The sequence below is a fragment of the Prinia subflava genome, chromosome 1, assembly GCF_021018805.1.
Source record: "Prinia subflava isolate CZ2003 ecotype Zambia chromosome 1, Cam_Psub_1.2, whole genome shotgun sequence".
Taxonomy (NCBI): Eukaryota; Metazoa; Chordata; class Aves; order Passeriformes; family Cisticolidae; genus Prinia; species Prinia subflava.
Window position 1 is genome coordinate 82121900 of NC_086247.1, and position 144179 is coordinate 82266078.

Genomic DNA, 144179 nt, shown 5'->3' on the forward strand with positions numbered 1-144179 from the left:
CACTGGTAACCAGTGGGAGAAAATGCCAACAGACACAGTAGATTTTCCATTTCTGGTGCTGTTCAAAGCTTTCATAGAAGAAACATCTGTCTGTCTAATACAAGCCAGAGACACCAAAAAAATCAAGGAAACTGGGTGACTTAAAACTGCACACCACCTTTGAACTACACTTTGGGACTGTTTTCAATGAACCTCTCTGGAACAGCACCGATATAAAGTTTCTAATACACCATTTCACAGTAATGGTCACACTGATACCTTCTTGTCAAAGAAATCCATTAAAGCAGGCACCAGCCTGACAGAACAAGAAGCTGAGAAAGAAACTAAACTTGTTAATGTAAACAATGTGTACATTCTCTATAAAAACTGCCATTCTCTTGCTTCATTATTATCTTCTCCTTCAAGTCTTATAACAGTGATTTGAAAAAAAAACCCTCAATCTTCCCCGCACTTGTGTGTCACATTTGAGATGTGTCATCCACCGTTCAAAGCAAAACAGAGAATCTCCGTTTAATTACTGTACCATTCTCTGTGAAAAGGGCCTGAACGTTAAAGCTCTGGTTTAGCAGACTCGAGAAGTAAATTAAGCTGCAAAACTTAAGTTAGGTACATGCTTAAGTGCTCAGCTGAATCAGTTTCTCATAATACTTTCCTCTGCCACAGCAGAGTTCATGCAATAACTTTGCTAGTCACTGACAACATAGCACATAGCACTTAGACATAGGAGACAATTGTTAAACAGCTTTCCCTCCTATTAGCTTTTGAAATTAATACTTTATTACTCCATACAAGACAGTAAAAATAATAAAAAATAATCAACATCTTTTCATAAAAATTAAAAGGGCTTAAACCCTTATTAAACTTATTAAAAAGCCAAACTTAAAACCAAACTAAAGAAATACTATATTTGGACACACTTCTAAAGGAAGAGATTACAATTTTCTTTTTGATATCAACAGGCACTCTTCATTCATCATCTGCAAGAAACTAGGTTAGGTCTCCATAGGCCACAGTCAGAGTTATTAAGTAAGTAAATATGCCACTGATTCTGTGCCCTCCTCTTATTTCCTTGCTTCTTCAGTCTCCTCTGACTCTCTCTCTTGATGCTCTCTTTCCCACCTCAGTTCTTTCAACTCTTGTCTGTACTTCCGTTCAATGAACCGTTTCTGATGGGCCATCTGGGGAAAGTTATCTGACACAAGAAGAAATATTTTACATTAATAAACAAACTGGTAACAGAGAAAGCCTCAGCTCATTTTGTTTTAAACTTTGATGTCGTTAAAGGGAGGGGGAACAACGTTGTTCCCATTTTTACTCATTTGTTTCTTATAACACATAGTAAACCAGGACTGTATCATAAGACTTTGGTTTCTTTATGATTTCTTTACATTTGTTTCTCCTGCTACAAAGCACTGCCAAATCTAATACACTCACAAAAAAAATCTGGTATAGCAACATGGCCAGGTATTACCTGGATTTTACATTCTGTTCCCTTAGCAACAGGTGGTAGATACTGAAAAATGAATGTGAAACTACTGTCAGTGCTGTTAGGGATTTTTGTCTTGTTCTCACTCCAAAAAGCATGAGCCACTGGTTTCAAGCATTGTACAGATGTTTCCATTACTTTTGTGATTGTTTAGACCATGCAGAATCAACTGTACGCCCCACACTATGGCAGGGATCCTAATGGGAGAGTAATAGTGTAGCAAGATGGAATGCAGTTCAGTCTGTTCCTGAAAAAGTTAATGCTTGGCTGCATACCAGAAGACAGCCTCAGCGTAGTCTAAGAGCATGGATGAGTGAAGACTGCCTAAAACAGACTGGACAAGGCTGAGGTGATGGAGAAATAGCTGGGGAGATGGATGCTTCTGCTTTCAGGCATTTGTCCACTGGCTGATGTGTAGGTACACATTAGAACCGAGACTGTAAAAACAGCTTATAGAATTGAACAGAATTGCTCTCACTTTAGTGCACTGCTCACAGAATGTGATGTTTTCTGCATGACCAAGGTGCTGACATTCACATGTGTCTGTGCTGTGTAGACCTGCACCCTCCAGCCAGCCAGAAAGTAAAGGGGTGGTAGAGTATGTGACAGGCTGCAGTTGGTGGTAAATCCTGCTGGGATCACACAGAGCTCTGGGATCAGCACTGGCTACCTAACCAGTCTGAGATGAATGCAAAAGGTTACTACACTGACCTTTAAAGCCATAAACAGATTTGGTAGATGTCTCAGCAAAGGACTGCTCTCTCTCTCGCTGTCTACTGAGAGAGAATTCAGCTGAGGCTTCTCAGGGAGGAGTACCTTGGCACCAATCTTTTTTCTCCTTGGCACCAAGCCTTTTCCTCCTCTTTATGGGTTCCAGGCAGCACAGATTCTCAGCTAGAGAATATGGTGCAGAAGCCACATAAACTGCAGGAGTTTGTGGTAGAGCCAAATAACTTTCTACTGCTTTGTTTTATTGGACAGTGAAATTTGTGCCCTTTATTATATATCTGCTACAGGAATAAAAGGTTTATTCATCAGTTATTTACAACTTGGGCATAGGAGAGTATATTTATTTAAACCAGAGAGCAATCTAAACAAAATTGGTTTTAAAAACACTAGTGCTTTGTTTAATGGAGTTCTGGGATATTTTGTTGCTCCTGTGCCCCATAAAATGAAAATCAGATTTTCAGTACTGTGCCTATAACATGATTCTTTAAGAACTCAGCTTGGTAGCAAATTGTTCTAATATGTTTAGAATGGTAAGAAGGAAAATCAGGTAATAAATTCATCATGGCTATCATATAAATAGGTATATGAAAACTACTTTAACCTGAAGTTAACTACTTAGGCATTAAAAACAAAACCAAACCACTGCACAACCATATGCCTAACAAAACAGGGGCCCTTAAGGATTGTGTAACCTCTGTCCCAAAAGAAAATTAAAACTTGACTGGCAAGGCACAGAGAAACAAATTTGAAAGTTGGCTCTGTTTTGAATTGAAGGGCAGCAAGAGCACAGACCTCTAGAGTTCTGTGGTATTTAAACAAATATATATGTCAGAAGAGAGCTGTGAAGTCCTTGGATTGATAGGCCACGAAACCCACAGCTCTCTTGAGTGGTGATACTGTCACAAGAAAATTCACTCAAAGAAAACTTCAGTAACATCTTGCAGATACTCAGCAGAGAAGGGAAGTTACATTTTTCTACTTGTCAAATTTACTGGTGGTGAGAAGTATATGCTTAGCAGATGGATATAAAAACATATCTGAACTACACAGATTTATTGCCTTCTGAATTTTTCAAGCTCTTGAATTTCCACAAGCAGAGAAAACAGATTAAAAACCTTTGACATCTGAGGAACTGCATGTGTTTATTTTGAATGAAATGCAAAAAATGGACTACCCATGTTCTTCTCAATAGAGAATTTCTGCTGCACAAAATGCTTATAATCTATTTGGTCACACACACCTGGCACTTGAACCCAACTGACCAAAGTTATTTCATATAAGAAGCTTGCCCACATTCATTCACATCTGAGACTACATTTCACTGAAGGACTGCTCCCATGCTGGCTATGCAGCAGGTAATTTAGAGAGATGTATACACAGATCCCCAGATCTGCAGCTGGTATTAGCCCTTCTTCACAGACAAAGATTGATTTAAATTGTTGGGGATCTGCCTCTTAGCTTTTAACCTAGTCCACTGATAATCTGAGATCAATTTTATTTTCTAAGGTCGCACTTTCCTCCTCCACTAAATAAAAGGGTGAGACAAGCATCAGAGACTATGCAGTCTTATCCCACTGCATGCATAAGCATGGAAAACCTCAGTGACACTTTACTGCACAGGGTTCCCTTGAAGTTGCACCCTCTGTAGCTGATCAGCTCTCGTTAAATACCTGTTGGGATCATATTAACTTCGCCTGCTACAAAACTGTCTTGAAAGTACCAGGAGGAAAACCTGCTGCTTAGAAGCTGACAGTACTTAGCATGTGTCTTGTTCAAAACTTAGCCCCCACAAACTCTGCACCTTGCCTCACTAAAGAGCAAAAAAATAAACCTTAGATTCTCTGTTGCCCAAATATCTTACATTTTTCAAGTGCGTCCATTGCAGCTCCCATTTCTGCTTGCTGAATGCTGTGAAAACCAAACAAAAACATGTTACATGAGATCTAAGCTGTACAGAATAAACTAAAGTTTCTGACAAAGTGAAGCACTAGTTATTCTTTCGTAATGAAACTTTTTGGATAACCAGCAGCTAGTAATTCCCAGAGTGTATGATATATCAGCCTTTCCACAAATATGTGAGCAATAGTACTACAGCTCCAGTAGAATATTTCTTAACTTAGATCAATAACAATAACAAAATATTCCAGTCCATTCTTCTCTAAAGCATATGATTTTACTTGAGAGAAAAAAAGGAACAAAATTGCAGATGCATGGATATTAAAAAAAGCAATGATGTTTTTATAACTACCACCAGATTCGGTAGCATAAAATGAGGTTTTTGGGGTTCACGGTCAAGTCTTTGAACCCTTAAAACCATACAAAATGCCTAGAAGTAGTAACCTCAGGAAAAGTTTAATAGTGTGGCACTCTTAACTTGCCAGTGTAACTTGCATAGTAATCCAGTAGCAAATATCAAGATTAAGACATTATTTCCTGGAAGCTGTTCTGCAGTTTCTAGTATGAGAGCCACAAATAGTTAGCACTGCCAGCCACCTTGAAGGCAAGTTCACCAAAAAAAGCTCAAGATCCAAAATTATACCAACACAGAACCCTTCAGGAACTCCTGAAGCAGAGAAGTTTGAAGAAAGCTCTACAGCTTTCCTTTTCTAAGGCAGACCATACAATGGTCTATCTCCACGGCTAATCATTTTGGACACCACCACACCCTAACACCACGTAATTAAATTTTTACTATACCTTGGACCTTTACCACATCCTATTCTTTCCCCTTTGAAGTAAACAGCTACTGTGTATGTCCTGGCATGAGAAGGTCCCACTGTCTGCAAGGTCCTGAAAGAAGAAATATTTTATTCAAGCAGGGATTATTAAAACACAGAACCTGTTTGTGGCACATAGCTCACCAAGCTTTCAGTCTGGTCAATACATGAAGTGCAATCAATGCAAAATGTAGAGCAAGGGTTGAAGGATGTGTGTATAGATCACATTAACCCAGAGATTACTGGAACAGTATTTACATTGATCATGTTTATTATTCCAGGCTCACTCAGGAGCACCACATGAAAATTAAAACCTTATTTAATCTATAAGCAAAAATGCAAACTGTAACATTAAAGTGTTCAAACACTGTGAAAACACTTGCAATAAATTATGCATAGCTGTGCAATTGCAAATAAACACACCCATACACTATGTGTGCAACAAGAAGTTTAGCCCCTGAGAGTTCTGCATGCAGCAAGATTTTATAAGGACTTTATTAGACATGGTAGCTCTCTTCACTGAATTACCACAGTACAAAGAAATTTCCCATCAGCTTTGAAAAGTTAGTCTGTCACAAAACAAACTTTCCATTTGACCTAAAGTCTAGGACATACATCAACAACCATCTAAAAGGGAAACAGTAATTCCCTAGATATGCAATGAATTGCTTCTTTTGCAGTTTCTTACTGCTGTCCCAAATCTCTCCCCACTTTCAGATCAAGTTCTGTCCGCTACCTTGTTTCTTTTTAGAAGGAGGAGGAATTTCACATCAATTTTTAAAGTATCTAACTAAGTACTCTATCTCTCCGTGCACTGTGACAAGAGCAAATAAAACCTACCCTAAATTTAAAAGCAATAGTACTGACTGCAGTGAAACAGATAACCCCAAGAAAAGGAATTTAACAAGATAATAGGAAGATAACAGCATATTACTAGATCTGAGCTGTACTATAAAAATCAATTTATCATCACAGCAAAACAAAACAAACATTTGGTACTTGATACTACGTGGATTTTATAAAAACAGGAAATTGTTTTTTACTGAATTCATCCCCCTCACTCAAGACAAAGCCCTGAACCCTCACACAGAGACAGGGAGGAGTCAGACCCGCAGAGCACTGGCTGCAGTGTTCAGGGGATGGTACTTCTGAAGTGCAGTGTCTGTTACTGTCACTGAATTGCATTGGGAACCTTACTTCAGTACCTGTGACAAATGCACTTACACTTTCATTCTTCATATCTTTGTGACATAATAATCCCAACAACACAAGCCTTGAATTTTCATAGCCTTTATCTCTTTTTTTGGGGCTAGCATTGCACCCTTTTCTGCATTAACTGAATGAATATGGATGCAATATACAGACTAAGGTTTATTATTTATTATCTTTTTGAAGCAGTTTGTTATTTATTATCTTTTTATTACACTATTTAGCAATTGGAAGTGAAAAAGGAGATCTATCCCATCCAGCCCCAGGTATCTACCCGAGGCATACAAGTTAAAAGGTTCACTGCCCTGAGCTCTTTGTCATTGAACACAGGAACATTTGTGTGCTGAACTGCATAGCAAGAATGTCCAAAAACTTGCGTTGCCCTTCAGTGCCTGCCTGTGGATGAGAAACAGTGCCTATAACCAGGAGGCGTAACATAAGGCATTATTATGTTTGCATAATAATATCAAGAAACTTCATCTGTCACTGAGAACAGAATGGAGGTATCCTGACCTCATAACAAAACAGCCATTTGTTTAACTCTTTTAATAGTGCCATTCCTTACATTAAAAGTAAACCAAATATAGAAATATGCCAATTAAATACTCCACTCTAAAATAAAAGCTATATTTTCCCTTACAACTGTAAAGGTAAAATGCTTAGTAGCTGTTCCTTGTAATGGCTTCAAACACCTTAACCTTAGGAAACAGTATTTTCCATCTTCAGACAAAGAGAGACTAGAGGGCTTGGATAAACTATGGGAAAAATAGAGGGTGACTGATCACATCTTGCTCCATATACTATACAAAGAAGAGTTATAATTAGCTGGTAACCATAAGATGCCTGTTCTTACTTGTAAAGAGGAATGTCCGGCTCTTTTCCCTCTGTCCTGAGAGTCAAGCAGCACTGCTGAAGCTGAGATTTAGGATCATTCCAATCTTGATTTAAAATAAACTCCTGTAGGAAGTCCACAAAGACGCTTTTATGATTGAGAGATTGTAGTAAGAGCTTCAAATGCCACAAGGTATTAAAACATAGCGTCAGGAAAGTAGAAAACTGACTGATCTTACCTTTAGCCGTGGAAAAAAGCAAACATTCATGAAAGTGTGAACATATTCCAAATCTTTGTCAATGTACAGGGCAGCAATAAAGGCTGGGGGGCAAAAAAGGTATGTCACTCATCCAAGGACAGCATTACTGGCTTGTACTTTTAGAAACAAGTATCTCTGAGTACTTTAAAGCCACATTCAATTATATTTCAGAGCAGTGATCTGATGAGAGTATTATCCTGCATACTCGGGAAAAAGAAAATCAAGTTGACCAAGAGATTAAGTGATTTACCCAAATCCACCCAGTCATTTAAAGTGCTAGAAACAACACTCTGCTCCTAATCTGACATTTTAACCAGGAGACCATGAATACATACAAATAAATCCCTACTGGGTACCATAAAATAATTCGGATACAAATCACTCCTGTTTGTGTGCTATTTCCATTTGTTTACAGGATTTTGCAAAAGCCAAATGGTCTGAATGGCTTGCAAAATACATCAAAATATACAAGATAGGGATTAACTTTCTGTGCAGAATATTTATCACTCTTTCCATTTCATGGGAAAGAAGGTAGCAAAATTTCCAAAAATTAACTAAAATATTATTTCATTGCCATGTAGCCTTCCCTCTTCTGGAGTGACCATTTTAAACCTCCTCAAATGCAGACAAATGAACCACAGAAATATTCACCTGCTGAAGGAACTATTTCGTCTTAAAACAGTGTCAAGAACATACTAATTAAACACTGAAAGTGCTGTTAAATAGCTCAACTCAGAGTATAAACTTTAACTTTGAAGACATGCTTTTGACCTGGGCATCTTGACGACTCAATTTCTAAGCCTTCAGCTTTCTCTCTGCAATTATGCCTCCTTCATGCTTTTATACAGACCTCAAAAATGTAGGCTAGTCTTCAAAAACCTGGCTTTCAGAGGTATAGGGATAACTCATTTGGAAACCTGACCATACATTTTTAATCACGATTTAGGGGATTCCTAATGGTTTTCTTAAGCAAGCCCCAAGGAAAAGGAAGTCATTAAATACCAAGTTATTATAACCAAATTAACTCACATTCCAAGAGATCAGCCAAAGTCTTAGTTCGGAGAGTTACAGGCCTTTTTGTCTTGTCATTAGTGATGGCAAACTCTTGCATGCCCAGCTCTTCTGCCACCTTGGCCTGTGTTCTGTTGTTCACCAAAGAACTTCTCAACAGCTGCAAAGGAAAGAAGTTCCATTCCATAGTAACTCCTACCAATAACAAACTACAAAACTGAGGAGAGCTGGGGAGAAAAAGTTACTTTTGTCCTTGAGGTTTCTCACTTCTCTCAGTTTACTGACATTTTGATTCAGGACATCTCAAGTGATTTATACAGAGACACACTGTCACTCTTCTGGTGATTTTTCTTTCTGTTTCAATTCTCACCAATCTTTCCTTATTCTATAGACACATCACTTCCGTATATATATCATGCATATAAAACACTTGTTTGTGAGCTTCTTTGCAATTATTCTTATTGCAAAGAAAAATTACCCTTTCTTCATGAGTCCTGTACTTCCTCAGCTAACCTGTAGTTTCCTAGTTTAAGTAATACACAGTTGTATAAATTTTTCCCACATAAAGTGTAAGTAAACAATATTCTGGAGTCCATGGAACAGTCCCCAGTTTCCACCAAATAATATATAATGTGGTGACTGAAACAAATACACATTAAAGCAAGATAGTTTAGCGTTTCAGAATGAGCAGAAGAGGAAGCTGCTACATTCCTTTGGCCAGAGGAAAAAAAAAAACACAGATGGACAGCCTGTATGTACTATTGTCTCTGCTAGAAGGCAGCACACTTGAGCCAATGCATCCTGGACACAGATCTGCCCTAACATCTTCCACATATGACAATACCAAGGATATGTCATGAAAATACTTAACCTTGGCTCCAGACAGATTACTTAAATAGAGCTCTAACAAAGACATAGAGCTCCCACACAGCTTAAAGGAGTGTTTTGGAATTTCAGGGAGAATTTCTGAACCTTTGGCAAGGTCACATTTTTTCCCACTTGTTTGCTTTTTTGCTTTAAATGGAACAGCATTAAAGAAGTTAGAGCTAGTGTAGGAGGTAGGGGTGAGAACTAAAGAATGTCTCTCTTTTCCACAGTTTATGTGCAATAGAGTTGAGATGCTGCACGCACATTTTTTCTTCTCTTTGTCTTCCATATCACATTTGCTCAGCTTATTAGATACAAGTTATATGCTACCTGGCTCCAGCACGTCAACTGAGCTTATGAAAAATCAAGATTTATTTGCTGCACTTGATACTTCATCTCTCAGAACAGATAAATAAAGAACAGTATCTCCATAATTTGTTTGCCAATGATGTATGAAGCAGATACTCACAACCTGATCTTCGTAAACTAGCTAAACTGCAGATAGCATTACCTGCCTCCCTAACCTTTGTTTAAACTCATTTACTACTTGTTCCTTTTCAAAATTCTTTCCTTTTACGTCCATAAGATAAATAAAATATACTTTCCTCAACAATATCCTAAGTACCCTAAGTACAATATCCTAATATGTAACCTAAGAAACAGAAGTGCAGTGTCCCATGGCCAAAAATCTGTTTCTTATAATGGGAGAAGAAGGATTTATTTTGTTGTGTTTGCAGACTATTTATTTTGATGGAATCCATAATAATGATTAGTAGTATCATAAAACAAAGAGTAGCACATATAAACTACCCAGTGAATTAGATAGAAAAAACCCCAGTTATCCTCATACCACTGTGATTATCAACTTGGTCTGTATCAGAATTCACCTCCTCTACAAGAGTGATTGGGCAAGAAACTAAATTCCTCTTAATGATACAGAGAAGAGAAAGTCCCTGTGTCTTTCCAGCAGCTTTTTTAGAGTTAGTCTCTACACTGGTAACACACAGCCTGCATCACTGCAGACACTGTGACACATGAGATGCTCAGCTGGAGCTTGACTCTAATTACAAAGCAGTTTTTTTCCTAAATCTTCCATCTTTACCCAAAACAATACCACCCATGACTGTACCAGAAGAACCTATCCATAATCCAGTACTGGAGAAGCTGTATCTTCCAACATCCAACAAAATGTCAATGTCTTTTCTGGTACATTATTTGGCTATCTCCAAGTACATAGATGAGACTATGTTGTCCTTCCTTTTTCTGAAATATAGTTAATTTACAGACATTTCTCCACAAGCAATCACTCCACTGGGAAGCCACTGCATTGTCAGTAAAGTGGAATCCTTGACCAAAACTTCCCTTAACATACCAAACATCGTTTAGCTGATGTTCTAGTATTATTTCAAATTTAAGTATGTTCCCAGATGACAGCTTAATGTTCGCCATTTCTCTTCAGATTCCACTTTATCTCCTTTCTCATGTCTAATTTCATTTGTCATCAAATTTAAAAACATTTTAGGATCTTTTTCTCTACATGCACATCTCCAGAGTTCAAATTTTCTTTTAGGCCATTGCCTGCTGCTTCATATCTTTATGAGTTTTCAGCACCCACTCCACTCCAACTTTGCAGTTTTGTCTAAAACCTGAAGTGTGCAGCTTGTGCTTTCCAACTCACTAATCATTACATTAAGTAACAGAAAGACATTGTCCTGAGCATTTACACCCACTAACAGCAACACTTGACATCCTCCTGACCAAATAGTTCTTGCAAGAGTTATAAAACTACAGATGCCTACATTCTTAAAAGTCATGTAGAGAGCAAAAAAACCCCACCAGGCTTTATATCCTGTCTCCTGAATGGTGCAGAAGAATCCATACAAATGTAACAGAAACTTAAGAAATGGTGAAGAAAAATTCGTTACTTTCAGTTACAGCATGTAATGTTTTTTTCTCTTGTAAACAGCTTTAGCTCAAAAGATTCAAGAATCATATTATTGATAAGACATTGCCTGCTAGAGATTTAGCATTGTCATCCCTTTATTGATCTGAGGAAACCACTCTAAAATTAGGCTACTTCCAAACTTTAACTAGAAAACTTGACTCACATTCCTGACACACATATTGCTTTGCTGTTCAAGTAGACTGAAAAAAATTTAGGAAGCCCAAGAAAATTTGTTATTTGCAGACAAAGCCACAACTCTCCAGCTGCAGGGCTAAATGAATCAATCAGGAAAAAACTACTCATACTATCACGCTATGTTTAAACTTAGTTGTTCAAAGCCCAGATAAGAGAGGCTAAAAGGCTATAGCAATCAACAGATAACTATATAACAATAGTAAAATTAAATTCAAAAGCTACTCCAGGAACTCCAGATTGAAGAAAAGAGGAAAACCAGACCAAAATAAATTGTAAAAACTTTTTATCAGGTTGTATAACCCTGCCTGTATGCATGTTCAACAGACTAGAAATCAGGAGTAAATAAAAGTCACATCTATTTAAATAATTGGTTAAGACACCCATCTTTAAACAAAAACTAGTCTTAGCCCTCTATTTCATCGCTGACATTTTTAAAATTTTTGATCCATTTCACAGACTGAACAGAAATTATTGCAGTGGGTTCATAAATCACCATTTTCTATTCATTGCAGTGCTCATGACTTAAAATTAACAAAGCCTTATTAAGACCAGTGGTTCCTGAGGCTTCTTTTATTAATCAAACTCAGAACAATTCACTAGCTGTTCCGATAACTTCAGTCTCCATCCCACTCTTGTGCTTATGGAGAATATGATTGATGGCAGTCTCACCGTTAAGTGCCCTTCATGATGATCAGGGAAATGTATGAATAAATACTCTGTGGCTACCAACTGCATTATGGAGTCACCCAGGAATTCCATCCTCTGGTTGTGGCCTCTGAAAAATGAGACATCAATGCAGCAAAATCAATAAGCACTCAGTGAGGAATAAACCAAAACCAGCATGCACACACAAATTAAAATGAAGAGTGATATGAAAGTGAGAGCTGCTCATTTCCAAAGACATTTAAGACAATTTTTCAGTGTTAATCAGGTGAGATGAAAACATAGCTCATTACTGTAGTAACACCAACTTACAGGCAAAAAGTAAATCGGGATAGCTACAAGTAAATGCAATCATTAGATAACAGATCACAGACTAAATGAAGGAGAAGAGCAGTTGACATCAAATCTGTAGTGGGATAAGATCTCTACCTCAAACTTGTTTTAAGGAAATGAACTAATGAATGCAGTGACTTAAACAGAGAAAAATGTCTGTCCATTCACAAAAAGGAAGAGGATCAAGGTTTTAACTCACACAAGATCCTGGAGAGGATAACCACTGATATGAACTTTAACAAGGACAAGTGCCAAATTCTGTCTGGGACAACCCCAGTTGTGTGTGTAGGGTGGGGAATGAGAGGCTGGAGAGCAGCACTGTGGAAAAGGACCTGGGGGTCCTTCAACCTGGCAAGTTGAACATGAGCCAGCAGTGCCCTGGCAGCCAGGAGGGCCAACCCTGTCCTGGGGGCATCAGGCACAGCATGGCCAACAGGGCAAGGGAGGGGATTGTCCTGCTCTGCTCTGAGCTGGGGCGGCCTCACCTCCAGTGCTGGGGGCAGGTTTGGGTGCCACAACATAAAGACAACATTAAGCCATTAGAGAGTGTCCAACAGCAAGTGTGATGGTGAAAGGTCTTGAGGGGAAGCCATATGAGGAGCAGCTGAGGTCACTTTGTTCAGCCCAGAGGGGACTGAGGGGAGACCTCATTGCAGAGGGGAATGGAGGAAGAGGTACTGATCTCTTCACTTTCATGACCAGAGACAGGGCTCAAGGAAACAGCATGAAGCTGAGTCAAAATGTTTAGGCTGGCTTTCAGGAAGAGGTTTTTCACCCAGAGGGTGGTTTAACACTGGACAGGCTCCCCAGGGAAATGGTCCCAGCAGCAAGCCGGTCTGAGTTCAGGAAGTGTGTGGACAACACTCTCAGGCACATGGTGTGATTCCTGTCCTATGTAGGGCCAGGAGTTAGACTTGATGATCCTGATGAGTCCCTTCCAACTCATCATCATATTCTACAATACTGTTTTGCTTGAAAACAGGGTCTGGCAGCTTTGCAAGCAATAGAACACAACGGCCGTGCTTGGACCAAAGAGCATAATGTTACTTCTTTTCTCTGCCCAAATGTACCTCCAGGTATGTTTTGCTACAGTCTCAGGAGTGATGTACAAATATCAGTCATGCAGAAAGCTCAAAATAAACACCAGGATACATCTCCAACACCTTCTACAGTCTTTCCCAAGGTATTTGCTACTGACTACTGCTGTCAGAGGTGACATACTGAGCCAGGCGGGCTTGTGAACATAGCTGCCCTGTTCCAGGAAATCAATGTGACATAGTTTGTTTACAAACTAGGCAACCTGGAATACTCTAACAGAAGGGCCAACAGAGCTACATGAGGACTCTTGCTATGTACTCACAGAGTCAGATGGTTAAAGCCTACTGTCCTCAGAGTGAATGCACGTGCTAGAAGCCGAACATGAGTAAAGATGACTCCAATTGCCTCCTCGAACTCGGTAAGCTTTTGAAGAACTGGAGAGGTCTCGATGAGTTGCCTGTCAGTATTGGACTCCTGCAGCTGCAAGAAAAATGAAGTGTAATTAATGACCAACTCAGACTGCTGCAGAGATTTTCAGAGAAAAGCAAGCCTTCTCTAAATTAAGGGCAAAGAATACAATGAACAAGTTCCATGGACAGCTGAACTGAGAAAATCAAGTTTCCTCTGCCTTTTTGTCCTGGATAATGACCACTCAAAGGAGAGATGAGCTCCTATGCATGCTTTTGTAGCAGCTGAGGCATTTAAACACATCACTTGCATGTCTCTACATGCTGATGCATTGTAGCGTAATACAAACTTCCACAAAATGTACAATTGCACACTTTGCGTTTTCCAACATTATCACACTGTTTGCAACTGAGCAAAAATTATTAGAATTGGGCTGGCAGACTGACAGCATGTCAAGACAAGACAAAACTCAAATCAATTTCTCCCACTTTCCTAAGTATCAAAAATCAAGAATAAATACTTTGAATATGAAATTGAAGATGGCACACTAGCACAAGAAAATTAAAATGATTGCTTTGGATCAGTATCTTTTCTTATCAGTTTTTTGTCTGATGTCCTTGATGTTATGACTGTTAAATGTCTTTGCAGAGCTGAGAAATGGCTTAAGTATTTCCTCCACCCATTCTGAGCATTTCTGTGGTACAGTAATGCCTTAAGAGGAGGAATTGTCCAGAAGAGGATGCCTAAAAGAAAAGTAAGAATAACCACAGCTTTTTAAACTGGGATTGAGATAATTTTTCGTTTGTTCTGTCCCACTTCTATTAATTGATTACATTCGATTTGTCTTTTTTTCAGTACTGAGCATTCAGTTCACACTTTCATACAGCTAATACTCTTGCACCAAAATCCCACACTTGGGTGATAATTGTTATTTTGGAGTTCAGCTGCATGTGGAGCTGAGACTGCTTTTTGCTTCCTCATGCACAGCCCTTTCTATTAACCTACACAGAATTTTTTCTGCTTTTTTAAACTCCACAGTGAGTCACCCTTGCATTCTCACAACCAGAGTGCAATTCTTCGGTTTGCTGTTGTCCCTGCTACCTGAAATAATTTGGTACTGTCAACAAACTGCCACTTCACTGCTCATCCTCTTCCCTAGGCTGTCAATGAGAACAGCCTGTACTTTAGCAAAGATCCCGAGGGAAATCTGCCAGTGATCACCATTCCTTGCAAGATGTGGTCATTTCCCTCCTGTTCTCCATTTCTTATGTTTCATCCATTCCTTTAAATCTGCTAGGGACTGACATTTTTCACTGGAGTTGCTTTTTTTTATTGCTTCCTAAAAAAAAGATAAAAATTTTAAAAGCCTCTCCTGACTGTCTTTCCAATAGCCTCTCAGGAAACCCAGCAGACAGTAACCCAGTGTCATCTGCATTCTCACATGCTGTTTTGTCTCCTGAAACTTCCCATACATCTGTGAGGCAGGACTTGTCTACATGTTGACTCTTTCTAAAGAGTTCATGTGTATCCAGATAAACACCACTTATTTTCAGAGCCATTTCTACAGATTTGGCTACTGCCAAATACACAGAACTGAAGACCTGTAACTCTGTTGTCTTACCCTGAGCATTTTTTTAATTGATTGTGAACTTATTTGGCATATTGTTACAGTGATTTTTAGTAATTTTTAAAAATGTCTTTTTTGAAGTTAGCTGTGCCCAAAGACCAGCCTGAGCAGCCTGTGTTTCACCTACTGGCAAAACCCCACCTAGGATGATTTTGGGATGTGGAAGAAAACAATTTTCATCACACAAGTCAAGGTAGTAGTAAGAAATTACAAGCTTCCTACACTGACTGTTGCAAATTTCTAAGCAGATTGCAAGTCTTCTTTGTAAAAGCAGGGATGAAAAGATTAAAATAAAGTAAGAGAAAAGAAAGAAATTCTGGGTAAGAATAATCTTCTTTGGAGCTGTATGTGCCACCAAGCAGGACAGCCAGGGCTGAATCTCAAAATGTTACCTTCCTATTAAGAGTATTTTGTATTTACTCAGAGGGATGTGGTTGTAAAAATTCTTCTCATGCACTGATTTGTGGCTGAAGATTTTGGCTGAGCACTCACTGCTGTTCTTGCAGCACCCTCGCACACTCCTGCCTTCACTGAAGACAAGGAGCTACAGTGCAGAGAGGCTCTGAGCCTTGCTCTACGTCTGCCCAAGAATTCAGTAATGGAGAATGGGCTGGGACATCAATCTCCCAACTTCCGGCCTCATAAACTGACAGCTTGTGAACTTGTATCCTTCGATACATGGAGGACAAGTTAGCCTTCAGACACCTTTGTAATTTAGTGTTTACGTGGTATTAAAGTGACCGGATTCAATGAAACAGCCACACTATCACTGAATGGGCCCACACACACAAAATCAAAACAGAATCAAATCAAAACTTTTGTGGCACTCAATTAATGTGCCTTCCTACTATTAAGGTTTCAGTCCTAATTTCAGGTAAAGAAAATGTGTTAATAGATTGCTTTTGCATCCTTTTCCTCCAACTTAGAGAAGACAAACAAGATGCTATCAAAATGTTACCTCTCAGTGGATTTATTGTATAGGCACAGTTATATAACAAACATGAGCCAAGGACAGGTGAATGATTAATTCTCAGAGAGGCAGAAACTCACTACTTATTTAAAAAACCTACCAAACAAATCATAAACCAAACACAAAGGAAAGCATATATATATTCCTTTGGTTACTCTTTATCCCAATTTCTGAGATGTCATCACAATGGAAACCTATGGAAAAGCATCCCTCAAAATAAAATGGAATTGTGAAATTTATTACAGAAAGGGATACACTTACTTGGAGTGGGTGTAGTGGATAATTAAGCCATACATCCCGCAGGTCCTGCAAACATTGAGAGATGCCTTTAATGCTCAAGGGAGTCATTTAACAAATTCCACAGTACTAAATAAAATGTCATTACTTGAAATACTGAACTATTTCAGATGCTGACTCTGCTTATTGCAAATTCAATAGTGCTGGCAAACTAATTTTTAAAATCGTGTATTTGCTGTTCAAACTGCCTGTAGTTCTCCCAATTAGCTTGTGTCAAAGAGGTGGAAAAATCCTTGAACCACATAAAAAGTGGTTAAAGGAAGAAAAAGATTTGTTTAAGCCTCAGGACTAACTTTATTTGCAAGTATTCCTCAGTAGCAAGTTTGACTTCTCCAAAGGCAAGGACTGAAAAAGAAAAAAAAAAACCCACTTATTTTCTTCTATTTCATTAAGGCTTCCTTCACTACAATCACCGAGCAACAAACAAACACTGAGTTACAATAGGCTTCCAAATACTTTTGTTTCTAATAATAGAAATAAAAATCTTTGTCATTTTACAGACTTAGAGGAAGGAAAATAATATACAATTCATTTCACCATTGCCACATGTGCTGTTCCAGCAATGGGTACTTTCCTTCACCTTTATACAGCACATGTTCTAGCCAACATCCATCTAAGATACATTCTGATCTAGTCTTGCACACTGTAATTGTGCAATTGGGTAAATGCTGAATGAAACATCCTCCTTTTTTTTTTTCTTTTCTAAATATATATGTATTTAAAGCTTTTAGGGCAGGATGACTTAATTGATGAAACAGAATAGTTGCTTGACATGTGCACCATTCCGAGAGCCTGACACCTGGATCCCCAGCACCCATTTCTGTTTTCAGAGCAGCACTTTGAATGGAAGCTGCCAGGTTTCCCACACCACCCACCCTTCCCTACCTGGGCCCTTGCTGTCCTGATTCAATTTCCAGGAACTACAGAAAACAGTATTTCTGTTCATTTGTGATCCTTAAGTAAAACAATGGACAGGAAAGCATACCAAGCTATTTTTGAACTGGAAATCAAACCACGTAAGTACACAAATACCTTTTCATTGAAAAGCAAACGTCCAAATAATTGTTTTGCTTCTTCCAGGCTTCCCTCTAGATAAACAGCTCCTACATGAGGGGACCAATATGTCAAAGGTCAATAATGCAATTAGTACTTAGAAAATTACTAAGCACGAGAAAGTCAAAGATCTTGGACTTCTTCATCTCCAGCACATTCATTTTTATAAGCATGTTTTTTGTAGGAACACCTATTTTTTGGAGAAGTTTAAAGCACGTTAAATACCAGGATAAATCAACAGTCATAAAATGCAAAGAAAAACCTGAAATAATTATATCAGTGATAGGAAATGATACATCAAAAGAGCAAAGTTTAACCTAGATGCAATATATTTCCAAAAGTACTTTCCAGGAAACAGCTAACTACACAATTGTGCTGGTTTCAGCAGGAATAGAGTTAATTTTCTTCACAGTGACTAGTACAGGGATATGTTTTCCATTTTTGCTGAACACAGGGTTGATAACACAAGAGATGTTTTTCTCATTGCTGAGCAGGGCTCTCACAGAGCCAAGGCCATTCCTGCTTCTGGTACTGCCACACTGGAGAGGAGACTAAGGAGTGCTTGGGAGGTTGGGAGGACAGGTGACCCAAACTGACCAAAGGGATATTTCAGACTGTACGACATCATGCTCAATATATAAAGTGCAGAGAAGAAGGAGGAAAGGAGCATGCTTGGAGCGATGGTGTTTGTCTTCCCAAGGTACTGCTATGTGTGACAGCACCCTGCTCTCCTGGAGATGGCTGAACAGTTGCCTGCCCATGGGAAGCAGTGACGTGATTTCTTGTTTGGTTTTGCTTGTGTGCACAGCTTTTGCTTTCCCTAAGAAACTGTCTTTATCTCAACTCATGACTTTTCCAGCTTTTACCCTTCTGATTCTCTCCTCAATCCCACTGGTGGAGGAGTGAGCAAGCGGCTCTGTGGGACTTGGCTGCTGGCGGGGGATAAAGCACAACAACAACATTTGCAGATAGGAAAACGCATGAAATACATTTTGATAACTAGCAAATAATTGCCATTTATTCTATACTTCCAGCAAGATTACACTCTGCATATTATTGATGTATCAGGACTATTGCAAAGCTCAAGGTCTTCCTGAGCTTCCTTCTTATTGGTATCACAATAATTTATTGTTTGAACTGGAAACGGCATCTCTACATGTCTTGGTTTCTGAAGATTACGTTTGTTTTCTTTCTTAAACTTCACACACAGCCCTCACTAGCCCTCTCCACATGTCCATCAGTAACAAGCTCTGCAAAACTTGTGTTAACATATTATATTTTTGGGTGTACCCTATATAGTGTGTATTTGCACAGGCCCTTCTTAATTTAGTATCAACATTTTTTCCTTTGATATGCTCTGCAGGAGAGCTTCTGAAGATCTCAAGTTTGTTATTGTAAGCATAAAAGCAAATGGAATACACAGCTACATCAAGAACACAGAGAAAGGGAGTGCACGTCCCCACACATGGGAAGAAAATTATTTGCCTTGCCTTTCCCTTTCCCTTTCCCCTTTGATTCCTCACTAGGTCCACTGCCTTCTCTGGACTCCTCAAAGAACAGTTTGGGGGTTTATAGGACTAATTTTGCAGAAGAATATTACAAGAGCACAAAATTTTAAACATTCCCAGGCAGCCTGCTCATACTTCAGTTTTCCATTTTCGTCACAGGGACTTTGTGATGAAGCACCAAACTTTGTAAAAGAGCCTCAAGTAGGAGTTCTAGACCCTACATATATTTTGTAGTCCCTTAACAAGCTCCCAGATTTTAGCTACAGCAGAGACAAAATCTTATTGCTCAACTAACTTTCTGAACAGCTTTGTATTGGAGGTTAAAACAGCCAGCCTGCTCTCTCAGCAAGTCCCAATGCTTGCCAAATAGTTCTCATCACTGCATCCTAGACAAGCTGAAGCCTATGAACAAAGACACAGATACATATCTAGTGTTCCTCTTCTGTTTGCTTTTTATTTTTAAATTAAAGATCAAAGCGTTTATGGAAAGCAAAACAGAGTTAAAAAGAAAACTCTTATTTCTTGATAAGAGGAAATGCAATCTGGCCCAAGGCAGAATGCACAGAACTGTTGACATCTAAGCCAACTATGATCTATTTTTCAAAGCAGGACAAAATGCTTTAGGAGCTCATGTAGTATATAAAGACCTGCATCAGGGCTAAACCATTCCCATAGCTAGTAACTTGCACAGTACACCTTGATGAATATGAAGTCAAACCAGTGAGATTAACTTCCTTTGTGTACTCAAACAAGTAAAGATTCATAAAAATATGCTATTTAAAATAGAGCTTGTGCAAATGTAACCAATGAGATTTCCATCCTCCTTCTTGTTAACTGTGGTCAGGCCCTGACTTCATCTGCAATATAAACCTACAGACCAGCGCAGCCAGTCACCAATCAGCATCTTAGCACCCAAGAGCAAATTTGACACAACTCTCCTTCACCCTCAGCTCGAGGGTAGCTTTATTACACCAGCCATGGCATATTGCCATGCTTTTTACCTGTAAGAAAAATGCAAAGACTAAAAGGTATTTACTCAAATTCACAGGTTAGCAGGACACAGAGGAAGTAGTCTGGTGACTCAGTTGGGAGTGCGTGATGCATTCAGAAAGCAAGCTGCAGTTTAAAATTCAGGGCTGAGGTTGTATGTCTGTTCAAGCACTACCGGAAGCAATGAACTTGCTCATCTTCTGCCAGGCCATGGTGACTGAACTGCTCCCATCAGACAGGGAGCAGGTGTCAGGCCATGCTGGCACAGGAGAGGTGGAGTTCTGCAGTGACAGGAAACAGCTTCACCTCCAGTGTGTGGGAGCCAGGATATGGAAGATGAGACTTTCATGGCTATACTACACACTCATTGTGTTTATACACGTGGCATATGTGCAGGAGAGGGGAAGGGACAAAGATGATGTAAGAAGCTTTACTATTGCCTGCTCCTGCTAGCACTACTCAACAGGCACATCTCCTCCACCCCAGTCAACACGGCACACAGACAGTACAAAACAGGACTGTGTGCACACACAAATGCAGACACATTACCTATCAGGGCTTCAAAGCAGTTGGCCATGGCATGGCGGAGATCTGACTCCCTGCAAAGGTCTGGCCCATGAGCATAGAGCATGAATCGTTCTAGTTCCAGCTTCTGCAAAATATGGAGAAAGAGTTAAAGCCATGGCTTTAGAAGTACAAGAGTACCAGTTTAGTCACTAAAGTTCAATTACACTGCAATCATGCACACACTAGGTTTGAAGGAACTATGACGCTTTTCTCCATGGATTCCATTTAGACACAGGCTAAAATTAAAAAATTTCCCTTGTTTATCAGAGGTAAACAACTGGAGTGTGATACCATGGAACAACTAGAATTATCAAACCAAAAGAAGCTAAAGCAGAACAGTGAGGAATAACAACTCAGGTAGACACAATCCACTGAACATCTGGCTTTTTCCTCTAAGATCATCAACAGGTGGTAGCCTCTGGGCACTGCAAGAGAAGGTTCATATTTTAATCTGCAGTGCCACCTAGCTTCCTTCTTCCTTTCAGAAGTGCATCATTAACACTCATCTGTTCTCTGAATTATAGTTGTGCTTGCCACTCAAAATCACAGGTAGTAAACCACATGTTTTCTATAACATATGATAATTCTGCTATAGAAATGCAGACAAGAGCTCCTAGATTCTCTTTACATATTTGTCTTTTTGACATAAAGCCATCACTAGGATTTTTAAAGAAGAGATTCGTGCAACTCACAAAGTTTGTATGAGAATAGGCTCTTCCCAGCTGGGTAGAAGTTTCTACTGAATAATTTCTTATTAACTTTCAACTTGATCCTCGCAGAGTATATTTAAGAGGAAAAGTTGGAGACTAAGTTGTTTGAGATGCATGGTTTAGACATGCTTCAATTGCCAAAAAGTTTTCCATTTTCAATGAATGGCAGCCTGTTCACTGTTCCAGTGCACTGTGAATTATACTTACAGTGTTCCATCACACTTTATAATGCACAGTGACCACTTACTAGAGTCAACATAAGAGTAGAATATTAATTGTTTTATATGAAATTTAAACTTCTTATACACATCATTTGATCCTTAATTATGAACAGCATCCTACAAGTTCAAGAGACACTGAGAGCTGAGAATTATATTAAGTGAACTGAATGCAACATGACACTGCAGGGGATGAAACCAGGAACATCATATAAGACATGTGAGAGGAACAAAGGGAAAGGTGGAAAACTGGGAATATACAGATATCTAATATTTACAGCTGTACCTACAGTTTTTAAAATATTGCAATAAAATTTTTCAAAAATTGTCCTTGTTCAATGATAAAGGCTGTGAACAGACTTGAAGTATATATGAGTTTCCTGATGCAGGTTTAAAAATAGTACCATGAATTCAAATGTCACGCAACACCATATTTGTAAACAATGGCATGATATGAAATGTATTAATAAATTCATGCTTAGCTAAATTAATAAAGAAAGACATGAAAGAAAATTACTGTGTTCACTGCCTACACTATGCTTCTCCTGAGAGCTGAGCAAAAAGACAATTAGAAATCCTGCAGTTTTTGCCAAAATCTCAAGATTGGATATACTTGTTTAGGACATTGTGTGATTACAGAGAGGAAAGATTAAAAGAGCTACTTGAAAACTATCAGCAGTACAGTGGACAGTGCGTGCAGATGTGTAGCATAACCAACTACATCAGTAAGTGTCAGACTGTTTCTTAAAAAAAAAAACACTAACAAAATCAAGAATGAATAAGGGAATACCTATCTATTTATGAAGAGATTGAATCAACTTTCTGTATCATAGCACCATGCACCAGTATCATACAGAGAAATATAAAAAAGCTTTGTTGTTCACAGAACTAAACTAAACAAAATTCTAAGGCATCTTAATTTTTTCTAGGAGATAACACAACTCTTCTCCAAAACCCTGTTTAAGATACTTCTGACTCCTCTGACAGTCTACAGTGGGCCTTAAAATGACTGCATAGGTTATGGAGCAGATTAAAATTTTTCCCCCATTTTTTCTACCTCCTGTTGCCACATTCTCCCTACATATTCTATCAGGAAGTTCTCTTATAAACAACATATTTATAAGTTTGATTTTTTTTTTCCACTGAAGTTCTACTGGTCAGCTTCATTACTTGTGCAAATTAAAGGCAAGTATAGGCACACCTTCAACAATGGCCAAAAACTTACCTTTATGCCTGCAAAAATCACTTTTCCCAAAAGCATGTTTCGGAGAAAACACAAAGTTCTCCTTTATCTTTAATATCCACTCTCAAACTGAAAAGGCCTCCTGCATCCCAAATCTTGTGCACAAAACACAGCAAAGAAAGTGATGTTCAAAGCAGGCAGCTCCCTCAGGAAGCAGTCCAGACACTCACAGTATTCTACCCACGGGTGTGAAACACAGAGACACAGAGAGCTGTACCTTAGCCAGCATGGCCAGGTGTTGGTTCTGCACAATGGCAGTGCGGTACGTAGCTAATCCTCCCTCCTCCAGAGTGGGAAACAAGTAGTATAAGTGGACACTGGCAAAACAAAAAGCAAACCAGATGCTGTCAGCATTTGATTAAAGAAGCACCACATACACCTGTAGAAAACTGTGCCCTTCTCTCAGACCCTAGTGAGTAATGCAGGTCCCCTCCCAAAGCGGAACTCAGCCTGAAGTGAGGTAAAGACACAAACATTCAAACAATGCCCAATCCTATCCAACAGGACAGCACCGGCAGCACAGGAGGAAGAGTGCTGTTTCTCTGCTGGGCAGCACACAATGTCAAAATCCCTGCCCCAGCCTGCAGTTCCCTCATCACAGGTTTCTATCAGCAGCAGCAGCAGAGGGTTCAGCACAGCTGACACCTAGAGGATGCTGAGGAACAAAGCACAAGGGGAGCCTCAGCCTTCAGAAAACGCCGTGCTGTGAGTACACAGTGCTCTCAGGTGATGCTGCTGCCAACAGGGAATCTATCTGTTTATACGTGTCTCTAAAGTACTTTAACAGATGCTAATGAAAACAAAGAACAGAACTCAACAGTCTGAGTCTGGATTTATCAAATGTGTGAAGTCATTATACCACAAACACACAAAAAAAGAGGTAAAAACCACAGGCTTTTAACAACCTTTAATGGTATTTCTCATCATGCTAGCAAGGTGCTTCATAAAACAGAAACAAACAAGTAATTCACTGACCCCATCAAGATCTGAGTAATGAATAAATGATTTTGGATACTTTCATCTATGACTATCTATCATCTATCTATCTAACCCACGTCGAAAAACAGTTAATACATAGAGGGTTTTCAACATTCCACAATTAAGGCACTGTATGGCACTAATTATTGAAATGATTTATTAAGACTATACACAGGGAGAAAAATACAGATGGATGCAAGATTATTTAAGCACAAAAACTGCTATAAAACGTAGAGGCAATCTCATCAAGCATCATAATTCACAACAGCAGACACCTGAATTTAAGAGAGGTAGAAAAAACCCTGAGACTTAAATAGGTGCTTACATACTCTACTGAACAGAAAAGGAGCTCATTTTTTTTCTGCATCGAGACAAAAGTTAGGTCAGAAAGTGAACGGATGGTTGATGAACAATGACAATGAAAAATGCAAGACATTTTAATCAGCAAGTCTTCCATCTTATCAGCCTGTACTGTTGTATGAGAGAAAAGGCCATGAGATTTAAGGGCAGTGGAGACCTTTTATAGGCTAATCGTTTTTAATATCATATAGCTAATGGCTAGTAGAGAACAGAGATATAAAGGCAGTTTCGCTGTTCATGTGGCAAAGTGGTTTAAAGATAATTAGCAGTAAACAAGACCACATCTCTATTAAAAACAGTAGAACAAAGCAGGTGAAAATAGATGATAATCCTTCTATTATTGTACAACCTGTTCGCCTCTACTCAGGTAAGGTAGAACAATTGAGATAACTAATAATATGCCTGTATTGTTCACTGATTTCAGAATACTCAGTCCAGAACTGGAGCAATTTTTGATGAACCATGGGGCTTTTTCATTACTTTTGAATAAATTGCTTTTGTGCTTAACTATTTAAGTTGTTATGGAAGCTACAGCCCTAATTACTGGAAATACAAGAACTGCAACACATTCAGCATTACCCATAAATGCTTCTCCCTTGCAACTAGACAAAAAAGAACCCATGGAAACAAAGATATTTTGTAGCATGCTAGGAAAAATATCTTTCCCTTAAAAAGGTTACAAAGTTCAACTCGTCTGTAGCTGAATAATCTCTAACCCAAATCAATTTAAAACTGCACTCCATGAAACACAAACTCTAGCTTTTTATTTTGTAATCTTTCTTGTTTTATCATGAACACTGAAAGAATTATCAAGGGAGTTGTCTGCAGGTATGCAGGTCTAAATATCAGGCAGGACTGCAAACATACACAGTGAAAGTAGACACTGAAAAGTTCAATAAACACAATGCTATAATAATAACAACATACAAAGGTGAGAACTGCTGAAGAATTCCCCATTTACCTTGTTAAGAACTCCACCACAGCATCTCCCAGAAATTCTAAACGTTCATTGTGGTTAATCCTGAAAAAGGCATTTTAAAGTTCACCATAACCTAAGTAACACATGCTGGTTATTTACACAACACAATTAAAACAGAAAAAAATCAGAGTTGATTGCTAATCAGTCATGATAATCATTTCTGTAGCCTCCCCCACCCTCTCTGGATTACAATCCATTCCAAACAGAGTAACAACTATGTAAATCGTGAAACTCAGGACTGACACCACCACCTTTGAAATTTTGGTATGTTCTGTTCTGAGCTATTGCCAGAGCTTCACAAAATGGGGAAAGGAAACAGGACTGCTACATGGCACTGAAGCCAGGTTTCTCCATCCATCAGAGAGCACCAGGTGACTGAAACAGCCTGTTCTGAGCCTTGTGCATGATACTAGGGAGCTCTGCCTAATTAACATCAACACCAGCAGGGCAGGATGACCCTGCAGCAGATTGTTGGTACGGCAGAGGGAGTAAGAACTTGGATTTTTCACAGCACCTTTAAATGCCTTGTTCTCTGAAACTTCCTCTGAGCTCAAAAGAAAAAATAGTTGTACCGGGAGATGAATCCAAAGATACCATCGAGTTATTAGAATATTTTATTTCCTCTGTTTTCTTTCATCACTGCTCCTGATTTACCTTTGTTTTGCAAAAAGTTTCATTTCCTTCAAGCTGTCTGCCTTCTTATATACAAAATGACTAAAAGGGCAAGCAGCTGGAAAAGAATGTGACCATGTCTTTGAAAACGTACAAATTTCTGCTGTAGTCATCAAAGCAAGTAAGCAGCACCATTTCTGATTTCACACATGATTATAGCAGAATCAAGGCTATTGTCACAGGATTTTTTTTTTTTTGATCCAGAAGATCCTTGTCAAGTGTTTGACAGCTTTTATTGTAATTTTCACTCCTTCAACCATTATATAATTAGTGTAGTTTCAGAAATAGCAGGCCTTTGTTATGGGCTGAAAGAATTCAAGTACCTCTGCCATATAAAACAATAAAGTGAGCAAATCTACAGCAACTCTGTCTAGCATCAGAACTGAGCACACCTCTCTCAGAAATGGGACTTTAAATTTTTGTCTTATTTCACAAGAACTAATGCAATTTAGCCTTATGTTATCTTTAGAGGACTCAAACAACCTTGAAGAGAAAAGGGTATGGTCTAGCTGAATCAGCATTTAGGGAGCAGTGCAACAATAATTTAAGCAGAATTAAATTTCTACTATTCCCAAGCTTCTTCTGAAATGATGGCTCTTGAAAGGTCCAGCTACAGCACTGAAATACACACTGACTAAATACACACTGACTTTACAGCTGAATAACACACACACTGCCATCTAGTTCACGCAGTTAAAAGATTTCACATGCAACTGTTTCATGCATTAGCCTTGTGACCTTTGTTTATTGAACTTCAGCTAAATATGGTGCCTGTGGCTGTAAACCATATCTTAAACTCTATTTATATGCAGAATTCTTAGTGGTCATTTACAGATTATCACATTGCAACATTAATGGGTTTTGCATCTGTCTTTAAATTGGAACAGTAAATCAGCAAAGCCCATGGTCAGCACCACACTCCTGTTAACAAGGTGCCATGCCAGGAAGGCACTACTGTGAGAAAACGTGATGAAGAATCCAATTTATAGCACTGATAACAACAACAAGAAGTCTATTTTTTTAATTCTGCAGAAAGCAAAAAGGTAGTCTTTTAGTCCTCCTCATTACAGGGATCACCAAAAATTATAGAATTATCTGTTAACACATTCTTCAGACATTTTCTGCAGGCTTAACCAAACATTTACTATGTCACTGCTAATGGAGGTTTCCAGCACACCTTCATAATATAAAAGTCAATTCAAAATGACTTTTTGCTTCAACTATTTGCCAAAGCTGTTGGTGACAGTAAGTTGGTTATTTCTATTAAATATCTCCCTCTGCAGCAGCTTCCCTACTTGCAAACAACGATTTTCATTACCTGGAAGGAGCTGGATCATCCTGTCCCAAACGGGACATAATATTTATCAGGGTGTTTATCCCTAGAAACATAAACAATGCACTATTAAGTAAACAGCCACTAATTCACTTCGAATAAATGTAGAAAACAATTACTCAAAATGTTACTTTGTAATTGCTGTACACAAGATTATCCTGTTATTTACAGGGTTTATTACATCAAGTATAATCCTTACCAATGCTCTCTGCCTAACTGACCGCAGTCCCATTACAACAGTATTGAATTTTTGCATTCAGGGAGCCAGATAAATACCACATTTGCATGAAAAGGACATTCTAAACATTACATAAGCAACAAACAATTTCCTTCATTATCACTGAATATACTTTAAAGGGGTGAGGAATCTTTGCAGCAGACAGACCACACGTTCACATTAGCAAGACACATTTACAAAATAAATTCCAGTTTGTTCACCACGTTGAGCAGCAAATTAAGAAAACAGTACTTGCCAAAAATCTAAGCAAATACATACTTCCATTTATTACTCTTGCTTGTTCTCAGCTCTTTACTTACTGACTAATTTGCAAAATCCAGTCTTTTAGAAAGACCTCACCAGGTCAGTGTATAACCATTGAAATCCTCTACTGAAGGCATCTCTCAAAAGAACAATGGCCAAGGAAATGATAATGGAACAAAGGGTGTTCTTACTGTTTAAGTGTGAGGTAAGAAAAAAACATTAGTGGTGTAAGTAGCATACCTTTTTTTCTCATGTGTATATGGTGAACTTTTCTATCTCCATACTTGGGCTGTCGAATCCCACAGTTGGATAAGGAGTTTCTGGCATGATCCGGATTCATCCCAAAATTTAAATGATGGCTGGGGTGAGTCATGGCAAGCTATAGTGTAACATATATAGGAAAAAAAAAAGAGTTAAATGTATTTTTGCAAATGAAAGAAAAACACTATCTTAGACTGGTAGCTAGTAATAGTTATTTTTCAGTTTGAAGAAAGGTTACAAAGTGATGTAGTCAATCAGAAACTTGGTTCCAGCAATTTAAAAGTAGAGTGAACTATTTCAGATGTCAGAAAGAAGCAACATTTATGCTCAGTCATCAATTTAACTAATTAACTTTCATCCTTTTCTTCTTTAAAGAAAAATTAGTTTAGAAGAGAAAATTCATGAACTGTCAATTTGCCTTAAGACTTTTGCTTACCAGCTTTGCTGACCTGATTTCAATATATTTGCTTATTTAAAAATATCTTCAGTTTAACATTGAACTATAAATATTCATATTAAAAATATAAGCAATTAAAAGAGCTCCTCAACCATACATATTTGCATTACTTAAAAATCTATAAAGCTCTCCTAGCTCAAAAAATTAAACAACAACAAGTACATTATTCCTGGCAGAGTTAATCACAGAAGAACGCTTTCCCTCATGACTATAGAGGATTAACTCTTCAAATGGAAGAGGAATGACAGGATTGGTCCTCTGTTTTACCTTTGTACCACCAAGGATTACCAAGAGCTTATTCTGCCACTGACACCACCACTGCAGAAATGGCAGCAGCAAATAGGACTACAGCTTGTTTTTCAGAACTCCATCCTGCAAACTCACACATTTTCTCATTTTTTACACAGATCAAAATATTCTGCTTGTATAAAAGTATGTGCACACAAAACCTGTGTATAAAAAAGAGGAAACACTGGAATATGCAAGCTGCAGAAAGTTACTTCTGACACACATGCAGGACTGGTGCTGCAGACTGTTAGCAAAGACATTCGGTAATTCATTCAAACATTATCCATTGCTTTCTAAGCATAAAATTTAAAGAGTAAAATTATATTTAATCAACAGTAAGAACATTCTCCAAGTCCCTTCTAATTCCTTGATAGTATTACTAAGTTTGTTGTAATTGCACATTCTCAAATTCTGCTCCATCTGGACTACATGACACATTACAGCTTTTCTGAACAGATAATTTAGTGTAATCTTTTTTTAACCTGCTTGTACTTTAAAAAGAATACACCATGATAAAATAGGTAAAAATCAATTCAGAATTATACATCTAACATTGCCTGTGCTGAAGCAGATGACTGATACTATATACAATTTAAAAAGCTCTTCCTCTCATGGAAAATGTTTGTAGGTTTTAAATAAATGAGTGTAAGGACAAAGCATTAAAAAGCACGTTTGTTATAACCAAATACAATGCTATAACCAAAATGCTTACACACTTGATTTTTATGCTTTTATTTCTTTTTGATTAGAATTTACTTGTTGGTTTGTGTGTTGGCCTCAACGTTTTGAAAGTTTCCATCACTGCATTTTTATCTTTGACATTAAAACAAAGACAGCCTGCCAACAACCAAATCCTAAAAGATGCTCAATGTTTAATATAACTTGCAGTAGGAAAAGGCCTGGAAAACAAATTCTAGAAACCAGAAAAACTGTGAGAAGAAATATTTCCTTAAAATAATTTGGGAGTAAAATCTCTAAAGAAATAAAAAACCTGCCATGTTTTGAACTTCGTACAGTCATTGGAGAGAGATGATGCTTACTTCAAAAGGAGGTTCTAAACAGAAAACCCCATTTTCATTCAGTAAATTCAGGAAAAGTCCAAGAGGAGAGGGGCCACCCTGTCAAGCATCAGCCTCAAAGGTAATCAGTTCCAAATATGCACTAACATAAAAGGCTGGTTATGTGACATGGATGCACCTAAAACAAGAAATTCTCCTCTCCAGTTCTTGCTCTTGCTTGTTAATAAAAAAATTTCGTCATGTACTTGCAGAAATCAAGAGCTGAACAGAAGTTTGCAAACTTCTATTCACTAGTTCGCAAAAAAAGGGGCAATGTTTTAATTATTCTCTTTTAGAACAACTGGCTATAAAAACAAGAAGCAGGGCACATACACTCATGTGCAGAATAACATTGTGTTCTCTGTCAATACCTGAAAAAAGGAACTTACCCAGAAATGAGTACTTGACAGTCTTTTCAGTAACTACATTTTTGTCTTGCTACACATTACAAGCGAATCCATACCTACTACGGGAGCAAAGGTAGGTGTAATATCGATGTGAACAACAGATACCTCCATTTAGAAGTCTCTTTGGAAAACTGAAACTTTTGAAAGGCCTGCAGTACAAGTAATCAGGTCCACCCAAGCTGTGGTAATGACGTGCATTTCAGCACTATGGATGAACTCATATCAAGCAGAGAAACCAGCAAGAGGTTGGGGTTTTCTCTTCATATCTTACCTGCAGTAAGCACCTATCTCGAAAGGTGTAGCCTATCAATTTGTCCAAGTGCATCAGACACTGATGGTAGCGGACGTGGTGGGTGAGGACAGGAAGCATCATGGCATGCTGGAAAAACAAATGCAATCAGCAAAAACATTCAACTTCAGTATACAGAGAACTCAGCTAACTGAGCTAAAATTACAAACACTTCCCAATTGTTACAACATTTAGTTTACAGTTTTGGTTTAAATGAGGAAAAATAAAAATCATAGTTTCCCATCCTTCACTTATTAAAGCACTTAATAAAATACACATTTTTATCTTCACAGTCCTGCCCAGACTAAAGGAATAAATACATAAACCCAGTCTTCAACTTAAGCAACTTCAATGAGGTAAAAAAAGTCTGGTCACCAGTAACAGCAAATTTCAAGAAGCTGTAACTGAATACAATGCTATATGTTTTGACTTTTCATTTAACACCCTGTTTCAAAAATGAAGAAACATCACTTCCCCTCTCCCTTATTACATTAAGGAAGAAACACTTTACACCATTTAGCCAGCTTTCACCAAACAACAGTAGCTACTCAATTTTCAAGCACAGTTGTGCCTTGCTTCACTTCCTTTTGAGGAAGAATTATGGGACTTTTGAAATGCTGTAGCCTGGCACATTTAATGTGCTAAAAATATCAGAAAGGATGCTGTTTGTCTACGAAACAGACAATGTTTTTCTGTTGAGGAAAATGTCAATAAAACTGAAAAAAACAACAACTTTATTTTGTAACAATGGCGGTTCCCCTCTCTCAAGTGTTTCAAAGAAGGAATTCTACACTAATATTGACTTCAGACATATCTAGGTTGAAAGACGCTATTAGTATCGTTTATCAGCAGAGTAGTATAGCAAGTATGATAGCAAATCAGAATTCTTGCATAAGAATGAAAAGAGAAACAGTAGAAATGCAGGATTTAAAGACTTTTATGCATGTGGCCATTTGTGAACAAATTTTTCCTAATCATTCCCGTTACTAACATAACAAATATATTCATAATAAGGTGTGTTTTAAGGGCATTAAAATCTGAAGGCTGTCACAATTAATTCAGAAAGAAGATTGGGTATGATTAGAGGAAATGAGTGTATAGCATGGAGAGAAGCAAGAAAAACAAGCACACAAAGTAGATGATATATAATTTACTGAAAAAAAGATGTTACAGATTTCTGCAGGTCATTAATGACAGAACAGCAGAAAATACAAACTGGTCAATGTTACAAGATCAAAAAGACTAACCAATGGCAAGTCTTTCTGTTTAAGTAAAAGACCGTGAAATTCCTGAGAACTGAACACAGAGCTGGAAGGTAATCACAGAATCATTTAGATTGGAAAAGACCCTTAAGATGATTGAGTCAAACTGCTAAAGTTTGCTAAAGTAACACTGAAAACTCCCCCAACTAAACCATGTCTCAAAGAACCTTATAAATACCTTCAGGGATGGTGACTTCACCACTTTCCTTGGGAACCTGTTACAATGCTTGATCACCTTATTTGCAAAGAAATTATTCCTAATATCCAATCTTAAGCCCCCTTGGTACAACTTGAGACCACTCCCTTTTGTCCTGTCACTTGCTGTGTGGGAGAATACACCATCTCCCATGTGGCTACACCCTCCTTTAAGGCAGTTGTAGAGTGATAAGGTCTCCCTTGAGCCTCCTTTTCTCCAGGCTAAACACCCCCAGCTCCCTCAGGCACTTCTCATCAGACTTGTGCTCCAGACCCTGCACCAGCTCCGTTGCCCTTCTCTGGACATGCTCCAGCCCCTCAATGTCCTTCTTGTACAGTGAAGGGACCCGCACTGGACACAGGATTCAAGGTGCAGCCTCACCAGTGCCACCACTACAGGGGGACAATCCCTGCCCTGCTCCTGCTGGCCACACTACTGCTGATACAGGCCAGGGTGTCTTGGCCACTTGCGCACCCACTGCCTTATGTTCAGCTGGCTGTTGACTAGGAACCCCTTCTTGGTCCTTTTCGATCAGATGAAATAGCCAGCTAACAGCAAGAAAAAGACTCCCAGGAAGAAAAAGACTCCAAATGGCAGAGAAATATAAAACCACTCCAGGCAGAATTAGGAAGTGTAGGTGAAGTTTTGTTACCATGTCACTCATTTCGGTTTTTGGGGATAATTTGTAAGAACATCCCTTTTAACTCCTATAAACTGCACAGGTGTGCTTCCTATGTGTTCCTTCCTGGAAGGAATTAACTGAAAAACACCAAAACAACTAAACCTGAAACTGTTTCACAGCACAACTCTGCTTCCCTGCCTCTATGTTCCACTGTACTAGAGAGAGTCTCCTCAAGCAACGTTTAACATTCTTCACACCAATATGGGTCCCTGCATTTGAGGACTGAAATACCAAGTTTCAGACCTTTATCAGCTGTGGTGCAGTGAACGAAGAATTGACAGACCCCTGGGAGCACACAGGAAGACTTTAATTTGACTCTTGAAGTTCGATTGACAAAATGCTGCTTTCCTGGCACTAACTACTTGATTGATTGATTCTATCAACATCCATCATCCTGGACTATGGGTATTCAATGTTTCTGATATTTCATGTATTTATCTCTTTAGAAGAAATGCTTTTAAAATATGTATGATTTTAAATCGTTTGCATGTTGTTTTCTTGCTGCAGCTAGCATGGCAAGGCAGAGACTCTCTCAGGTGTCCTCAGATGGTGCCACATCCCCAGGACTGCAGGTGTTCCTGCTACTGGGGAAGCAGGTGAGCTGAAATATTTTTGAATGCATGAAATGCTGAACACTCTACATTGCTGTTGAGGGCTCACCAGCAACAATGGTGTGGTTTGAGAGGGGAAACGGAGGTGCAGTCTTCTCAGCATGGCCAGATCCTGCCACACTGTGTATTAAGTGCTGCCCAGCTCAGTGGCTAAGTACTGCACTTGATATACTGGGTAGCTTCAAGTTAGCCTGTCAGAAGTCAGACATTTTACACTTTTTTTGAACATTCTACTCACCATTTTTCTGCCCCTTTCAAGCAGTTCATTTCTGAGACAGCAAAGACCAGTGTCATTAAGGCTACATGGAACTCAGAGAAAGTATAAGCTATCACGAGTGACTTAAAAGAGTTTCAATCTTCTAAACTGCAATTCTTTTAAAAGCAGTAATTTTAAATCACTGCACTTGAGCTCTGCCCCCAGAGCTGATTTATGCATATTTAGTTTTAGTGTTCTTTAATCTGGGAAAAAGCATGTAGTAACAGCAGCAATCTTTCATTTTGCAGACAGACAGTTGCCTATTCTTAGCTTCTCAAAGAAATCAAATCCAAGGACCTTCATACCAGAACTGGCTGAATTAAATGCTACAGCTGCAAATGGGCATAAAAATTGTGAAATAGCTTTACTTTTATCATTCTTTGGTGTTTTGCTGTCCTTCAACAAAACGAAGCAGGAATATTCAAAACATTAGGAGATGAATCACAAAAGATATTACGAATAACACAGAACAGTTTCAAAGTGCCTAAATTGGAAATTTACACTGTTTACTTCAGCTGTAAAAATAGATACAGTTCACAACAAAAAAAATTAGGAAAGGGCTGTAATTTTCCTCAGCTAAGTGAAGAGATACTGTGCCACTACTCTCTTTCTACTTCAGAGGCAACAGTAGAATCACAAGAAATGTTTCAGACAGAAGAAAAGCAATTTTAGTTACTAGCATTTCTCTCATTGTAGAATTTCCCCCTTTGGCCTGACCAGACTTCTAAGATAACAATGGAATTTCTACCTATACCCTTGCCTAGCAATCCTCCAATTTATACTTCACACTGTAAAGCTAATACTAAGTTGCATTTAACTCTTAAATAACATCTCCAAAACAACAGGTAAAAAAATAATGCAAGTATATCTCTAGTATAATTATTTGGCTGTTACAACTACTCAAATTTTACCAATACAAAATTAAATAAAAATGGCACTTCTTTTTTATCATATTACAAAGCTGGTGGCTGTCAACTGCTTCAGCATAGAACCTGACAGAGATATTTCCTCGGAGATGTCATACATATGAAACAGATTATCTGAAATATATCTTTCTACTGAGGCTCATACGTTTTAATCCAGAAGTTAGTTGTGGTGGGGTTTTAGGTTTCTTTTACTTTCTTTCAAGTAAAAAGGTATTTCTTCATGCTTTACTGTAAAACTTGGGGTGTTTTTAAAAGCTATCTAAATAGAAAAATATATTAAAATTAAAATAGCTAAAACCAAGCCAGATGATGGATTAAGAGTTCCACATTAGACTCAACATCTGGCAAACATCCAGCTTCAAGCTGGCCATTCCTAACTTCCCTCCCTTGCACTGATCAACCTCTGGCAGAAAATTTTAAATTACATTTTTTTTGTGTGTACAGAGAGGGTGGACAGAACACTAGAATAGTTCACTAGATCAACAGATATTACTGAGGCATTAATTTCCATTTGGTTCTTCAGTCTAGAACAAACCCTTAGAAAGGTAAATGGCAGCTATCAAGAAAATAGATCTTTCGGTTCAGTCACCTGGCAGACGTCAGAGCGTATCCCTGTTTTCCAGAATCCCTGGCTGCTTAACTCCACAGTCACTTCACGTCTCATTGTGTTCTTCTGACGAATTTTCTGCAGTGCTTCCTAAGCAGGGAGAGAACAGAGCTCCTGTGAAGAACTTGCTACAACAAAGCACAGCAACGCACACACCAGCACATCCACAATACCCATGTAAGGTTCCGTTTTGGTGAGCAGTTTCTAAGGCTGGTACAGGTCTGATAACTCCCAGCCACAGACTGACAGATTGGAACACAGTGGAGACAGGAGATTTTGGTAGACCAAGGAGAGAACAGAGGTGACTAGATTTTTTTTACTGAAAGTGACAAAACAAACCAGTCCAGCTCATACATCCAAGATGATACACAAGTAAGAAAGGTAAAGTCCTTCAAATGAAAGCACTTGCTTTACCAGACATACAAGAGAACCTCTTCATTCATGTCCATCACTGTGAGTACTCCTGGTTTGAACATTCAGGTGCAAAACAGGCTTTGCTTTGTGATCTTGGCTACTTTGCAACAGCTCCTGTTCAGCTATGTCACTATGCTCAGTCTGGGAAAAGGGTCAGCATTCACCAGTCCTGGAGACTATGCTGATTGAAATCTACTAATTTTATTTCAATTTTTTTAAAAATATGTTTTACCTGGGCCACTGGCTATTTGGTGATGTGCAAACAATTGGTCTCTAGAAACCACAAAAGGGTCAGAATCATTAAAAGATTTTGACAGTAGCATTAAAAGAAAATATTTTTTGTAAAAATGAAATGAAAGAAAACCAGGTAAAATAAATCAGCCCTGGATTAGAATCTCTTGGTTCCAGTACTATAAAGCCCTGGGGTGTACAAGCTCCCCACACAGCATGAACTAACCATAAAGACTCCCCTCAGTGCTCTTCCTGCTTCAGAACACAAAGCTCTTCAAAGCTGCAACTTATCCTGCCTCTCCTTCTCCTTTCCATTACAGGGCGCTTGCTCAAAGCTCTCTCTTCCCAGCTTCCAGTTTGAAGCCTGTGAGCCTATCTGGGCAGGAACAAGCCCTGTTTTCTCATTTGCAGAGACTCACAGTAGAGTAGTTCCAGCAGGTGCATCTGTCCAGACACAGATTCATCAAACCTCAGAAACCTCAATAAAGAGGTGTCTAGGGTAGGATGCTAGTTAGCCCTGGTTCCTTTTATATTCAATGAAGGGGATAAATGGCTTCAAAAATGCATTTCTCCCTCCACTGACTTCAAAGTGAGCCTTCAGGTCCTAATTTATGCACCTGCTGTAAATGCTCAAAGTTAGGTTAGAGGAACAAAGCCCCAGGCATGACCTTGTCACAAATAATATCATTGTACAACCTCACAGTGGTGGATGACTGATGGCAGAGGGAACAGAGAGGCTGCCAGTGCTGCACCCCTTGTGCATTGAAGGTGTGTCATTGAGTTTTTCCTGAGAAAGGTGCTACACTGTTTGCCAGACCTGGCTGTATTTCAGTCTGACTGGCTCAGAAGCACTACATAATATATGATTCATAATCTTTAAAAGCCCATGTACCAGTCAGGTACAGTCCTACAGCTCCTTCGGAGTTCCTGACACCTCCACTGGCAAATATATCCTCACATAAGGTTTCTGCTTCAGCCCTGTATGCCTCCCTCTTGGCAAACTACTTGTAAAACTCGCTACCCTAGGCAATACAGTCTAAAAAAAAAAATCAGCAGCCCACACCAAGTGCCAAATAACAAAGGAATGTTTAATCTTCTGGAGCAAAATATGATCAACCCCTTCCAAACAATCTACTACAATTTTACAAATTTTACATCCACTACCCCCAAACGAAAATATGCCCATAAAACAATGATCTTCTACTTCCTCTGTGCGTAGTTGTGGCAAACAAAATCATCTCCTGTGAGTACAAATCCTTTTTTACCTTTGCAACTCTGGCACAGTTCAGTCACAAAATCGTGGGGGTTTTGTTTTGGGTTTTTTTCACATACAAGCAAAGAAGGCAAGGGCTTATTTAATATCAGCATAAATAAAATGTTTATTAAAACTCTTGCTCGCACAACAGCATACTGTGCTTTGTAACAATGAAAATAATCAGGTGCAATATCCCATGTATCAAACACTTACTGCAACCGAAAGGAATTCCAAAAGTGCAATTTCCAAGACTTCCCCAATAAACTGGGGAAGTCTCAGGAATCGCACTCCATGATTCTCATGGATCCTTCTGAACTCAGGGCAGTCTATGATTTTACGAATAATTAGTGTTTCTAATCAATAAATAAAAATATAACACCACTTAATTAAATACCATCCTGTACTCAAGAAGTTAATTTCTCCTCTATGTAGTCTTTACATAGATGGTCAAATTAAGAGTGCCTGATAGACAGGCATCAGACAAATTCAAAGCTTCAGTCCAATTATAGAAATAAATAGGTTGGTTTAGGCTATATTTGGGAGACTTTGTTTTTCTGCTTTTAATTCCCAACTGGTGGAGCATTTACACTTAGGAAATGCTTACTGCTCATCACTTTGTGGAGAAAAAAGAAAAACAAAAAGAGAAAAATATCTTGTCTATCATACAACAACCAGATGATTTCAAGTCAAATATCCTAAGCAATGTCACTACACCACCTAATAAATTACGGTTTATGCACACAAGTGTGGCAGCTTTTATCTCAGAAGAGAAATGTTTAAAATTATGAGCCAGTTAAAAGTACATTATGAAATAAAAAGTCCTTCTCTATGCTAATTCTTGAAACCGTTAATGGCAACAGCTATAAAGAAGTTATGGTTTCATAACAATAATTTCTATAATTGGGTAAAAAACTTGCAGCAGTTTGACAGCTGAAAAAAGGAAAAAAAAACCTCATTCAATAACAAGCACAGATAAAAATAAAATCCGTGTTAAGAATCTGGAAAGAAAATCTTTTGTAAAGGATTTCTATAGTTTCCATAAACAGGGCAGGCTTTATTCCATCCCAAATTACAACGCTCAGTTATCATTCATAGGAAGGTCCAGAATACCTCTCTCTGTGATAACTTCTGTTTATCAGCCTGTTTGACTTTGGGACTGTTAGCCAGTAGGTGACGCAGCTTCACATAACTCTTCCACAGCTTTTGGTATCTGAAGGACAAAACAGAAAACAAGTATTTTGGTCAACGAACAGAAGTCTCTCCCTGTTCGTCATTAGGAACACAGCAGCTGCTAATAATGCACACAATGTATGCAAAGAATGCCCACAAGCACCTCTTTGCTACAGAAATAAAATAATGTCAAAGCATTTCCCAAGAGGTGACAGTGCCTGGGTAGCTGCTCCAGCAGGGTGGCCAAGTAGCAGAGAGGAGGCATTAGTGTGCAGAGTGAGGTAAAGAACAGTAAAGATCGGGGCAGACCCCAGGTCTCCCAGATACCCACCCATCCTCTCCAAAGGACCACCATTCTGGAAAGACTTGCCTGCCCCTAACCTCAATTCAGGCAGGTGAAAACTTCTCCTCCACACGGTTTACCTATCACTCACTGCAAAGGAGTAGCACCCTTCCCCAGGAAGTGTCTGTCCTTACACCGGCTCAAACATTTCTGTGAAGCACATGAGGAAGAGCTCTACAAGTGACATGCAACAAGAAGTTATTCTGTGAAAAGTGAAATGAAAGTTTTGCTCCCTATGGGTTGTGTGGAATGGAAAGAGCAATACATATTATTTCTGTGATTGGCACGTATTTAAGTTTTTTGGTTTTCTCCAACCATCTAGCCCTTTCTTATTTGAGTGGTGTGTAATTACACATAAACCCCAATTATGATTTCGTTGGTGGGAGTCCTTCAGGGATCTAGCACAAACCTTCACCAAATTTGTAAGAACTTACTCCATCTGAAGAAAACATCCCACCATTATTTTCAGCTGCAATTGACCAACAGGTTCAAAAGTTACAATGGAAGGAGCAACAAAGAGAATCATGACAGGGGCCCTGTCTCCTGAGGAAACAATGCTATCTTCAATATGTAACCTCTGTATTCAGGACAACTCCTATATTGAATAGGAAGCAGGGAATTAGAGGCCAGAGGAAAGAAGTTTACCAAGTTAGTGTTTACATCATAAAAGAAGATCCTCCCCAGCAATAACTTAGAGCAGCAGTTTTTTAGGAAGTTTTCATGTTAGTGGCTTAGCAGTCAATGCAGCAGCAGCTCTTTTACTATTTCATAATCTTCCCAGCATCCACATTCACAGACACTTAAATCTTTCCTTATTGGCATTTCTTCCCCAGCTATTTCTGTGCAGCATTCTTGAATGTATACTCTCTGCCTCTGGAGATACTGGTATTTTTTCAGTCTACATACACATCTGAAATGGTCAATCCATAGATTTATCTCATGCTCCACTCACCACACTTTTGCAATCTGCAGGATAGCACATCTATTTTTGACAAATGACCATCCAAAAAAGAAAAATGAGTTAATGAACAAATCAACCAAAACAAAAAGAACAAATGCCTTGAGGATGTTTCAACCCAAAAACAAGAATCTGAAACTGTGATCTATAATACACATTTTTCTGCAAGTATTGATAAGGGTGAAACAAGCTTTGTTATTGCAATTAAGTTGGAGAATTAATAAACACATTACCACTACAAAAATTAATTATTAGGATACCACAAAGAAAAGACATATTAGAGGAAAATCTCTTCTGGGCACACATACACCAGAGTTAAGCCTGACATTTATGATGGCATCACAGATGTCCTTCACAAAAAATGCTTTGTTACTCTGATAAAACAAAACATACCTACATTCTGCAAGCAGCTCCAAGGTTAAAACCCAAAACAAATAACAAACCCACAAGTGAACTTTAAAGAAAAAAAAAGCGTGGGAAGAATAATTTTTGTCTCTTTATACTATTTTCAATGAAAAGTACTAGAACTTTATATAAATAAATACTAATAAATTCAGCATCGAAGTAGAGATAATTCTTATTTTTTTGGGTCTAATTTCTATTTCCTTTGGATGGATAAGAAAATGAAAAGATAAAGAGATACATTTTAAAGATAAAACTAATAATCAAAGCAAAAAACCCCAGTTTTATTATCTGGATTAGCACTCAATATTCCCCCTTCCTGCCATGTTGGATTTGAAATTCTCAGCAAGCAGTTGCAAAAGAATACAACTGTCATACACGCACATGAGTGTTTGGGCCTCAAAACTGCAGATCTGTTGAGCATTTTGCACATAAGTCATCCTCTCTTTCTACATTTTTGTTACTAGTATTGTTGCTATTACTGTTTGTTTTCTTGTCTCATTGCTGTTTCCAGTAAATCATTCTTCTCTCAACTCATGATCTCTGCCTTTTTGTGTCTGTCAGTGGAAGGGGAAGAGAGTGGTTCTCTTATTAGTGGGAGTACCAAATTGGTGAATACCATTCCTAAACCACTGCACTGAGAAAAAAGACCACCTTAACTACACATGCACAGAGACAGGCTCTATATTGTCATCATGCAGAAAGTAGATGTCCCAATCACTGGAAGAATTCCCTGAAATAGACAGAGGTTAAGAAAAGAATTGGGAACAAAATCCAATCATCACTTTTGCATCCCTTCATCAATCCACAGTGAAACAGTATTTCTTGCTCTGCCTGAAGTCCTGATTGCCTCTCCACTTCTTCTCTACACTCCTCCCAAACACTATCAGGATATAAAAAGCACAGAAAAGTGGCAAGGTGCAAGAGCTCCCAAGCCAGGAAACAGTATGTAGACATGATCCTTCAAAGCACAGAAAGAGATGATTATATAGGATATGGCAATATGCAAGAAACTAACATCATGCAGTAATCAAACAGCAAATGGATATATTATTCCTTATTAGATGTGAGACCTGAAGAACATCTAATTAACAATCAAGTAGCAGCTCTGAAATAAAAATAATTACTTTTGCATATGATGCACAATAGTACTGGTGAAGTGATTACCTGAAATTTTCTCCCTGTCAGTAGCATAAAAAGATTCAAACAGTGATTTGAGAAATTTAAAAACATCCATTCAAGGGCTGTTCAACAAAATGACCTAAATATATCCTCTAGCTCAGAAGTCTATATGCTACAGACATTAGGAAGTTTGGGTAACTATTCTTCCTTCTCTGCCTTCCTGTTACACTATTCTCTGAAACCCCGCCTCCCAGAAAAATAACATGGAACTTGAGGAACCACCTTTTGCTGGATCCAGAAGAGCTGTTGTCAGGTTAGGAAGTTTCATACTGCACACGAAAGCATGTTTACTTCAGCAGATCCTGAATTATTTCAGGGAAAAACTTATTCCTTTCATTTTCTAATTTTCAGGTGCTTGCGTTCAATGTCATAAGCGCTAAGCTTTATATCAGACTCAACTAAGCACATAACCAAGCCCTATTTAAGGCACAAATGACAACAGAAATGAGTTCCTGAACAAAAGAAAGAAGGAAAAGCATCTTACTGAGGATCTCCAGCATAACTGAGTTGAGCAGGTCGTATCCCAAAGTGCACAATAATAGGGAAAGTAATTACATCAGGATTGAATTGTTCGCGGTCTAGTTGATCAATACGAACTGAGCTGGGTTTCTAGGAGAAAAAAACAAAATACAGCTAAATTGACAACAGCTCCATGGAAAATTTACGGCCTCAAGCTCAACTATCCAGGAAACACGAAGCAACAACATTCCAAACTTAATAAGATGCACATTAAACCAATCATTAATACTATTATAAACATTTGGCAACAACAGTAAGAGAAACAAAGTTAATTGACCTACACTCAAAGAAAAAAACCAAAAAGGACTTTTTATTTTAAACATCTGGAAATTTACTTTGACTATTTCCAAGAACTTAAAACAACTTTCTCTGGTCAAGCATCGCACCATAAATAAAAATTAGGATTAGCATTCTGCCATCCAAGAACCCACATGCCTGAAAAGTTTGCTAAGACCAGGTTACCTCTCTAATTTTAGTTCACGATTTCCCAAAGCAAGTAAAGGCATTATTATTAGATCCATTCAATCACACTGACTAAATCGCATCAAAAAAATCCTGTCACGCTACTCTCAGAAAAGGCTCCTAGGCTGATGTGTACAAGGAGGAATACAGTCTTGTATAATGAGAAGACTTTTGCCCTTTTTACAGTTCAAAACAGAATCTTTTTATTGTTAAAAAGGACAGTGTAAAAGAAGGCAACTTTTGCTTCAGCTCTATAAACGCAGAGAGTAAGTAATTGCACATCACCGTAGCAGACATGCTGCTCACAGAGCTTTTGATCACTTTAAATATGCCCAGCATATTTAAAAACTCAGCTGAAGGTGCACAGTTTGTCTCCAAGTAAACAACTTCTCCATTACCTGTCAAGGTGCTTTGTAACATGCCTGCTTATTCCCCACTTTGCAATCAGCTGGATGAGGCCAACGCATTTTGCTTGTCTTAGGTCTCAGAAAAAGGGCATTACTTCTAGTTTACCTGCATTTCAGAACTTCTCATTTAGTACCGTAAAGATGCACTCAAAGATGAGTTTCAGTGTTACAGAAACAGCTCCCACCATTCTCTTCACAAAACAATAAAAAATGTGTCAAGAACAAAGCTTTCACCCTTCAAACCACCTTGGTAGTACTGTTCACAGGAATAATTTTCTGCACGGATAAGCAAAGCCAATTCTATATATGGCGACAATTTCAATCTATTCTCAAAAAACAAGAACTTACTTAAAAGCTTGACTTTCAGATACAGAAATACTTTCCAAGGGAAAAATGCTTATCAGCTGCCATTTAGACAAGATGACTAAACATAAAGTTACATTTTCCCAGCCAAAAAAAAAAAAAAAAAAAGGAAAAAAATATTTAGATTAGTTAAAAGTTAACTCACTTAAAATAGTAGATTTTTTTAAATTAGTTAGTTAAAGGTGCTGGTTTCACAAAAAAAAAAAAAAAAAAAAAAGAGAGACAGAAAAGGTCTTCCGTCTTCCCCATAGCACTACTTATAAAAATGATTAGAACAAAAGAAGCCCTAAAGAAAATAATGGGCAAGATTTGTAGCAGACAGAATGTTGTTCCCTAAACAAGATATTGAAGTCCTGATTTTTATGGATTAAGTTAAGTTTATTTTTTGGGGGGTTGCACAAAACCAGCTTGAGAAGTTTTTATCTTCTCATAAGTTGTTTGTTGGTTCTCCCCACTCTTAATATTAAATTGAGGAACTTCTCCCACCTCTGTACCCCTTAAAAAAGCAGCTTTGATACACCACTCCTCTGAGAACCAGGTCAGCAAAATTATATATTAATCAGAATATTAAACAGCAAGAGTACTCAATATACCAATTACAATCAATACATTAAAAAAATACAGACACATTTTAGATACTTAAACAGAGGCAATGAGATACTCAAAAGTGTAAGAAGGACATCTTCCACTATGCATATAGCAGGGTTTGTGTTAGATGTGTGACCTCAGGACCTCTCAAAACCAGACTCCATTTCCATGACACTGTCTTGCATTTTGTCACTCAGTTACACAGCTGTTGACAGATGGCTGATAGCAACCAGGACAAAAGAATTTCTCCAAGACCTAATCACAACAGCTCCCTCACTGACAGTTATGCGAGGGGTGTAGCTGGGTTATGCTTTTTTATTTCATCATGAACCAGCCTCCTCTCCAGTGCCCTTTCTGAAGGTTAAATGAACAGCAACACACAGAAACATCAGGTATAAACTGCGCATCAGCAGACAGGATGCAAGCAAATTAGATGTTATTCTTCCACAGCTTTATCCCTGTGCTCTTTTAAAAGTGCTTTGATAGACTATCCAATAATCACAACCTCGCCTTTAAAGTCACATCAAAACCAAAGAAATTCTAACAGAACAGTCATGTTATTTTTGTTTCCTACTCCAAATCTCATCAACCAAGGCTCTGCTGACATTAGAACACAACATGAAATAGCATACAGATGCAGTAGAGAAACATGTTAATATATACATATGTCTATGTAGTAGTGAGAAAGCCATCAGTATTTTAGGAAGAGTGAAGTATAAAAGATGACTAAAATTAGTGAACTTCCAAATCTATTCCAACACAAAGTTTCACTGAACTAATGAAACACCAGGAATAAGTGGAATAATTTAAAATAATGCTGAACTATTGTTAAAATGTGATTAATATCCCATTCAAGTTTTTTCCCCTTCTCCATATTGCATATCTATACCTCACACTGAAAAAAATAAAGTGAAACACACACACAAAACCTATATTTGATGACAAGAGGAATTATCACTTCTGAAGAGATGATGTGCAACAAAACAAAATTTAACATTTGTTGTGTCGAGTGGGTATAATTGAATTGAAGAGCTGTCATTTTCTAAAACTGTTTCCTATTGTCTTTCCAACAGACCTGTTTTATCTTCTAATGTTGTAAAATGCATAGGTAATAGTTTCATACTCTGTTTTTCACTTACATTCATAATCAGTACAATATGCTGCAAGTTACAGGAAAAACCCACAAACTAAGAAGAATGCAATCTTGAGAGAAAAAAACATGTTCTAATGATGCCATTATAACATGACATTTCAAAGTGCTACAGATTTCTTTTATGCTTACATATTTTGATGTCCACACGTCTCTAAAAGCAATGCCTTGTAGAATGCAAAGTTTGCCAGTAAAAAATCACACAAGATCTTAGAATTAACACTATGCTCACAAATGACACTGCTTTGTACATACAGACACTTAGAGTTCCGTGACACGAGGAAGGAACATATATGCGTTCCTTCATGCTAAACAAAAGAGCAAGTTCTCAGCTAGCTGAAATCAGGTATCTTCAACAAAAGAACTGAAGTTCTGTCAGTGTATGGCACTCAGATGCTGACAACTTGTGGATCAGCATGTACCTTGTATCACAGAAACCACAGGCAAGTTAAGGCTGTTCAGATTTTCTAACAACTTCTATTATGAGATTCTCGTTCAGCAACCATTAAAAGCAGCCGAGGTAGAATTTTCCATAGTGAGAGTTCATGTGTATTTTTGCATTTCATCTTCCCAGAAAACAGCCTAATTTTCTTGTTGTTTCAAAAGTTTTACTTCACTCAGAGTGAAATCAAGGGAAAAATTCTCTGACCCAAGTTATTATTAGCAATTATTAAGTAGTTTACTAATGTCATGCTGCCATCCTTAAAAATATGAACTGGAAAAATATATTTAGCATGTCACCCTGGCTGCAGTTTGGGGACAGGTTTTTCAGCTGAAAAACTTTATTTCTTCTTAGGCATTGTACCAAGTTACACTTTTTAGTCAGAAACTAGGAATTTGAGCTACAAGAAAAGAGGAAAATTAAGTTAGAAAAAGAAAGGTATTACTACTGAGAAAGCTGCATGTCAGTCTCAAATATTAGGTCCAAAATATGCCTCAACTACTAAGACACCCTTTTGCAATACCGACCAAACTATACAAATACAGCCCTGCAGTTTTTAGCAGACATTCATCTATTCTTGTGACCCACATTTCTTAAAAAGGGAAAGTCAGAATAATGGGCTGAATTCACACACACACCAGAGTTGATAGGAGCTGTGTTCTGAGAACATGTGCTTTAAAATACCAATTGTTCCAAAAATAATAAGGCCACAGGGGTTTCAAACTAGGCACTGAAAAGTAATACATGCATTAATTAATGTACACAAAATTCCTCAGTGTGAATGAAAGCAACACAGAAACAATGTGGAAAAAGCTACATGGGCAGAAAACACCTTTTCCATATTCAAGCCAGTGTTAGGACAGCACACATTAAATAGAGCTGTCAAAAGGGGATCAAAAGAGGAAGAGGAAAGTAAATAGCAAATAGTTACTACTTCTCTGGTGCTGTCTCTGGAAAAAGAGAATGAGATCACACACATAAAGACTATCTGAGAAAATAGGAAAGGTTAATATACAGAAAATATAGCTGTTCCTTTTAACATGCACATTGAAACAGTGCTCATCTGAAAACACACCCTCCAGTACAGCAGCAGAGAGGACAATGCAGCAGGGTTGGAACCAGTAAATAAACTGTTCCTATTGCAATCTGCAACTGCCTCTGGCCACCTTTCCCTGGGCTAACTTAGCCTGTAACAAACTCTCTGAAAGAAGATATGTACATAGAATTGTTCAAAAAACCAAAAAATTATTTATTTGTTCTACCATGCCAGGGCTGGTAACGATCATCCCTTTGCATTCTTCTGCATATTTCTGCCACTCCAGTTCTTCCCATTGAAGCATGTTGGCAATCTCCTCTTCAGGCACCAGAGCTTTACTGCATCGTAACAAGTAGAGAAGAATCTGATGCATTGAGAGTACTTCTTTTCCTCCATCTTAAAACCATAAAGAAAAAGAACACATTTTAGAGATTCACTCCTAAAGCATGAGCGTAAGAGAAAATATGCAGAACACAAGCCATTTGTATGAGCAAAATAAAATGCAAAATGCTTATGTGATTTGACAAATATGAAGGCAATGTTTTACTGAATACAGCACACGCACAAACACTTTGCTAAACTAAAGCAGGAACAGTACTGGTGGCAAGAGGAACAGTTCCATCGTACTGTAAACTTGAAGTTTCTAACTTGCCTGAATAAACATTAAAATGAGTAAGCAGAGCAACCAATTATGCTGTCCAGTTATATCTTCCTTTTCACAATTTTATCATTCTTTTCACAACAGCAGTTAAAAAGCCTTTAGGTGTTATGCAGCTTTTTTTAAGAACACTCAAAATTTTACAGGATACTTCTGGATGAATGCAGTAAACTATCCCTGCACTTTAAATTAATCTGCAGTGCTTACATGCTGTAACTGCAGTAATGAAGACTAAAGAGCCTCATGCTGTCTTCTGCCACTAAATAGATCAAGGGCATGTGAAAATTACCAAATACCTCTGAGACCCCAGAAAAAAGGCACCACAAAGGCCACTTGTAACAAAAGAAGACACTATAATCTGACCAGCTTTAGGTAGCCAGCTACAGATGTGAATATGCAGCCAGGAGAGGTGAGTGATGGTCTTGACAGATCACTCAGGTCACTGACTATACAAATTCAGTATGTCTGCTCATGTAGGTAAAAAAGTCATTGCATGTTCTCACAATGCTTTAATTTTGACATACATCTCTCTTACTCTCTCCTTTAATAACAGCATTAATTAGCAGGTATGGAAGTTTCAGCCCCACAGAACACAAACGCTGATTTCCCTCTCTCAGGGAGCAGAAACAATCCGGTCCAGCCACTGAGTATGTTCTCTCTATCACTACACACACCAAAGAGAAATGGTGACAAACCAGAAGTAAAACCTTCGAGCAATATGGGGGATGACACCTCAGCACAAGGAGTGTGATCCCAGGCACAATGGAAAAGCCTTGCAGAGCTGTTGAACAACAGCAGCATTCTGTAAGACGATATCCTCTACAAGATACGTGAGGAACCAAGCCCTTCTCTTACTTCTGCTGGGATTACAGCACTACTGCACAGAAATTATGACTGGCAATAGTGTAACTTGGCCTCTCAGAAGAACTAAATCACTCAAATTCCAAGAGGGAATCTTAAGAGGGGAAAAGAACCCCAAACCTCACTGGAAATAGAAAATATTCCTAAATAGCTACAGGGACAGATTTTTAAATGTGTGAAGTTTTCCTTCAAATTAAAGGGGGACTCCAGTTACTAGACTGCTTTTGTCAGTAACTGGATTATACTCTTACACAAAAGGTAGCCCACACCCACCAGTCACTAAAATAAAAGTGTATCCTTACAGATGGAAGATTATGTACAGGCTGCTACAGACAGCTGTGCTAAATGAAAGTCAGAGACCCTTTCTAAACCAGAATATGCGGTACTGGGGACTTCCAATGTGTTTTTTCTAGTCTTTTACTCTCTGAATATATTTATCATCATAAAAACCAATGAAAATGAATACAGTACAGCAACTGTTCTGCATGCTATGCGTCTCAGTAAACCTGATATGACTAGCTCAGAGCTACCCCAAGGCCTGTCTCTAAGTAAATCCACATAGAAAACCTGACATCCCAAACCTCATTACTTGTAGACAATGTTAGGAAAGTAAGAAAGAGAAAGTAGAAGGGACAGGAAATCAGCAATTCATTCCTATCTTGAAAGAGACAGCTGATGGATGTGTGGAGATCTGATGCATCAACATCTTCTTTGATTAGACATAAGAAGTGTTCTGCAAACATACCTGAAGGAAACAGATTTCCACTCTCTGAAAATTAAAAATCTTCAAGGATACTTCAAAAAATAATCAATAAAAAATGAAAGCTTGATTAAAAAAAAAACCTGTCAAAAAGATGCTAAAAGCCAACTATATATGCAGAAATATCAGGAAAAATACACTTTTAAAAATAATTAGAAGGCTGGGGACCTTAAAGAAGCAGCAGCACACAGGAATACATATTATACAGACTTATCTCTCCCTATCAGTAAACAACTCAACAGCACATAAAGAGATGACTTCTAACTAATTACAAAAAAATAAATCAAAATATCAAAACCCTGAACAGGAAAGCACCCTCAAGCTACACAAACTAGGCAGGGCAAACTTGTTCTCATTTTGTGATGAGGTCAACTTAATCAGCCACATGTGGCTTGATGGCTTATTTTGTAAATTGCTTCAGCAAAACCAAATCAATGTTTGCTAGCAAGCCTCAGAGCTCTGCTTCTGATGGAACAGTGCTGTGTATCCAGGAAGGAGCAACAATTAGAAATACAGTCATCTAGCCATCAGTACTCTCCACAGTAACAAGCCAAAACTCATTTTGCTCCAGCTATAATTAATACCCCGAGTAAGTTTCAAAGCCCAGACCAGAAAGCACCTTCAGGTCACAGCCCTCTTGATGAAGGTTGTTCCACATTTCATCTGCACACTAAATCCCACAGCTGAAACACATCCTTCTGTCCACACAACCCTGCTGGAGCAATCACTGGCAGGATCTCAGCAGGACACATTTTCAATGGAGCCACGACATTTACATCAATTGAAGGTCTGTCCTGGTGCCTTAGGATGTGTTAAATGCCCACGTAAGCTGTTCACTCCAAATGAGCGCAATGCTCCACATGGAATCTTGTCCTTGCCTGGCAGGCCAGGGTTGAACTGCATTGGAATGGCATTGGAATGATGGCTTTTGTCTTTCACTATTTGCTTCAAGGTCTAAGCTTGCATTAGGATAAAGCAACAATCAGGAAAATGTGTGCTCAGGGCTGCCATCATGCTGACCCTTGCACACCAAGAATTGTGATCTAACTCCACGGTACCCTGAAGAGCGGGGAGGTCATGAAATGTGCAAGATCAGATAACAGTGCTCCTCAAATGCCACAGCTCCATCACAAAGCACGCCAAGGAGGACCCAGCAACGCCTAAAATGACTACATACACAAAGCTGGGGGCAAGACTTGGCCTGCCCATCTGAATTCCAGTTCAGAATAACCCATCCACACTGCCAACAAGCACTAAAGACTTCAGGTAGAAGCACCAGATCTCTGCACTGAATGAACTATTTGACTTGCAATAAGGGTTTTTTTGTGGAAGGTTTTTGCTGGAGGACAGGGGTGTTTTCTGGTTTGTTTTGGGGGTTTTTTTAAGTTTTTTTAGATCTAATTTGTATAGAGCTATATAATACAAACATTACCTGGAAGAAATCTCACAAACCGCGGCATGAAGTGATATCTGGGACAGGAAATAGAATCATTTTCAAGTGAAGGACCTTAAATACAAAAACAATTGAGAAAACTTATGAACAGCAACATATTTGCCAAAGAAGAAAAGAGGCAACTTTGCTGCAGATGAAATCAATGAATGATGCTTACATTTCATAGGGCTTGAGTTTCAATCCAAAAAGCAACAAAAAAAAGAACACAGAGACAACTTACAGTGAAAGCTTTCACACAGACAATTTAAAAGAAATCTAAAATAATTTCAAAATAATAAGAACCTAAGAAAACCCCAGTACTTTTAAATTAAACAGTAACAGAAAAAGATTGGTTTATATCATCAATTAATTGTTACACTTAAGCCTTACAGGTACAAGCACTAGTTTATCTCCTCCCAATTAGTGGAGCGGTTTTTGTACACTATAACAAAGACAACATGGAAATTTCCACAGTACGGTTTTGTGGTGTTTTTTAATCTTCCTATTCATCATATAAATCTTTGCAAGAAAATAAAAATTAAACCTGTAATTACCTGGTGTTAAAAAAAAGAAAGAACAATCAGAAACAGTTATAGGAGAGACAACACTGATAAAAGAATATATTTAGTATGAAATCAAAGGCTACACAAAATGTATTAAACCTGTGTGCTCCTGTTTAACTGCATTAAGTGCAGATTGCAACTCCACAGACAAAGTCAAGACACCCTACAGATACTGAAATGTAACTCCTCTGACGCTCTCCTTACTCTTTTAGACCATGGGAAGCATTCTCCTTTGTTGCAGTCTTCACAGAAACAAATATTTTCATCTTGTCAAAAGACAAAAACATTCAGTTATAATGATAATGTTAACTCTCCACAGCTGTATAACACTGCTTTCTGAGTTAACTGCAGAGAAACACTGTATGAGCAACTTGTTGTTAGCTTGTAAAAGGAGAGAAGAGTTTACCTGACACATTTGCTTTCAAAATACCATGCACATGATACTCTGTCATATTAAACACACAGTAATATTTAGAGTTTGATTAAAAATAAAAGTTCCAGATTAAGGCAGAAATTTAGTTTATTTGTGAGAATACGGTGCCAAGTTTGTGCATTTTCATTGCTACAGCTCACACTACTGAACTCTAACTTCATCTTCTTGAAGAATAGATGAAGTTTGTTCCTCTCACAGAAAACAGCAGTTACATTGCTATTTTCAGGACCCTCCCAAAGAGAATGTTACCTTTAAGATTCCAGTCATACAACTCCAAAATATCTTTGAATAGATATGAAGAGAACAGTTCAAGGCCTCTCACACAAAAATTCTGGGGAAACAAAAAAAAGACCAAAATTATAAATATATAATACTGCAATACAAATAATGTCATTCATATATAGTCAGATAAAACACAGTGAAAAAAACAGTGTCTTCATATCTGCCATCCACTAGATACTGGGTTCTGGAAACAGTATTGATATATTTATGATCATCTATTCTAACATAGAACAGTGGTCTCTTCAGAAAGCAATGTCAAGAAAGAATGTTATTGAATCTTCTTCACTTAATGTCCAAATCTACAGTATAGGCAAAAATTATGAATCTGCAATAATCTGCCAAGCACTAAAACCCCTTTCACCTGAGCAAGCTAAGTAGATGACACATTTCTGAGAAATACCTTTTTCATAGTTCACTTTTTCCCAAATGCTCATAATAAATGTTTATAAATGACCATCTGTGGTATCACTAGCACCCTCATAGCAAGTATGAGTACAACTCAAATTGAGGATTATGACCTAAATAACCAACAGAAGCAGAAGATAAAAGATGAAATGGAAAAAAAAAATTCATCAAGTGAGGAAGTGGCTCCTTCAGCGAACAAACATATAAGCTTTCCTGAACAAACAAAATCAGGCCAGACTGATATAACTTGTGCATGCATGATATCACCCATAAATTCTAAACTCAACAAACACCACAGTCTCTTTCAAAAATCATTAGTAAAGATGGTCTGCAAATAACGCTGTAACCATTTACAAAGAAGCCCCCCCAAATGGTGACCTCCATATTTTGCTTGGTGGCCATTTGTTGTTTCAAGATTTGCAGACAACATAGTACATTCCCTAACAAGAAATTAATTGTTTTGATCACATTATTCTTTCTGAGACATTTCAGTGCTGTTGCACATATTTAGATGCTGTTGAGCAACAAAAAAAGAGATAACTAGAAAGAAAAATGTAAATATATATGGCTAAATTAAATACTGATCCTATCTTTGTATCTTAATATGCAGAGGTGTTTCTGTATCCATACACACTGTGCCACTGCAGCAATTTACTTCACAGACTGGATCCACCAGGCATTAATTACTAATAAAAAACCCCACCACAAACAGCTTATGAACTCAATGTGCTTTGTTTGTATACACAGGAAATTTGTTTTGGCAACAGCTTATATTAAGTACTGATAAACAATCTTCAGAGCTTCAAACTTCTGATTAAGTTTCAGCTGTGCCATTGACATATGTGGTCCTGGCAAAGGAATACCCCCCTATGCCTTACTTTTGTCAGATGTAAGGGAAAGGTAATACCTAATTCAATTTACAGATATTGCATATAACTTAAAATGAAAGGAACCTATGGATATTAGCACTTCTTACTGTTTGATTTCAATATGTGATAGCCTAGGCAGATGGATTTATGCTAGTACCTGTAAGTGCAAGTTCTGTTCCAGCCACTCATTCTTCAGAACAGAGCCAGTCTCTTAGAGATTTCACAAGGGTTGATGCTGAAGAGTTTAATGCATTAAACATACCAACAATTCATAATCCACTCTGACTTTTAGACTAATTATCCCTCTTACCTCAGGCATCATCTCCTCAATGAAATGAATGGTATAGTCAATGTTAAACCTGATTACTTTGCATAGAGGAATCTGAAAGGAAAAGAGAAATTCAGCACTAGAAAATATACAGCATCAAATGTATAGTTAATACAATTTTGTATGCAAAGGTATTACTGTCTGCTGAAAAGGGCACTTACTAAAACAGCTGCTCTGGGGGATCATGCAAAGACAAGAACACAAGCACGTGTAAAAGGAGTACCAGTTCCAGCCTTCACCTTGGTAATAAAACGCAGAGCTGACAGCAGAGATGGTGAAGGAAGGTTAATAATGCCATCTACTGGAGATGAAATTTTCTTTTGAAGAAAAAGTGCACCTGTAAACTTCAGTCAACCTGTATCTTCTCTCACTTGGGTATTTGCAAGTGAATTTGTTTGTGACACATGTCAGATTGATAGAGTGATCTGAAAGCAAGGTGTTTTTAGCACACAGCAAGTTGTGTCAGCTATACTGGCTTAAAATGCAGCTTTAAGTCAAAGCTACATAATGTTATAGCTTAGGGATACATTACAGTTTTATACTGATTTCATGTAATAAATATTCTCAATTCTATCTGACTAGCTAGAAAGACAAACATTTAATTCCTTTTTCTTTCACCTTTTTACAGTCCATAATTTGCTACAGGTGTTTCATTTTTCCTGGGATTTTTCAGAGAAAAAAGCTAAATTCCTATAAGACTACAAAAATGCCGAATTTTCCCATACACATCTATAGCTCTTACTAAATTTTACTACTCACTGCCCTCAAAAGTATGAAGGAATGTTAGAACAATTCCATGTTCTGTGAAGTGAAGCAACCCAAGGTTATTTTACATTTATAAGCACACAAATAAATATCTGAACAGCACTGGGGTTTCAATGAAATCAATGTACATAGCAGAGGTGCAATATTCCGACTGCATCTTCTTACAGCCCACTGTCAAATATTTGACTATTCTGACTCCAAAAATCTATTGATATCTGCATGATAAATTAAGAAGCTGCACCAAATGATCAAACAAAACTGCATTTCTTACAATTTGATACAGTATTAAACGTGAATACAAAACCCTCCAAAAACCTTGGAAGCTAAATATACCATTTAGAATCTGAGCATATGAAGACCTGTCACACTTAATCAGTGAGGCTTTAAAAAAAGCACAGGGATTGTTTACTTACTTCCTAACACATAATTTAAACTAGAAGTTGAATACTTTAGAGAAGTGACCACAACTAAGATCTCCATCAACTGGAGTTCCATGTACACAAGCAACACACACTAAAGGAGCACATGGTTGGTATTGTAAAATCGATTTGGTATTTATAATATAAAATATTTTTTTCTATGACGGTACTAACCATTTTCCGTAATACTTGAGGTGCTCAGTTATCACTCAGTAGTAACAGTAGTATCTAGTAATGACCCTAACTATGCAAACTTAAGACCTGATACTACAGAAATTTGATTAATGCAAAGATGTTGGTGATCAGATGTCTATTTTCACTACCTTTTGCTACCTTCATTTTATCAAATATGTTCAAAAGTGTCCCTCAAAGAGCAGCTTTTATGTTGTGTACCAAAAATCATCTCATGACATCAAGAGAATCCGTCCAAAGAGCTTTATATCTGCTATTAACAGGAAGTGGCACCACAGTGTGGCTTTGTATTCAACTCTGTAAAAAAGAATCATTTGTAGCTGATCACTTCCCCTATCTGGAAGTGGATGTAAACATCCTCTTTACAGTAAGCTTAACAGCTTCAGTAACTACTCATATCAAAGAAGAGTTTTCCTTGTTGTCTGTATATTGCTGTCTGTATACTTACATAACTCTCTGCCTTCCTGTCACACAGCAGACACAAAAATTGTAAAGATAAGGAGATCTCTTTATTATTTAATGTGAGTAAAACAAAACTGATCCTTTTTGTTCATTTGCAAAGTAAAAACGTAAAGCTTTGAGATAAATTTGCCTTGAACCCTGAGGCTGAGTCAATACTACTTGGCATTGCAATGGCAGTGCTTCCCACTGCCATGCCAGAGGCTGAACTCCATTCTCTCACTGACTCTCAACAAGACTCCCTTCCCCTGACCACCAGAAGCAAAATGTTATCACATCCATTATGTAAGCAAACTGTCAGGGTCAAAGTAGTTCCTTCTCAGTGCCTCGCAGTTCCAGTATCCTTACATCCCAGTCCTGTGCTCATAACCCTTCTTACACTGAGTTGTGGCATTGGTGATGCAGCTAGTGATAGGTATAAAAACCACAGAAATTAATACACACCGAACTTTTTGAGGAAACTTCAAATAACCAAGGAAACAAAAAACCTTGGAAATAACCAAGGTAACAAAAAAATCTTCTAAGTGTACAGACATTAAGAATCTGCATATTTTCCATGCACGTTTGGCTAGCTCAGCTTATATTGGAAAAGCAAGGCTCTCAGGTACCAGTAACATCCTTTTCTTGTTACACTTGCTTTCAAAACACAAAATTAACTACCTGTAGATATCTAGCTTTTACTAAAAATCATAACTTGCTAGATCCTGAAGAAGCTGAACAGCTGTTAGAAAATATTGCATACATCTAGGTAAGTTTTAAGAAGAAAGAAAACCTTTTAGAGTGGATCTATGAAAAACTTCATTAGTCACTTAAAGGGAAAACCTTTTTTTTGTTGTTATTGCTAGGTTTTTTAAACTTTGCCAACTTAATAAACCCACTCAGCCAATTTAAATCCAATTAGCAGTTTTAACAAGTTGTTCCATGGTTTAATTCACTTTCAAACTGTGAAACACATAAAAACATTACTTCAGTGCACATCACAGCTTCAGCCACAGTTCAATGACGATGATCAGTCAAGACAAAACCTGAGATTCATAAGCACAAGGTATCTTTCCCCTGTCCCCAGTGCTGGTAAGATGTTTGTAGCATACATGTATTGCTGTTTTAGGGAAGTTTTGCTTCGGTGCAGAATGAGCACCTTCCACAGAAATCCCCTGTGTGAAACCTAAAGAATGCAGCTATGACCATACTCACGTTTGTTAGTGGGGCATGTGCAAACATGGAGAACCCTTCAAAGATATATTCATGGTCATCATACTCAATAACAGTAGGTCTGTCTGTCTTAAAAAAGCAAACAAAACCACCATGGAGTAAGCAATATGCAATACGACTTTTGTCACGAAAACAAAATCAAGAGTCCTAGCTGGAATTATTTATAAAGTACTTACTAAGAAATTTGTGGGAGGTGACACAGTAATTCGGTAGTGGTACAGTCTTCCAGCATTGTTGGTCATGGGGCGACATGGTTTAATGGGCTTAAAGAAAGAGATAAGTAAAATTATGTGTGGAGTCAAGGCAAATTTAGATTAAAAGAGATAATAAAACATTTCTAATAGCCATGAAATACACATTAGGAAAAATTAAATAAAAGCAGGTAGTCATAATTAAGCATTCTGGGAAGGAGGAAAGTGTGGCCTTATCTCCATTCCCACTTCAAGAAATATTTTTAAAGCTATTCAAAGGCAAAAAAGGGTGATTTTTTTTTTCATTTTCCATTTAACTCTCCATTTCTCTTATACACAACTGTTTGCTGTTTAGTTATCTGTTTACCTCCCAGACTGATTTCCTCTCCTATATAAATCTATTTCAGGAAACACACTTTAAAAGCCTACAAAGAGGAGCCTGGACATCACATGAGGAGATCACAAGGTACATTATCAAGATAGACAGGTATCAGCTCATCTGCATCTGAGGCTTGAAGAGAAGGGATTAGTCTATCACCACAGAGGTAGCTCTGGTAACCCCACTCTATCTCCCAGGCTGTAATGCTTGACTTTGAGGTCCAAAGGCAGCCAAACAGCTGCAATTTCATGTTTCCTTCCAGCTTATTCTGAAGCACTCCTGTGTAAAAACCTAAACTCCTCAACAGTCAGACAAAACCAGTTTTTCATACGCCCTACATACAACTTGCTTTTTGGAATACATTGGGAAAAAGAATAAAACCACTGAAGTGTGCAGGGTACTATTCTGAACTGCAGAACAAAAGCTGGCCTGTGGCAATGGCAGGACAGCTACAACACTACACTGCCCTGGCCACTTTGCAAAACTTAGGCAGTAGGTGAGGTGATTTCATTGGCTCTTCAGGCCCAAAATAAGCTTCTCACAGCTGCAACATGGCAGCTGCAAACAAGCTAGTTGAAAAGTAGGCAGCTTCACCTACAGGACATTGTGAAAAGTATTATATCCAAGGAGATTTTGTGAAACCTGGGATTCCCAGATGGCATTGCTCCGGGGAGAAGCTGCCTTCACGCAGCAAGTTTTATACACAGTAGTTTTCTCCTCCTAAATTTTCTCCCTCTTCTGCAAGAAGAACCCTAGATGCAACATGGGGAGGAGTAGATCCTGAACTGGAGAAATTTACAGTAAGCTTCAGACCAAAGCCAGTTTTCTGAATTCAAATTATTCACAGAAATGTTCATAACTCCTTAACCACACAGAAATAAACAATTGTTTCAGTAAATACATGTAAGAAGGTCAACTGAAAAATAAAATTTTTCAAGAAAAAGTATGAAGATAAATTGTAAAGCCTACATGCTAAGGCAAGAACGCCTCCTGACAAGCCTTCTGCTTCTTTCAGCAGCAGAATTACTATTTAGGTTTTTTTTTAAAGCAGTCACTTCAGAGTGAGCCCTTCACAACATATTCAGCCAGTTGAAGATAGATCTCTGATCACAAGTTCTTTTCTATTAACACAATCATATTTCAGAAACTTAAAAAAAAAAACCCAAACAAACCAGAAACTAAGCAAACACAGGCAAAAGTTTTCTATAGTTTTCAGATGGATTTCATTACCATGAAAATATGAGCTTACCATGAAAATCACGTAACTAAGTGATTGAAAGCTGCACAAGAGCTTTTTTTTACTCAGCCCGTAAATCATAGGTAAACCCCCTCAAATCAACCCAAGCAGGAATTTATAGCTGCAAATTTGTATTCATAATTGCAATCCTTAGGATTACTAATACCTCTTCGCCAGGATAAATGCCATGTCTTATTCCTGTTCGCCGGGCTTTAGCACTGCACTTGCACAAAGGTCCATCATTCATCTGTCAGAAACAAAATAGGATTCTGGTTTTATTGAAAAGTGGTTTTGGAAAAGTATGTTGGTTTTAATGCCCTGAGTGCTGATGCTTCTAAAAGCCTGTCATGCTTAGATTAAGTGAATGTTCTTAAGCCAATAAAACAGAAAACACTGTGGACTAACGTAAGAGAACTGCACAGCAGCATTAGAACTTCATCACTGTTTCAGAAGCACAAGATGGAAAAACACTCCCAGCAGAATTCTACCACCCTGCTATAATATACCTCTTTTCCATTGCTTATATGCACAAACAGCATGCTGACTGCCTAAAACAAAATTCAGGTCCTAAACACACATGTGTCAATATTTACATGCTGAAATCTCCATATTCAAAGACTTCCACTGAGTTCTCTGACTGAAAATCCTTCCTCAGTTAAGCCCTCTGCCATGGAACAAGGCTATCCCCTGAAATGCAGACCATTCAAAGATTTTACTTGGTACTTTAAAAAACTAATGGGAACACTTTAAATCTATCACATGAACTGATCAGCAAAAAAGATAATGAGGGAAAAAATACTCACTTGAGTATTCTCTGTTGGTGCATCAAGTGCCCATACCAAAAAGGGCCAGGGCATACATCATAAAGCTGGTATCTTTCTTTTCACTTTTATGACCAAAATCAATGCAGACTATCAACTACTGCAACAACCTTAAGCTTCCTGCTCTCACATTATGCTCATTGCAGAAATCCAACATAAGAAGCCCAGAAACAAACCAGAGAAACAGATTTAAGTTCCCACTCCCAGTTTTTAATCAAAGTTTGAATCCAAGAAGTTAAATGTCTTTTAGACACAGGAAAAAAACCCCAAATACACAATAAACTTGCAATGCAATTGAAAAACTAGCATAACTTTCCATGTCATTACAAGCAGTCTGAAAACATAAACAGCATCCACAGTGGGACTAAATGGCATTATTACATGTCAGGCATAATGTGAAGATACCACAGGAAGCAAGAACCACTAAACCACTGTTAATGTTAGTTTTAGGCAGGTGAGAGAGGGATGCAACCTTTTAGTTTTGATGTTAACCTCTGTTTCTTCAGACCGGCACAATGCGTACGTGCAAAGGAACATAAAGGCACTTCCCTACTCCTTTGGAAATTTATCACACAATCTTAACAATGGAGTGATGTGACACCTTGTTCACACAGTTTTTCCCCTACTCTGAGACCCTCGAGAAAAAAACAGGTTCAAAGAAATAGAATGATGCTCACAGGTTGAAGCATACTTCCTCATTGGCTTAGACAGCGACAAGACAGAGGAGAGTTAAGAAAGCAGTCAATAGCTAATTGCTCATCTGTGCTCCAACACTAAGCTTCTACTGAGGTTATTTAAATAATCATCACGTATTTTTGAAAATCTCATCCTTAATTTATGAACTGTTCACCACAAATACTGCCTCTGTTGTATTAAATGCACAGGTCAAAATTGGAAGAGATGTGAAGTACCTGTAAAGCCTCAGACTTGAGAAGCAATCAGATACATATCTGTCTTGTCCCTAACAACACTGTTCATAGGAAAAAAAAATGCAGGACAGCAATCATGAATTGATGGTAAAATGATGGTGAGAGATCACAAATTTACATAGGCAATGCTTTCTCTGACCAACAGAACAACTCAAACAAGCAGATCACATTTGCAAAGCAAAAGCCTCTGTGGTGGCACTGAAATTTACAACTTATTTTCTGGCAACTGTCAGGACTGCTAGAGATTATCCAAATTAACAAACAAGCTTCTCAGATTGAAGGGTTGGGAAGATCCATCCCACAAATCTAGTTCTATGTCAGAGGGTGTACTTGTACATGTCAGAGTGCATGGCAATCATTCCTGTTTTATTTACTGACAGAAAGCACTTTGGCACACCAGATAAATACCTACAAAAACTTCAAATTATTTCAAATAAAATCTACATAGAAGTAGTACAGCACTGATAGGCTCACCATGATTGACTTCAGTCTTTTCAAGAGTCAGTCTCAAGAAAGTTTTTCGTAAAGAACATTTTTCAGCAGGAAACTCATATACCAAACATTCCTGAATCTATTCCTTCTACAATTATTTCACGTTTTTTTCCATTAATATTCTTCATAGAACATTACTTTGAAGTGTGCCCAAGAGCTACATAATTTTTTCTGTTAAATATCTAAACAGCTCACTAATTTTGTTTTCCATACAAATAAAAACAGCTAGCTATGCTCAATCACTTTTTTAACTAGAAGCATAAATATGAATCCGTAATAGAATATTCAACAGACTTTTGAATTACCACAGTAGCAACATGCATTCCAGTATCTTTTCACATTATGATTTGCTGCATGCTAAACTCATACATCACACAAGTGACAGAAAAATAAATTTACTGAGGTGCCACTTGAAATGAGAGAATAGATTGCAAAATATTTAAGAAAGATGAAGATGGTGAATTTGCAAACAAAAACTGGTCTTCTGTGCAATGTGTACATTCAAAACAGCACTTCATGAGCTCAGCAATTACATTTAATGAGAACTACAATCTCAATGCAATTACAAAAGAACCATTAGACAAGAAATTAGGAGCATTAACTGCATATTTAAAACATTATTTATCATTATGAGCTGAGATCTTAAGGTGAAAAATTTGTAAAGGATGTAAACATATTGCTTTTTTTCCACCACAGAATTCAGTTGTGTACCTTTATCTCAGGGCTAAAAGGACAGCATTAGCACATTGTTAGCATTCAGTTTTTATTAACCTTGTCAGACAGGATTCAAACTAAATAATCCCCAGGATTAATTAGCTGGAACCATGTTCCTGAAATCAACAGTGAAGTGCTTTGAAGAAGATAAGAGAGAAAACTGAGAACAGGGGTAAAGAAAGCATTTTGAGATAGAAGTTACCCTGCATGTTTTACAACACGGCAAAATTTACTGGAAGAATGACCTTTGGACACCCAGTAGTTTTCCCTCACAGCCTACCTGTCCTGGATCATTGTACCACAATTCCTCGTGGAGACGATCAGGGTGTGCTTTCTTACGCTTAATTTCGGCAATGACGTCAATAACATCTGAATCCGAACTGCTGGAGCAGCTGCTGTCATCTTCGGAGTCACACTCTGATTCACTGGAGCTCTCTGATTCACATGGAAGAAATAAAGACAGCTGAAAAACATTTCTACATGCTCTCTTCTCCATAGCAATGCATTCTCTATCATGAATTAACGTCTGGACTTAATATAAAAAAAAACCCCACACAAAAACCTTGATCTCAATATCTCTGATCTCCTGTGGTACTGCAGAGTGACTCTCTTTCTTATGCACATAATTCCAGTCACTCGTTTCCACAGATATTCTCAGCTCCAATTTACATAAATGCCTTCATAGCCAAGACGTATACCAGTATGCAAGTAAATTTTGTTTTATTCTTGGAATAAAATCCAGTATTTCTTCCATTTTTTAAGTTTTGACTGAAGAGAAAATATATTACTATACTGTCAGTGCTTTCAAATACTATGAAACTAGGGTTTAAAAGTACACATTTTTACCAAATACAAGACTCTCCTTAGTTGAAAGAAAAAGGAGAGAGAGAAAATGAGAGAACATCACTAGGAAAATGTTTCCCTTTTCCTTTAATCAAGATGTATTTTCACACAATTTGGCATAAGGTGTTATTAAAATATGTCCTTGGAACACATGGTTTACATATGCTCAGCTGAAATAGAGTTTCCTCACAAAATGCGCACATGTATTCCTACAAATATTCACAAAGACTTAAGTTTCAAAAGTTCTCTGATACACATCTGATCAATACTGAAGTCTATTTTCAGGTGCAAAATATGCACAGAACCTGTCAAAGTAAGCTGGAGTTTGAAAAAACTAACACAGAACTTTTCAATGTAATGTGCTGAAATCATAGAATGGTTTGGGTTGGGAGGAGCCTTAAAGACTGTCTAATTCTAATCCCTTTGCCATGGGGAGTGCTACTTCCCACTAGATCAGGTTGCTCAGTGCCCCATCCAGCCTGGCTTTGAACATTGCTAGGGATAGGACATCCATAACTTCTCTGGGCAACCTGTTCCAGTGCCTCAGCACCCCCACACTAAAGAATTTCTTCCATCATCAGCCTTTCATGATCTAAAAGTGCTCCAGGAGCACACTGCTATCCCACTGCAACACACGATTGCTAACACAAGGCAGAGCAGAGACAGCATTTACTGAAGTACAAAATGAGACAAACTACGAGCCACTACACAGCTGTAGGAGAAGTTGGCACAGACACCAAGTTAGCCCAGGGGAACAGTGAAGACACAGAGTCTTTGGGTTCTCCAGAAAGAGTGGAAAAAGAAAATGCAGAAGTTGCCCTTGGCCCTATCATGTTTTAGCCTGGAGCAGCAGGCTTTCTTCCTCAGAAATCTAAGGAATGAGGGCTTACATGGATATGTTGAGTGTAGCAGTCGTGTTCTTGATTCATCCACATGAAAAAACACCTCCTAAAAAGCCCTACAGTTAACTTTGCTAGTGATTCTTGAAAGAGTTTAAATATATGCAATTCACAGTTAAAAAAAAGGTGAAGAAATCCTTTACAAAAGTGAGTTCACATTTTATTTCACCTGTATTTATTTTTTTATTTCCTCTTCATTGCATCCTTTTATACCATCAACATGTAATCATGTGATTTTGCCTGTATTTCAGCTTTGGAATTTCTGATATGCAATTTTTTAATGAGTTCCTAAAATGAGACCTGAGAGTTTCAAGCAGCTCACCTGGCCAACAGGAAGCAATAGTTTAAGAGCAAGCCCAACAGTGTATCTAAATTACTGTGATATGCCTACAAATTTCTTTGAACTAAAGCAACTGACTAGAAAACACACTATGAAACACTGACATTCTGGAGGTATGAAAAGAATAACAGTTTTCACAAAACAAACCAAGAAAAATAGATTTCACTGACTTCTGAGTAGACAAAATTGCTATAAAAACCTCTGCCCTGCTTAGTCAACCAGCATTTCCCCAGTACTTGATGCTACTGGATGTATTTCACTGTCAGAAGATCCATATGGGTGGGACAAGATAATGCAGATAATGTATGTTATGAAAACTGATACTTTTGCAGATGTCTGATCATACTAAGCGGAGTTGCACAACAAAAATACAATACTGAAGAAAAATTCAGATGCTTGCTTTTACAGCACTGAGTCTATCACCACTACTCTTGCTTGCTCTTTAGAAATGTAAGAGCAGGAGCTCCTCAAAGCCTCTCATGTGCCATTCTCTGGACTATCTGATCGTGCTCAGGGTGTTTTATGCCATGGAAGAAGCTGGCATGTGGTAGTGCTGGATACTCTCCCCATTAGCCCCTAGGCTTTCTGGGTGAAGAATCTAGCTCTGCTTCCATCAAAAGCTACAGTAAAGCTCACATGGATATGAAATACAAAGGAGGGACTTACAAAACACCTACCATTATTAAATACACACAACTGCCAAAACAGGTTAACTACAGATTGTACCATTTCAGAGCTTTGTCTGATTTCAGCCTACCTAAATCTTCATCCAGCTTGGTTTTTGGAGGCTCCCATGGTGGCCTGGCTGCTTTGGCCTTTGCCTGTCGCTTTCCTAACTCCTCATCAAACTTTTCATACAGATCCCGGAGCTTGCTTGTTCCTACCACAGTAGAGTCTCCCTGTTAATAAGAAAATTAGAACAACAGAACAAAAAAAAGACCGTGTTAAAACAGCACAAGAACTCAACATCTACCAGCATTTCATCAAAAATTCAATAAGGTGGGAAAGACGGATCTCTCAGTGAAACATGGGACTACCTAACAAGACTTTGGCATATCATTACATTGCTTCACCAGGTGAACCAGCAGAGAAATTATTTCATTTGCTGATATAGCACTTCTCCAAGTTTGTAGGAATATACGTTGCTTGAGGCATCTTTGCCCACAAGTTAAACACAGTGTATAATGGAAAGCATAGATCTTTCTCTCCTGGGGACATAAAAAAGTACACTTTCCTGTATGACTTCTATGAATGCTAACAGACAGAAGGAACTGATAAAAACAGGGAAGAATAGCAACAAATCAAGCCCTTAACAGGGTTAAAAGACTGAGATGTTTGGGAAGAGAGAATTAAATGACACAAAATTATGATCCTGCTGAAGGGTTCATATTATGAAGGTCTGCGGTAATTTTAGAGTTCTCACTGACATACCACTTGATCCATAGGGTCATTGGAATAATAGCTTTCCGAATGGGTACAGCGAACCCAGACTGGCTTAAGCAATTCCTCATCTTCCTCTTCATTTTTTTCAGATGCATTCTCTTCTGATTCTTTGTCTTTGACAGCAGCATAATTTTTCTCCTTATTGGAGCTCTGGTTCTCAGACCACCTTTCTCTGTCCTCCTCCCATCGGGTTCTCTTTCTCTCTCTGCTTGGAGACCGGCTTAGCGGGAGAAAGCAAACAAAAGCAATTCTCTTTATTACTTTAAAATGAAAAATAGTTTGCTTCAATCAGTAAGTCATTCTATCATATAAATTGCAGCAAAATCTAGTTGCCTTTCCAGCTTTTAACTTGCACCATAAAGAGTACAAGAGCAATTTGTAGTTTTGAACTACTATAAAAATTACTTGAATTCCGATGTGCTTTTAATTTGAAGCCATGATCAAGAATTAAAATAAAAAAAGATATGCCATTTTAAATTAAAATTCCTACTTGCACTCTAGGTGAGTTTCTTTTAATTTTATTTTTAAGTTAAGAATTCATTGGCAAAAACTAAGTCACATCAGTCACAATTAGAAGTTACAGTAAGAAGTTTCAAAGCACAGCCCATAAACTATTGGTCTGACAAAAGAGCAATTAAAAAGGATTATACAGAACCCACACTTTTGTTACTGTAACACACCTTTGAGCAACACAAGGTGTGATATTCCTAGTGCATCGCAAGCATAATACTTTCAAAAGAGGAGTAAGGAAACTACCTATTTTTTTTAGTCTCCTCTGCCTACAAAACCAATTATGTTGCAATGTTTTCAACTATTCAGCATTCAGAAAGAAAGGACAACATAAGAAAAACCTCTAAAAGATAATCTAAAGATAGAGCAACTTCAAATAATTTTGGTGCTTTATGGACTACAAGATTTCAGAGTAAGTCTTTAGTACACAGCAGTGAAACTCTCTCTCCAGAGATTAATCCTGTTTCTAATTCTACAAGGTCTTGAGATAACTGGTATTTGCATGTATCAGTACATGATTATGAACTTAAGACACTCATTTTTTCTGTGTTTCATATACATACACAAAATCTTATGTGAGTGGGTGCACAGAGCCTCAAATGCTCAAGAGACCAAATGCAGCCCTCCTTACCTTCCTGCTCTCTTGTAGTCCTTCTTGTAGGATCTGTCTGGTGATGGTGATCTTCTGCTGTCACGGTGCCGATGCCTCTCCCTCTCACGCTCCCTTGGAAAGTTCAAAACATAAGTTAAATGAGAAATCTGCATTTCATACATTCTTCACCTGAGAGGAACACAAAAGCAGCCTAAGATCATGTTATGCAAAATGACATCCACATGCTGACCACTAAAATCCCAGACGTTCTTAACATTGACCTTCAAGAAACTTGTAAGACAGTCAAGTGTCCATGTCCTCCACCTTTGTCACAAAGCCATCTACCTCAACATCAGAGTTAATTCACATCATACAGAGGTGACCTCTATGAATTTCCCACAGGATTTATGACCATTTTTCCTCTTCTCCTGTTATGAATGGCAAAGGGTAGGATTATTGTATCTACAACCATTCTAAATGCCTCCAGGAAGGAAAAGAAAACCTATTTCAAGCACAATAGCTTTCAGAATGACAGCAGTTTGAGGAAAGCCCTCTCTTCCTTACAGCAACCTCAATCACACACAAAAACCAGACAGACAGACACAATCTGCATGATGCTGAAACTATGACTCTCATCTGCAAGACTCAGGTTGTATATGCGCATAAAGAATCTCACAACCTAAACACATTTCTTGGGTCAAAGAAATCAACTTTTAATTCAATTCAGCTTTAAATCAACTGAAGTCTTTAGGAAGAGTGGCTAGAAAGCTGTCCAGCAGAACAAATGAGGATGTTAGTCACAAGCAGCTGAATATAAGCCAGCACAGGCCCAGGTGGCCAGAAAGGCCAAGGGCATCCTGGCCTGTATCAGCAGTAGTGTGGCCAGCAGGAGCAGGGCAGTGACTGTCCCCCTGCACTCAGCACTGGTGAGGCTGCACCTCAAATCCTGTGTCCAGTTCTGGGCCCCTCACAGCAAGAAGGACATGGAGGGGTTGGAGCGTGTCCAGAGAAGGGCAACAGAGCTGGTGAAGGGATCTAGAGTGTGAATCCTAAGAGGAGCAGCTGAGGGAGCTGGGGTTGTAGCACCTAGAGAAAAGGAGGCCCAGGGGAGACCTTGTTGCTCTCTACAACTGCCTGTAAGGGGGTTGTAGCCAGGTGGGGGTCAGCCTCTTCTCCCAGGTAACAAGCAAGAGAATGAAAGGAAACAGCCTCAAATCACACTAGGGGAGTTTTCATTTAGATAGCAGAAAAAATTTCTTCACCCAAAGGCTTACTGAGCACTGCAACAGGCTGCTCAGGAAAGTAGTGGTACCACCATCTCTGAAAGCACTTAAAAGAGATGTAGATGTGGCACTTAGGGACACAATTAACTGGTGGAGTTGGCAGCATGAGGTTACAGGTTGGACTTGATGATCTTAAGTACGTTTTCCAACCTAAATGATTCTATGAAGTTACTGTATTTATTAGGCAGGAAAGATCACACAGGCAGCTTTTATACTCTGCTAACAGCTGGCAAGTCATTGTGCATCTGTTGAAACTTCTAGTCTGATGATACACTAGGAATTATAAACATGTGCCTCAAGTATCTTAGTGGCTTAACAGAGTGAGTCAAATTTATTTATGAACATATATATGTTTGTTTCCATGCTCATAAGATGAAACAGAATGCAATTTACAAAGCAAAAAGTTCAGATAAATTATCTACTGTTTTTTCCCAGCCCCATTTATCCTTGTTTGTCGGTGCCTTGCTCAAGCATGGATTTCAGTCTTCAGAGAGGGCATAGTCTATGCCATCTGATTTGCTTGGGAAACACATGCTGCACAAAAAAAACAACCCCAATTCTGGCAAACAGGCTGAATCAAAATAAGCAGATACATTACCAAGTAGATCTGGACACTGTTGTCCTAAAACAGCAATCCAAAAGTGTTTGAGAAAGAAGCTATTGAAAACACGCATTTTCAAAACTTAAAACTAAAGTTTGAAATTAAGCAGAAAAAAGGCCAAAACTCCACAGGTATGTCATATAGAAAAGGCCAGTGCCTCAATGCCAGCTGCATTCAGTTGTAGGAAAATCCTTTTTTGAAAATCAAAGTAAACTCACTGACTGTGAGCTTGGGTTGTTTTTTTGAATGCACGCGTCTAAGGTTTTGTAGTTTTGCCTCTGCATATCTAAATCAAAGGGGCTTCATTTATGCAGGTTTTATGTCTAAATTCACATTCCACCCATGGCATGAAAAAATTCTGAGCTTTTAAAATTAGGAGCATGTGATCCAGGAGCCCTGATAAATACCTAACTTTCCAGTAGTTCTTTTAAGTATTTCAGCAAAGCTCATTAGATCCATAAAGAGCTACAAACAAAACAAATCTAAGACATGAGAAAGATTTAACTGATGATGGTTTGCTCTAAAACACGTCACAGCAAATTGCATCAGGTCAGCTCATAATTTTCAGGTCATTTGTGTCCATGAAGAAGAGGGGCAGACACTTCATGATAAATCCCAAAATAAGCAGTGCACACTCATCCATCTGAATAACGTCGGTGACGCCCACAACTGGCCCATGCTCATTTTCACCTCAGTCCTCTCTTGAGATCACAGGCTGGTCTGCTGAGGTCTTCATCCTGAACATAACATGCTTTTCACTCAAACATCTCACTGCAAGGCTTAGCTATGGGCTCCCATCAGATGATGAACCTCACCAAGCCAGAGTTCTCTACAAATACAAGGCTTTCTGAAAGAAACACTTGGCATACTAACTCTGGTACCTAGATATTGAAATTCGAAGTGCTGGGGCTTAACTGTTTGTAAGATTCAACTTTCTACAGTCTTTTCTGCCTGCCACATGTGCATAGATTTCTAAGGTAAATACGTTGAGCACTACTCAACAATCCACTCAGTGGAACACTCTTGTTTAAAAACTATCTCCATGGGCAAGAGTAACAAGTCTGCCAGCTCACAACCGTGAGGCAAAGCAGTGTACCTGAAAGCGCACTCTAACTTTTTCCAGGAGACTACTGGCTACTTCCCGAGCTAGAGGGACAAAGAAGGGTAAAGGAAGAACATTGATGCAAACACATACTATGGAACATGATGACATCTCTCCCCCCACAGGCAGGTAATAGTTACCTGTTTCGCTCGTAACTTCTGTGATGAGGTGATACCCTTCCCCTGTCGTAATCTGCCCGGTGCCGACTGCTCTCCTGCCTCCTCCTGTCCGGACTGCGGCCGCGATCCCGCCGCTCCGCGTGGCTGGCGGAGCGATGCCTGTCACCGTGCATGTGCCCGTGCTCGCGGTGCCGGTGCTCCTCGTAGTGCTTGCTCCTGTCCGGGGAGCGCCGCTCACCCTGCGCCTTCTCCGCCTGGTACTGCCCCGTGTGCCGGAAGTGGCCGCCGCTGGCGCTGCTGCTGCCGGCGCTGCTGGCGAAGGAGCCCGAGCCGTGCTGGTAGCTGCTGAAGCTGGGCGGCGGGAACGACTGCTGCGAGTAGCCCGCCGAGTACACGGGCTGGTAGCTGACCTGCTGAGGCATGACTGGCGGCGGGGGAGGGTGTGGTACTGCGGGGGGAGGCATCATGTAAGGAAAGGTGCTCTGTCCAGCAGGTGCTCCTGCCACGGGAGTGTTGCTAGGATTTGGCACTGGTGGAGGAGTGGGAGGGAAACATGGAGGCACTGGGAAGCTCTGCCTCATCTGGTGGTTCGGAAATGGTGGCCTCATTGGACACTGGCTGATGGGATTTTGTGTGGAAGGGGGCACTGGAGGAGGATAGGGCACGAAGTCTGGCCTGGGAGGCATGTAGCCGGTGGCTGGAGGGCTGGAGTAGGTTGTTGGAGGGGCGGTTTGCTGCTCATACTGGTACTGCACGGAGGGCTGCTGTGGGTGAAGCTGCCGGAGGTTCTGAGGGCGGTACGTCTGCGTTGAAGTTCTTGCTCCTGGTCCCCCCTGGCCACGGGGACATCCTCGCCCAGAATGGAACGACATGGCTCACCTTTATCGAGGAAAATAAAAATCCAGCATCACACAATTTTTGCAAGATGCCCTCAGTGCATCTGCAGGAAGTACTCCTGAAGTGCTGAAACTGCAGTTTCCTTTAACAGAAGCAGTACATGATACCCACTTTCCCTGGGAGCTTTGTGCTCCTCAGACCTTTAGTGCAGGTCATTTATGCCCCTTTTGATTCCTTTAAGCCTCTAATCCATGAAAGCACTTCCTGCTTTTAAGACAGAACCCAAGATGGACCATGCTTTATGAGTTAGGACAATGGTAATTTCAACACATTATTGTTATGATGACAAGCACCTCCACTAGTATTCACTTTGATAGAAAACCCCACACCAAAGAAATAACTTATAATTAATAACTGCAGTGGTCATCTGAAGTTGCATAACAAGGAGTTCTTTCTAGAACACAATTCTAAACTTTGGGCAGAATGACTTGACTGACACCTCATTGCATGCCACCTGGCCCAACAAATCATGTAAATTTTAAACTAAATACTAGCAATTTACATTCACTACTGAGTCCCTGATGTAGTAAAGAATTTAATTCAACAGACCTTTCAAAGTATTTTAAGTGAGGCAGGTATATTTTTGTGGAAAAACAGGATACACATCTTACAGGTTACAAAAAAAAATCATGTAGACTGTGCTGTTCTTAAATTTTCATTGAAATAAATGGTTCCCAAAAACCCTCAACTGCCTTCTCGGCCCTGTTACCTTTGACAAATTATCACTGTTTCAAGCAGGCTTAAGTGTTGCTCAAAACTAGGGATGTATTTAAGGCATTAACATTTATAAATGAAAGCACTGTGCTTCATTAAAGTTAAAATTGATTCTTTAATTTCAACGTTAAGTTTCAAAAACTGAAAAAAGGGGAAAAAACACTTAAGAAAATTTATGGCTGGAATGGAAGGAGAGGGGAAAAAACGATCTAAGCACCTCCAGAAGTCATATTCTGTTTTCCATATGGGAAAGTGAGAAGGAAAAGGGAGACAAACACACAGTTGGAAAGATCACCTGTAAAATAAAGCCTTCCTTTCCCTGAGGCTTTGCTGCTGCTGAAGTACATGCACAGAAGATTCTCCCACCTGTTATAGTGCAACATGGCCAACCAGGACTGCTCAGAGCACTACTCTCAGCGGCATTCCGGTGACGCTGCAGCAAAAGATGTAGCTCTTGCTGAAAGTGGACAGCTTCTGGTGAACTGGAGGGAGAAAGGAAAGGAAACACAGGGGAAAAGGACTGATGTCAAAGAGGAGGAATCAAAAGGAGCCTCCTTACACATGCAGGGCTTAGTGGAAACCACTGGAATTGGTGGTGGTCATTCCCTCTCCAGAATAACCAAGGGCCAATGTGAGTGAGAATCCTACACTAAAAAAAAGAAAGTCAACGTCAATAGTGCACCCTTTTGACATTAACTGTAATCTATGAGATGCTGAATTAATTTTGCTTTAGCTCTCCTGTTGTGCTCTTGCACAACTCAGGCTTGTAACAGAAGACTGTTTTAGACTTTGCGAACATTCACGTACACGTTATTTAAACAGGCTGTGTTTAAACCACAGTGCCTTGTCTTTAAGTGTGTTTCTTTCTAATATGTCACAGCATTCAAACAAAGTGTCTTGTTTATCAGCTCTCAGACCTCTCCCATGCCAGAGAACTGCTCTTGTTCTACTACTTTAATTTCAGGCCTTCAGAAAGCACAGAATCACAACTGGAAAAAATATTCAAAAACACATAAAACTATTTTACATGCCCAAATTATTTTAAAGCTCCCTCTGCTGCCAATGCAAGTCACATTTAACTTTCATTTAAAGTTAAGTAAGTTCAAAAACACGGACAGGGACAAAATCCCCTTTCCCTGTCACCTAAAGAGGAATTTTATTACAGTGATGAGAGCCATTGCATTCTAAAGCAGCACAAAACACCGAATAAACTCGCCTGTCCCTGCAGATGTACTGCTGAGAGCAACAGGACACTGACACATCGGAGAAAAGCACTGAGAGAGGGCATCATCGATGTCTGTGTCTAAGAGAGGGTATCAAAGAGGATGGATGCAGGTTCTTCTCGGGGGTGCCGTACAATAGGACAAGGGCGAGAATAGGCAGAAACTGATGCACAGCAAGTCCCACCTCAACACGAGGAAGAACTTTACTGCGTGGGCGCCCGCGCACTGAACGGATTCCACAGAGAGGCTGTGGAGTCTCCCTCACCGGAGATTTTCAAGAACTGTCTGGACGCAATCCTGTGCCATGTGCTCCGGGACGACCCTGCTGGGGCAGGGAGACTGGACCAGATGACCCACTGTGGTCCCTTCCGACCGGACCCATCCAGTGCCACCCGGCCTCACCTCACCGCCGCCTCCCGACGGCCCGGGGGGCCCGGAGCCGCGCCCGGCTGGGCCCCGCTCCCCGGTCCGGGCTCTGCTCGGCCGCACGGTCCCGCCAGCCCCGCGGAGCCGCCGCGCCCCCGACCGCGGACCTGCGCCCCGCCACGCCCCGGCCCCGGCCCCGACCCCTGCGGAGCTACACGAGCGGCGCGGAGCGGCGCGAAGGCGGCCCCGCCGCCCCTCCGCGGGCAGCCCGGCACGCCGAGCCCACCTGGCGCCCTCGCCGCCGCCACCGAGGCCAGCGCTGCCCGCAGCGCCCCGGCTCCGGAACAGGAAAGCGGTGGGAGGTGCTGCGGGCGGAAGCGCCGCCCGCCCGAGGGAGTACCAGCATGAGCGGAGCGGAGCGGGGGCCCGGCGGGGCCTCCCGGCGGCATTACCCGGCCCTGCCCGTGTGGGTGGTGGAGGACCACCAGGACGTGAGTGCCCCGCGCTGGGCTGCCGGGGCACGGGGGCTCCCGCGGGCGGGGCGTGGGGAGGGGGTTCGCTTGTCGCTGTTTGTGTGCGTGTGTTGGTGCGTGTGTTGGTGCGTGTTGGTGTGTTTGTCCGCGGCGCGGGTGCTCGGTGTGGCAGATGGAGGCGGAGAGAGGTGCCCGGCCCGGCTCCCCGCGCGGTACGCTGTCCCGTGCCGTGTGCGCGTCCTCCGGCGCTGCTGGGAACGGCGCTGCCCTCCGCGGGCACACGCAGACCCCCAGCCTGCCTTCCCACCCGCTGCTGAAGCGTCAGTGCGCTCCAGTGCCCCGCTGGCCTGACGCGTTCCCCATTCGGCGACTGAGCTACTTATTGCCATGGTCGCATTTTGGCGTCTTTTAAAGTAATTATTGCTATTTTTGTCTTCTTTGTATCATTAATTGCTATGGTTTAGAGAAAATAATACCTACATTACACTCCTGTTATAATTTGTTAGCTATTAGTGGGGTGCTTGGAAACTCAACCTTACCCAGTGTATGACATGTCAACAGAGGATAAGTACGTATAATCCCATCCCAGCAAATGGATTGACTCCCACTTGACGAGGAATGTTAAAAATCTGAAGCTTTTTTCGTGGAGTCATTGAAAAAGGGAGTGAAGAAGGAATTGCTTTTGAACGGCTATTTCTGGTTTCTCATGGGTTTTTTTTATAATAGGCTTTAATCCTAAAGTAACAGATTCTTTACTAGATTCTTTGCAATGAGAAAAATATTAGTGTGGTAAAGTTTATTAAAGAAAAAATAATGTTACAAATTTGTAAGTAGCTTAATGCAGTTTATTTTTGCTAAGACTCACTGAACATCTGATGCTGTGATAGTTGATTTTTCATGGTAGCCAAGGATTTAGAGTGTCACTGTGGTAGGAATTCTAAGATAATGCCTCTTACTGATCCTTCTTCGTTTTAGTCTCTATATTTCAGTTTTCAACTAGCTTAAGTTCTATTAAAACTAAATATTTAATTTTAAATGTTTTCAGCACAGGAGGGTGAATGAATTGGTCTATCTTGCATAAAACACAAGTGACTTTTTGTCCCAAAGTGTAAGAACTTCACAGAAAATTTTATATCAGCCTTGCTGACAGTGATGTTCCTCCAGAGTAAGTTGTCAGTAGCTGCATCATGCACTGAATAATACTAACAGCTGTCATGAAGGAAATTTTGTTCTTAGTCCAGATCAGGAGAACTTGCAATGTTAGAGAACTTAGTCTCTTGTGTTTCTTGCAACTGGTAGTTACACTTAGCTGAGGTGAAGCATCAATTTTAATTGAAAATATTGTAGATTTTTTAATAGGCCAGATTGCTTCTTTTTTATAAAGAAGTAAAAGCTATGGATCAGGGAAGCCATGCAGTTTTTAATTTTGTTTTATCTACTATTGCAATAATACACATGTTTTATGGTTATGCCTATACAGTATGCAGGGTTTGTCATCCTTATCAGTTTTATGCCCAAAAAAGTGGCTCAGTTGCTGTGGTAGTGTAGAGATCACATAATTTCTGTTGCTTCTTACAGTCTTCACATTCCCTGTATAACAGGGCTGTGATTCACAATCCTTGTTGGATTTGCTCTGGCAGCCAAGGCAATTGGTGCCCTCTAACTGGAACAGATTCTGTGTACTGCAGCTCTGAGTAAGAGGAATCAGCCATCAGTTTTCTCATTTTTCCACCCTATATTATTGCAGTTCAGTGGTTTGCTATGCTGTAAATTGGTGAGTTGCCTCATCTCCTGTTTTTCCACACTTCTGAGTGAAGAACTTCAGTGGGGCATAAAATAAAGTTGGGTGGTTGAGAAAGATAGTCTCTATTGCAAACAGTCATGGAGGGATTAGGAATTAGTTCTCCAAGAGGAATAGGTTTAATGGTCAGCTAAAATTTATATCATGATGGGGTGAGTTTTCAGTCTATATCAGTTAACATATAAAACATAAGGAGCAAACTGTTTTTTACCTCCATAGCACCAGTGCATGGTGAGGAAGCTTTATGGCACGGGGAGAGAAATACTCAGGCAATGATCTTCAGAAGAGGAAAGGCATTCCTGGGGCTTAGTTGTAAATGGAAAAATGAAAAAAAAAATCTCAGAATTGAGTTGAAAGCTAGTGAGAAGAGCTACTGTGAACAAGACTTGCTATAAAGAAGGGAAAAGGGTATAAAGCTGTGACTCTTCAGCAGTTTATCATCTGGAACTCCTGGGCTTATAATAATTTCTGTTCATGACTTGTCTTGCCACTGTCATTATCTCACCTTTGTATTGTTTTCTGTCTCCTCCTCCCTCTAATCCAAATTCTAAAGGGATGAAAGTGGTGCTTTTGCTGCTAAAGTCATTGTGTTTTTCAGCCCACTGGTTAGCACTGAAATATTTTTATTCATGTTGCTTTAGGTGCTGCCTTTCATCTATCGTGCCATTGGTTCAAAGCATCTTCCTGCCAGTAACATCAGTTTTGTTCATCTTGATTCCCATCCAGACCTTCTTATTCCTGTGAATATGCCTGCAGACACCGTATTTGACAAAGAAGCTCTTTTTAGGTAGGTCCTGGGTACTGCATCAGAGTAGACTTTAAGTCCACTTCTTGCTGCCTTTGATTCACAGTGAATATTGGTATTGACTGCATAGGAAGGATGAACAAAAGAGGTGTAAGTCAGATTCAAGTTGTATCTTCTGCCTTGTCACTTTTGCTGAAACTTTATTTTTTAATGACAAAAGTTATGTTGCATATCAAGTAATTTAAGCTGTATGAGTTTGCTGCTTTGTGTATTTGCTCAGTAGTGTATGATGCTGATGATCCCAAGTAGTTCCTCTGGGTTACAGGAAAGCACTCTGCTTTTTCTGAAAAGCTGTAGTTATAAAACAGTCTTTCTCTCTTGACATTGAAAAACTGACTTTGAGATTGAAATAGCACATCCTTTGTTGGCATGCTGAATAAGTGATGGAGAACAAGATATTCCTATATTCCTATTACAGTCATAAAGATCAATATTTTCCCCCACCATCTAAGGTAGGTAGGTAATAAGCCACAGTGATCTCTGCTATTGTCTTGGTCTTCCTGTTTTAAAATAAATGTTTGCTTCAGTATTATGATGATTTACAGCAATTACAAGCTGAAGCATCTGGTGTACTTGAATCACCATAGTCAATATTTTGTGCTCTTTGTTGGGTAACTAAAAGGTTTTGTGGCTTCTATCATAAAATCATTGAATGCTTGGGGTTGGAAGGAACTTTAAAGATCATCTAGTTCCAACTCCCCCTCCATGGACAGGGACACTTTCCATTAGACCAGGTTGCTCAGGTCCCTATCCAACCTGGCGTGGAACAGTTCTGAGCATGGATCACCTACAACTGCTTGGATAACCCATTCTAGTGCCTCACCATACACACAGTGAGGAATTTCTTTCTAATATCTAATCTAAACACACATTCTTTCAGTTTAAACCCTTGTCCTGTCACCCCTTGTAAGAAGTCCCTCTCCAGCTTTCTTGTAGACCCTTTTGAGGTATTGGAAGGTGCTATAAGGTGTCTGTGCAGCCTCCAGGCTGAGCAACCCCAACTGTCTCAACCTGCCCTCATAGGAAAGGTGTTCCAGCCCTCTGATCATCTTTGTGGCCTTCCCTGGACCTGCTTGAGCAGATCCATGTAATTGCTATGTGGAGGGCCCAGAGCTGGATGCAGCACTCCAGGTGTGTGGCCTCACAAGAGCAGAATAGAGGGGCAGATTCCCCTCGTGTGACCTGCTCATCACTCTTCTTTTGCTTCAGCCCAGGATACAGTTGGCATCATACACCTAAAAAAATAGGGTCTTGATAATTAGGAAAGCTAATCCTGTGGGTGTGGATTGACTCACTTTAATTAATGGGATGACATTTAAAATATACTTGGAGCAGTTACAATAAAACACTCATGAGGTCAGGTTGAAGTTATTTAAAACAATGTTGATGATGTTTGCGCTTTCTTCTGTCTGATGTATCAAGAGAAAAAGGGCATAGAGTCACAGGATCATTACGGTTGAAAAGACCTCTGAGGTTATCGAGTCTGGCCATTAACCTAACGCTGCCAGGTCCACCACTAAGGAGTTTATAATCAAAGTGCCACACTAGGAGTGAAGCCGATTCCACTCTATGTCCAAACTTTTTTGTACCTACCACAGGCCTTGTTGGTTTGTCTTATGAATAAAGATTGCTCTCTTTTTCTTTCTTTGATGTTGTTACCCTTACATGGAGTATTAATTTTAGATGATTTGCATGGGGGCCTTCAAGATGAGGAAGATGTTTGTGGTGTTCATTTTTATTTATAGGGAAAGTAACATTGCTATCTTCTGTCTTTCTCTACTGATTACAGTGAATTAAGTATTGAAAACTGGATTATGCCTGCTGTTTATGCTGGCCATATTTCTCAAGTAGTGTGGCTTCACCCACACTGGGCTCAGCAGATCTCAGAAGGGAAACACAGTTTTCTAGTTGGGAAAGATGTATCAACAACAACGATCAGGTAAATTGTCTGCTGACATATTCTAGTAATGCAATGTAAAAGCCATCTATATAGCTTTTAATTGGATTTTTTTGTTGTCTTGGATAAGGATAAAAATTTAATTTGTATTTATAGTTTCCTTAGAACCTAATGCAGTTACACTTGTATCAATTTAGACTTTGGTCTAACTAGTGAAATTGTTATTTAGTATCAGCCATGACTGTTTTCCTAGTGTAGGGTAGGGTTTTTTTGTTTGTTTGGAATTTTTTTGGTTTTTTGAAGGTAATCTACTTAAGTGGTACTCAGGTAGTGAATTCTCCATCATTTGATAAAGGACGATTGACCTGAGCAACCTCATCTAGCTTTGAAGTCAGTTCTGTTTTGATCAGATGATTGACTATAGACTTCCAGTTATCTCTTTGAATCTTAATTATTCTGTGATTCAAGTTCAAATCAAAGCCTCTCACCATTCTACAGGATGCAGTCTATAATAATTTTACATTCACCATATTTACAGTGTTTTGATTTTGTTCAGCTTTAATAGATATTTGCAAATCATGTCTCGTGAGCATAGCAGAATAAATCTTTTGAAGCAAGTTTAACAGAAAACAGCAGAGAAATGCTTTGTTTTACTACCTTAAATTAAACACTTAAAGCTCTACAATTCTGAATCTGAAGCCTAAAGGGAACCTAAATGATTTTTTTAAAAAGCTAGTGCTTTCTGTTACATTTAATCATTTAGCCAGTATATAGGAATATTTCATGATGGTTGAATGGCTCTCTCACTGGTGGCCTTAGCAGTCATGAAAACAACATGTCAGACTTCCTTTTGAAGATAGTTGGGTATGTTTTATTCAGGTTCTAAGCTTATCAAAACCATGAAGGAAGAAAGGGAAAACGTCCTTCTAAATACAAATGTCCTAAAACTTTTGATGACAAGAGATGGATAAGTAATAGATACAGCTTCTTGATTAGTGGACACTAAGGTACTGTGAGCTCATGGTGAACCCTGCAGAATTTCTGGGCAGATGTGCTGTGAATGCCTTGTCGACAAGATGGAGCTGTAGTCCAGCCTCTCACCTTGGCAAACTGAGGATAATCCATCCACAAGACACTGGGGAGCTCAGCTTCGATTTTCTCCTGCTTAGGAAATTATTTGTCTGTGTGGTTGATTGATGGTGATACCCTGTATTCAAATGAGGCCTTACCACAAGTGAACAGAAGTTCACTCTTCTTAATCTTATTTGTAATTTGAGTTTATGATGCATACGGCTTAATGTACTGCCATACAGGTTGAAAATTCTATTCTTTAAATTTTCACAGTAAGCAGAAGTTTTAGTGTTGCTTTTGGTTGGTTAGTTGTTTAGTAGGGGTTTTTTTTAAGTGGATTCAATTGATAGCTATTTATCCTCTAGTTACCATCTTTATCACTTAAGGAATCTATTAGGGGTAAAAAAAGTTAAATTCTGCGTATAAATTCATAATACTCTATTTTCACTAAGTCAATATTTATGCATTTCAGGGCACTTCTCAAACCCGACTATCATAATTTTCCAGGAAAATTATAAAACCAAGACAAAATAGCCATAGGCTTGCAATCTTATGTGCCATAGTACTGATAATATCTTGTCAATTCTGGATGTTGTCTTTAAAATGCAATTCAATTTCAAATTAATCTTAGTAGCACATAATGCATTATCTTTTTCTTATCCATTAAAACCTTGTAGGGATATTCTAAAAATATAAAGTGAATTTTAATATGTTCCACAATAAAGAAGTAGAAAAAAAACTTCAATATAATTTAAATCTGAGGATTAAAAGAAATAATTTTGTCTACACAGTTTTATTGTTTTCATTACCCATCAAACATCTATTCATTCTTCTCTGGATACCTAAAGTGTAAAATGCTTTTTCCTAAGCTCTTTGTCAAGATGTGTATTAACTGTGAGTTATTGTCAATTGTAGGGTTACAGGCACAGATCATTACTTCTTAAGTGATGGTCTTTATGTTCCTGCTGATCAGCTGGAAAACCAGAAGCCTTTAAATTTGCACGTCATTCTCATCAATCCTACTGAATCATCAAACAGCCACGAAGGAAATGGTGAAGTAGCATCTGCTAAAAGACTGAAGCTAAATACAGATGACACAGCAAGTGCCACTTCTGCCTCTTCAGTGGATCCTGGTGACTTTGATCACATCACCCCAAGTGTGAAGAAAAAGGAAACACAAAATGCAGATGCCATGAATGGGGCAGGAACCTTGGCAGAGGGCTCAGCTTCAAGCTGTCTCAAAAACAGTGAACGCCCAATAAGGGACATTGGTAAAGATATCTGCCAAGTACTGCAGAAAGGGGATGCATATGTTTTGGACATTGACTTAGATTTTTTTTCAGTTAAAAATCCATTTAAAGAAATGTACACACAGGTAAGTATGGAAATTGAGTGGCCTCGTATCACTCACAAAAGAGTCCCAGCCTTAGTACTTATGTCTGTGGAGAAACTCTCATGTAAGCTAAATTAGCAGATTAGCTGATCATGGTTAATGATTCATGGTAATATTTTAAAGAGATATTTCCATTTTAAAGAAATATTTCTAAGGGAGTGTATGTGGTAAAAAATTGCAACCACCAAAGAGGGTGAGTTTCTTACACTTGGTGTCAACATTGAGTATACGTTCAAACTCAGAGGTATACTCAACTTCTGCTTGTTGCTTGGGACATAAAAGCTGTACTTGGGTTTCCAGAGGTTACTTTCCAAATACCCACAGCAAGATTCATCGAGGGCATGAGAGACCTTATCATTTTTTATCCTCTATAACCTGTGCTTAGAAAACCATGATGGTATCAGGAGACTGCCTTTCAAAAGGCACAGTAGAATTGATTATCCAAAGAGTGGTAGCTTGTCCTGATGAGAGGCTGTTATGCTCATTATTGTCTGCAGTACTAAAGTAGGGAAATGATCTTTTTTTAAAGAAGGAAGGCTTTGAGGATTGGGTTTCTCATTTGAAGAGTCATTTTCTTCCTCTTTTTTTCTTTTTCAAAGACAGAATATGAGCTTTTGCAAGAGTTGTACAATTTCAAGAAGCCACATAAAAATGCAACAGAGGTATGATGCTTCCTTGTGGAATGTATGAAGGAATGATTCTTTTTACTTACCCAATGAAAATGAGTTACGACAACAGGAAGGAACCTATCAAAGGTGCTTAATGAAGTGGTCTCACATTAAGCTATGCAGCTGAATGCTAATTAGCAGCATCTTAGGAACTTTTTCTATTAAATGTTCTGATTAAACATGTGAATTGCATAAATATTTAGCATGAGTGTGAAAATTTGTTTCTGTAAACAAATGGTAATTGGCATGGAAGGAATGAAAACATAGTAAGTCACCAGGAAACTTGTTCTTTTTATGGCTTAACAGGGTTTAGGTTTGGTAGGGGTGTTTCTTTTTTGTTTCTTCGGTAGCTGGTTCTTTTTTCTTTCCTGCCTTCAGGCTCTCCTCTTCCTTCTTGTTGCTCTTTCTCGATAATCAGAGCTATGATGAATGTGTAATTGGTATTTTACCTTTTTGTTCAGATGTGGAAAGGATGGTATTATGCCACTGTAATGTACTTTTTATTTTATGTGCTGTATGCTTGTAAAGCATGGAAATATAAGCTCTCATAATCTCTGAATCTCTCATAATGTGAACACTAATACAGAGAGATTCAACATATTTATCACAAATAAATGAAACCTAATTAATATATGTGAATAAAGAAATAAAGATATGTTGAGCATTGGCAGATTGATTTTTATATTTCTTAGTCAATCAGGAATAGAAACAGGTACATATTTAAAAGGTGGCTTTTTTAAAATTGTAGTGAGAAAAACAGAACAGAGGTGATTTATTCTGAAGGTATAACAGTTTCTGCAGGCATTTGTTATGATCCTCTTGAAAAGATTTGCTGGAGGAATGGATCAGTTGTTTCTGATTCCCCGTTTCCTGTAGATCAATCATTACAGAATTTAAATCATAGGATAAGTCATGATGTTCTTACCTCTTTTTTTCCCTAACATACTTCTGTGTATGCTTATTTAAAGGAAGACTTGCTGGATTGTGTTGAAAACCGTGTTCATCAGCTGGAAGATCTGGAAGCAGCATTTGCTGATTTGTGTGACAGTGATGATGAAGAAACCCTGCAGAAGTGGGCTTCATATCCTGGGTAGGAGATTCCTAAGAGGCCTAAATTGCAAATATAAGTTTGAGAACTGATTAGTCCAGCATTTTGGTAACAGAAAAGGATAAGATCTACTCAAGTGTACCCTTTTCCCTTTAGTTCTAGAGGAGAAAGAGACAAAACGAAATGAAAGGCAGTCTGCTGTCTTCAGCACTACTGTAAGCTTTGGAAGCTCAGTCTTGTACAGCTTCATGCAAGTTTTGTTATCTATGGATGGAGGCATATTTGGTGACTAAAACCTTGGTCATCAGTGTGTAGCACAGCTCTTGAAAAAGGCAAACCAAGGAGGACATGGAGAAGGTGCTCCCATGTCACCCTGGTTTTTCTGAGTTTTTCTAAAGCCTTCTGCATTGTTCATAAGATTAGTTTCTGCACAATATTAGGAGTCAGTTTTTCAGTTTCTCACGCCTTGGGACATAAACAAAACTTCTTGTTTCTGTTCACTGTCTTTTGTTTACATATTTTCTAGCCTGAAAATAATGTTGATTGACAGCTGGTCTGGCCAGTGGGGTGAAGAAGGGGTAGTAAACCCAGCAGCTAATCCACAACCAGACCCACAAATGTATAAAAATTAAAGAAAGAAACAGGCTCGCCCTCTTTTGGGGGAGCAGCTCTTGCACTGCAGACCTCTTGCCTCCATGTTGTCATTTTGCGTGTCAGTTTACACACTCCCAAAGGTTCTGCTGTCTTTGGAAAAATGGAAGTTAATGCAAGTGTATCTGAGCAACAATCTCCACTAAACATCTGAACTGCATCACTCTGCTTTTAAACTAGATGTTTCCACATGAAAAGTTTCCAGATGAAAAGAGACAGGGAAAGTCTGAGCTCTTCCTTGATAGGAGAATCACTCATTTTCCATATCAAATGCAGCAGTTACTGTATGACCTCTATAACAGTGACAAGAAGTAATTCATATTAAGTTCATATGACTTTTGAGCTGCCACAGCTTCTTTGCAGATCTACCCTAAAAGAAGCACAAGGCAGACTTGCCAGAGGCAGGTATGAATATAGGAACTTTATAAGAAGGACCTGGTGAAACAGTACAATAATGCTGATAATTTCCATTTTTGCAGGTGCAAGGTGATACAGAGGAGCAAATTTCCTTTTCAAATCCTAGGTCATAATTTCTGCTCCCCTCTTTTTTCCTCACCTTTTTTTTTTTTCCTAACCATTGAAGGTATATAACAGTTTCCAATTGTTTGTAACAAATTTTGGTTTTGTTTTAACTCCAGAATGAAGCCACTTGTTCAACTAGTTCACAGTTTGAAAACCAGGATGGAAAGCCCAGACTATGAAATGGTAGGTGACAAAGTAAAAGAGCAGAAAGCAGACAGATGTCAAAAGCATAGTTCCAACAGGGAGGGAGGGTCATACTTCCTTTCAGACTTGATTCTTGATTTATTACTTAGACCAACTTTCCCCTTCAAAGCTGCTAAAGTTCTAGTCTGCTTTTCTGTCTATATTTAGGCAACTGTAGTGTGATCTTCCAGGACTGTGATGTCTTGTGCTGCGTCCTGTGAATGGAGGCTAAATTTCATCAGTCTTTTGAGATCTGCTCTGTAGAACTTATTTATACTATATCAGAGCTGTATCCTCTTCAAGGGCAGCAGCATACTCTGAATTCATAAGAAGAGGTACAGTGTACTGGAGATAACAAAATAATCCAGACAACCTGCAGGATTTTACTTGTTTAAAGAAAAAGCTGGGAGAAAACCCCTCAGTGTCTGAAGAGGTGCAAGTTACCCTGATGGGCTAGGGATGGTATCCTAAAGACTTTCTACATCTATAAGCTGTATCGCTAATTCATCAACAGAAATTTCATCTCTCTCTGATATACCCACAGGTCCATCAGGCTGGTCTGACCTGTGATTATGTGGAGCTTCCTCACCATGTTAGCACTGAAGACGAGATCGAAGGCCTCATACAATCCATTAGAGTTCTACTGACAGATCTGCCCAAGCCCACACTGGTGACAGTTGCTCGGTAAGACTGTGCAGATACTTTCACTTTAAAATGCGCAGATTGTGCTCATGAAGCTAAATGTTCTGTCAGTATAGCACTGGTTCTGTCTTAAGCTCAGTTAAAGTGGAAGCCTTGCAGTGCTTCAGCACAGGTTATATAAAGGCTGTGATGAGGCCTTGTGTACGTTGGGGTTGATAGCTGTCACTGGAGTTCATACATCTCTGCTTGGGTTACTTGTGCTAATTAGAGCAAAGCTGGCTTGGGCTGAAATCTCTCCTTCCTTACTCTCTTGCTCTAGAGTTTATTGTACTACAGATAGGATTTCTTCACTGAAACTTTTGCTGGAAGTAGTTTTCATCTAGTAGGCTGAAAGGTGTTTGTGTTCTTCAAAGCTTAGTAAAACTTCATTATGGGGTGAAAGTTAGGCTTCCAGAACTGTAAGAGTGTTATTTAGAATAACAGAATGGAGTCTGAAGGCCAGAGACCTGAGAGAACCAAAGAACTGGCCTGAAAAAATCTAATTTGAAGACCACAGTGTGCCTCTTGATAAATTATTGCAATTTAATCAGTCAGAAATAATAATTGTGCCCTTAAAGGGCCAGAAACAATAACAGAAGCTGATAAGAAACTGGTTTTGGCAGCAAGAACTAGTATGGCTAATGCCTGCAATAAAAGAAAGCTCTGTTCCCTGTGCCAATTGCAGGGTTATTATCCATTGTTGTGGAGAAATCAGAATCATCTCTGTAGATCTTAACAGATAAAGAATTCAGGACGTCAGTTTTTACTAGTATCTGTTTGAAGTTCATTAATAGATATTGTAAAAAATGCTAAATGCCAGGTATTAGGAAAAAAGTTTTTCAAGTTTTCCTGCCTACTTTACCAGTAACATTTTAATTTTTCAATCTAAATTTTCCACGTGTCCTTTAATAAGATCGTTTGAACTTAGATTGCCAGTGTGTTCTGTGCCAGATTCAGGAAGAGAGTAGAACTGGAAAGATTAGATCATGTTCCTGATCTGCTGCAGACTTTCTATTAAACTTAAAATGTAGTGATGAGAGGCACAGCATTATGCTTCAAAGGGATACTAGGAGGCAAAACTTGCCACAGTTTGAAAGAAGCTTCAGCCTAGCCACAGAGCATTGCAGGAATACTCAATGTGGTTATGGTGGTGGTATCTGTATTCTCATGCTTCTTTCTTTGTTTTTACAGATCAAGTTTGGATGACTACTGCCCTTCAGAGCAGGTTGACATCATTCAAGAGAAGGTTCTCAATTTACTACGTTCAGTGTATGGCTCACTGGATGTGCACTTGGATTACTCAAGCACTTCATCTTCTTCATGACCTTTCTTCACATGTTGCTGTCTAATGCAGAGGATTAATTTAAATTGTTCTTTAGCTGTGATTGCAAAGAGAAGCCTACTGTTATTTCAGCAGGTGGCACTAGAACCCAAGCTGACCCAGCTCTACGGTTTGAGATCCATTGCTTTCTCCAGTTTGGCTGCATCTGAACTGACTGTTACCTGTTTGGCTTTGTTCAGATTAGTGCTTTAATTATTATTTTTACTGCCTTGTTTCTTAAAATTGGTGCAAGAGAAACAGCATTTTGTCTATAAATTGAGGGGTTTTGTCCCATTTCTTTGTGTCTGTGAAAAGATGATAAAATATATAATTTTTAAAATTATATTCTATTATATATGTTTTTTGTAATTTGGTAACAGATTTGCTCCTGAGTTGTATTATATCTTTTAAAAACTGGTCCTAAAAATTCCCTTAAAACTGTAGGTCTGCATAGTGATCTTTCCTATCTTTTGTGCTTGACATGACCCTCTCATTTCTCTAGAGCAGCTCATGGCTTCTCCCCCTCCACAGAATATCATTTATATTTATTTTCTTTTTCACTAATTTTGTCTTATTTTACCATAGAGTATTTTCTTGGTGGCTTAGATAATATCTCTTATCTCTAATTAAACACCAGATCTATCTGTGTACAGAGATTGGGCTTGGTATTTTTGCTTTAACATAATTTTGAGGATAAAAAGTATGTGTGCATGTGCATGCTTTTATATTTTAAATCATGTAAGGAATTGATGCTTCTTCAGAAACAAAGGTTTTGCTTCACTGAAGTGAGCAGCAAAACATTCTGTACCAGGATTTCACTGATTTCAGTATTGCTATTTAGAAATTAGCAGTTTTAGAACTATTTAATTTAGAAATCAGTACAGTTGTAGAGAAAGCTGGCGCTTTCAGAGGAAAAAAACCCACAGGATTTATTTGGAATGAAGCTGAAACAGGAAAGAGAAGATGCCACCAAGAATATTGTCTGTTATGAGGAATAAATTTGCTTGTAATTTCTTCTGAAATAACAGTTTATTTGCCATCTTTATTCATTGCTTTACAGAGACTTTCAGCACTCTTGGCTTTTTACTACTTCTGCTGTTGATATAAGTTACTATGTTATAGATTGTAAATATGTCATTCCTTTAAAATATTTGTTCCAGTAGAATAAATTCCATGACCATGGACCCATTTTATTTGTGTTTTTGTCTGGTCTGTCACAAGGATGTGCTTAGCCCTGCAGCCCATTTCCTTCATACTTCATAAACAGCCGTACATTGCACACAGCAGTGAAGTGCAGTCAGATTATGTGCTGCTTGTGTGGGGATTTTTCAAAGTTAAAGATCCTTCATGCTGGACTTTGCATAAGGTTGTAGAAAACAAGAAAGCTCATGGGAGGCATGGCTGAGCCCTTTCTGGGTGGGCAGGTGAGAGGTGTTTTCCTTGGGGGAAGCCTGGGCAAGGGAGGGCAAAACCCTGCCTGGCAGCTGAGAGATCCAAGTGGGGGAACTTTAAGTATGGACCAAACTCAATAGTGCCTGCATCTCTGTCTTGATGCTGCTCTGGGGTGCCTTGTTTGGTGAGGTAACAAATTTACTTCTTTGCATTTAATTTGTGATCTTGTGGTTGTTCCTGTGCCCTGCCTATGCTGGCTCATGCACAGGTGTTCACCATGGTTCTGCAGAATCAAAGTAACATCCTGAGCTGTCTCATTGTTGTCCAAATTTATTTAAGAAATCTTCCTTTCAAGCACAGTTTTTGTTTATGAATGTCAGATTGTTACCATCTGAGATCTCTGACTAACACAGGCTGTGTATACACCAGAAAAATGCCAGTCTCACATAATAACTAAGTTACTAATTTCTACATTAAGGACATTTGCAAGGTTGTTTTTTACTTTGGTGAAAAGTAATCAAGCCAACCCAGAAACAAGTGTCCCTTATTTCTCACTTCTGCCCTGTGTGGCTTATTTATTAACCAGATGCACAAATTCTCCACTCCCTGTGTCTGCCTCATTTTCCTCTCAGCTTATTTCAATACATACTATGCAAAACAAGACAGTGGAATTGCAACGCTTAACTCCTCTAGTCAGTGCTGCAAGGATGGGCCATGAAGGCCCATTAGAAATAAATCCACTTGAGGATATTAGCAGAGCAGCACCATGTAAGTCAGCAGCTTCATATTGTCTCTTGTGTCCAGATGCCTCTGCCTGCTCTGCTACTCCCTTTGGCAGCACGGAGGAGAAAGGATGCCCACTTTGGAGGGCATATGCAGATATTCCTCAGTGGTAGACATAGTTCTGTTGTAATTGTGGTTCAGCTTCCAAGATGGACCATCAACCTGAGCATTTTGATATAAAACAGTAAAACTATCACACATTTGTGTTCAGAATGAAATAGGGGCTTAGGCCAGATATGCTGAGCAGCCTCTGTCTTCCCTGTGCATCATCAGCTCTGCAGCCCAGCCACACTGTGGATTCCCAGCTCGTCACTGTTGAACAAAATGAGCTTTTCCAAGAAGAATGAACAGCGGATGAGTCAGATGGTGGAGGTTACTGTGTTCTCTGTTACCATTTTCTCCCCTCCTTGTGGCTTCTGTCTCAGTGTCTGTGGCAGCTCTGTCCCTTCCTGTCTGCTGGTAATGATGCTGTGAGTCAGTCACCCTAGCCTTGGTCAGAGCTGGACTGTGGGGGCTGAAGAGTCAACTCCGTAAATATTTTCTTTCTGATGCTACTGAGGAAGAAGAAGATAATTCTTCAGCAATATCAGTCTTGGGGGAAGAGACCCTTCCCTTGGAGATATCTAGAAGATCTGCATATGTGGCACTTAGGGTTATGGTTTAGTGGTGAACTTTGGCAGTGCTGGGTTAATGATTTGACTCAATTATATTAGAGGTATTTTCCAATCTAAACAATTCTATAACTATTTCCAGGAGACCCAGAGTATGGGTTCTTTGTCCTTATGCATCCAAGGAACAGCACTGGAAGGCCCCCTCCTGTCTTTTTTGATGGCCCCTGTTGTCCCCATCAGTGCTACAGACCTTTTGTATGTCCCAACCACTCCCAGGAGGAGGGATGAAAGACATCAGTTTTCTTCCTTCAGCTTTCAGCGTCTCTTGCACAAGGAAATCCTCGGTCCCCACAGCAGAGGTGCAGCTCCCATGCCCCAGTGTAGATAGCAAGTAAGAGACCCAGCAAACCCATTCCCAGCTCCTGCTTCTGCACAAATTCCCTCACTGCCCTCTGGTTCAGCCACAGACCAGTCTTGGGAGAGAGGCAGTCTGCCTTAGGTCTACAATGACCCCAAAGGAGAATCATATCAGCCCCCCAAATGTATATTAGTTCCCTATTTGTCTTTGAGCCTGTGGACCAGTGTCTGCCCTGCTTCTCTGTCACGAGCACAGCTCTGGAAGGTGCTGGGTCCCTTCGCTGGTGCTCCTGTCCCGTAGACTTAAAGGGACTCCAACCTCCCCTCTCTCTTAGATAAGGGAATTCTCATCTGCAAAGGAAAGCTTTACTCACCATGGTCCCAAGCATTCAAGAAGTGGCTCTGGTCTGAATTTTTGTCTGGTTTTGTGTAGTGGTTGAGTATTAGTTACAATTTTATTGCAATTTCCTTTGAGCATAAATAATTTCAAACAGGGGTACTTACCCTCTCCAGGAAGGAGCCATCTCACTGGAGAGAGATAAATCATTCCAGCTTTCCCTTGCTACATGCTAGTTATGTATTTTCAGCAGCTTCCATGAATGTCTTGATGGTTTTGCATATCTTCTACCACAGGGGATTGCACTGTCTGCTGGCTGCATTTTTATGGATTTCATGCCTTTAGCAGAATTGTTAGCATACAGTTTTACTCAAGGTCCTTGGCAAAACAAGTAAGTACTAATTTGTGTTTGTCTTTCACTGCTTTACAGAATTAGGTTTATTATTGCAAACTTAGCGCTAAATCTCCCACAATAGGTCCAAAATATGTCCTTCCCTTGTCTACCCTAGGCAATACTAAATCTTAGATTTATTCAATGTACAGTGTCACAATGTACAGTCAAGAAATACCTCCCAGCAAAGTTACTAATATGGAGCTGAATATTATACTGAATATCACTGTACTTCATTATTTTCTAGTGTTTATGTCCTTTGTACTCTGCTTGCTACCTAGCATCTCTTCCAGCCATTCTTGTAATTGCTTCTAAATATGTTTTGGACAGCATGAGTTTAATAAGACTCCAAGGTGTACAAAAGCCTTCTGGAACACTGTGCTCTGCACCAGGTGGTCCTTCCCCACTGCTTGATTTTGCTCAGCTCTGAGTGTAATGGCCCAGCTAACTCAAATACCTGACTTTAATGTATCAAAGCCTGCCTTGGGACTTTCTTCTGTTTACTTCAACTTTATTTATTTTCTCACTTTAAGTACAAGTCACCAGCTACGCAATTCCCACTAACACTGAACTTCTGATATAATTTGTGTAATTCCAGTTGCCCTGACTCAGATGCCCCCTTGTTCCAGTAAGACCACCAGCTTCTCTGAGTTACTCCCTACCTTGGCTCTAGGCCAGTCATTAAACTGAGACCTGGCTGATCTTCCTCAGTAAATCTTGATTTTTTTTTAAGTGGCATTTTTGAAATGTCTGTAACTGAAGTCAGAATATAGATGCATTATGTTTCCACACCTCTAAGTGCTATTTTATTTCAAGTAAATATGACACTGCTCAAAGCTAGCTCATTAAAGTTCCTTAGAAGTGCAAGTCTAAAGCTGATGCATTAGTGACTTCCATTTCCCAGATAGTCCAAAAGTGTCAATGCAGGTTACAATATCATGTCAGACAGAAATACTTCACTGATAAGACTTTTAGTATCCTTGTTTCTAAGTTGCAATAATAGAAATACATATGGTACTCTGATTTTTATAGGAAATTTGATGGAATAAAATCTGCAGATTAAAAGTTCTGCCTTTGATAAGATTATGGATGCTGCTTCTTTTCTAATAAGTCACTCCATGTATTATTAGACAGTGCAGAAATATAGAAGTAATTCCTCTTTTTCCCTGTTTCTCAGATTTGAAGGAGGCTAGCAATCCTAGTAATAAAACTCTGTTCCCTCCCACCTACTCATTCTTGGATTTTTTAAATCTACTTCCTCGTCTTGATTCTCTCCTTTTTTCCTTCTAAGCTTTAGTTCTTTTGATGTTTTCTCTCTCTAGACACCAGGTCAATGCTAAGCTTTCAAAACACACAAGGCACAAAACACCTCTAAGCCCTGAATTCTAAAGTAATAAACACTCTGCTTTAGCCACCTCTAATGCCAGTGTTACATATTGTTCTTTAAATCATAACTTTGTGCACAATACAGAGCAAGTGAAACTAAAACCATCAAGCAAGAAGCCTTACTAAGAAACTATTTATACAGCCGTGCTGCTTAAGCCTGTTGCCAAAATGTTCTCATTATTAGGTCCAACAGCTGAAAAGAAGAACCATTCAGTGAACAAAATACCTGGGACTGGCCTCATGGAGAGGAAACACTTTTAAAGCACTGAATGCTGTTGGGGATGAATTCCCACTACTATGTTTATTTTTGTTGTTGCCTGTGATTCTTCAGGTTTCTGAGGAAATCCTGGTAAATGCCTGGCACAGGTCAGTAAATGTTTGAAATGCGACTGGAAACAGAAGTGAGTCTGCTTACTTAAAGATATTTTTAGGACAAAATTACAAAAATAAATGTGATCTATAATCCCTTTCTTTTGTGTCTTATATCTTTCCCCAACCTGCCAAAGATACTTCTTTAAATTTCCATTTCTCTTTTTTGTATTTCGATCTCTAATTTTTGACACCTAATTTTATAATTAATAGTTGGTAATTAATGTTTAAGTAACTAAAAAATGTCACCTCTTCTTTGATTCACTGGCAATAATGAAATTTTGGAATTTTTATCTATAATTTTATAAATCTGTAAATTTTGTTTTATACTGGGTTGGTCAACATTATGCTTTTAATGTGTTTGCTTCCATGTGGAGTCTAATTTTTTGTATGATTAAAGAAATGTATAAGTAATTTAATTTGAAACATTAAGTATATTAATTGAAATAAGACCAAAATCTTCCAACTTGCATACTTCAGAAGAAAAATACATTTGAAAACCACCAAAACCTGATACTAGCAAAGAAAAGGATCATTCCTGGGACAGCTGGCCTGAAATGGGCAAAGGGGTATTCCATAGCACAGAATGTCATGCCTAGGATATAAACTGGAGGAGTTACACAGGAAAGAGTCTGATTGATGCTCAGGGACAGGCTGGGTATCAGCGAACAGGTGCTGAGCAATTGGATTGTGTATAATTTGTTTCTATTGGGTATTAGCTCTCTCTCTCTCTCCTTCAGTATTATTGTTATTGTCATTATTATTAGTAGTATTATTGTATAATAATAGTATATAATGATCATTATTATTATCATGATCATTATATTTTCCTCTGTTATAACTATTAAACTATTTCTATCTCAACACAGGATTTTTAATTTTTTTTCCATATTCTCCTTCCCATCCTGTGATGGGCAAGTGGCAGCACTTTTTTTACCTGGATATACAAAGTGATCATTGTGTTGTATGGCACATTATGAGTCAATTCAGACAGGTAAATATGCCATTTAACTTTTAAGCATAGGGCAGATATGACAAATGTGTCATCAATGTCTTTAGAGATTAGCCCATAGAAAGCATTATGAAGATTATCAACACCTTGTTGGTCCCTGGTCCTAGAAGAACGTGTAGCTAAATTCCACAGCTGGAATCTGTACAGTGCAATCCCTGATGTACATCAGTGTGCACCTGTGACTCTACTCACAATCTGTAATGATACAGTGCACGGCAGTGCATCTTTTATTAAGACTAATTTCAGACATACATCAATCTTCATCGACCTATACTTCAGTGAACCGTCACAATCACAATAAGTGTTCTACTGAGTAAAGGAGAAAAGGAAGAAGGAAATGCAATTCCATTCTTTGTCATATTTGTTATTCAAAAATATTTGTGTCTGTGATTCTTTGTGTATTTGTGATTTAGCAGAGGAAACACAGGATCTAGTAAGTTGTTTATGAAAGATGAGTAATAAGTACCTTTGACATTACCTCAAATTTGTTTATTCTCTTGGAGTCCTCCCCATGGCCAATAGAACTAATGCTGGCTGTGCTTTGGTGGTACAATTTTGATTTTCAGAATTATGTATTTCCTGAGGCTGGAATAACATTAGATGTGATCAGACTGCTGGTAAAGGTCAAGTTGTATATATATCTTTTCAAATTATGATAGCTATAGAGAGGGAAAACATATTTCTTTTCTTTAGATGATAAGAATGTAAAATGAAACACAAAAGTAAAACAATGTGTTGTTTGAATTTGAAACATTGGGAAAACTGATTTTCCAGCTGCAAAGCATAAGCCTGAGAAGAAATTTCTGGAAAAAAACAATTTTCTATTTTTTTCTCAGGAGAAAGAATTCTATATAATCACACTTGCAAGACACACTGGTATTTGATGGGGCAGAAAAATAATCCCAGATATAGTCTGGAAGCTTTAATTACATCTTAAACTGAGGAAGATTTCAGGACATCAAAGGATGTTGGTGATGATTCCTCAGTCCTGGAAGGAAAAGAGAGTGTCAGACCAACTTACTGCCCTGTATAATAAACCATCATGCAAAGGGATGTGAATTAACACTTTAAACCCTGTTCATGTATAGATGGAAGACAGAGAAACAATTTGGTTTGGAGCAGAGCTAGAGAAGTTCTCAAAAAAAGTGTAGCCTTCTAAAGAAATGAGACCTCTACCTGCACCATATAATGAGACTGAGTGTGATTACTGTTCTCCACCTTCCCTTTCCCCAGACAAGTGCTGGCTGGCTCTGTTGATCCATTTACAGTAAATTCTGGGATGGATTAACAGAGGTGAAAGGGAAATTCATGGATCAGCAAACCAGAGGTTTTTTGAACCAAAGACAGCTCCAGAACATCTGCAACAGCAAAACACGGTTAAGACCAAGATCAGCAGCAACACATGCAATGGACATAGCTGTCCTCTGAAACACAGTTTACCCAAAATAAGACACTTTCGTGTCACACTGAGCCATGCTTTGATGACACTTACCTGTGAATATACTTTTATGAGGTTTTTCCTAACAATTGGATAGTGAGATGTTAGTAAAAATGTGGGCTCTTACACAGCATTTTCCAGGTAATCTGAAATTGATGAGTTTCACATTGCTGGAGATTGAGAATAAATTGTCTGAGTCTGAGGAGACTCAGGAGAGTATGCATCTTGGACATCTTAGCAACAGCAGCAGCAAAGGCAAAACCATTTGAATCAGCCCTTTGCTGCAGACAAGTTATTTTCTGTGAGTTAAATGAAGGTCATAACCAGAATGATCCTTTTGCAAATTGAGTCATTTTGGTACTTTAAAAGGCTTTTTTATTCAAAAATAAAACAGCTGCTAAAGGTTGTCTCAGCAATTTGTCTTGCAAAATGAAATCTGGGTCTCCAAGAAATTTAAAAGGGCTGGACATTATCTCCTACAAAATTAAGTAATCAGTAATATGTATGTACAGCAAATTTCATTTCCACTAGTTTTTAACTGCACACTGAGACACAAAACTTGGGAAGAGATCACAAAAATTATACAACCATTTTTTCTTTTTATTCTCTTGGAGTATTAAATTGTTGTGCTAGTTTATGTCCCGCTTTCCTTTTTGCGATCACCTGGAAGCTTCAAGATCTGTAAATAAAATTACTTTACTTGGTCTTATACAATCATATACCTTTTTGCTGACTTGGGAAAATGAAAGGCTTCTCAATGGCCAGCTTAATGCTTCATTTACTTTTACTTGCAGTGCTCAGTGTGCCATTTAGTGAAGTCTAGGTACTAAGTGATTGCAGTCATTAAAGCACCTGGTGTAAGGGCAACAGGGTGTATGGTTCCTTCTTTTTTCTGTTTCCCCAGTTCAGTGTAACTAGTTATAGCTCCCTTTTTAGTTTTTTTAGACTTCATTAAATGTGTATATACTTTAACATTTCTCTGATAAAAAGGAGTTAGCATATTAAGAATGGTGACAGACCTTTCAAAGGAGCTGCCCCAATCTCTGCTTCTACTGGGTAAATCATATAATTGAGGGTCCGGAGAGTTCAGTGGGTGAACTGGGAGTCACAAGAGGTAGAAGTGGTGTTTAGTGGCTTTAGCAAGTGATAGCTGATGAAAAGGATCCATGACATGGTGAGAAGGGAAAAGCAGAAGAGGGTGAAGAAGCTGTGGTGTGGGTCCCAGGAGCTGCTTGAAAGTCAGCCTCCTCTCTGGCTGAGTGGAGTGAGGGGCAGAAAAGACCCTGACACTGTGTAAGTACTGCTTAGGTGTCCTCTACCAGGAAATCTTCAAGGTCAGACTGGATGTGGCTCTGAGCAAACGGAACAAGTTGAAGGTGTCCTGGTCTTTCCAGGGATGTTGAACTAGAAAACCTTTAAAGGCTCCTCCCAGCCCAAAGTATTTTTATCGTTCTCTTCTGTGAGTGGAATTAACATGAGATTGTTTCACTAAAGCTTTTCCTGTATTTATTTGATAGCTAAGACACTTAATGTCATGTACCACTAAATTTCTGATAGAAAGGAAAAATGAGCTATTGTTTGCAAAATGTGAGCATTGTGTCCTTGTCACTGAGATCTTTCTCATATTAATTATATTTAAGTGAGGTTTTATTTCCTGTACTACTTCATCATTGTTGGTCATAAATTGCTCTGCCTGCTTTTCATGTTCTTTAACAATGGCATACACTCTTCACTTCTACTTCTGACTGTTATTTAGGGGATTGGCCAGTATTTCTGAAGTGTGAGAACTTCAATCATGCAGAGACTTTGCATATGGAATCTTCTGATTCCTGATGAGGTTAAATGGTACTTAATGTCTGTCTTCTCTGGCAGAAGGGCTTTAGTGTACGGGTCACAGCAGGGTAACACAGCCTGGAAACCCAGACTGGCTCCAGACTCACTGCAGGAGCTTGCAGGAACAAAGACATCCCAAACACCAAACAGAAAGAATCAAGTTGTTTCACTGACCTCCAAAAGAATTGAGGGAGGGCTGTTAGGTCCTCTAACCCAAAGTTTCTTGGGAAACTAGCCAACTACTAAAAAGATTTAGTTCAACAGGACCAAGTGCAAGGTCCTACACGTGGGTTGGGGCAATGCCAAGGAAAGATATTGGCTGGATGGAGAACGGATTGAGAGCAGCCATGAGGGAAAGGAATAGGGGGTGTTTGTGGACTAGAACCTCGAGGAAACATCACATGTAAGTTCCATGTCTTACTTCCCTCTGCTGACAGCTGTCCAGGAGGTGCTCCTAAGCTATGAATTGAAATGCCAGTGAAGTAATAAGGGTGAGAGTAAAAATATCTATTCCAGATTAGACAGAAACCTCCACAGTTTGCAAAAATATATTGCAATCTGAAGTGTTTAGGTACTAGGTCTTACAGATTTTTTCTAATGGACCTAGAATTTCTTTAATTTCTTGAAAATTAGGATGCTTACCTTGAGAAAATGTATTTTCGTCCCATTTCCTCTCATTTTCTGCTCATTTTACTTTAGATGCAAATGTCAGTGAAATACATTCAAGGGAGATTATTCTGAGTGAAATTTCAGGATGTTTTTAGAAAGCATTTTCTCTCACTAAGTATACCAAAATTGTTTGAAAGATGCCAGGAGATGCCTCATTGCCCCAAGAAATTTTGTCATGTATTAATCCATCCTGGTCCATCTGTGTAAAATGGTGAAACTCCGAGAGTTTTAAACCCACCAAAAAAGACAAGGAAGCTCCCCAGGAAATATGGTAGCTTTCTTATTTTTTAAAATATTTGTAAGTACTGGTTCAGGCCGTGTTCAGTTTAAATGGCTCAAGAATTGGGAAAGAGCTGTCATGATGTAAAAACATTTTGCTAGGAAACATTTCTCCCGGTACTCACTATTGAGGCAGTTGTCCCCTCAGGAAGTAATGTCTTCAGACACAATTTTAGCATTCCAGATTAAACAGGTCTTGTTATCTTTGTTCACTGCTCAAGAGGTTCTCATCTGAATGCTTATGAGAATAAAATTATACTAGAAAAACTGCAGCAAATTACATTCAAATAGGAATGTTAAGAGTGTAGAGTAGCTTGAGATTACACACAAAAAGTGAATTGCTCTTTAACATTTATTTAATTTTCATTGTTATTTTGAAATCCGTCTGTACTGAATGTCTCCTGTGGAGACATTTTGAATGAAGCTGGCATTTCTTACTTCTACAGTTACTGTACCAACTTACTCTCTTCTCCAAGATAAATCATTTTTCAGGATGAAGAGAAAATTGCCATTAATGCTTACCAATTATTGCTCAGTTTCAAGTAAAAGCAATTTAGAACTACCCTTACATTCTGAAACAGAATGAGTATGAAAATGTTACTGGAATCTATAAAGTCAATAAAGTAGCATTAGATTTTCACAAGAGAAATTCAGATCTGTGTTGCTTGTTTTAAGAGATATAACACCCAGCAAGAGGCTATGGCAATTAAATATAAGAACAAAAATAGGGGTGGGTTTTCTTTCCAGAAATATATGGAAGGAAACAACATTTTTAAGATGTACTTTTGGGGCTGTAGAAACAGAAAGAAAAGAGTGTACTGCAGAGAAAAACTAAAAATGGGCTATTTTCACTCTTCTTTTTGTAAAAGCTGCTGTTGCATGTAAATTGTCTTTTTAATTGGCATTAAATTCAACAGTGAACTTTGATTTCTCCAAGGTATAAATTAGTATAGTTTTGCCTTGGACAAAACAGCTTTATGGATTTTTTTCCCCAAATGGTTGCACATGCTGTCTCAAAATGTGATATGCTTTCTGAGTTCTGGAGCAGGGCAGAGAGTAGGAGCAATGTTGCCAGAATCAGAGTTCACTGCCATGTGGATGGGAGTTGACTCTGGGCAGTGTCACCGGCTCAGAAGGAAAAGAAGTCAAACATCCTGGAGCTGAAGTGTATTTCCCAGGCTAGAGGAAGTTCCCAAGTGCCATGCTACAGTGCTAAACCCTCAGGATGGTCCTGATCTCTATCCTTTCAACCCTGATTGAGGTTAACGATTTCTGACCCGGGAATTCTTGTTTCACGAAACAAAAAATGAAATGAAGGAGGGTTAAGCCTAGTTGTTTTGAAGTTGTTTTTGTCTTACTATGCCTGGGGAAAAGTTGTTCAAACAAATCTCTGTTCAGGCTCAGATCTCCCAATATCCAGCCTGTCAGTAGGGCTATGGTAACTGGCTGCAGTTATCTTTGGTGAACAGGGTTTTACTTTCTGCTTTAAAAGTTCTTCTTCAAAGTGTATCTGTCTGCTGTTGCATATCCATGAAACACATATGATAAACATTATCTTGCTTCAACAATTAAGCAGCAGCTGTTGCTCTTGAAGATAACACGGTATATATGTCTGGAATCTCACCGTTTCTGTGCACCCCCTTTCATTATTGTAAATATCTTCTTCTCTCAAATCTCTCTTCAGTTAATATTCCCTCTTCATTTCAGGAGTTGGAATTGATTATCCTTTTGGGTCCTTTCCAACTCAGGATGTTCTATGATTTTTCATAAGTAAGGAGAAACTACAGAGTTCAGAAAATTGTCTCTACAAACTCTGAGTTTGGCTGTGCAGATCTCTAGCCTACAGTCACAGATACAATGCTACATTTCTTCATCTAATTTTATCTTCTGTCAACAAGGAGCTACTCCCTACTTTATAGCAGTTTATCTGAGCTAAAATTCTACCCATGGTACCTTTCTGTTTAAAAGCTTCTTTGCAAATTATCATCTCCTTACTCCTACTTCTGGGAATTTTTTTTCCTAAGAAGATTTTCAGCCATTACGAATTCTACTCCTTATAGTAAAGCATATGGTTCAGCAGAGTAAAAACCATTCTGCACTTCAAGCTGCATCTCAATGTGTACTTCTTATCCCCAGGTGCGTTTTTTAAGATGTGCACTCTGTGCAAATTAAGAGGTCTGCCAACTGCAATATGCAGGACTGAAAGCAGTAAGTGATGGATAGAAGCGATGGATAAAATGGTAAATTTGCTTATATGAAAGTGAAAGGAAATGTAACTTTTACTGTCTGTAACCATCACTCACTATTGCAGCATAATCATTTTTTGGTTATTGCACAGAACTTAAATCTCAAAGTCAACGGTGGAGGCAGTAGGTGAGCTGAACTTAGGAAGGTAATACATGTGGCATTAGCAGTGGCCTATAAGTGGCCTCATTAAAAAAATTACTAGGTATGACATGGATTGTTCTTTTTTAGATATAATGCTCAAGTAATAGAGTGGTATTGACATTCACTTTGGGAGGCAAGACATGACTCAAAAGTTAATTGACTGTTTAGTAGCCTGTTGTATTTGAAGATCTGAAATGAATTTTCCCTCACACTTAATGAGCTAGAGCTGTTTTAATTGGAAGAATATTTGTTAGTGCTCCAGCTGTTAATATTATAAATGCCTAGGGCCTCCTCTGGTTTAATTTGTTATCCTCTTGTTTAAAGTTCACCAGAATGCATTTTAAATAGTGACATCTGAATCAGGGGGGAAATAAATCCACTCTTGCATTTTCTTCAAAGATTGAAGGTTCTTCAAAGAGTGAACAAAACCAAGCTGCAAACCCTGACAAAACTCCAGAGCTGACACCAAGAGCAGATTATTGCCTGTGGAGGGGGACAGGTCTGATGTCAGAGAAAAGCACCCCAGTTTGAAAAAGGTTATTTATTGTCTACAAAATCCATCTGAACCAAGGTTTTCTTGCAACAGAAAACATATCTCCCAGGATTTTGCAGTTGTTATTAGGTTGGAAGAGCAAGGGAAAAAATGGTTGTATTTCAGTGTATTTCAGTTAAAAATCTAGAACATGTCCTTGCTTCTGTTTCTCCTGTAAAGTAGAAAATGTCTGCAAGGTTTCTTTTTTCATTATCTTAACTTCACAAAGTTTCAGTCAGGGTTAAATTTGAAGGTAGCTAAAATACAATGCTTTTGAGAGGAATTTGGTTTTGCCACTTATCATCCAGTTCTTTCCATACAACATTTTTTATCACAAAAATAATTATTTACAAGCCCAGCTCAAAATTTCCCTTGGCTGGGACAGACACTTGAGATTGAAATTTATTTCACATTTTTGGCTCTTCATTTGAAGTGTTGGCATTACTTAAGAAATAATCAAGGTTGTCAGAACTCTATTTCACCTAAATTTGTGAATTGTGCTTCATAACTAGAAACTTCAGGGCAGACTTTCTCAGTATCATCAGGGCAGTTACTTGATCACAGAGAGCATAAAAATGCATGACTTTGTTTAAATATTAACATTGTGGTTTAACATGTGTGCTTATAGCAGAAACATCTGAATCTCTAAGTTTCTGTATCTGGTTTTATGCCTACATGTTCTTTTAAAGGAAAGAAAAGTGTTAGTTACAGTGTACGTTAAGGAGGAGTGACTGTGTTACTCTCTTGAGCAGAACTCCCAAGCCAATTAAGTCCAGAAATGCTATGGACTTTCCAAGGAAAGTCGTAAGAACTGATTTAATAAGATTTTATTGAGTAAAATCGTACCTCACGCATTTGCTGTTTCTGTCCACAACACAGTAACACTGTGTGTCCCTTCATGGCCCTGATAACATTATAACTTTCCTAAACAAATTGATACATGCAGTGGAGAGACTGCATAATCCCTTTCTTTTTACTGCATTGATCTGCACTAATATGGAGATCTTTGAGCAACAAACATGGATGAGATTTTGATGGGCTGGAGTATGAGTTCTTCAGCACACTTTAAAATGCAGAAGATTAGATATCTTACTTGAATAAACAAGATCATAAAGTTACAGGTCATCTGCTTTGCAAGATTTGCATTCCCTTTAAAATCACTGTGCTTTGTAATGCTTTGCTTTTAGCTGTTCAGTTGTGGACTTAGCATCATTTGTTCCTTTGGAGGGAGTAGAACTCCTGCCTGAACCTAATTTAATCAAGTGTCACTTCAAACCTCTCAGCAGAGGTGACACCACTTTGTAGCCAGTACGTTCCCTTGAAATGCGCAGGTCATCCTTCCATTCTCAACTGTGGGTCATTTGATTTATGGCAGAATCACATACACTCATGAGAAACAAAATTAGCAGTAATCCTCAAAGGCAGCAGACTATGAACTTGTACTTTTTTTTTCTTTTGTGAGAAGATGATAGCATGTGTTCAAGAGCCTGTTTCTAGAAAATAATAAATTGATTGTGGTATTTATGCATGATGGAACATAATTTTTCACCCATCATCCTTGACAGAAAGAGCTTCATTGTCTTTACTGGCTCAGATGTCAGAAGCCTGAAGCAGGAGGTTCTAATCTACTTGGTACAATTTGTTCATTCAGAAGTAAGGCTCTACATTTATAGTACTTCAGTGTGAACAGGCTGACATGGGTCATGCCTTTGATTTGTTTTTCTAATGGAGAAGTAATAACTGTAAGTCAATATACTTCAGCTGTGGATGAGCTGGCTTCTTACTGAAAGAAACTACTCAGGAATGAGAACCTGAGGCTTGTTGAGCAGATGAGACTGAAACCTATTTATTATTTCTGCAGGAAAATACAGGCCCCTAGCAGTTGTATTTAATATTCTGCTATGTGGTGGTTTGTCAATGCCATGACAATTGCTTTATACTTTTGGGATCATCAGATGTAATGTATGTATTTCATCATTGCACACAATCTGCATCGAAAAGGAAATTGTGTTGTTACAATGCATTGAGCATGTCCAATTTCAGGCAAAACAAATTACTCTAAACATACTTGCATCCCCTTGTAATCTAATTTTACAGCTACCTCTGGGTATGTACTGAAAAGTGCCATTAAAAGAAAAGGGAAGAAAGTGTTCAGTTCTCACCAAGTTCTCACATTTCAAACAATCTTTTTCAGGGAAGAAGGGTTTGCGATATGTTGCTGAACTTAAAGAAAAAATCCTCATCTTGTCAAGATTGCTTAAATAAATAATAAACTATAGATATATTTAAACATAATACTGCTTGATATAAAAGCATAGAAAACTGCAGCATAAAACAGATGCAAACCAAAACTATGACCAGAGGTAAAACAGAGCAGAAATCATAAATGATATCTAAAATGCAGATTGACAGAGATAATGGATCTATTAGAGCTTCTTTTCCACATCCTGTGGTGCTTGGAATCAATAGTATCCCTTGCTGGTCTCTGAGAATCTGAAATATTAATGAAATGTGTGCTACGTACCATGTGGTGATAGTGTACATTCTGCAAATCTCACTATATATTGACTGGAAGATGTAACCTCAAGAAATTACCATGATTGTCAAAATGTCATGAAGGAGCTTAAAATTTATCATCTATAAGTGCCAGTTTATCTGACCTTGAAAAGTTAAAGTGTTTGGACTGAGAACTTAACAGATCATTTAACTAAAATTTTCAACATTAAAGTGTTGTTGCAGACTTTTCTGAGTGTGTTCACATGGCATGTTGTGGCAAGCAAGGGGAAAAGGCTTACCCCAAAAGTCTATTCATCAAATATCTCAAATGATGTACTGAGACAGGGTACAGTAATTTTTGTTTCTAACGTTCTGTCTGAACTTTTGACGTATGTGTCAGTCTCTCAAACAAGTAAACAAATGCTACAGTTTGGTTCATGTTGTCATCATAACATCCAAAAGCACTAGGAATTTCTAGAGCTTCTTGAAAAAGAGAAAAAGCCTGTGTTGGTGTCTCCTTGCCAAACACCTGAGATCTAGATCTGTATAGATAGATCTATATTCTTTTGCCTGAGCTGAAGCTCCCTGCCAAGGCTGGTGAGAACTGACCCTATCATTCGTTAAACATGGAAAATTCCATCACCCTATACTTTGTATTCTCGGGTTTCTGAGCAGAGGTAGAAAAGAAGACATATTAACACCTTCAAAATAAAGTCTTTAAGAACCATTATTGACATTTTAAAAACTAATTTTACTGTTACTGTCTTTGGCAAGGAGTTCTTCTCCTAAACTCTATACTTCTGAAGGTTCAGGGTCAAAACCTGATTGCAATGGGGCTTTGAAGTCAGGAAGGAGGTTATATAACTGCAGCAGATGAGGGAACCTTTGAAGAGATGAAAGCAGAATATAGTTGCTTCTCATACACCCTGACAACCCTTGACAAGTGGTATCAAGTCCATTTTTGCTTAGGGCTGTGAAAGAAGAACGTGTACCTCCCACCACTAGAAGAGAGCAGTGCTGTGAGTATGTTCATAGTTCTGCATTTTTGAAAAGTCTGGGATTTTTCCCAGCAGAAACTTCTGATAAATCAAGGCTAACTAGAAGTGTAAGAGCCTAGTGACTAGACTTCAGTCAAACTGATATGTGAAGAAAAGCCCACGATATGATTATACTATCTGAGGCATGAATTGCTGTAAAAGGCAGCCTTTGGCATGTCATCAGAACTGATCCTCTGTTTTTTTGCATTTCTGAGGATGTAGATGTGATGATGAGGAATTGAGATTCTGAAGTCTCACTTTCCTTCTGCATATTCCTCTCGCAGCTCTGAAAACTGACACTAAAATGCTCTCTGTTAGCATCTCACTAACTAATGTTCCACTAATGAGCAGACTCCCTACTTCCCAACAACTGTTGCTTAAGAATCAATTGATTTGGCTTCATAGGGATGCATTGTGCTACTGCAAATTCTACCAGCCAAGAGGTTTTTGGCAGCTCTAGTCTGAAAATTTAGATATCTTGGTAGGTTTTTCTTGACAGGTCAGAGTGCCCCAGTGAAATGTAGCAAGCTCTTAAGAATTGTTTAAATGTCACACCTCTGTATAGTAAGTTAGAAGTCCAGTGGAGCTGGATATAGAGCTGTCAGTATACCACAAGAAATAACTTCTGTTCAGATTTATCTGTTACTTAACTTTACTGTTAAGACTCAGCTCAACTACAGAGTACAATATTTCTTAACCAAAAATTAACACAATGAGTTCAAATTCAGCTAAACCTGTGACCTCATACATCTATCTGAATACACTTTCTGAACAGCTGTAAGAATCTGTTTTCTTGGTTTTAGTAGAATTAAAGTCAGGTTGTCACCTTTTACTTTTCTGTACAATATTATCCTTATGTGTGTGATAGGTAGATTTTTAAAAGCGCTACCAAAATTACTTTTCTGACTAAATTAATTCATAATGATCTAAAAAATCAATAAATGCTACATAATTAATGTCCTAAAATTGTGAATTCTTGTCTTCAGTTCAAAAAGTTTGTTTTAATACATCAAAATAATCCATATAGAGAAGACTATGTAAAACTGTTATATTAGTGACCTAACAACAGGTGTTAATTGTAGTGCAAATATGATTTTTAATGCTGAGGGACATGATAAGAAAAGTGACAACGCCTCTAGTGTAATACTAACTACCACTTTGGTTAAATGCTCAAGTGGATGTAATAACACTGAAGGTAAGACCTGGCAAAAGATGGTGAGCAATGGTGTACAGTGCAAACTAGATCCAGCTGTACTGGAGATTTATGGCTTCCATTAAATATTATTTCTCAGGGATAGAAGTACTTGGTCACATGGTAACAGTGGAGCCGGTGACTTTCAGGACTCTGCTATGGGCTGTGTTTATGTCGACAGTGTTACAGTTCAACCCCGACCACATCTCAGCACCACGCATTTGCTTTTTCACTGTCCCACCAGTGGGATGGGGGACAGAAACAGTGAGATAAAAGTGAGAAAATTTGCAGGTTGAGATAAAGACAGTTTAATAGGCAAAACAAAAGCCACATATGCAAACAAAGCAAAACAATGAATTCATTCAACAGTTCCCATGGACAGGCAGGTGTTCAGCCATCTCCAGTAAAGCAGGGATTCACCACTGGTAGCAATGACTTAGGAGGATAAGCACCAAAACTCTAAATATCCCCTCCTTTCCTCTTCTTTGCCCAGATTCATATTTTAAGCATGACAAAGCATGGTCTAGAGTATCCCTTTGATCACTGGGGTCAGCTGTGCCAGCTGTGTCCCCTTCCAACCCTTCGGCACCCTCAGCCTCCTTGCTGGTGGGGTGGGGTGAAAAGCGGAAAAGACCTTGGCTCTGTGTAAGCCCTGCTCAGCAAGAACAAAAACATCTCTAGATTACAAACACTGTTTTTAGCTCAAATCCAAAACACAGCTTCATACCATCTACTGTGGAGAAAATGAACTGTACCTCAGCATAACCTCCCACTGTGTAGATGGTTACTGTGAGTTATTCCACTGGAGGTACATCTCTCAGATTAACCCAGACAACCTGTATTATAAATACATAGATATTAATAAACCAGAAAACTGTGTTCTTTGTCATTATTAGCTTCTATCTGTCTGTCTGCTCAGCTTCCAAAGGCACAGATATCCGGATCACAAAAATATACTGTAGCAAAGCTACAGTTTGATAGCTGAAAATCACTTGAAATAAAATAACTTGAAGTGTTCCAATCATAGTCCTTTGACCCTCTGAATTACATATTCATAGCCAAGAGGTAATATTTCAGCTACTTTATAACTTCAGAAAGATGTGAATTTACTCTGGCTTGCCTATACAACCTTTCCCATGACCACTGTTGCATTGTTGATCTAAAACTTTGTATATATGTGAGTAAATGTACCTTATACCTGTCTAGCACAGCTAGAAATGCCAGGCAGTTGGGTTTTTGTCATTTGTGGTTAGTTTGGTTTTTTAAAATTTATCTTTATTTCAAAAGACCTTACATTGTTCAAGAAAAGCTTTGTTTCAAATCTTCAGGAAACAGAATTTTCATTATTATTCTTCCCTGTCTGTTGTTATTGTAGAGCCTGATGAAAAGTGACCAGGGGTGAGGAAAACACTTTATACTCAAACTTCAAACACCGCTCTGACACAAAACTATGAGAATTTTCTTCAAACATCTACAAAATTTGGGCTAGCCATTTATCTAATAGATTCAAAAGAATTGCCTAGCTGTGGCTTAAACATGCTCAGTTGAGATACCAAGTAAACCATTACTCTCAGAATAGATAAGGAGCACTTGGTAATTCTTCAAGCCTATGAAGAAGATTTTGACATATCAGGCAAACACAAAGCTTCTCTCACAACGAACAAAAATGAAAATTAATTGCCACAGAGCAGTTCTGGAAGTGTAACTGTGCCTGGGAAAGTATAAAATCAGAAAGGCTGCATTACAGGGGAAATAAATTATATGAAAGTAAGATGGAATTAACTTTAAAGTCTGGTAAGATCAAAGGTAGAAGATGGTGTTGGTTCTCCAAGCTAGTTCTACATATATACCTTGAATAGGTGTTCTAAGAGAACCTTAGAAATTCATACTCTAGGTTAGTCTAAACAGAGAAGTTGAGACCCCCACTGTAGTTCACCTTTCAATCTCTGCAAAAGTACTCATTTCTTATGTGCTTCATAAGGACCTTTCAATAAACATGAAGATACAGGAACAAAAGCTGCCTTTGTTACAAAAGCTTTGTTACTGCATCTTCATTGCACTGCAGCATGGGTGATTCCAACTACTTCTTTTATTTCTGGCAGTCAAAATTTATCTGGTTGATATTGACAAACTCAGTGAGGGTGGTGAACTCTCACTGAGACCAACATTTGCTGGAGTTTAGTTCTACCAGCTAAATTCTCTTGTCTGCATTATACTTAGAATCTGTATACCTGTTCCCATGGAAGCATGTCATTTCACAGAAACTAATTATTTCAGGTTCAGTGACTGTGAGATGTCAATAGTTATGCAGGGCTACAGGTGATTTACTCCTTATCCTATAGGCCAAAAAGCAGGAGAGATTAAAATGAATATATCAGCAACTGAATTGATAAGTTCTTCTGAAGTGTCACCCAGAAGCTGTAACTAAATCTATGAAATGTTAATTTTGTTGTGAGATTTTGCATGTTCTTCCTACCCCGAAGGCACCACTGGAGTTTTGACATCCTTGACACATTTCTTAAAATGCCTACCTTAAAATTATCAGTTATCTAAGCAAACCGAAAGATATAGAGATATTATAGGGTAGGGGTGTGTGTTTTATATGGAGATTTTGTGGTGTGGCTTTTGTGTGCTTTTTTTTCTTTTTTTTTTTCCTCCTTTGTTTGTTTGTTTGTTTGTGTTTTGTTTTGTTCTGGTGTGGGGTTTTTGTTGTTTTCTTGTTTTGTCTGGGTAGTTTTGGTTGGTTCTCTTTTGGCTTGTTTAGGTTTCTTGCTATGTTTTTGGGGGGTGTTTGTATCTTTTTGTTGTGGCTTTTTTTGTGGTGTTTTGGGGTTTGGGGTTGGTTTTGGTTTTTTGTTTGCTTGTTTGTTTTTTGTGGCAACTAAAATTAACAATCCTTGTTTTGAAAAGAATACAAGGTCTGTGTTTTATGTTGAAATGCACTGCTCACCACAACCCTACTGGTGAATTTTGAGCTCATAGTTAAAGCACCTTAGTATTCCCAGCTGGCACTTCTCCCCACTGCTGCAGCACATCCCAGGAGATGGCAAGACATCCACAGCAGGAGAGGACCCATTTGCTTCCATCTGACATCATTGTGGATGTGCACCCTTGCTTGTGCCTGTTACAGGGTGGTGAGTGGGGGTCTGGCTGACACACTGCAAACTGCAGTGCTCAGTGACACCTGCAAAACAGCTTTTTCAAGCTGCTTTCTTTAGGTTCTTAATTAAGTTGAAAACTGTTCTTCCTTTGTCTCAGTCCCCTGGAGCAGTTGTTGTTTAATGCTCTAGCTCTAGCTAGACACAAGGCATGGCTTTACAAATTACAGAGTACAATCACATTTCTTTTCCCTCACTGAGCTGCACACTGGGAACCCCTGCAGGCACTCATCCTGTGAGGACCAGCAGCAAGGCAGAGGTGACTGCACCACTGGCTGGACTTCCTGAGGCTGGGAAGGCACTTCATGCTTGGGAGCTGCCTTGGAGCCCCAAGCCCTGGTCCTGTCCCTGCGTGGCCTGCCTGACTGCCAAGCCTGGCCTGGTACCCACCACACCATCATCTTTCCAGGACACTGGGAGCCCTGCTTATAGGAAAGGCCAATGTGAGATCTAGGTGGGAAAAGGTGCTGAACTGCAGCCACTGCAAAGGATTTTCAGGAGCAAGAGCACATCCTTTTTTTCTGATACGTTGCACTCTCAGCAGATAGCAGCCTTACTAAATCTTCCTAAGCAAGTCAGCTGTCGTAGCTCACCATCTTTTCCTTTTCCTGCCTGGAAAATGCTCACACAGAGCATAATATATAACTCATCGTTCCATTTGAAAATACACTCAGATGGCTGTGGTTGGCTGCTTTGTTTCCCTGCTTTCTCAGAGTGGGAATGAGGGCGGTCTCTCCTTATAATTCAGAGGGAAAACAGCCAGAATCAGGGGGCAAATGCCATCCTGACCACTTTCCACATCAGCTTGGGGAGTGGGAGGATCTTGGCTTCACCACATCTGGGCTGCTGCTCTAAATTCCCATGTGGGAAACTCATGAGTTGTTTGATCCACAAGAGAAGTCTGATACACAAATGTATGGCTCTGATTTTAAAATCAGGATGAGAGAACTGGTTGCTGCTGTATTTCCTTATCAATGATTTCAACAACTGTTTGTTCCCTCTACATGTGGCTTGCCTTTTCAAATGAATTGCAGTCACTGAAAACTCGTACACACAAGTATACAACTAAAAAAGAATTTATTTTCAGCTACTGGCAGAAGGATTAATATATTAGATAATAATCCTTGATTATCCTGAGATTAAATACTGTGCTTGGTGGATACTGATGCAAGCTGATCAAAACAGCTGATCACTGTTTTACTCCAGTGGAGTGCAAGCCAGTAGTTACACTTCCTAAATGAAGTGCTGTCAGCCCAAGTTACAGCTTTGCAGCTCTTCCAGAATCCTCAGACTCAAATTTCCAGATACGATTGACCCTTTGATATTCTGAGCCTGTTTTCCAGAGTGCCTGAACTGCTGAAAAGTAATTGCTTTGCTTCTGAACTGTCTCAGTCCTGAACCAGCTGTGAACAAAACCACTCTGCCAAAACCTCTGTTTACTTCTAGTATTTAGAATCATCAGGTAGCTCAACTAAGAAAACAACCAGACGATGAATGTGAAACTGCCACTATTTGCAGTGAGATATTGAGAAATATTCTGAGATCAGATTCTATCAATTTTATGTTCCACTATAAGAAAAATATGCCTGATTGACCATCTTCCTTGTTGCATTCCTCCAAAAAGATTTTAGGCTCTCTTAATAAGACTGAATTTTCAAGCCTAGTGATCGGAAATTCAAGCATCACTTCTCATACCAAAACACTGAAAATTGATGGATTGCCATCTCTCATGTTCCAGTTCAGTATTCTTCCAGTAAGTGAATTACATGGACTTTTTCCCAATTCTCTTAATTTTTTTTTGTAAAAGAACCATTTGGAGAGATTTGTTGGAGCTGTTCCTTAAAGGAGTATTGCATACTTACAGTTGTCTTTACAATTAGCATGAATGTATGCTTGCAATTCTTCAGTCTGGCTGAACAAAATGAACCATTGCAAAATGATTACAAGAGTTCACAGAAGGTGTGGTTTTTTTTGGTGGGTTTTTTTTTGTTTGTTTGTTGGTTTGGTTTGGTTTGGTTTGTTTTTTTCCCATCTGTGGACTGAAAGTACAGTTTTGTTGATACATTCATTTTGCTTTTAAAACTTTGGCCATGATTAGGATCATTATGCTACCACAGATATTGTCTATGAGGCAATTATAGAACATCCAACTCCCACTGCTAACCCTCCAAGTTTCTTCTATGACACCTTGCTGGTCAGAAATGTGTTAAATTGCATGATTCTCTTCTTATTTCATCCACTTTGGTGTATTACATAAAATAGTTCTGGAAACTACAATGTCTGCTCTTGGGCCTGAAATGTATTTTTTTAGTTCTACTGCTGGAGCGAAGGTTGAGAAGGAGGAAAGAAGGAAGAGAAAGAGAAGACATTAAATGTGTTATATAAATGTAAAATATATTTTTGTCCTTGCTGGAATTCATAATGACTTTACAAGGATAATTTTGCTTTCATTTATTATGCACTTTTATACAGTTGACATAGATTTACCTACAGTAAATGGATGTATCCTTTTTTATCCTAAGCATATAATTTTATGTGACAAATAAATGGAAGGACAGGGACAAGAATTATTAAAAGCTGTAAAAATGAAAAGAGCATGTGTGTGATGCATAGTTGTTAATTTTTAGATAGTTATTTTTTGATATGGTTATTATAATTCTAAGTTGTACAGGGAAATTCAATTGCTTCTACCAAAGATCATGAAAATCTGCTAATAGTATCATGTACCAAGAGACAAAAAAATTATTTTCTACTCAGTCATTAAATATGTTTGAAATTATTTGCCTTTGTAATTGTAAATCTTGTTCTCAGACTATCAAGAAGGCAATTTATGGAGAATTGAAGAAATATGTGGTGAGGAAATTGAGTCTGAATAATTGGACTTCACCCTTTACAAGTAGGTTGTAGAACTTGTAGAAGTACATGTAGAAAAACCATTGACTGTATAGTCTCAGTTAAGATTCTATAGTTAGTGCTGTTCATAGAAAAAATTACTGTGTACAGCTAATGTCATTATTCTACACCCTTTTCTCCCTGTTGCTGAAACATGAAAATCAAGAGAAAGATCACTTGCTGATAAAAGAACAGATCCCATTTACTGAAACTGGAAAAAAAAATGCCCCATATCCTTTATTACCATCGTCTGATCTTTACTGGATTGGATGTAACAGATTTTTTAAAAACACAGTTGCTTCTGTCAACCATCCTGAAGTCTTCCATAACCTTCTTCCCTACCTTCTGTCCTTGTTCAGTTGCATTTTAAAAAGAAAGGAATAAGATACCATATCAATTTTAAAGGATTGCTTTTAAAGGATTGCCTATACCCATGTCTAACAGTTTCAAACTGAGGTGAGCTCAGTAAAATCCTTCATTTGTTCTATATGCTTGGTCAGGAATAGTATTTTCTTTTTTGTGTCATTCTTTCACTATCTAAAACTAAACTGCCCCTACATGTTACTATAAGTCTTAGTCTTCATTATGATTCCTTTCATTGTTTTCACTCAATAAAATGTATTTTTAATACATTTCTGTATAATAGAGAAGGCAGTCACACCAGTTTAAACTGTTTCCAAAGCATCTTAGTAGCAAACATAGTGGCAAAGAATGACTTTAGGCTGAATATGTCAGTATTTTACTCTAAGCAAAACACTCAAAGGGCTCCACAATTCCACTTCCCTAACCACATAAGCAGAGAGTCTGACTCCCCTAAGGTGCTGGCAGAGAACAAAGCACATGAGCAGCAGTATGAATGGCAATAACTTAATTCACAGCTGATGCCATTCACTGCCAAGGAAAGATGGACATGATCAAGCATTAGCAATTTTCATCTCTTAGTATATCTAGTGTTTCATTCAGAATTTCTCCCCGGGGAGGGAAAATGCGCTGGAAAATTTCTATCATTTGCTCACTTGCCTTGCTACACATTCAACTGCCTGATTGACACTCAGCTTGGCTGCAAACAGAAATTATTATCTATGTGTATGTCTCATTTGTTTGCAAATGTGACCCTTAGCTATGACTTTACTTGCAGGTTAATTACAAAAATTACAAATTACGTTGCTGATGTAGTGGAAAATGTTCATGCAGCCCAAAGCTCAGCTTTTCAGGCCAGGAAAAAATAGCAGCTGATAATGTTTGGAAGGTAGTCTTTTGCAACCAAAACAGAAAAGCAGTTATCTCTCTCATACTTACTTATTAGGAAGGGACAAGATTTATATAACATGACAATTTTAAAGTGAGAGTAACAAAAATCATATTGTTCATCCAATTTCAATTAATCTTTATTTATAATTCTTACATAAACTGATCATATCCTATCTTCACTAGGACCGCAGGCTTGTTGTGGCTCTTGTTCAGAATATGAAAAAGGGAGTTGCAGTGAAAAAAATTGTTGGATGAAGTTGCTATTTGCTGCTTGTTTTGGAATCCATCTGCAGTAAGAGCAGAAGGAAAGATATTTGGTTAAAGAGGCTACTAAATGCCCCTCTAAGGATTCTCATTCTGTGACAGAATTCCTATAAAGTGTTTGGAAATTTCTTCAAGTACAAGCATTTTTGTGAATGTTCACTAATAGCATGTTCCCTGTATTCTATATGACTAAACTGATCCAGCTACATTAATGCTAACCTGAGATTCTCTAGAATTAAGAGAATTTAGCAAATCCAAAACATATTTTGATTAATACAAGTGTTCATAGCAGTACCAGAAGTATAGTTCCTTAGTTGGAAGACAGTTGCAATTGTTCATAGACTTCACCTCCAAGTCCTGTTAAGTAAATAAAATGTGTAAATAGTGTAACAAATCAGATTTTGCACTGACAGGGATAAAAGATGTACAATACTTTTAATATGTATTATTCTAGCCAGGTATTTCTGGATGTTCTGCATCAGTACTGATGGGTGCTTGAGGACATAACACACTGAAAATTCCATTCTCAATAGTAAAATCAAATAGCTCACTTTTTATCAAATCTATTCAACAAAGAGCTTGTGGCTGTCCTCCCAGCAAAAAGGAGCAATCCTAATATGAACAACATATGTCGGCTGACATTTTCCACAGGTGTTATCAGAAGGTGCTTTAGAATTTGATTGTGCCAAGCACCAAGGACACCAAGAGCTTCTTTATACAGCATATTATCCACCTACTCAACTGCCACCCCTTCCCTGGAATACTTATTAAATTTATATGGTGAATCAGCTATAAAGTAGGAACTATTCCAATTTCCCTTAGAGTATTTACCTTTAAGTTTATATTAATTATAATTCTATTTTTTAAAATACTAGTCTCTTTTGTACAGCAATCCTTTTTAAAATATGACTTGAAATAGAAGATAATTGGAAATGGATCAGAAAGCAAAGTAACACGAAGATTGCCAAATATTATTTCTACTATGTGCTACTATGATTTCAATTAAGATTCAGTGCAGAATAATAGCAGCTGAGAAAGCCAAACTTCTGAGATTAACTTCACCATTGCAGCAGCTCTGTGTATGTTACCATGGAAGCCTATTTGAGAGGGAAAATGCAGCTGGGAAGAGGGAACTAACTCTCTCAATACAGCTGAAAATAACTGTTTCAGTGCTGATCTCATTCCTCTGTAAAACTCTTTGCAAGATGGTAAATCCAGACCAATAACTGCTTCATGATTAGCCCCAGTCATGAGGGCAATAATCAACCACCTGTCTATAGAACTGAGTTCACTCTATAAAATGGATCTCAGACAAAAAGCTCACGTTTGGGCCAAACAGGAAGCACCACTCTGGCAGAAAAATGCAATGCCAATTCACAGTGAGAAAACAACACAAAATGACAATTTCATTGGTGAGGTATTCTGGGCAGGGGTGGGTGGACAACATATGTACAAGAGAGGAGTAAAAGCTGCTTTTGTCATTTGATTCTGTCTCCTCATGATTTCAGTCAGCTTTGATCTTGGAAAATTTCACATCTATATATACATATATATGTATAAATATATGAAATTTTATTATATATATATGTATGTATATATATATGTATATATGTGTATATTTCAGTCATGTCCTCACGTTCTGAGGACCTCATACTTGAGATAAATTAAACTTAACCTGAGAGTTGAGCAGGTATTATATAGCTAAAGGTGCAGAAGTACACTTGGCATATTTTGTTCAAAAATATGGTAACAGTCAGGCTTCTATGTGCTTTGAGATGATTCCACTGCCAGTCCAATGAAACTCTGAAAAAATTTAAAATACACTTGAATTACTGCTCCATAAAAATTTTACTGAAAAATTCAGTTTTGATTTGTGCTGGTGTATTGCATTTCTCATGTGTCATTTACAATATTTACTAAATACTTATCTTTGGGGAGTGCTGAGTATATTTTCTTTAGCATGGCTATCTTAGCTGATAAACCTTGCCACTGCTAATCTCTGATACTGTAATCCATTATCTGAGGATCCAGTCAAGGGATTTGAAAATGATCTTTAACTACTGGAAGCTATTTACTCTTAAAAAGCATTTTCCAGTACAGTTCTGTTGTTTGAAAGTTGCAAAATTCACAATTTTTATTCACTGTGTATGTTATCAGTGAGATGAAAGTGACAACTCTATGTCAGGGCTGAAATCTAACCAAAAGCTGAAGAACTTATGGGGAAGGACAGAAGTGTAAAGCTTGATTTCCATCAATTAATCCAGAGTGCATTAGTATCAGCCTGTGCTAGTAGAGACTAATCCATGTTCCCAAGTAAATCTAATCACACATCCTAGGTAAAAAAGAAGATTTTCTTTTTTCCTATCTCTATCTTATTACAGTGTGTTTGCTTATCTGGTCTGAAAACACGACAGAGCTTAAACAACTACAAAGTCTTACTTAATTACCTTTATAATTTCATCAAGAGGAACCAATGCAAGCAGCCCATTAGCAAAGACAAATTAATAACAAGCCAAAATTTAGAAGAACTGAAATACAGAATAAAGAAAAAAATGAGTACATTTCTCCTTACCTATAATAAACATAAGAGTGAATAGCTGATGAAGTTTTTAGATGTTTGGTAACTCAGAATATCTTTCTACCTTAATTATCACCTCTGTTCTGATGTTTCACTCCATTCATTCTGAGTCTATCACTAAAGCTGAGTAAGGGGCCCTTGTGGCTCACAGCATTATCTGCTCCCTAGGAATTGATAGTGAACCTTCTAGCTGGTGGCTGATGCTGGAATAGATTAGTCAAATCTCAGGTCACAAACTGAGCACTGGGGGTCATCTAGATCAACCTGCTGCTCAAAGCAGGACTGCTGCTGAATCTGGGTCAGCTGTGGATATGTCTAACCAGGTGTCCCAAAGCTTGAACAAAGGAGGTGCCACAGTCTCTGATAACTTCTTTTTGTGCTGCACTACTCTAGCAGTGAAAAGGTTTTTTAGCTCTGAGCCTGTGAAGTAGCAGTTTGTGACTGCTGCTTCCTGATGTATCATTTGGTGCTGCCAGGAGCCATTTGGCCCTGTAATCCTGGTTTGTCTCTATAAATAGAACAACATGTCCCTTAGTTCCCACTCAACAAATTTAACAAACTCAGCTCTCTCCACCTGTCCCTACAGGACACCTGCCCACAGCCTCTGTCCATCACTCTTTTTCCCTGCAGGACCTTTTCCTATTTCTCCACATCCTTTTTGAGGAGGGAGGCACATGACTGGTTTGCAGTCTGCCAGGGCAGTCTCACCGGTGCTGAGCAGAGGGGTGATAAAAGCTTTCCCAAGCCTGCTGGTCATCTTATTCCCAATAGAGCCCAGGGTTTGGTGTACATAATTTGCACTGAGCTTAATGTAATACATAATAAACTGAATGGATTCTGAAGAAATTCAGTATGGATAACAAGAAAGCTGTAATAATTGGGAAAGAGTAATAACTGGGATAGCAGTTCAAGGACAAGAGATAGGTTTGACAGGAGTTTCAGCTAGATGGAGTAACAGCGGCATCTGTGCTCAGAAGGTGACAGGGAGGGTATGAAACAAGTGAGGAGACTGAAATTCACTGAGATATGTTATTAGAGCCCTTTTTGATCAAAATTTGCGCAAGGCAGCTATTTAATTTGAGTGACTCTTGTTCAAATCATGAATGTGTAAACAAAAGGAACTAGATTAGTCAAAGCATTTTCAGTGCAGGAGGTTCAGCTTTTTTTAACCTAGACACAGACCACTGAAATAAATGTCTTTAATACTTTGCTATTCTGTAAGGTCACTAACTACAAGATTATGTTGATTTTAGATTGGGCTCCATCTTGATGCCTTCTATTCCTGCATCTTCCTGTGAAGGGGTTGAAATAAGGACAGGGAGACAAAACTCACTGATTAACATCAGCAGCAAAAAAGACTCAATTTCAGGGAAATTAATTTAATTTATTACCAATGAATTCAGTGCAGCATAGTGAGAAATTAAAACACTTCTCTCCTAACTTTTCCTTTCTTCCTGAACTCTACTGCACTCAGAATTTTCTGTGTCTCCTCCTCCTCAGTGCCACAGGAGTACAGGGAATGAGGGCTCTGATTAGTTCATCACATGTTGTCTCTGCTGCTCTTTCCTCCTCAGGGGGAGGTTTCCTCCCAGCATTTCCCTGCTCCAAGGTGGAGTCCTCACTGGGCTGCAGTGAGTATCTGACCCACCATGGACTTCTGGGCACCACCTATGCACCTGTGCAGCTGTGCCCCTATAGCACCACCTGTGGGCTATAGGGGCACAGCTGCCTCACCATTTTCTGCACCACGGGCTGCAGGGGAATCTCAGCTCTGGCACCAGCAATACCTCTCCTCCCCTTTCTTCTACATTCACTGGGTATCTGCAGAGCTGTTCCTGTCACATTCTCACTCTTTTCTCTGGCTGCAGCTACTGTGTGTTATTTTTGTCCTTCTTAAGTACATTATCCCAGGAAGCAATCATGGTCAGGGCTTGGGCTTGTCCTTGGCCTTGGCCAAGTGGCTCCTTTTTTTGCAGCCAGCAGGCATTGGCTCTAACAGAAATTGGGAAAGCTTCTGGCAGCTCCTTACAGAACCCACTCCTGTAGTCTCACCATCCCCTCACTCTCAAAACCTTGTCATGCGTCCCACTGCAATGTAAAATTAACAGAATATATAAAAATATCTGCTCCCCCTCTCTTTTTTCTCTTTTCCATTTCTACCTAACCAAAGACAAAATGAGCAATGCCTGGATTAATATAAGTCTGGAAAAGAAAAGGGAGAAAAATTTGAACCTTTGAAATGTGAATATGGGATTTTATCTATAGTTCCTATCTATAGCATTATGCCTAAGGTTTGTGTTGAGCAGAAATTCACTCAAGACCATGGGTGACACAGGTAATGGTCAGATTTATGTTTTCTGTTTAACTGCACTGAAGGGTTAAGAGTTCCTCTACCAGAAAAGTGTAGAAGAGGTTTTCAGGGTCACAGTTCACCATGCATCTCTGCTCTCCTAACAGAGCCGTATTCACAGACCGAGTTACTGCACAGGAGAAAAATATTCAAATAAGCAGTCATTGACATGGTCTGATCCCACTGAATTCTGCAACCAGAGAGGGAGTTGCGAACACCAAATGTTTGCATTTTGCTGTACTTTTTTTGTTGTCATTGTACTAGTTTTTTCACCCACTTGGAGCCTCTTCAATATTGATCAAATGCTTTTGCCTGACAAAAGTCAGTGTTGAGCTGTTTGAGCTGGGTATACAGAGCATGATTAATCTTCATTTAGTCAAGAGTTGCAGCTAATGGTGACTGTGGCACTGAAATTATTACTTCATGCTTACAAAATGTGAATCAAACAGCTAGATTTTTCTACCAAATCTCACATTTGGAGCTAAGAGTTATTTGATACTGACAACAGCTGAAGCCAGTCAGGCAGAGATGTTATTATTTTGTTTCTTTTTATCTAGACTTTTTTCTTTTGCTACTCTCAAAGTCTTCTTGCTGCTCTATGCAAAATACCATCTGAATAAGGAAAAGGTAGTTGAAGGTTCATGTGTAGAGACTAAGACAAGATAACAAATAAAAACTTTGAAAGAGATTACTCTAGGGAAGTGAGACAAGACAACTTCATCCCCACTTGTGTACGGAAGGCCCATTGATCCCAAGGAGAATTAAGAGGCAGGATTTGAGTGAGGTCTGTGAACCGGAATTAGAGCCTTAGGGGGCTCCTACAACTCTATGAAGCCAGTGCAGAGACAGAAGATTGAAAATGAAGAAAATTTGATGATAATAACTTTCTAGGTGGTACAGAAGACTGGGTGATTGTCAATATTTTTCTGTATAACATCGTATCCACTTAAGTTAGCCTGTGTCTCTGCATTGTTACATAAAGTATAGCAGTGTTTATCTGAATCAGGTCCTATAAAGTTCAATAGCTCTCTTTCAACAGAAGAAAAACACAAGTGGGTAGAAATGTATCATACCAAATGAAGCAAGAAAAAGACTAACAATGAATACCTAAAACAGGAGCTGGATGTGGGTATCACATAAATGGCACAGTCTGAGAGCATGTTGTAATGAGTTGTAGTTCAGCAGAAGCATTCTGCAAGTCAAACAGCACAGTCCTTTACAGTCTCATATTATCTTATTTTCCAGTTGCTTATATGGATGGCAGTGTACCAGGACAGAAGTTCATCTGTACTTTCACAAATATTAAATTCTGCATGCAGAGTCATGGAAGGTCTCGTCTGAGCACTGCTGACAAACCACACACCATATCTAATACTGCAAATGTTGTAAAGAGTCCAAATTGATTTGGTACTTCCACATTTCAGGAGGTTTTGCTAACTGAATTAATTTGAAAGGAAAACTCCTTTTTACTTTGATACAGCTTGCTGAAGAGGCACTGGGGATGACACTTGGGCAAAGAAGCAAAGCCTATTAAAAATCATTAAAATGAACAGACTTGATGAGGAACATATTGCTTCTATGAGCTGATGAGAATTCATTGCGTGGGAAGAAATCTGCAATAAAGCAGAAGATAATGTGTTCTTAAATGGGAGATCAGGAGTCTGCCTAGTGGAACAGGTGATCAACAAAATTTGGCTATTAATCTTTGAAACTCTTCTCACTTTGAGAACAACTTACCATATGTGAAAATGCTTCTCTACATGGCCAATCAAGGTAGAAGTTAAACCCTTCACTCCTCAGTATTATAGGGAACACTGCAAGTTTCTGTCCTGGTTTCAACTGGGGTAGAGCTAATTTTCCTCTTAGTAGCTGGTGCAGTGCTGTAGTTTGGGCTCAGGATGACAGTAGCATTGAAAACATGTTTTGGCTGTTGCTTAGTTGAGTTTACCCTAAGTCAAGGATTTTCAGTTTCCCATGATCTGCCAGTGAGGAGCTGCACAAGGAGCTAGGAGGGAACAAGGCCAGGACAGCTGACCCCAGCTGGCCAAAGGGATATTCCATATCATAGAATGCCATGCATAGTATATAAACTCGGAGAGTTATCCAGATGAGGGACTGCTTGATCTTCAGGTGCAGGCTGAGATTGGTCAGCAGATGGTGAACAATTGTGTTGTGTATCACTTGTTTTTCTTGAGCTTTATTTTTCTCTCCTTTTCATTAAAATTGTTAGTATCATTTGCAACAGCAGTAATAGTATTTTATTTTAAAGCATTCTTAGCTTAACACACAAGATTTTCCCTTTTCTTTCCTATTCTACTCCCCACGATGAGTGTGGTGGGGAGTGTGTGAGTGAGTGAGAGGCTGTGGTGTTTATTGCTGACTGCAGTTAAACCACAACAGTTTCTCACCTCACTTCTTGAAAGTGCAGTCTGGGAGAAGATTTACAGAGAAGGAGCATAGCTGGGTAAATCAAATCTATTCTGTATTGGATACTACTGCACAGCAGAATCCTTTTGCCTTCTGCTTATTTATCACACTGCTCTAACAAGAAAAATATGTGTCTCCCTCAGGCTGTATCTGCTTAGGAAGGAAGGTCAGATTAGTTCAACACCTGAGATTTGACCATGGACAGTCCTTGTGACTCTCTCTGCTGCCTGTCAGCCTCTCGTGCCCACACTTTCTTGCAGGAATGCCAACGCCCTGCCTTTCATTGCTGACCCCAACTTTGTCTTGCCCTCTTTGGTTTCTGTTTTGTCATGGCTCAGCTTCACCTGGCAATTGCTGGACTGCCACCAGCCCCAGGCCCCAGCCATGGTACCAGTCTTCCTTGACCTTGGCTCACTGGGGCATGGTGGGGCTGTGCCTCGTGGGACAGTAGAGAGGAAGGTGTGGTCCTGCTGTTGTTGGCATCTGCTGTCACATCTGGCCTGTGCCCCATGGCTTGCACTTGGCTCTGACAGCCCCTGCTAGCAGAGCTATTTGTGTGAGCCTGTCTTTACCGACCTAAGCAAAAAACCAGAGGAATTGTTTCAAATGGGAAGTCTCTGGTGATTTTGTTCTTCCTTACTGGTCTAGTTTAGGGGAACAATGAGCTCATCCTATGGAGAGCAATGTTCCATTGGATGAGGAAAGTTGATGAGCAGCTGGTGGTATACTAGAAATGAAGATGTATTCACTGGCACATCCATGCCAAAAATGTATCCATGTCCTTATCCTTTCCTGCCAGAAGGTGGATTCTCAACTGCTGCCTAACCCAGGGCACTTAAAGTCAGCAGGGTGGGTGTGTGCCCAAGTACCAAAGTCCTTGTAAGCATGTTCTACTTAGACCCACTATGCTCTCTTATTGAAATCTGGCATCCTGATGCTCTGGTAGTGATTAGACCTAGGGCTACAAGTCCTGGTACAGGTCCTAGGAGTTCCTCAGTATCTCCCTTCAGGGTCCCTGTCTGGATATTATCTTTTTATGTCGGAGATAGCAACTAGAATACACAGCTCATCAAATGGAGCTGTGGCTTATTCTTTTTCAAACCACAGGCACCTTTACTAAGCATAACACTAGAGCATCAAAGCATGAGGTTGAAACTTGCTTATATTCATTTTTCAGTCTTGGCCCTCCAAAAAGTGGTAAACAAAGAGTATGCAACTGTGTCACTTTTTATTAATTATCTTTAAATATAAAAACAATTGTGGTTTTTTTCCTTTTCTACCATCTTACTACACCAAATAAGATTTTTTTCTGGCAAATCTGAAAGTAGGCTCTCTTTCCTGGTATTGTGAAAGAGTTTCAGAGGCTCTCAAACAGGAGTGAGCAGAGTGCTTATTCCCAGTGATGCAAAGATGCTGCGAAGTGTGAGAATTGGGTCTCTATCCCCAAAGGGATGTGTGTGAAGTGAACTTCTGTACAAACATCTTGAAGCAGAGTTTGTGACGTATCATCTACTGGTGCACAGCAAAAACAACTACTCTCATTTAGATTTCTTTTTGCAAGAGAGATGTAACAATGCTCCAGTGTATATTCTGAAAGAAACATGCTGAGAGATTTTATTTTACTCAGGAATGAGACTTGTACTCTACTTTATTTTGAATATTTAATAAAAACGATCTCTTCTCACCTTATTCCATTTTAATGTCTTTCAAATAGTTTTCACTGTTTCAAATTTTGCCACTGACCTTGCTGCCAAGTTTCATACTAAAATTCAAGCCATAATGAAATATCTCTCCAGATAACTGAGCATTGAAAATGAGTCTGCTCTGCTCCACCAGTCCTACACTCTGTCATAGGTATAACTGCTGTGTTTAGATGTTGCTCAGTAAGATGAGAAGTCTAAAGGGAATAATGACATTTCCATTAATGATAATTTCCAACTGTGCAGAACTGTAAGCAGTTTTTCAGCTGTCTCACTAGTAACAAAGGAACTATCAACAGAGCTACCTTAGTGAAGATAAAACAAAGGTCTACTGAACCACAGTGAGTCACGTTGGTGGAACCTTTGTGCATACACACTTGGAAGTTTCCACATCATCAGCACCCACAGTCCTTCATTCTTTGGCATACAATTTACGTAACTAAAGTACAAACAAATTATTTGTTGGCAATATTCATAATGCACTGTTTCCATTCTGGCTGTTTTATACAAAAGAACACCTACAAACATATTAGCCTTCTTTAGCTTTTTATAAAGTGACATTAACTCTTCAGGTAGCAAACAGTTATTTTGTTTACACTCCAGTGGATGAGCTATTGCTTTGTGATAGCTGGCCAATATAGAGGTAATGAAAAAATAGTTCCCTTCCAGCTCAGTGGTGTAAATGTTGAGTGTATTGTTATAGCAACAACCCAAAATTAAGAATTCACTAGTTCCTCTCTCTGGCATCTCTTAAATTACTCAGTGTTTTGGAGAGGAAGGAGATGGATTTTATTGGTTTTTCTCAGCAGCAGGTTAGTAACCCCTTTGCTATGATCCAACACAGTCTTGTGCATATTAGCACTACCAGACTTTGAAATAAGACACCTGGAAAGCAATTAAGAGCTCTGTGACTGCTGGGCCACCCCTAACCCCAGAGGAATCCAAGAATTGTTTAAGTCTGTATTTGGTAAATGCATGAATAAATGAAGATTTGCAGCCCTGAAGAAAATTATGTAACTTTCCCATTGGCACTGCCCAGGATAATGGGGCCACTCTGGGTCATAGAGTTGTTTATGCAACAGTATTGTTGCAAACACACCTTTTCCCTTGGCCTGGTGCAGTTCTTCCTCTTGCTTATGAGGATGCCCAGGGAGCCTTTGTGATGAAACGCTCTGCTGTGCAGAGTTGCCCACTCCTCTCTAGAGAGCTCATCTGCTTGGTTCATTGGAAAAATTAAATATTTGTGGTGGTTTGACTAGACTCCCGCAGATGATTTTCTCAGTCTAGCATAGTCCCTTAGTGTGATATTAGGAGAGCTCCATCAAAATGAGAAGCAGTTGGAAAACACAAGCATCTGCTGATTAATTAATCAATCATATCTTTTTCCTCACTTCTTTTTAAAATGCCCATAAGCAAGATAGTTGCAAGAAAGCATCTAGTTTAGAAAGGAAAAGAGAGGACTCAAGATTGTTAACCTGGAAAGAAGTGAGACCCCTATAGCTCAGAATTAACATTTAAAACCAGTACTTACAAATGACTTGTGTCATACCTCTGCTCTTTGTCAGGAACACATATATCAGGTTCTTGAACAAATTTGAATTTGCAGGTGTCTTTTTAGTTGAAATTATCCTATTCCACTATCCACAGCTTCAAGGTGAAATTTAAATCAATACAGGTAATAGTTGGACCAGAAGTTTCCTGTCTTTCCATCCTCATTGAAGAAAAGAGCAGCATTTAGAACTCTGTGCAAGAGCCTCTTTAAAAGCACGTGATGAATTAGATTCAAACCTGAACATCAGATTTTGAAAGACATGTATTCCAGTTTCAATTTTGTATAGAAGCACTGACTCCAAAAGCATGACAGTGGCAAGGAGAGCAGCAATCCATGTTTGACTAATCCCTGGATAGTAGGAAACTGCTAAGTACAAGAATGTTAAGAGTTAAATGAACTGTTGTAAGCATCTTGCAGTGTCTGCAGTTGATTTGCAAGGAGACTGTGACAATAAGAGTGAGATTTTCAATTTCAAAATATGAGCCTCTGTACTTCAGGGGACACCGGGCCCAGACTCTATTTCCTGTTCTGTTAGTTGCCTAGTGTTTAGATCAAATGAGCTGTGTGTTAGATCTGAGTTGTCTGTGCTTTCTCTTACACTCTTCTGAAATAATAACAGTTCTCACACTGGTGGAGAAATTGGTGCTTTAACCTGTGTCAGGGTTCTCCCACCAGCAGAGAGATAGGAAATGTTATCAGCATGTTCAGTGACGCTGTGATAAAGGAAGAGATCAGAAAGTGCTTCATTAGATGCACCTTTTTTGGGGAATGGGAAAAACAAGTGTTTTATTTCAGCAGTTCAAAATCTCTAAAACATACCATTCTGGGTCAAAACTGAATGAAAGCACTTAACTTTGAAGTGCTTATTGGCAGAGTATTCTTCATACCTACTGTGCAGCCCAGCCAGTAGGTTCCCACTGCATACTGTTAATAACCTCAGTCTCTAAATCCCTGTGTTACTTGATGCCCACACTCATTACCTGGTGCAAAGTATGTGGAAAGTTAGATGCCTCTAGAAAGCCTGCAGTATGAGCAGCAGGTGAAATGTCTTTTAATGCATGATAAAATATCTCCAAATAAATCTATTAACCATATAAATGAAAACAAAACTGAAACAGATACTCAGAAGAAAAGGTTTCTTTTCTATCCAGAATGCTTTCCCTCACTTTCATTACAGGAATGCATTAGAGTTAGTATTTCCCACTTTTCAGCACGTTCTTCACAGGATACATGTTTGATAACAGACACTTTATCCCTTCACTGAAGCTCCAGCCAATGCTAGTTTAAAGCGAAAGTAGAAACACCTCTTTAATATTAGTTAGTATTTTATGTACTTCAAAGTGTTGAGATTAGCGAGGGTTGTAAACACAAGAGGGAAAAAGGATGCTTCCTGTTGTCCTCACCAGCCAACTCACTGTACATACTTAAAAGAGTTCCCTTGCTTGCTCAATCTTTAATCCATATTAGAAGAAGACCTGAAAATAAACAGGTCTGCTTCTGAAATGATTGACATAAGGACATGTTTGCTGCTTTTTCTGATGTCCTTATCTCATGTTATGCAATTAACATTTATTTAACTCTCCTTTATGTCACTGAAACACTGCAGTTTTTCAGAAGAACTGATTCAAAACTGTTATAAAATTCCTGTTGAGGAGGAAAAAAAAAGCTGGACTTCAGTATTTTATTTCTTTCAGTAACTCTTTGTAACATAAATACCATACACATTTCTCTTAGCCTAGACAAGCACTTTTTGTAGAGAGGAAGGAGAAATTTTGTTTTTAATTTACAGCTTCCAAAGAGTGAGTTTTATTAGATTATCACACAGGTTGAGATAATCTATATATTGTCAGTGTGACTGATCTGCAGTAAGGTGTAAGGAAGAAACTTGCTGTTGTGGTTTATTCCCAGACAGGATGTAAGTACCATGCAGCTGACTGCTACTATCCCCTGCTGTGGGGTGGGCAAGAGAATCAGAAAAGTGTAAAAATACATAGGTCAAGATAAGAGCAGTTTAAAAATTGAAATAAAGTAAAATATTGTTGTTATTGTTATTATTATTATTAATAGCAATAATAATACTATTAGAAGGGAGATAAAGAGATTAAAACCCAAGAAAAACAAGTGATGGTCAATACAATTTCTCACCACACACTGACTGATGCCCAGTCTTCCCCATGCTGTGAGCAGCCACTCCTGTACAACTCCCCCCCATCCCCCATTTAAATATTGGTCATGACACTCTATGAGATGGAAAATCTCTGTGCTGCCCAATATTGTTAGCAAGATAATGAAACAAATCCAATGTTTGCATTTCAGCTGCGCTTTAGTGGTCACCCTGGTTACCAGTATGTGTCTATTCACACCATGACCAAGCTTGGATATAACTATTGCACATGGTAAACTCTCAAATACCAAACTTTTCCAGAGAAATAAGCAAATACTGCAACCTAGAACATGCATAAAAGGACTCCAACTCATTGTATGTGGTCAAATAAAGGAAGAGAGAGAGGGAGAGAGATGCAATATTCATATTTAATATTCTGAAATACCGATTTTATGCTCAAAGCATCTTTCAAGTCATTTATTCAGAGAAACTTATGAGGAGGAAAAGGCACCAAATTTCTCTCAGTATCTGAGCTTGGGAGACAAGTCTATTGTTAAGAAACAGATTCACTATTATAGAAAATAAGAAAATTTTAGGGAAGAAAGAGGACTAAACAACTGAAGGGCAGCAAAAAATGAATTCAAGAAGTTGTAGATGAGCTATTAGGCCTTTGAACTTTAGGTCAGTAATTATGATCTGGGCTAGCTCTGTATTGATAAGAAAGCAATTACTCTTTGACACATCTGAGGGGTCGGTGGTAATATGAATTAAAAGTCTGGGCCAAAACCTAAGGAAGAACTCCACATGCTACAAAACTTCAAATACAATCAATTTAAACAAAAGGCTGAGAATACCTATTAAAATGTGCAAAATTGATTTTATGGAGAGAAAGTAATAAATCTGGTACATGCCCTACTCCTGTCAGGAACCCAGAGGTTTCTATCAATGTCTGATTTAATGAATTTTGTGTTCACGATAATTTCCTCTGCTTGCTCTTAATTCCTGTGACACAGACCCCTACCCAAAAAGACTTAGTTCAAAATCTCCAAAAGGTAACAGGGAAGAAAAACAACTTCACAATCACCAATTTTCTTGGGTGTAGTTACTTTCCCAATTAGGACTGGACATTTGATTCAGAACTTTTAAACAATAACTTGCTAAAAATGAGCCACAGAAACCTGGGTGCTGAATATACTGAGTGTACCTCCCACTCCTTGGTTTCTTCCCCCTTCACATATTTTCTTCCATCAGAGGCTCTTTGACCAGACTGATTAATGGTGTAGGGTCTGGAGGGGATTTATATGTTCTGTGTGCTTTGCTTAAACATGTCTCTTTCTCCATCTACTTAGGGAGAATGACTGTGGAAAATCTGACAGCATGATAAACTGGAGTTGCAGAAATCAATGGACTGTGAGATAATTGTCTGCATTTTACAATTGGTGATTTAGACCAGTTAATAAATATTAAATTTTATCTTTTGGGTCAAAATTAAATGGGGCAGGAGAAGGAAGGAAAACTTATGATATTGATATTAGTTTCCTATTGTATGATTACACCTTTGCATCAAACAGAAAGAAACTTCCCCCAAAATTGTATTTCTTTATGATTTCTCAGCAGTAACACTTGGAAATATTGCACAAAGGTATAAGAATTATAGGGCTGGATGCACTCATTGTTCTTGAGTTAGGGAACAGAATTCTTCCTCTTTCTCAAAAAAAGAAAATCATAACTATTTGCCTAAAATGTGAATGAAAATTGCCATTCTGATCCTGTAACATAAGTTTGTGCTGAAAGATAAAGAGATTTACTACACAAGGGAAACAAATTGAAGGTAATCACACTGTGACAATCTGCTCCTTGATTTAAGTCCTATTCACTGGTCTCATGTGCTGGCTTTGACTGGGGTAGAGTTCATTTTGTCCACAGTGTTGGTACAGGTCTGTGGTTTGGATCTGTGCTGTGCACAGTGTCAATAACACAGGGATGTTTTTGATACTGCTGGGCAGAGTTAAGGCCTTTTCTGCTTCTCACACTGCTCCTACAGTGCAGTGAGGATGCACAAATATTTGAGAGGGGACATGACTGGGACAGCTGACCACAGCTGACCAAAAGGATGTTTCATTCCATATGGTGTCATTCTCAGCATATAAAGCTGAGGGAAGCAGAAGGAAGAGGGGGGAAGTTCTGAGTAATGATATTTGTCTTCCCAAGTCACTTTTACAGATGATGGATTCCTGTTTTCTGGAGATGAACACCTGCCTGCCCATGGAGAATGATGAATTAATTCCTTTTTTTGCTCTGTTTGTGTTTGCTTTTGCTTTCCCCATTAACCTGTCCTAATCTCGACTCATGAATTTTCTAGCTTTTCCAAATTTGTGCCCATCCCATCAGTGGGGGAGTGAATGAGTGGCTGTGTGGTGCTTCCCAGCTGGCTGAGGTTAAGCCCAATTATGTCATTATCCAGAATCTCATACACTACAGTTAAAGGCTGTTTGTATGTTTTGGCAGAGCACATACTTGAGAGTTTCCTTTAGACTTTTTGCAGCAGTGGCAGCAAACCAGCAACGCTGAATCATGAACCACTGATATCAATCAGCTAGAAAACTCAACATCTTGTCTTGCATAATCTTGTGGAAAAGGGTGCTTTGAATTGGTTTGATTTGCGGCTTATAGTGGTTGGGTTTTTTCATAAATTAAAATTAAAGGTATTTTCATGTGAATCATTGAATCTGAAACTCTTGCAATTCAGTCTAACTCTTGCATTTCAGTCTTCTAAGACACAGGTAGTGGAAGTAATAAGAATCCCAAATATGTGGCATTAAATCTGTGGTACTGTGTGGGATTGCATTTTATGGAAATGGTTTGCTCTGGCTCACCCTTGGAAAATGTATGGTTTATCCCCAGTCCGTACCCTCCCTGCAGTATCCTGTATCTGTAACCTCATTGGCTGGAGAATGTTACCGCGCCCCTTTGAACCTCTGTGATAAGAATGCTAAGGCAGAAGGCTCTGCCCCTCTTGCCCTTCTTCCCCTGGAGGCGTCCGGACGCTCCTCTCTCCTCTCCCCCCCTTCCCCCTCCCCCCTTCCCCTCTCCCTCAGTGAATAAACCCTCACCTCATCAGCACCCCACCGGCATCTGAGTCTCCTTGCCTGCAAGCCCGGGAACACCACGACCCGAAAGACCCCGGGGGTCTCCGGGGGGCACTCCCCGGGGACCCCCCATAAATTTAAACAACAACAGATGGCGCCCAACGTGGGGCAACGGCATCGGCGACCCTGAGATAAGATGGACCATGGTAACTCCGTTTCGGTGCCGTCTCCGGTGGAGCGGCCGTTCTGGGCCATCGCGGCCCAGGGCGGCCCCTCCCCCACCGCGCAGAGACCTCGTGAGCCACCACGCGGCCGTCCCACCACCGCCGACCGGCCCGGCGCGGGCCCGGGTCCCGGCCCGCCTCGGCGCTGCGCGGGCCGCGCAGCCCCGTCGGGCGGCGCGGCCCGGGCGGCGCGGCTCCGCCACGGCGAGGCTCCGGCGTGAGCCCTGGCGTGGCGGGACTGCCGCAGCGGCGCGTGGCTGTGGCGCGGCCCCGGCCCGCCTCGGCTCGGCGGCGCGGGCTGCGCGGCACCCTCTGGCCCGCGGCAGCCGCGGCGCGGGCGGCGAATCGGCGGCGGAGCGGCCCCGGCCCGGCACGGCCCCGGCGGAGGAGCGGCCCCAGCCCAGCGGCCGCGGCGCGGGCCAGTCCCGGCGGAGCCAACACGTGGTCCCGGCCCCGCCGCAGCGCGCGCGGGCCCCAGCACCGGGAGAAGCCGCGCGGACAAGCAGCCCCGGACAGCAGCGAAAGGAACTCAGCCAGACAGCCATCAGAGAAGGAAAAAGCAGTCTTCAGTTGTGCCCAAGCCCCGCACCTTCCAAAACTCGGTTTTGTAAATTGTGTAACCTCCTTCCTTACCCCCTCCTCCCCTCGCTGCTCCTTCTCCCTAACCCCCTTTCCCTTAACAAACCCCCGAGAGTTAACCCTTTCCTGCTAAACCCGGCACGGCACAGCTAACACCACGTGCTGCGCTGTGACCGCATGGCCACCATGGCCACGTGCTCTCAGTCCCATCTTCCGCTTTCCAAGTCCCACAAGGTAAACGCTAAGAAACCAAACCCCAAAGCTAAAGTGAATTTGTAATACCAGTTTTACAGCCTTGTATAATTGTTAATGCTACTTTGATTCCCTTTCCCTGTTTTTCTGCCCCTGTCCTTTGCTGTTCTGGCCAAACAGCAGGGTGTCCCAAACCCCTCCATTTCCTTCCCATCCCCATGAAGTAGTTTTACAATTATGCCTTTCTAGCTTTTGTGTGTGTTCATATTACAGATTCCCCTGTTTTCTAATTTAGAAAGCAGAGGCCTTTTCAGGTCACAAGTGTGGATCCAAGGGAAGCAGTTTTTGGACTGTCTTCTTGTAAGGCGCGATTCAGTAGTGTAGACTATTGAATCTGTAACGCTTTTGGGTTTATGCTGTCCTCAGTTAGTTCTGAGGGTGATTGATAACCTAAATTGGTGTCTGAGAAAGTATTTGACGGTTTTTGTAGTTTTTTCTTTTGTTTTTCTTTTGATGACCTAAAACTGGGGGTCTTTTGTTTTGGTCGAACCAGTTGGAAAGTGAAAGGAGTGGTTTGGCTCAGATCCGTGAGTGTCGGTGACTTGCTGTTCAGGCCTTAAGGGAATTCCGTGACAGATCAATGGCAGCTTGAGTTGATTTAAATTCCTCACTGCCCCTGCCCGGCCCCAATGGGGGAACTGCAGCAGGCCACCTGGAGAATCTGAAGCCGTGTGTGGAGCCCGGGGAACTCCACGTGTTTTCCTGTCCCTAGAGTGGGAGCATAGTCAGCGCCTCAGCCTAAGCTGGGGGCTGTGGTGGTCTGAAAAGCCAGTTGGAAAAGGCTAGACACCATTAGGCCAGTCACGCTGGAAAGGCTCAAACAAATTTGTTAACTTGTTTCAAATCTTGCAATATAAACTCACATAACCCGTCTACTGCAATTACAAGGTCAGATCAACTGTTCACCTTATAACATAATCCTTACTGCAATTGTATTTAGTTTCATGCTGCAAAACTGTGTAATTACTGTTTCATTTTTTAAATTGTTAATTGTCATATGTCATATTTCTCTTCTCACATTTTAAAGAAAAAAAGGGTGACTTGTGGGATTGCATTTTATGGAAATGGTTTGCTCTGGCTCACCCTTGGAAAATGTATGGTTTATCCCCAGTCCGTACCCTCCCTGCAGTATCCTGTATCTGTAACCTCATTGGCTGGAGAATGTTACCGCGCCCCTTTGAACCTCTGTGATAAGAATGCTAAGGCAGAAGGCTCTGCCCCTCTTGCCCTTCTTCCCCTGGAGGCGTCCGGACGCTCCTCTCTCCTCTCCCCCCCTTCCCCCTCCCCCCTTCCCCTCTCCCTCAGTGAATAAACCCTCACCTCATCAGCACCCCACCGGCGTCTGAAGTCTCCTTGCCTGCAAGCCCGGGAACACCACGACCCGAAAGACCCCGGGGGTCTCCGGGGGGCACTCCCCGGGGACCCCCCATAAATTTAAACAACAACAGTACTGGGTAAATAACATTAGATGAGTGACTGATTAAAATACAGCTATTATTTGGCAGGAGCCTATCCAATCCATTAGCAGTTACACAATTGGTATGTCTCCACTGATACGAAAGGAAGCAGAGGTGTTTTTGAGGCTGCAAAATTTTGTAGTTTGGCATTAATAGAACTAAACTGTAGCAAGTACTCAATTCCAGTTATCTATCCAAAAGGCTACCTTCTAGCAAAAAAAAAAAAACTAGTAAAAAATGTGCTGCAGTAGATGGATGAAGGAGATGGAAAAGTGGAAAAAATTATTTTTTAAGCACAACTTCTTGGGTAGAATAGTGAGTGAAAATGCTGTTAGCCTTAGTGAGTGGCACAGGATTTGAAGCTGTGAAGAGCTTCCCATCAGCTCCGTTGTCCTATGGGCATGTTTGGGCAGTGACTCATTAAAAGTCAGCTTCTTACAATTAGGAATTGCTTTCTTCTTATTCAAAGAACTATTATTTACCTTTCCAAAAGGTGATGTCACTTATGGTTACAAAAGATGTCACCAATGATCATAACCTTGGTCAAATACAATTGCCTAGAGCCCATATTTAAGTCATGTAAAGAGAAGAATCTAACTGAAAATTATTAGATCTATATATACAGACTCCTGTTAAAGTGCTTCATCTTTTGTGTGGGTTGCTAGGTGAACCCACAGATCATCCTATAGATACTTCACATTTTGTTCTCCAGGCAGACTCCCTCCTTTCTCTTTGAAATCACATTCAGTATGTGGCAGAACCTAGCACAAAGGGCCCTGGAGTTCTTTAGATACTCATAAACCACAGGGCCCATGCTGGTTCATTTAGTCCACTTTAGGACAAACGGAAACATTTCAGAACTGTACTTTTCCTGGAAATGAAAAAGCAAAGCAAACACCGTATTTATTCAGCCATGCATAGACAACCAGCAGCCAGCACAGAAAGAACCAAGAGAAGATATTATTGCATCAGAAACATTAACTGAAAAAAAAACAAAAGAAAAAAACCTACCCACACTGCACTAACAAAAAAGAAAAACAAAAAAACAACAAAAAACCCCCAATCAAACAACAACCTCCCCCCCCCCCCAAGCCCCAACAACAACAACACCCCCTAAAATAAACACCAACCCTCCAAATTTTCGCAGTAACTACAAATCTAAAGAAGTCTAAACAAGAAATAAGGAGAAGAACAACAGGTCATAGACTGTGATGGAAGCCAGAATGCTCCCCAGACTCCAACAAACTGTCTACCAAGCAATAGAGAAATCCACAGACCAACAAGATCTTTCTTCTCAGCTTACCATAGTCCTTCACATGGTTTAGTGACTAAATCCTTTTCAGGAGCTGCAGTTGTGGGCTGGGCCACTGGGACTTCTCCCCCAGTTGAACACAATTTCTGACATGGCAAAATCTCCTATGCCAGAATCATTTGTCCCTATTCAGTACCACATTCACCAGAACTGAAATACTGCTTAATGCCTGACTTCAAGAGAAAGCAGTTTACTAGATCTAGTTAAGGAGAGAAAACAAATACAAATAAACTTTTATTGAAATCAAATCAGACTTTAAATTAAAGATTTTGCTCAGCTGTTCTCTCATGCAATTACTGCAAGCTACCCTGTAAAGGATGCCTCTCTGGTGGAAAATTATGGCAGTGGCATAATGTGCTTCTGATTAGCTTCTGTATTTAGTGAAATGAATGCAAGGACATTATCCAAGTCTTCAGGAAACTAGCTAAATGCAGTCTAGCTCTGTCAGGAGTAATAAAACCAGTACCTATTCTGGTTTGCCTACCCCCCACCTTCACTTCTTACTTTATAATTAATCAATTATATTTGTTTACTTGTATTTGTAAATAAGAAGTAGTGCAGTGAGCAGCGGAGGTAAAGAAAAGAATGATGATTCCTAATCTAGGCACAGCTGCACTCAAATTAAAGAACAATCATGCAGATTAGGTCCTCAAGAGATGGATAGATTAATGGCTAGGTTTGTAACAAATACAAGTTACTTTACAAAATAGTACAAGGCCAGCTATTTGCAATGAAACCTCAGCAGCAGCTTGAAACAGATGCAAGTTTCAGTTCACATAACTGAATATTTTAGAGGCTATGGTTTTTCTTACATTGTTGCATATTTTTTGTACTTTTTTAAACTCAAACAAAAAAAGATGTTATTTATCATGTTTGAAGCTCTTTCTTAAAAGATCCTCGTATCTATTTTTTACTCCCCACAGACAGGAAGCACAGAATCAGTGACTTGAGTCTCCTAGGTAGTCCAGGTCATATTAAGAAGCACAACTGATTGAGCTACATATGCCTTTTAAGTGTATAGATGCCTAACAATGGCAAAGAACTGCCTCGTTTCATTCCGAACAGAAATGAAGATGAAAAGTTTCTTTGTGCAGTCTTAAAAAGAAAAGATAACCATGTCCATGGTTATCATTAAGATAAGCATTAGGATTCACTACAAGCGTCTTCCACTGCACATTTTCTGTACCACTCTCTGTTAGTGTTTTTTGTAGCAGTGCACACAAGAATCAGTTCTCAAGTGAATTATGCGTATCCCTTATTCACACCTTTATTACTTCTTATCCTAAGTACCATTATTAAATCCCTTCTTATTACCTTGCAAAAAGTCTCCCTTTTGAATTTCAGTGATAGAGGAATGCTCTCACCTAACTGTTCTCTTACTCCTCATAAATTGTCTGCATCAAGCCTCAATAACTTCCATCTTTTTCCTTCATTTCTAGTATTTCCTTGTAGTTCTGAAGCTGCTATGAGAACTTTTCTCACCCTCAATTTGCTTCTGAAATGTCATCCCACTAAACCCCCATGGCACTCCACTGCTGAGGTAAAAGTCTTAAGAGCTAGGAAGAGGGATATTAACTTCAGATGTCAGCAAAGATTCTCTTCAAAACACTCACTTAATTTGGAATGAAATGGCAGATGTGTATAAATAGCTTAACAGATAAGGGAAAGTAAGTTTTCTCCCTGGACATTAATACAGTTCTGAAAAATATTAGTGCCTATGGATTAATTGGAAATATTGTGCTATATTTGATTGTGCTCTAATTATGCTTAAGGCATTGGTGCTGGTGTCTCTTTTTCTCCTTGGATTTTCTTTCTTGTTTTCTTGGCATGACTTCCTATTTGGATTGCTGCACATCACTTCTGGTTTGGGAATTTATGTGTAGTCAAGAGGCAAATTTTTATTGTTTACAAATAGTGTTATAAGTCCTCAGATTTCTGAGTCACGTTTTCTTGGGCATCTGTTTACTGTGTGTGGAGACTTCAAAATACAATTATACCCACAACCTATTAGTATCCAACAGTTTTCTTGGTCTGTTGAGAGCAGTATGCCTCAAGACCAGACATCTGTATCTTACCTGCCCTCATACCTGCTTGTCCAAGCTATGCTCAAGCAGATGAAGATGTGTCAGCCTTTGTTCCTGTGAGCAAGATGATCCTTGATCTTCCCAAGTTGCCATTTTCTGACCCTCCACTTTCTTGTTAGCTTTTTGGGTCTTTTCATGTGGGTGTTTCACTTCTGAATTCTGGAGTTACCAGCTTGTTATTAATTCAGCACACTCACTCCTGTGCTCTGTGCTCTTTTCTTCTGTCTCATCTTGCCTGATGTAATATAGTCTGGGCTCCCTACTTATAAACTAGTAGAAATAGCCATAGATCAACAACAATATTTTTTTTAGTAAGTTTGGAGTGAGATAATGAAATTTGGTATCACGTAATGTGTGCTTGGACATAGGCTACAGCATGAGATGAAAATAATAGCATAACCATCTCCAGTGAAGAATCTAGGAAAGATTTAAAAGGAATAGAAATGAGGGTCAGTGACTTCCTCAGATTGTGGGGATATTTGTCAGGTCCAAGTATGCTTGTGGAAATTCATACCGTTTTCTGAAACTATAAATTCATTTCTCTGAATTTTCTAGCAAATCTATTTTCTAAGGGACTGTTAATTTCTTTTTCTCTGCAATAGTCTCTGACTTTGAATGGTTTTGTTTACTGCCCAGTGCTGCAATACTGTGTGCTTTATGAGCTTAGTAGAAGAGCTAAAACCTGAAAATGTTAAGATCACTGAAAACTCTAAACACATTCAAATTTCAAATTAAAAAAAAAAAAAGTACTTTATTCAGGGCCTGTTGGAAAACTACTCAGCACTATCCTTACTGTATTGTTTCCAATGTGGGCTGGATGGTTTCTCACATGAATTTAATGCAAATGTGCTCATTGTAGGTGAATCTTCCTCAATGCACTTGAAGAACTGAAAACCTAAAATTAACAATGCTATAAACATATGCATGAATTTCCAAGGCACTTATTAACAAAGTGACTTTTAAAAGAAAAGTGTTTAAGAAAATGAATTTAACATGGAAGGATTTTTCTACCAAAACAATAAACACAACATTTCTACCAAATAGGACACAATTTCCACAAATTGAGATGTCTTTTATAATTTCAAGTGCAGTTGAAATATGTAATAATAAAGTGAACAGAAAACGGAGGAAATAGAGGACTTGTAAGGTTTTAAACCAATTAAACTGAAAAAAAAAAAAGTCAATGTAGTAACACAAATAGAAATAAGTTATTTTTTCCTGCACAAGTCAGAGAAGCACCACTGCAGAATATTGAATAGTACACAACAGAAAGTATATTTACGTAGGAATTCATAATGGTGCTCCATAAAACACGTGAGTTAGCAAGCATATTATGTGGCACTCTGGCTGAGCTAATGTATCTTGAATATTGTTCAGAGACACTCTTTTGGTACAAATACTGTAATATTCATGAACCTAGTGAAACATGAACATGTCAAAATCTACACCTTGACTTGTGTAAAGTTGCATAAATAATGTGAGTTTGTTTTCACTGTGGCAGTGGTAGAGGGCAAAGCTATCAATAAAGACAAAGACAATGATCCCCTTTCAGTAGATGGGGGCAGTGCCCAGTAGCACAGAATTCAGAAGGGCTTTCTGACACTATCCAGTAGAAAAATCTGCTGAGTGGGCTGTCAAGTTTCTGAAGGCTGTCAGAAATACTTGAGATTGATTCTCATCTTCTTGAATACTGCAAGTTTGGAATTATAATATGTTATATGCACTTGGGATACGTTAAGGGATTAATCTTCACAACCTTATTTGAAAGAAATTTCCTTGAACCTCCCTACAACTGCCCAAAGACAAGTAAGAAACAGGTCCTCATATCAAACCCTTGTGGGACTGAAATTAGTGATTTAACTTTATCTTAGTTTCTCCAAGCAGCCACTATGATTTTTCTAGGATGATGAAATGTGAAATGACATGTAAGTTTGGAACAACTTCTTATCTTCTTCTTCTTTTTTTTTTTTTTTTTTTTTTTTTTTTTTTTTTTTTTTTTTTTTTAAATCACATACAAGCTCTTTTCCAAGAGACTCACCATGGTCAAAAAGATACACAATTACATCAAATGTCATAATGTAATTTCATAGTTTTGGATGCCCTGTGGTATGCTTTGTCTCCTAGGGAAGAATTGAAGAATTTCTGTAAAAGATGTTCAATGTTATTTGAGGTGTTCCTATTTCACATATTTAAAAAAAAAAAGTAATTTGCCTAGTATTGATGTTTGAATTTATTTACTTTCAATACATCATTCAGCTGGTTCCTTTTGCATGTTCCATTCATTGTTCATTTATCTGAGCACAAGTACAGCACAAGAAGGAGATTTCTGTAAATTTTTTAAGAAATAAACTCTCTCTCTTTCTGCACCTAAAACCAAGACCAAAGTGGTATATTTGGTGAACAATTTTTTTCAAGAAAAAGGAATAAAAATTAACATTCCTTGAACCTTCTTTGCAATTCTAGGGAATATTTTCCCTCAAAGAAGAGATGACTTACTGATAAGAAAAATGTAGCTTGAACAAGAATATGTTTTGTAGTGCAAGTAAATTTCTCTTTCAGGAGCACAGTCTTCAAAGCAGTGAAAACACACACATATAAGATTAACTCTTCAAAACAGCGCTCTTGATAGCTGAAGTATCCTTTCAGTAAAATTTTTGCGCAATCTTATATGATTTATGGAGAAGACAAGAAAGAGAAAATGGTCTTATACAAATGGAGGAATATGAAGAGTATGTTTATCAATTATTTTAACAAAATGAAAAGGTTTCACAATTTTACAATATGAAGTTGTCTCATAAAGCTGAAGACAGTGCAAGGTTTTTTTTTTTATTTTTGTAATAGGCTTCTCTCTTCCACATGAAATCAACACTACATTTCTCTGTTACTGGAAGGCATCCAACCAAGTTTGTTCCTCTTAATTTTAAATACTTCCTACTGAAGGGAATTGCAAAAGATTTGCAAAACCAGACAGCAGTCATGTCTATGGGATTTCTCTGTCTAGTAAGTTGGTCTTCTGGAGCTCTGACAGGGAATCTTGCTTATTTTGTTTTCAATTCAAACTCCTGACATTTACAAAAGGTTTTAGAATTTCATCTTCAGAAGGAAAAAAAATAGCTAATTGTTTTTTAAAAAGAAACAGTTTGGTGCTAATATATAAAGAGCTGAATTTTATAGCTTTGGGACCCAAAGTTTTAGCAGAAAGAGAAATTAAGAAGGATAGTGTACACAACTGTGAAGAGATGAAATACGTGTACTGCTGCAATCAGTTTAAGGGTTGCCAAATAAGGGACCCTATTTGCATATTTACAGACTTACAAGGCATTTACAATTGTGCTTAAATAAGTTGTGTTTTAAGTGTCCATGAAAGTAGGTGCCAATTCTTTTTTGTTGAGAGTCAAATAAAAAATGGTAGTATTTGATTTTCACAATCACTAGAATACTTGACTGAAACTCAGTTGCTGAGAAGTTTTTCTGTCTAGACAAAAGTTTTATATTTAGATAAAACTCCCTAATTTCTCAAATTCAATTTTAATTTTTTAGAATTTCTCAAAGGCTTTTGGCTTCAGGATGTGGTTTTGGTGACATTTTCTGAAAATCCTCTGCATTGCTTTATGTGGCAGTAGTCATTCAAAACCTCAGCTAATTAATTTTTCTGCTAAATTTCTGAAAATGCGGCTCAAGTACTCTTAGGCAAGAGGTTGATGGGTTGGTTGTAACTTAAATTAAGATCGAATCCTTAATATGGATTTTTATTATTATACTGGATTAGTATACTTTATTGATATACTATATTAGTATGCTAAGGATTAGCTTTGTATGGAACAGTTTGGTCTGGTTAGTCTCTCTTAGACTATTTAAATGGAAACTGACAATAACACATACTCTAAAAGCCCACCATTAAATTTTTGGGCCCCTACATGTTACCTGAACGGTGAGAATATAACGGTGAGAAACCCTAAATGGTGGAGAATATTTCTTTTTTCTCTTCTTTCTCTGCTATGATGTGACTCTAGTACTCAGAGTCAGGCAATGGCACTGGTCCCAGAGATACAACGAAAAATGAATGGGTTGTTCCCTATTGTTGAGGAGAAAGCTCCCAACATGGTGAGCAATTAGTAGAGTTTACATCATCGCAACCTGAGTCCAAATCTGGTCTGAAAGCTCATAAAGAAATCTGGAAAATTATAATAGAACTACTGTTCAACAAACAGAATTCACTTTAGCATAAAGCTTTGATTCTGGAATGCAGATGTGTGCATCTTTATGTAACCCTTTCGAAATCCAAAAGTTCATTTTAAGGCTTGTACAGTGCTCACTTCATGTTAATCTTTCCTTCTCAGGACACAGCTTTGTAAGTCTGTGAACAGAACACAGTTTAGATATGGCTAAGGGATCAAGTATTGATTTCTGAGAAAACAGACTTTAAAAGAGTGAAGAATAAGTTAAAAACAACTTGGGTTCAATAATGTTTGAAGGATTCACAACGGGAAAAAATGTGAGGTAATTAAAATGTCTCTTTCATGAGACTTCAGTCCAAGATGCCTTCCAGCAAAATAAAAGAAAAAACAAAATCAATATGGTTAGGTTGGGAAACAATGAGTAAACTGAAAAAAACCCTCTACTACCTAATTCCCCATGGATTTCAATAATACATGGGAATATGTCGGGTGAAATATGTTTATTTCAATTTCCACAAAAAGCATGTGGTGTTCTGCCTACGAATCTCGGTAGCATAAAAAACAGCATATGAGATGTCTGAGATGTAAATTTTGCAGGTCAAGAGACACTGAGCTCTGTTAAAAACACCCACCTCATAAACACTGCAAACAAGGGTAGGGATCCTCCACCTCTCCCTCTCCACTAACAAACTCTCAAAGGGGAGCTCACCCTGTTCTCTCAAGAAGAGAGCTATGTCTGCACAGACAGGGCTAGTCACATCTGACTTTCTCTGCCCGTGCTACAAAGGGCATGTAAATGGGAAATTACAAAACTCTCCTGATGCATTTCTCTGCCTGAGCTCAGCTTCACAGCTGACAGTTTTAGCCTGAGCACAGCATGATGCCAATGTGGTTCATAAGGTTTCTAGCACAGGAGTAGCTCTCACTGTTGGGAACACGGATGGAGTGAGCTGTGGGCATGTGATGGTTCTTATTTCAGCCACTCAGAAAGAGCATTCTGGGGCGGATTTTTGAACCAGAACCTAATGAGTCAAGACCCTGTGTTTTCAGAAGAATATTCCTACAAAACTTTTCTTCTTATGAGGTTTTTTGTGTTCTTTTTGTTCAGAAACACTTTACTAGAGGTGTTGTTGTGTGGTAAATACATTTCACTAATGTATTTCGCAGTCCAGCACTTGAAGTTCTGCTATGACTGCCCATGTGTTTCTCTCCCTTTTGGTTCACTTCTTAATGAGTTTTCATGGAAAACCATGAGAAGCCCAGTTAAAACTTGTCCTCTATGAAAAAAGCAATGTGTTTCTCCAATGTTGGCTTGTGTAAAAAAAAAAAAAGGACAAGTGGAAATAAGCAGCACTGAAGCTAATCAGTTAGAGCAAATTAAACAAATGTTTCACCAGTAGTGTCATTTGGGAGACATCAGAGGAAGTACATTTGAGGATGGCTTGCTTTAATTTTTTTTCTAAAGAGGAGTTAAATAAAGAAAATGGTACTAACCTTTACAACCTGATGAAGAGTGTGCCAGTAGCACTCTGGGCTGGAAAATGAACAGAAAATGTGCTTCCAGCAGTGTCAGGAAAATGTGATAAGCCAGGTCACTGAATTCAACAGGATCTCTGCTGAATTCAACAGGGTCTGTGCTGAATCCAACAAAGTCTGGCTACAAAGCTCTAAGGCTCACTCAGTCTGCTCTTTGGGTTAGAGGGATACACTTTCGGTATCTGCTCCAGACCCTGAACTTGATAGAAAGACTTCTTGGCTCCAATCCTGAACCTCAAAGCTCATGTCATCAAGGATTCAAAGGAACTATTTGTAGAGTAGATCCCCATTCTCAGTTTGTTAAATGGTTGTATTTTCTTGTGAAATTAATTCTGGCAGATGTAATCAAATATATAGGGCCCAAAAGAGAAATCCCAAAGGAGGTGTTCCAAGTCTCTATTGAGGAAAAATGATTAATGGTTCACTCTGTGGAATACACTGACAACTTTTATCCTGTATCTGATTGCCGAAAAAGTTGAATTCATTGCTTTTATTTCTATACAGCACTATTCAAAGGAATAATTAATTCACTGACAAACACATACCTCTTTCCCAAATTACATGTGATTCAGAAAAAAACAACTACACTTTTTTCTAAAAGATGGAAAGCTTTAGCATATTTCAGAACAACATGGTGCTTCAGAGCATTTTATAATCATGACAATGTGTTTCAGTATTTGTAGCCAGTTACTTCCATATGACCTTGGAGGTCTCTTCCAACCTTATTGATTCTATGATTTCTTTAAAAAGAGGGACTGCTTGGAGCAATTCCAACATCCTCAGAACAGAAGCTATGGGATTTTTTTCCTTGATTAACTTGATTTACTCTCTTTTTGGCTTCAAAGTTTTAGAACTTATTTGCACAAAAATATAGTTTGCATGTTCCTCACATGTAAAAGGACATTTAACACCAGCTACAGAAAGGTCACAATTAAAATGTCTGCTATTTTGTGCTTTCCTTCCAGATTACTTGTGAGAGCTGGTGTGACACTTTGCAGCTATGTTATGTTAAATCTGATGTATTCTTGTTCTAGTGAAAACATTCAACTACTACCATTCAAGCTAGTGCTGTTTTGTACAACCTTACCTAAGGATATCTAATAATGGCAATAGGCAGTTCTGGCTACAGAAATCCATTAATCTTTTTTAGGAAATGCCAGGTGTGCACTTCTTCTCAAATCTACCTTCTTAGATCCTTGCTGCTAAGAATGATTGTTGGACTATTCTACAGGGCAAAACTGCATTAATTTATTTCTGGAATGCACCCCTTAAAATGTTTTAGAAGGTCATTGAAAAGGGATGACATTTAAATTTTTTGTGTGGAAGTACTTTCTCTCATTTCAAGAAGACTTATGAGAATAAATGCCTTGCTGGATCAGGGGAGCAGTCTGTCTAGCCCAGTAGTCAACATAAAAACCTCTTTTCTTGTTTGCAGCCCTCAGTTGTGAATCTTTTCTTCTGAATGTGGATAGCTTCTCCCATTTACCTACACTGATATGACTGGTATGAGGTTCCTCTTCTCTGCTGAACTCAGCAGATAAAAACCCTGCCATCTCAAAGGAGTAACAGCTCCATTTTTTAAATTTAACATGCCAGTGTTCTTGTTTAGCTGAGGAAAATTAGAAACAGAAATGTTTCTTCCCAGTGCAGTTAGTTCAGAAAATGTTTTCCATGGTCATATAAGAAAAAGCATTTGACAAACCTTGGTTTGGTTTGAAATGGAGACAATATTGAAGAAAATGCTTGTGTAACTCTGGAAAAATACCAAACAAATTTGTTGCATGTGGATCATGCAGAAGAGTAGACTGTTGAACTCCACAGACATTTTAAGGAGTGTCTTGAGTTTTGTATTTAGATTGTTGCAGCTGGTACCTTATTATTTGTACTTAAACTTAAAACTGAGGCCAGTAAGCAAGCTGTAGGGATTCAGCACACACACCCATATTACACATTGAAGCTTACAAATAAGGAAGGGCAAGCCAGGATCTCTGGCTTCACCTCAACAGCAGGAGAGAGCAGTTGCCAAAGCCAGAACTTCAGAGTCTCCACCTAGCCAGTGATGATTCTGTCATCACACTTAATGGGTCATGACCAGCAGTGGGTAATCAGCAGATAAGGGTGCAACTGGATTTGCAGACCAGACTTGTATTCTGCTAACTGATCTCTGTCTTAGCATGTGGGCTCTCATCCCTCTTGAAACCCAAAGAGTCAAATTTAAGTTTTCTTCTGGAAGAAACAGTGCAATCATGTGAAGAAGGCAGGTTCCTAATGCCAAAGCCACCCTCTGGACCACTAGAAGTTACCCTCTTCATTTCTCAGTCAAGCAGCAGTAAATATATATATACATTTTCACCTGAATGGATGAAATGTCTTTTTATTCCCTTGTTTACTTGTACATATTCCTTTGGAGGTCTTAAAGCAGTAGAGCAATATATGCAACATACAGGCAGCACAGCATGCCACACTAATGCTGTACTGGAGTGTGTTGCCTCTGTTGTGGGCTTTTGTAACTCACAGAATGCAGTCAGAACTTTTTGTCAGCCTAAACATGTTCCAGTAATCAACATAACACACACACACATTCCCCCCAAAAAGGAGATTTTTTTCTTCAGGGATTAACCCACATGCTCTTCAAGCAGGAGAGCACTCTGCCTTTCCTTTTTCATTGTGAAAACTTCATGGGAAAAATACTTTCCTGTACTGAATATGATGAAAGCATGCTACAAAGAAACACAAAGACACAAAGAATTTTGCATGTAGAAGAATGCACACTTATAATTTATACATTTATGCATTCATAAGTGTTCAAGGTTGCAAATCACCACAGGCTTGACTATGCTGAGAAACTGCCTTGTGCAGCATTGATCAAAAGCCTTCTTCTAACACCAGGTAGCAGATAAATTAGTATTTTAAGGACTACATTCAAATAAATTATAGCAATCAACTGTGAATTTTAATTTTGCTGTACATGTCTAAAAAATTTGTTTGTGCACAAGTGTGTGTGTGTACGTAAATAAGTTTTAAGAAAATTTGATTGCATTTTCAGTACTTGTGATGTCCAAAGCATCTCCATGTGAGAAACAGCATGTTCTGGCATTTCAATTTTCAACAGGATTCCTTCTCCCTGTTTCAGATGTGTTATCTGTGGTCAGACAGCCTAGCACATGTCATCACATGTTTCAAAGTCCCTGTCACCTGAAATACCCAGGAAGCAAGAAGCATGAGTTAAGGTGTGAGTGTTTCTAAGAAAGAGTTAAACGAGTGATCAAGCAACAGTCAGACTTTACTTGTAAGAGCATATTCACAACTGGCTCTTTCCACACATGACATTAGATTGTTTCTTTGATAATTTTACGCTCAAGGATAAAGAGGATAACTGAGACTACAAGACAGACTTGTTCAAGGACATGGAGGGAACCAAAAGAGAATTATTTACCCTATCCTTTATTTAACACATGGGTTAAAATATAAGATACGAAATGAACAACAGCTATTAAATTATACACAAGTCTGATATGATTTTCATGTGATTCAAAAACAATAGTCTATATTGTATTTTTTTCCCTTCTCCCCCTTCTATATTGACTAATTTTCTAAGTTAGAGTAATTCTGTATCTGGTTCATAAGATTAATTATGTAATATAAAGTATAGTTACATTATTCTGCGACTTTTTAGTATTCTTTTTTGTAAATATTGTATGAAGCAAAGGACAATGATATTTTGCTGCGAAATTTTTCATGAAGACCATTACTTCCTTTAATTCAATAGATTAATTTCATTTATTGATCTATAACACCTGCACCCAATGCAATGGACAGACCTCTCTGCTTCAAGAGGCACGCTCAGGAAAGAGTTGAAGGAGCTGAGACATTTCCTTTACACCCCCAAAGCAGGAAATTAGAAACAAACTGTCAAGGCTTCCCAACATGAAGGACTGAATGCCACAGAGTTTGGCAGCAGATGTGTCCTCTCTTTGTGCCATGGGCCACCTCCTCTGAGCTGAGCCATACAGACCCAAAGCCATGGTAAAGGAAGGGTATGCAGAGCCAGGCACAAGGCTTAAACAGGCTGTTTGGGGGCCCAGGGGGAATCTCTGTGCAGTCCCTTCACTCACCTCTGTAGAGGAGGATGGGCAGGAAAGGCTGGGTGAATACGGTTGCTAGTAGCAGAGCAAGACCTGCTGTTCTGAACTAGCAGTGTGACTGCCAGAGCTTTCACATCAGGTGCATGGACCTGCTGCATCTCTCACAAATGCTCTACTCTTGTTTGAGGATTGAAAGCAGTAAACAAACCTTTTCAAATGACACCTCTGTGTTGGTTATCAGAGTTATATGATGCATCTGTGAAGATGAAATCAGTCCTTTTCTGTTGTGCCTCAGAACTAATATTAAAAACATATCCTAGCTCCCTTCTGGCAGAAGTGATGTTATAAATGGCTTTGAACTTCTTGCCCATGGGCTAAGGAGGTTTTCTGAACTAACTGCTTTTTTCAGCAGTGACACCCTAAATTTCTGTCAAGCCTTAGTGCTACAGTATGCTATGAGGCTATCCCAAGAGGGCAATGTTATAGCTTTTACTATTTATCTTTCAGTTTTGGGTAGAGAATTTGTTCATTTTTTAATTTTAATGCAGAGATAAAAATGTAATTTTGTGTCCTTTACAGTGCTTGTTTCCAAATTATTGTCTTGCTTTGTATATAAGAGAAAAAAAGACAAGCAATGAACCACTGAGCAGTAACGAAGTTGTTAGAACTGAACAAGTAATGAACCACTGACCTTCTTGTCTGTTTTGGAAGTGAAGGCAGAAGGATGTACAAAGCTAAACCAGCTAGTTATCTGTGGTTTGCATTTTGTTTGAGTGCCTGTGTCTTGTGCTGCTGGTGGTGGAGGAGTAGGAGCAGGCAGGGCCCGTTTTAAAATTGGTATTGACAATGTGATCCAGGTGTGATCCAGTTGACAGAATGACTCAGAAAGCACCATCCTCATTTCCCAATGCTGAAACCCCCACAAAGTGGTTATTATATAAGGTTCAGACTTTAGATAGAATAGATTAGTTCAAAGAGGCAAGTTGAACCTATTACCTTTGTCTGGGAGAGAAGGGGATCCAGACCTCACATTTACCTCAGTGCAGAAAAACACCTCTCTCTTCTTTCTATGTTGGATAATGCTGGAGGCCATTGTTATTTTTTCAGTAACTACCATATCCTCTGTTTCCTACACAATATTTTATGGATCTGGACTTTATGGCTTTGTAGAGAATATGGTGGCCCCTTGCACAAGCAGTAATCTCTTTTGTGTTTTATAAGGTAACAGTTTGAGCACTCTACAAAACATGAAAACATTCATGATCTTTTCTTACAACCTCAAACTGGGTACTACAGCAGAGACTCTAGATTAAATAAACTACAGTCAATAAACTGTTAAAAAACTGTTATTTAAACAGTTACAATTACTGAAAGTGTGGTTTTATTAAATTCAGAGAGGGTAGCAGGCTGCAAAGTCACACTGTTATTTCTGTAGTAGGCACAAAGAAATGTTATGGGCAAAGCCTTCCTCCAGCTCATCTTTCTGTACCCTTGATTTTGTCAGTCCAAACGCTGACAAGCATGTAGAAGAGGGGTGAGGAGACAGATGCTTTGTTAGCTCAGTGCACAGAAAGAAAGAAAGAAACCCTAGCCAATATTATTTAAAGTACTTTGCTCACTCAGGAAGCAGTTGTTCTAAATCCCGTGATAAAATTCAGAAAGTGATGGTATTTACTTCATAAAGCCTATATAATCAAAATAGGGAGAACTAGCAAAACAGCAGAGGGAAGTGAAAATTGAATTATTTGCTTGAGAAATTTGTCTAGACAGGGGCTTTAAGTGGAGTTTGAGACTCAAAAGCCATAGTCCCACTCTTGTAGTATAAGAAAATCGAGGTTCTGGTCTTGCTGTTTAATGTAATATAGGGCCCTGGACTCAATTTGCATGTGAACCATAAGCAAATCCAGGAGTCACTTAAAATTAAGATTTAGATTTTAATTTTGTAAAGATTTGCTACTTTATGCTTGTGCTTATATATTCTGAAACTTGGGACTTGCATTAGAATATTCTCTGTTGTGTATCCTCAAGATCAATGAGAGCATATATTAAATATATTTAAAAAAACCAGAAAGCAATAATCTACAGAATAAGAAAGGAGGATTTTTGCACTTCAAGAGGAAAAGGAATGAAACAAAACCATTCAGGATTCTTTTGATATGACTTTTTACGTCATCCTCAATTAAAATGTTAAATACGAAAGCATATCAGGAAACCTTGCATTCTTATGCTATCAATTTATTTATTTTCCTTTTTTTTTAATCTATCACAATGTGAATTTTATTAAAAAAAACCCCAAACAGACAGCCTTTAAAATTCATATTTATTTAAAATTAATTAATCTGTGACCTTCTGGCAAGGGGGAGATAATTTCTTTTGCTACACTTTGCTAATGTCTGATTTAGTCTGATTCTTGATAAAAATGAAATTTAATGCAGACTCATGCAGAAAATAATAGAGCAGTGGGGACATGCACAAACTGAACACTGATATCTTTTTAATACTTACTTGTGATGTTTCATCTGTGTTTTGATATGAACAGGAAATTCTAGAGTCTTCATTACTTTTGTGATTTAAGTCAGGAAGACAAATAAAACTAGAAATAATGCTAGAAAATATATATTTCAGGGTTTCATAGAATTGGATAATATGGATAAGTTTTTAGATTTTTCTAGGATAACTGATTATCACTGCTTACCTTTTTCTTGCATGTCTTGGGAATTCTTCATATCAAGCATAATAAATTAGTCTTCACACAATAAGAAAGGGATGAAGAGAAAGGAACAAAGAGAAAGATACAAAAGAAACATATCACCTGATTTATTATCTAAGTTGAAGAAGGTATCTATATTTTTGAAGGT

At 38.9% G+C, this 144179-nt stretch overlaps 2 protein-coding genes across 4 annotated transcripts; one reads left to right on the forward strand and one right to left on the reverse strand.

The window, feature by feature from the left end:
- Positions 1-754: 754 nt before the first annotated feature.
- DROSHA (drosha ribonuclease III) lies at positions 755-71589 on the reverse strand. Of its 3 annotated transcripts, none has more exons than XM_063400538.1 (33): positions 71520-71589; positions 70011-70126; positions 68055-68912; positions 64968-65060; positions 63815-64046; positions 63141-63282; positions 60582-60736; positions 57512-57592; positions 55715-55801; positions 55521-55607; positions 52474-52545; positions 50857-50938; positions 49612-49686; positions 46127-46296; positions 41418-41542; positions 37989-38088; positions 34961-35068; positions 30421-30528; positions 27919-28057; positions 27183-27243; positions 25175-25234; positions 23093-23192; positions 20687-20789; positions 17619-17689; positions 16551-16595; positions 13607-13764; positions 11920-12025; positions 8262-8403; positions 7212-7294; positions 6995-7098; positions 4913-5005; positions 4077-4123; positions 755-1192 (listed from the first exon to the last, which is right to left on the reverse strand). In XM_063400538.1, the coding sequence occupies exons 3-33, from the start codon at positions 68903-68905 to the stop codon at positions 1062-1064; spliced, it is 4011 nt and encodes a 1336-aa protein (XP_063256608.1). In that variant the 5' UTR covers positions 68906-68912; positions 70011-70126; positions 71520-71589; the 3' UTR covers positions 755-1061. The 3 variants fall into 3 exon arrangements, with proteins under 3 accessions (XP_063256608.1, XP_063256615.1, XP_063256625.1); XM_063400545.1 differs by having other exon boundaries at positions 69940-70126; XM_063400555.1 differs by lacking the exon at positions 71520-71589 and adding an exon at positions 71133-71269.
- Positions 71576-84940, forward strand: C1H5orf22 (chromosome 1 C5orf22 homolog). Its single transcript, XM_063400566.1, has 9 exons — positions 71576-71724; positions 74149-74294; positions 76102-76251; positions 78196-78655; positions 79273-79335; positions 80310-80431; positions 81679-81745; positions 82290-82429; positions 83618-84940. The coding sequence occupies exons 1-9, from the start codon at positions 71638-71640 to the stop codon at positions 83748-83750; spliced, it is 1368 nt and encodes a 455-aa protein (XP_063256636.1). The 5' UTR covers positions 71576-71637; the 3' UTR covers positions 83751-84940.
- Positions 84941-144179: the final 59239 nt, after the last annotated feature.

What these genes read in the sequence shown, in the direction of transcription:
- C1H5orf22 (XM_063400566.1), top strand. Translation starts at nt 71,638, where the DNA reads ATGAGCGGAGCGGAGCGGGGGCCCGGCGGGGCCTCCCGGCGGCATTAC. An exon ending in GTATCAACAACAACGATCAG is followed by an intron (nt 76,252 to 78,195) that starts GTAAATTGTCTG and finishes TGTCAATTGTAG; the next exon opens with GGTTACAGGCACAGATCATT. An exon ending in CACATAAAAATGCAACAGAG is followed by an intron (nt 79,336 to 80,309) that starts GTATGATGCTTC and finishes GCTTATTTAAAG; the next exon opens with GAAGACTTGCTGGATTGTGT.
- DROSHA (XM_063400538.1), bottom strand. Translation starts at nt 68,905, where the DNA reads ATGTCGTTCCATTCTGGGCGAGGATGTCCCCGTGGCCAGGGGGGACCA. An exon ending in CACCTCCCACAAATTTCTTA is followed by an intron (nt 55,608 to 55,714) that starts GTAAGTACTTTA and finishes TGCTTTTTTAAG; the next exon opens with ACAGACAGACCTACTGTTAT. An exon ending in GAGATAGGTGCTTACTGCAG is followed by an intron (nt 28,058 to 30,420) that starts GTAAGATATGAA and finishes GTTACACTATAG; the next exon opens with CTTGCCATGACTCACCCCAG.